The sequence below is a fragment of the Trachemys scripta genome, chromosome 9, assembly GCF_013100865.1.
Source record: "Trachemys scripta elegans isolate TJP31775 chromosome 9, CAS_Tse_1.0, whole genome shotgun sequence".
Taxonomy (NCBI): Eukaryota; Metazoa; Chordata; order Testudines; family Emydidae; genus Trachemys; species Trachemys scripta.
In genome coordinates this window covers 2832166-2976344 of record NC_048306.1, presented here as the reverse complement: position 1 = coordinate 2976344, position 144179 = coordinate 2832166, and the positions used below count along the sequence as shown (strand labels likewise).

Sequence of the window (144179 nt, the reverse complement as noted above, 5' to 3'; positions counted from 1 at the left end):
TGAATGACCAGACAGGTTAAAGTGTTCTCCCACTGGTTTTTGAGTATTTTGATTCCTGATGTCAGATTTGTGTCCATTAATTCTTTTGCGTAGAGACTGTCCGGTTTTCAACTATTTTCAACTATTTTCAACTAGCAATAAACTTTACTCCAGACTCATCGGAATGTTTTGTGTAACGTTCACTGTGAATGAAATATTGATCCATCAGCCCATCCTACAGGAACGTATCCCATTGAGGTTCAAGGCAGTGTCTCTTAAGCCAGACATAGAGGGTCAGGCCCACGAGAAGAACTGTTACAAAGAATGAGAGGTGAAGCATTCACAGGCTTATATGTTGCATGTGACCATCAAAATTCCAGCAGCTGCCCTGTGAAAAAGCCTCACGGATAACAGCTTCTGCTTCAGAGACAAATGGCCTCAGTACGAGCGGTTTCTAGCACCGACAACTTCCCATTTTGCTTTCGAACACAGACTGTGGGTGCTGAGCACCACACCGCACCGGATCAGACCCAAATGCATTTCTGAACTGCCGTGCAGAACACACTGAGAATGCTACGCAAATTGCAGGACTGACAACCCCAAATGTTAAACAAGACAGGCCCTAAAACATCATGAGACTGGCTTCAATATTGAGAGTTTTTTTTTTAAAAAAATCATAAATAATAAGTTCTTTTTCTTGGCCTTCTGGTTTCCAAGTCTTTAGAGTGTGCTGGGGTCATATTTTCAAGCTTTCCTCTACAACCATACAGAGACTGACCTTTTTTTTTTTTAAATGAAGACTGAGAGTCTCACATAATCACAGGACTCCAGCAGCTGGGCCTTTAAGGAAAGCACCATTGATAGTGAAAGTTGGCAACACTGTGTTGACATTTGGCAATCAGCCAGAGGCCCCAGGACTGTCTGGCTGGCTACAAACTACCTCGAAGCGTCTTTCTGGAAACACTACTTTTGAGAAACAGGAACACCAGCCATATCAGATGGACTGTCCCAGATCAGATCCTTGGCAGCCGTCAATGAGCACTTGATGGGACTCCGAATGGCAGTGGGGTGCAAAGTCGGCTTTAAATGAACCTTGTGCTCACACGATCCTGGGACCATTCTGTGCCGCATGAGCTAGAACAGCCTGAAGGATGGGAACTTTAATTCTCTCCTCGCCCCCATTTGGGCCTGATCCCGGGAGACCCTGAGCACCTCCTGACATTTGCTGCACTCCCTCAGGAGCTGCACCCCTGCCAGAGGCCACTCAGCCCTTGGGAGGATGGAGACCTCAACAAGGCCAGGCACGTCACCCCCCAAACACTCGCACTTCACCTGCGGTTTGACTCTCCCGAATTCACACACGCTGTGGCAGGAGGACATGGATAGGCTCCTGGTAGAAACAGCTGGACCTTTACTTGTGCTTCCGAGCGCAGCCTTTCCCGCTTGCGCAGGGTTTGGCATTCTCCAAATTCTTACGGAGAATTCATCTGCAGAAATTCAAGGATTTGCTTGTAAATTCAAACCCTGCATTGCTCTAGGTACAAAGTCATAACAAGCAATTGCCACGACACAGTCACGTTACGTATTATGTAATCACTGTACACCATGCATTTGAAGAAGTGAGGTTCTTACCCACGGAAAGCTTATGCTCCCAGTACTTCTGTTAGTCTTAAAGGTGCCACAGGACCCTCTGTTGCTTTTCACAGATCCAGACTAACACGGCTACCCCTCTGATACTGTAAACCATGGTAACCTGATTCCATTTGGCAGACAGAGCTAATGAAATGTAATAGTGGGTTAACGTCATTGTTACATGCCATTATTTAGTCTTTAAACTAAACATGCTCCTATTAAGATTTGGGGCTGGGGATGTTAAAAAGACAAGTGATGCCACGACACAGGAAGATACACAACTGAAGCAAACATCCAACACTCTAAGGAGACTGCACTGAAGTATCCAATAGCGTTATACCTGAGGGAGTGATCAGGCCAAACACTGCCCAGGGTTTTGTTCCCATGTCCATAAGGCAGTAGCCACATTAGTAACAAAAGGCCAACTTCCACCATCTTTACTCAAGCAAAACTCCTACTGAGGTCAAGGGGAATTTAGTCCGATTAAGGATTGATGAATTTGGGCCAGAATTCCCTCCTCCTCTCCTGACCGGCTCAAATAGTTGTTTCTGGCCTCCCTCTACGGGGGAAAGAGAGGCTGCCTATCTGGGTGTCTCTTTTGGTTCTCATACTGCACCCATCTCCATGGTTTCTGAGATCCCATTTTCATTTGGCCTGCGACACCGGAGTATTTTCTTCTCCGGCATCTCATGGAGTTGCACCGGCTGACACTATGAAGGAATTTGGCTTTACGCCTTAGAGTAGAGTTCTGTTTCAGTATATACATCTGATCTGCTAGCAAGCAAAGGATACTTCCCAAAAACTGCAACCAAAGAGGCAGAAATGCCATTTTGTGTAAGAAGAGTGCTGCAACCCTGCTGCTTAAACACAAAAAAGGAAGTGGTGTCATATGATTAAAACTGAAATAAATACACGCGATACAATTTGCATGTGCTCCAATGATGCAATGTGTTGTGGAAAACTATTTTGCCAGCCATGGCACTAGAAAATTAGTACACCATTCCCTTCAGAAAAAGAGAACTATTAGAAACTTATTTTCTCTAACATTTCTCTATGCGCTCACAAATTAAATCCCTCTGATTATGCTATTTTAAGGATAAAATTGCTATTATTTATGTTTTCTGTTTAGTCATTTTTAACTAACTTCTATCAATATCAATAACATCTCATCAGCTTGACTATAAGGAGATATTATTTCCTTTTAACACCTGCAAATAACTCCAATTCACATTACTGGAAGGTCCATGTGGCCAGTAAGATTAAAACGGATCCTTCAATTTGTTCTTTTAGGATTGCGGTCAAAAGGAATACTCAATACATTCAGTTGCCTAGGGCAGTAGTACCAATTTATCTCAAGTGGCACTAACTTTTAAGATACGTTTTACACTGTAAAATCTTGCTTTATTATGTATATAAAACAAGTTTATAAAATACTGGTTTATATTGCTTTTTTCCCTTTTCAGTTCATGAATGGGCTGCTGTTAACTTATATCATGTGTTGTAAATAAAAATGAGTTGACCTATTCCTAACAAGTCTGATTATTAAAATGAAAGAATTTTAAATATCCAATGTGAATCTCACCATTTATTGCTCCTTATTTACTTTTTTGCAGTTTTCCCCACTGTGGGTAACTGAAATCAGTTAAGTGCTTTTCACACTGGTTTAAAGTCAGTTTCATTTTCAAGGGCTGCCGTATCCCCGGGAGGTTTTCCATTTGATTAAACACAACTGTTGCCACTCACTTTTAAAAACAAAACTAAATCCCTCTCCGATCGGCTTTCACAAATTGGACGTGTGGGGCCAAGTTGATTGTAAGGCTGTGGGAGGATGAACAGCGCCCATTGTATAGGCTGCCCCAAGGTCTGGGGAAGGCTCAATCAGGAAGTCATTTGGGGTTAATTTCTAATGTGATAAGTAACAAGCAATGAGATCTTAACAGTTTCCCACAGCACTTTAAAAATATCCACCTTTCACTGTAAGTTTCCTCGAACTGGCATGTGCACCAGCAGAAAAACACCCCTCGGTCAGCCTCGGGACCCGGTTCTGCAACCTACTGAGCCAGGCTTCCCAGCCCCATCCCTGCAGGAGGCTAGCACAGGGCCGACGTGCTGGTTAAGGCCTAGTTTCCTGCCTTAAGAGGTGCCTGGCCTCACGTGGCTGGTCAGCGAGCAGGGAATTCCATGCCGTGTGAATAGTGCACACAGGTTTTTACGTACATGCTTTGGGTTGGCAAAGGAGAGACCTTGTAAAAAGTCTAATTGTCCCACCTGATTTTCCATTCCGAGTTCTTTTCATGCAGCGCAGTGCAGTAATGCCGCTGTGGATTAGCTCAAACAGCTGAAACGGTGCCATCAAAATCGCTCTCTGGAAATGTGTGTGTCACCCCCCCACACAACCCTCAACGAATTCCACCAAGCTCCGGCGGTGTGCGGATGCCAGCAAAACCCTTTAGACGTAGACATGATGAGCCCACCAGACAAACTAGCAACTTGGAAAAACCAGAGGTGTTTGCCAGAGAGCCTCTGCACTCTCACAAGTGGGTAGCGTCTGAGAAGTAACACAGGACGTGTTATACTGCATGAATCACAACCACATGGAAGACCTAATTCTGGAGACTTCCCAGGACGAGGCCCCGTCAGTGGGACTGGTGCAGGTCTGGTGAACCACCACAGGACAAGGAGCTCCAGTGCAGACGCTCAACAGCTTCTGTGGACTGTAGCAGGGGTTTCTGTGCAGTTTCCCCTAACTAGGCAGGGATCTGAGAAGCTACAGTGGCCGGTCAAAGTGCTGCCAACACCTCTGATTTTAGAACATAAGCACGGCCATACTGGGTCAGACCAAAGGGCCATCTAGCCCCGTATCCTGTCTGCCAACAGTGGCCAATGCCAGGTGCCCCAAAGGGAATGAACAGAACAGGGAATCATCAAGTGATCTATCCCCTGTGGCCCATTCCTAGCTTGACAAACAGAGGCTAGGGACACCATCCCTGAACATCCCGGTTAATAGCCATTGATGGACCAACCCTCCACGAACTTATCTAGTTCTTTTTTTGAACCCTGTAATAGTCTCGGTTTTCACAACATCCTCTGGTAAAGACTTCCACATGCTGACTGTGCGTTGTATGAAGAAATTCTTCTTTTTCTTTGTTTTAAACGTGTTGCCTATTAATTTCATTTGATGGCCCCTACTTCTTGTATTATGTTCTTGTGTTTATTTTATTACCAGTCTTGTGATAGTTTTTCATAAAATCCTTGCTCCTGGAGTCATGTGATTATGTGAGAATCTCAATTAACACTGTTTTTTTTAACAAAAGAAAGTTACTAGCTTTCACAATTGCAGAGAAGAGATTGAAAACGGGACCCCCAAAAGTTCAAAAACAAGAAAGCAAATAAAAAGAACCTGATATTAATTGATGTTAATGTCTCACCGTTTCAAGCCAACCTCGTGATTTCTGAATGCTTGGATTTGGCAATGCTGATACCACAGCAACACTGAGGGGATGAAAGCCAAAACCACCTCCTACCCCTTCATTCTCCCCCCCCCCCACACACACACACACGGTGTCAGTGGTCCCATGCTCTCATGGCCTTCCACACTCACAGCAGTGTGATGACAGTGAGCAGATGGGAGCTGAATTTGACTTCATGTACTTATGGCTAGAGCCCGCAGCCTCTACTCAGACGTCACTGCCCGAGTTGGGACTGAGCGTTGGTGGCAGGAAGTGGCCCTGAATGAAGTTGCTGGTTAGCGTCCCCGGACAGCTCTCTGATTTCAGTCTAACAGAATGCTCTGTGACAACGTGCCAAAGACTTGCTAGTGACGGGCAGAACATCCTAAAAGTCACTTTCCTGGCTTGCAGCTTTATATCCTGCATGCACAAAAATAGAGTCTGACTTTCTCTGAGCCAAGCTGCTTCCTAAACAAACCAGCCCTTAACACGTTGCTCTGAACATGCAACAACATTTGCTGCAGTGCCAATTAAGGTAAATCAGTAAATCTGATGGTAAACTGAAGTCTTGAGCCTGCATTCTCCTTCACACGGAGACCCCTTTCTCCAGCTCTGGCGGTGGGGATGACTGTCATTCGTGCCACCATAAGAGTCTTTTATCCTGCAGAAGCAGTGCAGGGATTCACTTTGAGTCAAAAGGGAAAAAATCCTGGAAATAAGCCTGGATTCCAAAACTATTTCAATCCCCCCCCCCCCCCCCCCCCCCCTTTGACAAGAGCCAAATTCTTCTCTCCTTGTTAGGTGGCTGACGACCAGTGAGCAACGAGAGATTCTAGAGCACATCCCAGCATGGGCGTCTTTAAAAGAATTGGTGTCAATTGAATTATAAAGACTTCAAGGTCTAAACATGAACCACAAACCCTTCTTATGAGAGGCTTTTATTCCTGAACAGCACTAGCAATTGGTGTTATTGAGCTACCTAAAAACAACCCAGCATTTCTTCATCTCTCCTGCTCTAAGGGGCCTCTTCTGATTTTAATGACATTCGACAAAGCGCCTGACGTAACACCCCTCCCTCTTATTTATAGCACCTGGATGGCAGGGTTCCCCCCGAAGGCTCGGGCCTGCAAGGAGGGCTCAGGGAGAGCTGAGGAAACCCGGCATCTTTCAAGAACAGACCTTCAGCTGTATGCGGGGAAACTTCACACACCTACAGATCTGAGCTCTTAGCCATCTAGTCCAGCCACCGGCACGAGTGCAAAATACTCACAAGGGTTTGCAAGGCCTGGCCTTTCGGCACCAAGAGCCAAGGGTGTTTACATTACCTGTTTTCAAAGATGTGAGAAGTGCGATTCCTTAACCATTCCATTCTCTGCAATGCCCAGCCGGGCCGGGAGGTCGGAGAGGGGGTTAGGGCTCTCTAGTTTGCTCTCAAGCATCTCTAAACAGCATCACCTAAAGCCGGAATGGAAGCTGCCCACCCACATGCATGAAAGACACAAAATCCCAGTGTTTGAGGTCAGTTTACATGTTTTCAGTGAAGGACAGAAGCACACCATTTTCAAGGGCATCCAATCACCCTCCATCCAGGCCTCCCTGTATCAGCCGCAGCCCACATGGGCCGAGGAACCCATATTGCTGACTAACTCCACTGGGTTAATGGCAGAGTCACATCACATTCGTTTTACTTATCACCAAAACACAACCCAACTGGCTGCCACAAGCCATAAGATGATTTAGAGCAACACCTTCGAATGGAAACCGAAAGGTGCAGGTCAAGTCTTTGTAAACAAACTCGACTGTTAGCCCACAGCACAGCTATGAGCCAGGAGAACCTGAATTCCTCAGTTACAGTTGTCACCCAGTTAGAGAGAAGTATTTTTATGTGCCTGATGCAAATTATAACTGCAAACTGGTAGGATGGCAAGACAGGCATCAAAACTATACCTTTGCTCTCCGGCACGTAGCAAAGGGTGCAGATCTAACAGGGCTGCAGATGAAGCTTTTTAAGCCCTGAAAGAAGATTTCAAAAGTCTTTGTTTTTTTTTGCTGAGTTCTGTTAAACTGCAAACCACAGACACCTCCTGGTGTAAATGCTTCAGCCTCTTGCTATTACATCAGCAGATGGCTCCACGCGAATTGTGACAGTGGAGGAGAAGCAATTGCACGAAAGCAATTATACAACTAGAAGCCAACTCCCCAGAGTCAGCTGACATTGTAGTTGGCTACCTCAGCAACAAAATCACTATCTCCTTCTCGGGAGAATCAAGACCGGCCCACGGAAAGAGAGCGGTGGTGGGTCACAGTCAGAGACATGGCAGGTGCGGACACTGGGCTGCATTAAACTGACAAACTTACACACATTGCTCCATGGAGGAACGTTTCCCAACCGGTTACAACACTCATTCTGTACAGCTCGTGAGGGGCTGGTCCCACCCCACAGCCTCAGCCAGGCACAGCAAAGCAAACCATAAAGCTCAGCAATTTTCTACATCAGTGACCCCGTTGGTGGCAAAGAACCACCTGTGCTGATCTCTCTCTGCCATGTGAGGAATCAGGGCTGCCCACGGGGACAGTGCCAAGCTAGGGCAGTAGCAATCCGGAGTGTCTCTGTAGGAGAAGATGAAGCAGTCTCTGGTTACTGTCCTTTTGCACAAGGCTGAGCAAATTACTCCTGGCTAACATGCGCCGACAGAGGATATTTTTAAGCTCAGCTGAAAAATACAAGGGCCTGTGTCCCCTTACTCAGCAGGGTTGATAGGGCTGCTTTGGGTTCCCACGTCTCTCCTCACCGTCACCTGGAGCTCGCGAGGGGAAGGTCAGCTCAGAGGCATGGAGTAGTACCTCCCAGGGTAGCTTGTTTGGCCAGCTAGAGGGAGTGTGAGCATCATGCTTACAGACACGGGGCGAGAGGTACCACGTGGGGGGCAGCAGGGAGATGGTCTCAAGGGATGTGTCTGGACAGACAGAGGGTGTGTTTCTGAGGCTAGGTCTACACGACCCGCCTGAATCGGCGGGTAGAAATCGATCTCTCGGGGATCGAATTATCGCGTCTCGTCGGGACGCGACAATCGATCCCCGAATCGACGCTCTTACTCCACCAGCGGAGGTGGGAGTAAGCGCCGTCGGCGAGGAGCCGTGGAGGTCGATTTTGCCGCCGTCCTCACAGCAGGGTAAGTCAGCTCCCATAGGTCGAATTCAGCTACGCTATTCGCGTAGCTGAATTTGCGTATCTTAAATCGACCCCCCCCGTAGTGAAGACCTGCCCTCAGTCAAGTTAGCTTAACACTCCTGAGAACCGCACTGAATCCAGGCCAGCACGTCTGAAGCCATGTGACTGTAACCCAGTGGTCTGCGTGCGTTCCAGGCCCCTCTGTGCCGAGCCAAGGAGGCCCTCGGTGTGTCGTCCAAGATGGTGGCCACCATAATATAGCCTAGGAAGCCTCCTAGGGAACAACATGGCTTCAAATATGCTAGCCTGCATCTTGACAGGGCCTTCAGCTGCATTAGTCCATTGAAACAAACTCTTTTTGCCCAGCCAGGCAGGCGCAAGGCTCTGCCATTGGTTTGGTGCAGATACAAAGAGTGAGAAAGCTCAGAAAATAACCCCAAGGCAAAGCTGCTCTGTCTCTGCGTGGAACCTGCCTTCACCCGTCCAGCTGCCCAAACCCTCTTCAGCAAGAGCCCCCTGAACGTGCAGCTTAGGGGCACCAGGGTGTGTACAGCCATGGGAAACAGTCACAGAGGACTTAAGGAATGGGTAAGCGAATGATTGATGCATCAAGGAGACAGACTGAGGGACTCCAGAGGCTGACAAGGAGTCAGACAAAGAGACCTGTCCTGTATCCATTTGCAAAATCGATGGAATTCTTTACATTTCGTTTCAGAACGAGGTCTTTGGCACACTTTTTCTAAAAAGGAAATAGTATTTTTTTTAAAATGCCACTAGCCCAACTTTCATGAGCCGCCCTATAATGACAATTGGGGTGTTCATGGGATTGAGGACAGGAAAGGAGAGTTCCATTTCAAACTTTCCAGGCCAGAACAACAATCTCTCTCCAATGACCTCCTTTCTGCACCTGCTGAATGTCTTACAATCACATTTATTAATCAAAACATACTCCAATGGCCTCTTTCTCGGTATCCCTTTTCTTCCAAATCACCCCAGATGGTGAATAAAGGTACGCATTGTACATAATTTGCAGAAAAGAGTGTTTCACAAAGATTGGAGGGTTTTCAAAATAGTACATTAAGGGAACAAATATAACAAGTTATTTCATATCATCAGTCATGTCGGAGTGGCTCGCATTTAAAAACAAACAAACCCAGAAGAGTAATTGTCCATCACCCGCTTGCAGCAGTAGCACACAGACCAAAAAGCTGTTTTTACTTCGCCATTAATCACTTCATGCAGTCTGTTTAGACATCATGTGAAAGACTCATCAGTAACCATCAGCTCACATTTCCTGCTCCAGAACGGAAGTTGGTCATTCTTTAACCCACAGCCCGTGTAGGAACTAGACTAGATTAGACTTTCACTTCTTTATGCACAAATGCCAACCCATTAACACTGACATTATTTTTCAGTAGATGATCCTTCCCCTGCTAAAGTCAACCTTTACTGCAGCTTCTTCATTATCATTTAACCTTGCACTAAAAACCGTTTGTTTGTGGATGAGCCTGAGAACAAGAGATGTCATGTTTTCTCACTGTGACTTGATGGAGAAATATCTGAGACTCAACTAAACACATCCATTCATCGCAAAAAAGAGACAGCATCCTGAACGGAGACACCAATAATCTGAATAGTAAGAGTGACAGCTGTCAAGAGCACTGGACAAAAGAGGGGAAATAACACAGATCACATACAAATCTAAAAATATGCACAGGCTGTGCAACTGTTGCTCACAAAAAACTCGGTCAGCTTTTTACAGTATATCTACGTTCTCTATTGTAACTCCGTAATGCATTGATTTATGTATGAAATCATTTCTCGGATGCATCTCATAAAACCCAGTGCAAACTAAATTTCAAAATAGATCCCAAAGGACCAACTAGATGAAAAATATAGAAAACATGAGGCAAAAGTTCAGCTGAGGAACGGATTGAAAAAGGTGCATTTAAATATAATTAAAAATGACAACATATAATTTAACATTTTGGACAGGCTAACCGCAGTGGCCCAGTCAGTGATGCTCAAGAAAGAACAGGCGTGTGCATGTGTAACACACTCACATTGGTTTTGAAACTTACAACCTATAATTTCAGAAGGGGAACAACTTCCGAGAGAGGTAACTAACCTGGATACATAAGCATATAAAAACCACAGACATCACATCTCAGCTTTTGGTCACACAATTTGTTTATGAAAGAAAGAGTTTACATTGAATCGAGAACTGGGGAAATCCACCTTTAAACAAGTACACTATGGAAAAGTGAGGAATTTTTACCAGTAAATAACCATAGCAGAAGAAAAGTATCTCCAGCACCAAACACTTAGAAATCATGACTCAGGCTCCCCAAACTTCATGGGATTGGATTAAAAATCGTGAAGTTGTTTTTTTGTTTTGTTTTACAAAACTACTAAGTTTTGGGCTCTTTTTATTTGCCTTCTGCTCCCTGAGCCATCTTTGGGTCACTCTAGTCACATTTTCAAACTTTTCACTGCAGCCATTAGAGCTAAAACTTCCATTACCAAAAAACCAAACCCACCACCACCAAATTGAGATTCTTACATCATTCCTGACTCCAGGAACTGGGGCTTAAAGAAAAACATCAACCCTCATGCAAGTTGGCAACACCCATTCACCTCTGCAATGCATGGAGTACAGTGCCATTCTTCCTACCAAGGGATTATACGTTCTAGAAGAGGAAACTGGGACTCAGAAGTAGGGATCCACTTGAAACAGACATAACCCCATCCTTTATATGCTCCAGGTGTTTTAATGCACTCCCTGAAGCACAGGAAAATGATAAACACTGTCACCTGTGGGTGCACACTTTTCACAAAGTGATCACTCTATAGCTGACCTCTCAGTCCTCATCCCCAAAGGAAACCCCCAAAATGCACAACACTTTCAAAAGACAAGCCTGGGAGCTTAAATTGGTTACTCTGCTAGACACAAAAATCTCAAACGGAACAGAGGTGCTGCATTTATGGCTTATTACAACAATCTGTAACCCACAAATCCCCTCTTTTTGTCCGCTGACTGCAGAGGTGTTAACGGGCCACTCTACCTTGAATGGTCCCTTACAATATGTGCCAACTGCTTATGCTAAACGCTCTGTTCCACCTGGCACTTTGCTGTGACCTGGGAGTTCCTTTCCTAGACCTGAAGAGGAGCTCTGTGCGGCTCAAAAGCTTGTCTCCCTCACCAGCAAACATTGGTCCAATAACAGATATTCCCTCCCTCACCTTGTCCCACTGTCATTTAACAACACTTATTGGCACCAAAGGATCCTAAGGACATGAAACAAGCATCCAGACGGCTGTACAGAGCAGGGCCTCAGAAGCAATGACCATTGTGGCCAGCTATAAAATGTGGGCGCACCCTGTTTTTCGCTCCTGTCCCATCTCCCCCCAAAGCTGCAGAGAGGCCAGAGCACGGGCTCCCCCAAATCGGGACAAAGTGGAGCAGAGCTGGGGCCCGTCTTTATACACAGACTCCCAGGACCCTGCCCAGGGTCCTTACAGAGATGACGTGTCCTGGGCAGAGTGGTCTACAGGGGGCGGGGAAGGGGTGTGCAAGGGACTGCAGACTGCTTGGAATTCAGGCACGTGTTAATTTTGCTTTCACAGCAGCCACCTGTGATCCCTCTGGCAACCCGTCCACATGGCAGCAAAACTCGGCTCCGGGGACCGGACTTTCTGCTGCCTAAAGTGTGGGAGAGCGTCTCTCTCCTCTGTCACCGGGGGGGGGGCGGGGGAGCTCTCCCTACCAAGCACCATACAAATCAAGTCCTCCCTTGGGCGGGGCACAGTAACATGGCAAATATTCCCCTCGGTTCCAGACCTTACACCAAGCCCATCACTGTGGTATCCGATCTGGGCACCTCTTTGCCATCTGCAGGATTTCTCCCAAGCCTTCGAACACAAAAATTCCCCCTGGCTGGGGCCCAAACAGCAGCATCCCCCAGCCCATTTCTCCCACACCGCACTGTCACCACTCGCTGCCTTCTTCTGTTACACCCAGTGCCGGGTCCTGAGGGGCCGTACAGCCCGACCGCCTGCACATCACGCCCTGTAACCTTCGCCACGCAGCGCCTACAGGGAGCAGAGGGCTAAGCTGGGACGTTCCAGCTGCACGCAAAGCTCAAGAGCCCAGGGCCGCGGGAGACCAGCTGGCTAAGGCCGCCCCCCTCGCCCCATGCTTGCAGGCGGCTGTGCTAGTCTGCCCAGGCCTGGATTTTTAACGAGAAGCAGAGAAAACACAACAGCTTTCCTGTTCTCCTCCCGTCGGACAGCGCGAGTAGCGGCACAGCCAGCTTTGGCTGGAGCCTCCAGGAGGATGGAAAGTCCCAGCTTTGGGACGAGGGGGGCAGCTTCAGAGAATCTGCACAGTGACGACGACTCTCGGTTTCCATGTGAAAATACAGGCTTAGATTCTGGCAGCTGCAGCAGCACCCTCCCCAGCGGGGTCGTTACTGGTGCAAAAGCAGCTGTCACCGTGCACCCGCGTCCTGCCCTGCCACGACACCTGCTCAGGTGATTCCTGCCAGCGGAAGCAGCCTGTGCAGGACGTGGGGCTGAGAGCAGAGCCGGCACACGCTGACTAAAAGGAGAGGATCATGCCCTCTGCTACCAGAGTCCACCTGGAAATCCTCTCCAGGGATCCACTCCTAAAACAGCTTTTACAAGTTCCGGTTTGTGGGGAGTCGGGGCATTGTCACCCCAGCCTGAGCCATCTGGCTGCCTCTTTTCACGCATGTGCAGAGAGGCACATGCCAGCCAGGATGTGGCCCACAGCATGTGACCATACGTCGCATTCGTTTCACAAAGGAAGTTTTACACAGGGAACACCCGAGTGTACGTCCCAGGCAGGCAGAGCCGGAGCAGAGCGGTGCAGACAGAAAAGCAGCCCACAAAGTACCAGCCAGCGTAGCCCCGCTCAGAACCACACCCCGAAGGGGATTCTAGACACTGGATCTTTTCCATTTCTTTAAACACAGTGCTGACTTCTCTAATTATACAGCGAGGGCTGGCAGAGTGAGTACACGCGGAGTGGGGTTAGTGGTCGATAGGTCACTGTCTTTAGGAACCATGCAGAGACGATGATACGCCTTTACGGCGCGCACAGGAAACTGGCACCGCAGCTTCTAAGGCGTGGGGCCTTGGAGCTAAGGCCAAGCCACAGTTTTTTCTGGGAGTCATTTTTTAAAAGCCTTTCTTTACTGCAGTGAGTATGCTCAGAGTGTCAGAGATTCCTGCTGCAGCTAGCACGACTCGGGGTCACCTCCATTGTAGGCCTGAGGATCTCCCCCGACTCCAACAGCTTTGCATTGCTCGAGTGATACAGATACAGGGACAGTTTGCTGGGCATTCGCCTTGCTCCAGGGGTGTCTGTGGATGGCAGAGCCCCCCAGGTTTAAGAGCCACAGTATGTCCCCTTGAACCACCCACTGCTTGTGACCACAGGCTTCCTGTACATACTCTGGCTTGCAACAGAATCCCCGGGCCACTGCACATGGGGAAGTGATTTTTCCTGGCTTGTCAATTTGGGTTGAGCCACATTTTAGATCCAACTTTTGCCCCACAAGAATGGCCATACTGAGTCCATCCAGCCCCGTATCCTGTCTTCTGACAGTGGCCAATGCCAGGTGCCCCAGAGGGAATGAACAGAGCAGGGAATCCATCCCCTGTCGCCCATTCCCAGCTTCTGGCAAACAGAGACTAGGGACACCATCCCTGCCCATCCTGGCTAATAGCCATTAATGGACCTAACCTCCATGAACTTATCTAGTTCTTTTTTGAACCCTGTTATAGTCTTGGCCTTTACAATATCCTCTGGCGAGGAGTTCCACAGGTTGACTGTGTGATGTGTGACAAAATACTTCCTTTTGTTTGTTTTAAACCTGCTGCTTATTAATTTCATTTGGTGACCCCTAGTTCTTGTGTTATGAGACAGAGTAAATAGCACTTCCTTATTTATTTTCTCCACACCAGTCATGATTTTATAGACCTCTATCATATTCCCCCTTAGTCGTCTCTTTTCCAAGCTGAGACATCCCAGTTTTGGTAATCTCCCCTCATATGGATTAACTTTTAAAAACACTGCTTCCCGAGAGGGGCAGCGGGGGCCAGTCACTAGCTGAGATCAATCCCAAGCAGCCACGTGAAATCAGTTTGGGGAGGATCAGAGCCATAGTTTGAGCCCAAGACTTGTGCACAGAAAGTTATAATAACTTTTAAATGTTGAAGCCGCGTGATTTTTGAGGAGGGCTGTATGTCAGGAATCACTCGCTTGAATGACCTCAACTTTGATCACTAACACTGTTCTGGATCCCCATGAGCCAGAGCAATGTTCAAGAAAATCTGTTGAAACATGTGGATATTGGAGCACTTAGAAAAATCAATTAAACTGTAAGCTAGTCTCAACGGTAATGAAAGTGGCACCACTGCCACCCCCCTAGAATGTGGGGATCTCGGCTTTCAGTTTAAAAAGTAAGTGTTTAGCCCTCACGTTTGCAGACGATGTGACCAGAGTGTTACCTAAAGACTCAAGAACCAAATAAGAACCACCCAAATGGAGAATTTAAAAAACAAACAAACCCATGCATGTTTTGGGGGCCTGACATGATTGCTGCGTGTTCGGGGTTGGTAATACTGACTCTACAATACAGGAGCTAACTCTTGCTCTCCTTGGGGCCATCTCAGACCAGCCATTCGCAATATTTCTTTTCAGGGGCATCTTCTAAAGACCTAAAAACATTCCCCACCCCCTCTTCTGTCTGCACAGACGCTGCTGGGAGCATCACACTCCAAGGGTGGTGGGAAAGGGTCTAGCTGCAGTGTAAACACACCCTAAGACACCCGCAGCTGGCCTGGGCCAGCTCACTCGGGCTAGGGGGCTGTTTAATAGCAGTGCAGATGTTTGGGCCCGGGCTAGGGGAGGTGCTTAGCCGGAGCCGTGCGAGCCCGAGTCAGCTGGCACAGGCCAGATGTGGGTTTTTAACCGTAGTGTAGACAGACCCTGAGAGGCTGATCCAGTCCCCTGTATGCTGCCCTCATGGCAGCAAAGGGCCGTCAGAGAGTCACTGTCTCCTTCCCAGGGCACAGGAGCAGCACAGAGCGGACACAGACAGCCCTGGAGCAAGCAGAAGCCGTGGTCATTCACCAACAAACCACTCTCTCTTGTTAATTTCAGAAACAGCTCCCTACACAGAAGCAGCCAATCCATCAGTACGGCAAGGGGGGGTGGCACTAAAGGCCTAGGACTCTCCTCAAGACTCGCTTCTGCCAGGATGCCTTAAAAAGAAAACCAACCAGCCAATGGGGGTGAGGCTGAGGAGCAGATCCGATTCAGTCAGGCCTTGTCTACACTGGGGATCCGTTCTGGTTACAGACACTGATGGCAGCCGCTCTGTAACTGCCCAGCGCCGCCTGGAGCGTAATCAGTGTGTTTACTCTAGTGCCAAGCAGGGCTAAGCGCCTCCCCTGCAAATAACCTCTTTGCCCGTCTACACTAGGAGCCAGACTCTCCGTTGCCTTGCACCTTGTGTGGCTGTTTACACAAGTGGGGCTAATCCTAGGAATTCAAAAAATCACAACATCCTGAGACTGGCTTAAAGTCATGAGATTTAAAATAACAAGTGTGGGGTTCTTTTCATTTTCCTTCTGGTTTGGGGGCTCTCTTCCACAACCAGGAAGGCTGGAACCTCACTTTTTTTCCGAATGAATGCAGAGATTCTCACCCAATCACTTGACTCCAGGAGCTGGGGCTTTAAGAAAAAAAAACAACAAATAACGAGAGACTCAAGATAAAACGGTGAGAACTGGCAACGCTGCGAGCAAGGCAAAGTGAGTTAAAACGCCACCGGGCTCAACACCGACTTTGCACCAGTGACAATGACTGCACAAGAGGAATGGAGAACCAGGCCGAGGTTAAACTCGAATCAGCATCACTAAGCTGGTGGCTGGAATCGTAGAAAATCCCTGGCATGGACAAGGTCTCGGTTTTAAATGTGTAGCCGAGAGGATATGGTACCTCTAGCTGTCCAACAGCTCGGCAACGTAACCACAGGATCTTACTCCTGTTACCCTCACCCTCTTCTTTATCGCACCCACTTGTTCTCCCACGCCTACCTAGTGTATGTGCTGCACCCAGCACAATGCAGGTCCCAAGCAGGGTCACCGGACGCTGCTGCATCACACATAATAACGACCATTAGGCACCAATCGCTATGGCTTCTGCTCTGGGACACAGTGTCTGGCTCCCACGGGAGTCAATAGTGCACATCCCAGGGTAGAATCTGGCCCTGGGCTAAACCAAATGTGGCTTTCCTGCTTGAATACGTCAAAGACAGAGAGGCAGTTCCTGAGGTGGTGAAGATCAGTGCATCTCCACTGACTTGAATGGAGTCACAGCTATTTCCAGTGAGGAGGAATGTAAACAAAACACTGTTTTGATTTTCTCCTCTGGAAATAGTGGGGCCGGGATTAGAAATTGACAAATGACTTTGTGTTTCCACTGGATACATGGATCTCTGTCAGGGCTGATGTTTCAGTCTATTTTTGTACACAGCAGCATGTGTATCAGGGAAATCATCCTCTACAGCACTACTACTTTGCACTTAGGAAAGCTCCTTCCATCTCAGGATCCCAAAGAGCTTTACAGACATTGCTGATGCCTCATCATGTGGTGATGTGGTTTGGAATTTACATTTAGCATTCAGCTCCTAAGCACCTGGGCTCCAGACATCATAAAACGATCAATAACACATCGACCCTCTGCTTGCTAACAGAAAAAAACCCATTTCTCCATCAAGGAGCTGTTCAGAAGCTTGGCCAGAAGAAAGGGCCCGGAAGCTCTCCGAACTAGCTGAACGCCCCTGGGAGGTAGGTGAAATGATAGAGATCTACCTGGCAGCTGTGCAAACTGAAGCATCGCATGGTTAAGTGACTTCCCAAGGTTATACACAAGACTGTGGCAGAAGCCAGGAAACACACACACATGGGTTGCCTTAACAACATGCTTAACATCCATGAAACTGCAGCACAAAAGTAAGATTTGACAGAAGTGAAGATTTCACAGGAAGCTGCTCATGCCAGCTGCACCTTGGCCTGCCCAGCCAGGTCTGCGGGCTAAATTAATTCAGGTGCAGACTGAATACTAGTTGCAACAATGTTCCTTTCTTTTCTGTTCCTACTGCAGGCACGTGTGAACAACCCTTCAGGGACTCGATTGCGAAAAGCATTCACGAAGTTCCAGTCCAAACAAAAGACACCAAAAACATTCAAGCTGCCAAATGAAGCACTCAGTCAGAAAACGACCGAGTGTAGGGTGTCCGTTTACCCTTCAAGCAAATGCATTGCAATGCAGGCGGAGGTGCACAGCGTGGGCAGTAAACGAGGCAGAATTGTGTAGGGAACTGGTCTGGAGACGAGTACCCAGGCCTCCATTACCCACTATTGTTGTTAATAGGAGCTGGGTTGGGCCTGGTGGAGTTAAAGTGGCTCAGAAAGGGTCATGAACCTTATTGACCGCACATGCGGCAGAGTCAGGCCTGACCAATAAGCACTAACTGAAGATGAAGCCTGGCTGGGCAGGAGCAGGTGGACATGTATAAAGCCTGGAAGTTGAGGGCAGAAAGGGGCTGCAGGGAGTGAGCCTGCTTTCACCTCTGGGCGCAAATATGTGAGTAGGAGGAAGCCCAAGGAAAGAGAAGTGAGTGTTGATGGCTGCTGACAGGGTCCCGGGGCTGGAACCCAGAGCAGAGGGTAGGCCTGGGCTCCCCTACCAGCCACTGTGAAAGTAGCACAGAGCGGGAATTCCTGAAGACTACCTGAGACAGCACACAGGTAGATTGCCGGTGGGACTTGGCTCCCCCAGAAGGGGAAATCTACAGTGACATGCCCACTGAGTCCCCAGCGGCCTTGCCACTGAAGTGGTTTGCTAGCCTTCCTCATGCGTCATTTCTCTTTACAGGCCACGTTTAAAGCACACCTAGAATTAGGAGCCCATCACTGCAGAGCAAACTCTGGCAGTGGCAAGGAAAGAGACTGGCTACGCTAGATGGTCTTTGACACCCCCGTGCGTCTCCAACATGCCATTCTCTTCACACACCCCAGGAAGGTCCATTTGGCACCCAGATGCTGCTAGCAACATGTGGCAGCTGCGTTTCTTCTGTGACGACTGGAAGTGCACATTTTCATTAAAAACAAATCGCAAAGCTCACCAGAAGTAAAAAATCCAAACAAAACAGCAGCCCAGAATTGGAGTGTGAATGGCAAATATCCCCAATACCGCGAGGAAACGGTTAACCGCCCCGCTGTGTATTGTCAGCAATGCGGATCTGACCAGGCATGTGTTCCCATCCAGTTTCAATGCCCTCCTCATGGTGGGGATGAAGAAAAGGTTTTGGAAGCAGGATGACAGGGCTTGCTGCTTGTGTTACGGTAAGTGCCAGTGGTGATGCTCCTGCTGCCGGCTTATTCCAGGTCCAGACAATTCCCCAGTTTACAAAATCTCTGCTTATCAGGAATGCGCAATGGCCACGTTCTGCCCAGTGGAATCACAGCTGGACCCAGCAGCAAATTACGGCTCCGTAGAGCCAATTATGATGCACGGACCAAAGCATAGGGGGGCAGAGCCAAGATCCCACTCATTCCCTCCCCCTCCCTGCTGCACCTGCCTCCCCCTGCACACCCAGCCCCTGGGTCCGGGGACCTGCCCTGTGCCCTAGGGTGGAGAGAGAGTTCTCATGTAGACGTACAGCCAGTCACAATCTAGCCCTGAACCAGTCTGGGTCAAACCCTCTCTGATCCCTACGAATCACGCACAACCGGCACCAGTCAGCTGCAACTTCAGCTTTTCTGCTCGACTCCGCTTGCTCTGCGATTATCTCGTCCTCCCAAGGCCTCTCCCCGCGTTAGTCTGTCTGTGAGCTCTGGGCACTGACCGCCCTCTGCACTGTCTGGACAGCACTTAGCTCCGAGGGGCCATGATCTTTGATTGGGGGCCTAGGCATGACCGTCTTGCTCTCCAGAGCAGCTCCCCGGAGACAATATAAGAGATGGGCAAACAGGATTTGACCTTTTGTCTCTGTTTCTTCAGCTCTAAAGAGGAGATGATAATACTTCCCTCCTCCATCTGGGTGCTATGAGGCCTATGCTTGTGCGGTACAGCGAAAAAGGAAAGTCCTGTTACAATATAGGGGAGTTTACACTGTTTTATTCTGTATTTGCTTCTGGTAATGCCTAACCCAGGGCGGGGCCCTCTCCAATTCCCAGGAAAGCCAATGGGAGCCTTTGCCCCCCGTCACTACATTTTACCTGCTATTTTTAAACGCAGATCATCATTTTTAAAATCTAGGTTCTCATTAACTTCCATGGACAGCTCTCCCAGATATCTTAGTCATGTCTGTCCAGCAGAGCCAGCTCACCTCCGTGTGCAGCAACGAAGACCTTTTCCCAATTGCTTGTGATTTCTCATTTTCCCAATTACTTCGGGCCCAGTCTGGCTGCCACTGATTTTAACCGAGTTTCTCATTCACTTCAGTGGCAAAAAATCAGGTGCTTAAATCTCCAATGGAATTTGTTTTAATGGGCTGGAAAATCATTAGCTACTTTGGTTCCTGAAGACATATGATTCAATGTTACTATTAGATCAAGCCGTGCTTTGTCAGGAGCCCAGGAGGCGTGGGGCCAGCTGGGTCTGAACCCCTTTTGCAATCCCCTGACAAAGTGACAGAGCTCAGGCCAAAAGGAGAGAGCCTTTTTGGAAACTAACAGACGGCCGTGAGCTGTTCCGGCTGATCTAAGAAAACCCTGTCTGCAGCTGGAGAGCAAATGGCCTTACCCTGGGCTGGTTTTGCTGCTATTTAATCTCCATCTCTGTCCCAAGCGACACGAGTAGGTGTGCAGTGCTTGTCGCAGCATTTCCTGACGGTGAACAGAGAGCCAGATTCTCCTGACCGGCCCTGGGGGCAGGCAAAGGGAGCAGTAAATTGTTCTGACGTAGCAGCAGCTTGTACTCGCTTTGCCTGGGGTCAATGATTACTGAGATAGCAGGGAGTGGAGAATTGGACCCGAACCGGTCACTAGAAGGTCACTTCCATTTTAAACCATCCCTCCCCAGACATCTCATTGTTCACAACCTTCTCCAAGACATTCAGCCCCTCTGAATAAAGCAGCTGACCCTAACCCAGGGTGGGGCCCTCTCCAATTCCCAGGAAAGCCAATGGGAGCCTTTGCCCCCCGCCCCCAAGTGCTCAAGCCACTGGGCTCAGAGGACTGAGCCCTGAAAATCGCATGGGGGCCCGGCGGCTGTTGGCTCTGCCCGAGGGTCTGGCCACAGCATGTCAAGGATTTACTCTCACTTGGGCTTTGCTTTTGTTTCCTTTGTTCGGGAGCAGAGCCCCACGGTTTATGGGCAGGCCTGCGCCGCCTGGGTTGCATGGAGGTGGAGGGAGAGGTGCCTGGAGCTCTGGTATGTTGGGAGCAGAACAGGAGAGAAGAAGAGAGCTGGGGCACTAAGCTCTGTGCAACAGCTGCCCTGGAAGAGAGAATATTTTCCCCTCTGCAGATGCTCCCCCGAGAAGCCCCCAGAGCTCGGATATTGAATCATCGCTAGATCAGCAAGAAATTAATAGGCCCAGACACAAAGCTATTTCACATGGCATCAGGAGAGGAGTCAATGAGGGTGAGAAAGGGGCAGGCAAGGACAGACTAGACGTTATTAGAGAACAAGCAGGAACCAGGGGAGTGCTGTGTGTGGTAAGTAAAGGCCCTAATAAAGGCCCAGTATGAGGCCTGAGGCCTAAACCAAACTAAAGTAATGGTCAAGACTTGGCTAACATAAAGCAAAGCTAAGCTGCGAGCCAGAGGCAGACCCGGCTCAAAGAAGCTGGCAAGGAAAGGGCTGATGTTGCATAAATATATATTCACCTAGCAAAGTTAAGGTATAAACATGGTACCAAAACATACCATACGGGAACATTCCACAGATAACATGGAACAGGCCGACCCATCCCAATGACAGGGCAAAAGGGTAAAATGATGGATAGAGTTGTTTTGATCGAACCAACATGTACAAGGTGAGAGGCGGCACCTTACTACGTAGAGGGGTTGTACCTTGCTACGTAGAGGAGTTGCACCTCAATACGTCAGGAGTGATGTGTAACTCGTTTGTACCTGTGTATAAAAATGCATCCCTAAGGGAATGTCTTTGTCCGGCCGAGGGGGCAGTGGAAAGTCCCGCCACTGACTGAGCTGAGTCCATTGCCGAGCGGCACTTTCTCGTAGTATGCCCCGTAAACTAAGTAATCTGCGGAGAACTGCAATTGCGTCAGGGTCGCAATAAACCTGGCCAAGGTGCCTTCGTACCTTACTAGACTCTGTGGTTATTGGGGGGGTCTCTTCGGGTCTGCGGGGTCAGCTATCTGCAGAGCTGGGGCAGCACACAGAGGGAACACACGCACACAGCCAAGTAATATCAACAAAGGAGAAAGCAAAGCACCACACCGGTAGCATCTGACAACACTGTGAAGACCAGACTGAGCTGTGAGCAAGGACCCTGGAACCAGGAAGGGAGAGCACTGACTGATATTTTTAAGATAATGAGAGAACGAAGCCAGACCGGACATAGAGGGAGGCTACTGCAGGGAAACAGAGATTTCCCTGCAGTTGCCAGCATTTCTGAAAAGGCAGCAGGACACAGGAAGGGGTGTGAGTTTGCTCCTGTGCTCTGGAGAGAATGGGAGCAAGGAGACGGAGAGGGTTAGCAGATGTCCCAATTTTATAGGGACAGTCCCGATTTTTGGGTCTTTTTCTTATATGGGCTCCTATTATCCCCCACCCCCTGTTCTGATTTTTCACATTTGCTCTCTGGTCACCCTAGAGACGGATTAACCCAGGGATCTGAAAACACTTGCACCTGAAAGCTGGTCGCTGTCCAAATGATTTATCGGAGTGGGATTGCACTTCCCAACCACGGAGATTTTAAAAGATTTTCACCATTTTGCCAAGATATTTGCCAATAATAATAATAAGGATGAGATCATTTTACAACCCTGTTAGAGATCATAAAGCAGCCTGTTAGGCTTTAAAGGAAACACTGAGAAAGCCACCGTGACTTACGTTAGAACTGAGTGTGTGGGGTCTGAACACTCTCAATCTTTGGGGGGATTCTACCAATGGCCCCACTTTCTACAACGGGCTGGACCAACACCCCAGATCCAAATGCCTCCCTGGCTATTGGTGCTTCCAATCCAGAATGGACTTTCTCATCAGTGGCCGGTACAGTCACCAGCGTTAGCCAGAACGAAGGAGAAGAGTCAGCCCTTTACCCTCTTCCTTTTACTAACAGTAACAGTCTGCTCAGACCCCGTCCGTAGCAATTCCCCGGTGGGCACCCCATGCCTGGATCGGCGTTCTAGAGCCTCCCGTCGTTCAAAACACGGGCCGCAGCAACGCTGAGATCTCATCCCGGGTGGCAAAACATGATGGGCCATGTACGTGCATGGGTGGGAAGGGCCCATGCCCTCCTCCCTCCTGTCCCTAGGTGCACGAGAACCGCAGCCGATCAGAATCCCTCTCTCTAAGAAGCTGCGGTGAGACGCTCAGGTCAGGCTCAGTGCACTGCTCGTTCACGTGAACGCAGGCAGAGCTAAGCCGCCTAACACTCCTGCCTAGTACATAGGCGATGGTGGGTGCTTTTAGGTGTCTCTGTGGCACAATCGGTCCGCACGCTCCGCTATTAACTGAAAGGCCGGTGGTTCAAGCCCCCCTGGGGACGTTACTCAGGCTGTACACCTCGAGCACGTCTCTTCTCTGTAGCACGTTCAGCTGGTAACCAAAAGGCAGCAGTGGGCACTGCCTAGGTTCTCTGCTTGGTGTCCCCTTCCGGATCCCTGATTTTGAACCTGCACCCCTCATTCCTGACCCTGTTTTCTCATTAGTTGTCCCCCGTAGTTGCTTGAGCCTCAGGTTTGGTAGCTCTTCCCCCTAGGCTGGGGGAGGGGCCTTCAGAGGTGGGCAGGCTTGTGCCCTCCCGAACCTCAGCAGGTGAATGCAACCAGCAGAGAGAAGGAAGGCCCACGTACACCCCTGTCACATCCGGCTTGCTGGGGTGGGGGGATCTCTTCTCAGCCGGGCTAGTCCGGTTCTCAGCTCCCGGGCTGAGAGGTTTCCTGTCCCGGGGCAGGTTGAAAAGTGTGATAGTGAGGGATAAGATTTAGCGCCTTTGGAGAACCGGCCCCAGCTTCCAAAACCACCCCCCAGGGGCCGTTCACCGGGTCTTGCACCGCCACGGCCACCTGCCCGCCTCGGCGGCCTGGGGGTGGAACCTCTTGCGGTAGCAGAGAGGGGTCTCGATCCCACACACAGGGCAGAGGTGTGAGGGGGCAGCCGGGAAAGGTGGCGGCGGCGGCAGCCAGGGGTGTCGCCAATTGGCGGATTTCGGAGGTGGGCAGGGGGTGTTTTGCGGTTTCTAGGTGGGCCCCAAGCTGAACAGCACTAGGGGGATGTGATGGTAGCAGCACTCGCTCGTACCTCTGCAGTCTCCTACAGCCCGTCTGCCCCACGCTGCTCAGCTGGGACGGGGCGGCCAAAGCAAAACTGCCCCTCTGGGTTGTGTGAATCGCCTCATGGCACATAACGGCATGTGACTAACGTTGAGCCGTTCTCCGATACCCTAACTCACCGCGGCCCTGAGCCAGGAAAGCATGTGATTAACTTTCAGCGTGGGCTTCCGTGCTTTCCTGAATCCGGGTCTCTGAGCGGCCTCACCCTGCCAGTCACCCCATGGACGTCAGTGGGACCACCCCGGGAACAAGGGGTTACTCACAGTGAGTAAAGGCGGAAAAATCTGGCCCTCGTTATTTTGATGTGTAGGGGGTGGATGAAATCTGGGCCCCGCTGACGTGGCTGATTTCACCCTTTGTAATGCACCTGTTTGCAGTCACTATTATACCTTGTAGTGACTGCTCAGACAGTAAATCCTTCAGGGCAGGCTCCACGTTCGCTCGCCTGTCTGCACCAGCCTAGCACACAGCCAGCACTGTCGCAGTTCACAGTGGGGTTAGGTTATTACAACAAGGGTTTATGCAGTTGGAAGGTTGTTTTCTTTGCAGAGAGGCTCTCCCGTGTACTGTATAACGAGTGTAAATCCTGCAGCCAATCATACAGATTAAACTGAAAGACGCACAAAGAAAAAATAAAATGTTTTTTGCCTCTAGTCAAAGCCTCTCTAACACCATCATTATGGGCTGTCTGTCTCCTACTTTGTTTCTGTTGGAAACCGAGCCACATGTACAAACCGAGCCACATGTACAAACCGAGTCCAGACTGGATCAAATGAAAACGACTTTCCTTTGGTTTTCTGCCAGTTCTCTACTAGCTAGGTGTCAGGAAGCACATCTCAGGCATCTGCATAACACCTGAGAGAGCAGATGTATGATTTAATATGGCAAAAACCCAAGCAGCCCTCTGCCAACAGAGATTTTCACAACCCTGTGTGCGTGCAGACACGCGTGTGCATGACCACCCAGGCGTGCTCAGGTAATGCACTGCACCATAGACCGAAGATGAGGCTGGCTGATGGTTCTGAATGTGTTGGTGCAGTTGCTGGTTTTCAGCTAAGATGCTGTATTACACCCATGACTTATTTATTTTATAAATCCTTAAAGTAACATACTGACTGTATCTTCAATTCGTTCTGTGATAGAACAATGTAAAGAAAAGTAGGAATAACACAGTCAGAGTTAACTATCAGAGGGGTAGCCGTGTTAGTCTGGATCTGTAAAAAGCAACAGAGGGTCCTGTGGCACCTTTAAGACTAACAGATGTATTGGAACATAAGCTTTCGTGGGTGAAGTGGGCATTCACCCACGAAAGCTTATGCTCCAATACATCTGTTAGTCTTAAAGGTGCCACAGGACTCTCTGTTGCTTTTTACTGTCAGAGTTAAAATTGCCATCAGATGACTATTTTTGGCAACACTGTCAGGGAAACAGTTTGTCTATATTTGCCCAAATTCCTGCTTTCCTGATCTAAACACTTCCATATATTTTACTTCTCCCCCGCCACACGGGACAGCACCTTTGGAAGACATTAAATCTCCCCCATCCCTGCAGTGACATAACGGCAGAGGCCCTGCTCCTTTAGAATACATTTGCGTTCACAAGGGGAACGAGATGCATGAACTTTGTGGTATGGTGCTGAAATCACAGTGGTCTCACTTTCACAAAGAGAAATCCATTACCTGGGGGTAGCTGATTTGCTTTCCTAAGACGGAGCTCTGTAACTTTGCTGCCTATGCCACCAGGTACAGCATTTTGGATCCTATTCCGATTGGGGACTTTTACATTATTAAACTAAGTGGGAGGCTCTTTGCAATGGCCAGCAATATTCCCGTGGTGAAGCCAAGACTCATGTGATCCAAAGAGGGGCGGAGATGCACATAGAGGCCACTGCCACGGTCAGCAAGAACCTGTTTGCAGACCATGCCTGGCAAGCCTGATCCACGCCTCCCTATGCCGCGCCATAACTCCTACAGCAGAAGTACCCAAATTCTACCCATGCTCTCACGGCTGTCTGCAGGTTTTCGTGTGTGCTCTTCTTCACAGCACCGAGCAGGGCTGGGCCATAAGGGTCTCTCCTTCCCTGTTGGCTGGGGGACTCGCCCATTAATGGTAAGTTACATCCTGAGCACCGAGGGGAAGAGAGATTCTAGATACTATGATACTAGCACTTACGATTTGTGGGACAGATAAGCTCAGCCAAAACAATCCTTGCCCGCATGAGACCAAGGCTTTCCCTTTTCCCGCAATGCCTCACCGCACGGTGCGCTCGCTTTACATCCTGGGCGTGACGCTGCAGCCCAGATGGCAACATGTTACTTTCTGGGGCCCCAAGATTTATTTCGCGACCCAACATTTGGTTAAGAGGGGTTTGAACTACTGAGCACTTAGCTCTAGCCCCGCTGTTCCCTAAGCAGCACGGTCTGCCATTGCATGCCATTTATACCACAGCCTGACCACTAACTAAACACAGCAAGAGCATGAAAAGAGTGACACTGTTTAGAAGTTATCCAGCCATTCATTTACAGCCAGGCAAACCCAGGGAACGTTAAAGGCTGTAACTGATTCAATCTCACCCTACAGCGGTGTGAAAAACCTCAAGCCTGCAGAAAGAACCAGGGTTCCCCTATGTCTTCATTGCCCAGAGCAGTCAGGGCTCTTTGGGTTTTGTTCTTAAGGATTCCTGCTTGCCTGGGAGGGGTGGGGGGTCCTCCAGACTCTTTTTCTCACCCCTCCCTGATGGCTGCTTTCCTCTGCTGTATGGTGTGAGAGTCACAGAGAAGCCAGAGTTATGGCTAAGGGTTAGAGGAGGTGAAATGATGTGGACTGAGAGTTCTGTTCCATCCTATCCTAGCCACCAAGATTACGACTGTCCCAGGCTGTGTTGCGCGCAGCCCTTTCACCTCTAGAGACGGGGATTACAACCCAGTTCACAGCACAAGTAGAAATAACTTTGGTGGCTTTATCCTAGTGCCTAGTCAAAAGGGCAACCCCCCCTTCCCCCCCGCCTCGCCCAATGCAGAACTGCTACCACATTGCGCTGGGGAGAGCCCAGGTCTGGAGGAGCAGGAGCCTGGTGAAATCCCAACCCCACGAAGGCAATGACACAACGCCCACTAACTTCCCTAAGGCAGGATTTCACCCTGCTTCACACACAAAACAACACTCCTTCGAACTCTCCCCCTGCTAGCTAGGCTTCACTGGACGTGAAAAAGGAAACAATACTGCCTTAAAATCCACCAATGCAAGAAGGCTACGGGTGCTGTTTAACCAACACACTACACAACATGAGACACACACACAGATTAGCCTACACAGGGGTATATTTCTCAGCAGTCCCTGTCAAGTTGGAGTTATGTCGTCTTTTGAGCAGTGTTATTCCGCAATAAAACCAGACCGTTTTCCTGCTGCTAAAAGCTCTGTACATAAGAACGGCCACACTGGGCCGTTACTGGGCCAGACCAATGATCCATTTAGCCCAGTATCCTGTCTTCCCAAAGCGGCCAATGCCAGGCGCTCTGTCACCCTCAGTAAGATGTTTGCCTTTAAACCTATTTGCAGAAGCTATGCGACAGAGAAACATTCCCCACGTGCTGAAGGTGAATCAGGCTCGCCCTGGTGTACCCACGCAGTCAGCTCCTCCAGGAGGATAAATTTAACTCTAAGGCACAGTGTATTTTCTATTCTGGGGCCTGATCAATGCTCACCGGAAAGACTCCCGTCAGCTTCAGTGGACAATGGGCCAAGTCTCTATGTATGACTGTCCTATACGGTGGTTACACGCTAAGACTGATCTGAAGATGGACACAGCTGCTTAGATCAGCGAGGGAGGGCAGTGATTCAGAGACTGGATTACTCAAGGGCTCGTGAACAGAAATTCTCCAAGGATGCATCTCCCAGCAGCCGGTGGAAGAGGCATCCCTTCAGCTGTTCTGTGCTGTGTGGGAGCAGTGAACTCAGCGGAGAGCTCTGACTGGCTAAACCTCACTTCCTGCATTAGAACTGCCCGGCACTGGATGGTCGATGGCGTGGGTAACAAGACGTCGACCTTTACACTCCGCGGTCACTAGTCTGAATCTGGCCTGGTTCAGAGCATCCAAAAAGGTTCCTGTCACAGTGAGTTCTCAGGCCAGTTCCTATGGGCAAGTGTCAATGTCACAAGCTTCCCCACCTCCCTGGCTGACGGCCTTAGACAGGCCTAGGATTATACAGCCATCGAGGGGCCCGATCAGCCCCGGGTTTGGAGGGCTGCATGGGGAAGCAGGCACTGCCCCGGCCCATGCTGTACCTACTCTGTGCTCCAAGATTGCAGCTCTCAGTACTGGCACCTTTCACAGGCCCTGCGAGCTGTCCTAGTCCCTCAGGCGCGCTGTGAGTCTCTTGTTAAAATGAACCCTTGCTGGTGCCAGAGCCCAAAATGCAGATCCCGCCACTCTGAGCCCGTGATGACAATCTCCTCGGAAAGTTGTTCACACGGTTAGTGCTGGAGGAGGCCAGGTAAGTGCGTTCACACCATTCCCAACGGGCACAGCGTGGGCCAAGCTTTGCTTTTACACGAGGCCGTGTCATCAGCACACACGGGAGATGTTATGGCTCCCGCCCGTGAGATGATTCCCCTGCCCTCTCAGCACCTCCTCACCCCACGGCCCTTCAGGCTTTCCCCTCACCATTCCTCCCGGCCAGTTTCTGCTACCTGCCTCTCTTCCTCCTCCTGATCACTATGGGCAGCGTGGGCGATATCCCCGCCCAAGCTAGGTGAGATCTGGAGGCCAGCGGAATAGTCTCTTCCCTCGCGTCACCGAGTGCCTTGCTCCCAGTCAGAACCGAGTGCCAAGTCCCAGGGCGAAGGTGGTTTCAGCTTATGGGACTGTCCCACGTTCACCCTGGGACTCGGGTTCTGACAGCTGATCTAGTGTTAGAGCAACATGCCCCCCTACGGGAGACCCAACTTCCAGCCTTGGCTTTGTGTATCCCTGGCTGTTCAGCTGTCAGGAGCTGGGCTCTCTGCAGAATCGAAATGCCTGCGCCCCCCGCACTTGGCTGTGAACACTCAAACCAATTCCGAAGATGCACTAATGGGCTCTGGGGCACGCGTGTGTGAAAGGCAGAGAGAGAGGTGAGCCCGGGGAGAGCGTGTATGTGAGGGCGAGCCAAGGGGGGCGTGGGCAAACAAAGAACATGCCAGATGGGTGCTGAACATCATTACTGGCTCAGTGACTTGGGTTTTTTCTCATCCATTGTCTGTTTTGCTGATAAGTCCCCGAGTGCAGGGACTGTGTCCTTACTGGGCTGTCGGGTACCTAGCAGACTATCCATAGAGATAATCACAATTTTAATGAGAAAAATTTCATCGGCTTTAAGAAAGCATTCGTATATCTGAATTGTTTCTGAAAAACAGTGAGCAAAACGAACGGGAGCCTGCTGAGAAACCCAGATTAAACATGATGCTGGAATCGCTGGGTGAAATTCTCTGGCCCGCGTTCGGCTAGGTTAGATTATTATAATGCTTCCTTCTGGCCTTAAAATCGCTGAGTCTGTGACGATATTGTTAAATGAAGAGATCTGAATCTTGGCCGCTTTGTTTTTAAAAGATTTGTCTAAAATTCTTCATTTGTTCCATAGATGTTGTCGGTCAGGTTAGGATTCGTAGAAATAATCTGCACTGAGACGTGCCTGCACAAACTGTACTTGTATTGTTGTACGTAGGATCGACTAACATTCTGTCAAGTTCAAGGTCACACCTAATTGTCTCCTAATGTAATTCAAAGAGGAATAGGGCAGCAAATCAAATTACAGCCCAGAGAAGCTTTGATCTGACCCTAATGTCAAATGCTGGATCACCCACAGCCCTGCTGTTAATGTTCAGTCCATAGCCTACCCACTCAGTAGGGTTCAGAGCTCACGACATGCTCCCTCTCAGTAGCCGGCCCGGGGCCGGGGAAGCTAACGATCCACCCCGCGGGATCGAATTAGGTGATGAATCCTGGTGACGTGCCACCTGAGACACATTGCGCGCACACTACAACAGAGATAGCCAGAGTACGGGGCTGGCAGGGACATCCTCCTCCCCAGGTCTGGAGTACAGGCTGTCTGAGATGAACACAATATTCTTCTGATTATTTTCTAAAACTTTAAAGGGGCAAGCGATGCCTCTGGACACTTGATCTTCTATGACTACAGAGACCTCTGGGACTCCCTGCTCATACCAGGGCATCTTTCTCTGCTGCTAGTCCTCTCCCTTTCTCTGTACCACTGCTGCGTGCTGGCGATCCTAGGCGGTGAGCTGTCTGGGGCAGGGACCGCCTCTGTGTAATGTTTGCTAAGTGCCCAGGACAAGGAGGCCCTGCTCCCTTTTGGGGACCGCTTAGAGCTCCCACAATAGAAATAACAATCCGTAACCGTGAGGAGAAGAGGTCACAACGGTGCCAGTTCCTGTGCCCCTCACACAGACTAACAGGCCATTGGGCGTTAGCGAGGGCTGCTCCACAGAGGCCAGCAGAGTGGGGGGGCTGAAAACCAGGACTGAGAGGGAGCTTGAGGATGCAAGTCAATCTCTGACTATTAGGGCTCCTGGAGAGGACGGGGTGTAGTGGGTTACAGCAGGGGGAGCAGGGGGTTGGGAGTCAGGACGCCTGGGTTCTATCCCAGTTCTGGGAGGGGCGTGGGGTGTAGTGGTTTAGAGTGGGCGGAGTCAGGACTCCCAGGGTCTGTCCCCAGCTTGGGGAAGGGAGTGGGTGTAACGGGTTAGAGCTGGGGTGGGAGGCTAGAAGCCAGAACTCCTGGGTTCTATCCCCAGCTCAAGGAGGGGAGTGGGTATAATGGGTTAGAGCTGGAGGAAGCGTTGGGAGCCGGGATTCCTGGGTTCTACCTGTGGCTCTGGAAGTACAAACACACACAATCCATTGGAAACAATGGACAACAGCCCTAACCAGCTCCCTCACAGCAGCCTCCATCCCAAGGGAGAAACAACCTCAACTCACCCCTGGCCCTACAACAGCCGCCCAGGAGTCACCATGGATAGCAGGACACAAACAGCCCTGCGCCGAGCAGGCAGGCTCTCTGACCCCCCCGACAGACCCAGCACCATGGGCAATGAGTGCCCGGCGGGGCAGGAGGAGGTGGCCCCTCGTTGATGTCTGGGTGTACTGAGACAGTGTCCAGGGCCCCCATTGGGAAGTGGGGCCCCACTGCACAAGGCTCTGCCTCACAGAGCTCCCAGTCGGAGCGTGGCCGACGCCATGGGGGACAGGGAGGGGAACCGCAGTGAGACAGAGGTGCAGCAATGGGTGGGTGGATGGTGGGGAGGGGGAGAGGGGTGTGAGTGCATGGTGGGTGGATAGATGGGTGGATGGATAGACGCCGGCTGTTTTTCTAAAAGCTCTGCTCTAGATCAGATAGGAATGATTTCAGGGCACTCCTCTGGCCAAATTATGCAAGAGGCCAGACTAGAGGATCACAGCCGTCCCTTCTGGCCTTAGAAGCTACAACTCTAATGTGGGGGCAGATTATCCCACCGCTGCCTAACGAGAGGCTCCGCTAAAGCGTCTGGCCATTATCAGAGATGAGATACTTGGGCTCGATGGCCCGGACCACTGGTCTGATCCAGCCTGGCGGCTCCTTCACGAGAGGTGGGGATCAGGGCGGGAAGAGACGGGACACTGCAGTAAGGACTGAGGGTCCTCAGCTGAGCTGAACTAGGCCCCCCGCCGGTCCTTGCAGAGTTATTGGCCCATATGCCACACAAACCTCTAGAAAACCTCTCCAGCCCGGGGCTGGCAGCGAAGAAACACTGGTCATTCCGCACCCACGCCCGGCTCGAACCCCAGGCTCTCTGGGGAGAGTCACCCTGCAGGACCCCATCCCCACAGCACGTCACCCAGCTCTGCCCGGCTCCAGAGACTGACTCCCACTGCAGCCCCATTGCCCCGCTCTGCTGCCAGGAACCTGCCCCATGGTCTGGCAGGGTGGTTCCTTCCCCGCAGGGCACTGGGCACAGCGCTGAGGGCACTGGCTGGGGGCACAGCAAACCAGGAACCCACCCCTCACCCCACCGTCTGGCAGGGTGGTTCCTTCCCCCCAGGGCACTGGGCACAGCGCCGAGGGCACCGGCTGGGGGCACAGCAAACCAGGAACCCGCCCCTCGCCCCACCGTCTGGCAGGGTGGTTCCTTCCCCCCAGGGCACTGGGCGCAGCGCCGAGGGCACCGGCTGGGGGCACAGCGAACCAGGAACCTGCTCGTGTCCGCGGGCAGACCGGGGCTCTGGCTGGCCCAGGGCTAACTTCTGCGGTGCGAGCCCCAGGGCACGCCCGGGTACCGGGGCCAAGGGCAACCCAGGCAGCCCCGCCCGGCCCGGGGCTCGCTTAGCGGATCGGGGCGGGAAAGCGCCCGCAGCAGGAAGCGCCCGGGGCCGAGCGGGGCGCGGCCCTTCCCCTCCCATCACAGCCGCGGGGAGCCGCCCAGGGTGCCGGGAGGGCTCCCCCCACGGCCCCCGCTGCAGGGCTCCCGGGGAGGGGCGGGGGCAGTGCCCGGGCAGCAGGGCCAGGCGCCCCCGGCCCGCCAGGGCGCCCCTTTGCCCCGCTCGGCCATGCAGGGCGGCCCCTGCCCGTGCGCCCTGGGCGCGCCCTGCCCGTGCGCCCCGCCCGTGCGCCCCGCGCTCACCAGCAGCACCGAGCCGCGCACCGCCTCCGAGACGCTCTGCCGGAGCTCGGCCGCCGTGCCCGGTTTGCTGAGCCGCTTGGTGAATTTCCTCACTTCGGCCATGGTGCCCGGCTCGGCGGCCGCTCGCAGGGGCCCGCCCCGGCACGGCACGGCCCTCCCCTCCCCGGCACGGGCGGGGGCGGGGTCACGAGGGAGGCTGGTGCCGGGGGGGGCGCACCGCGGCCGGGCAGGAGCCGCCCCCTTCCCCCGGCGGGCTGGGCAGGGGCTGGCGGAGGGGCGGGGGCCGCTGTCCCTGCCCCAGGGTTCCCACGCCCCGCACAGGGGCTCCTCGTCCGTCCGCAGCTCGCTCCGTCCGCCCCTGCAGCGGCGAGTCCTTTGTCCCCGGCTCGGAGCGGGTCCATGTCCGCGGCGGGGGCTGCGCTGTGGAGAAGGGGGCCCGGGGGAAGGTGGCTGCTGGCTCCGCAGGGGGCCCCGGCTGCCCTCGGTCAGAGCGAGCCGGGACCGGCCCCCAACAGCGCCTCGACCCCCCGAGGGGAAGCTGGGAGGGGCAAATGCGGCACCGCGCAGTGGGTTGTGTGAGCCCGGTGGGTCCCCCCCTGCCCGGGGATCGGCACCGAGCCGCTCCCCGCTCTCCTCCTGCATCCCCGACCGGCTCCAGTGCACGGGCAGGGAGCTGCCGCCCGGTCCTCCCGGGGTATTCGAGAGACAAGGCGGGTCAGAAGAGCTCGTGGGGCTCGAAAGCGTCTCTGTCCCGCCCCCAGAAACTGGTCCCAGAACCGATATCCCCTCCCGCCCCTGGGAGCTCTCCGGGGTTCACTCCGGCCGGGGGCACTTTAGAGGGCTGCTGGTGCATGCGGCCAGGGTGATGGAGTAGTGCCTTCTGGTGACAGAGATGCTAATGCACACACTGCCCTGGCAAACCCGTGCTGTGATCATAGGGGCTGGCGGCCAGTTTGCTTGGTAGGCCACAAAAAAGAAAAAAGTAGGTGAAAGAAAGGCTATGCATCCGAAGAAGTGGGCTGTAGCCCACAAAAGCTTATGCTCTAATAAATTTGTTAGTCTCTAAGGTGCCACAAGTACTCCTGTTCTTCTTTTTCCTCACTCCAACAATGTATTTCTAACCATTGATCCATGGTTGTATATTGTGTGAGGGGTGGAATTGTAAAGGTGGAATAGATCCTGGGAGAAGGGTTGAGCCTGTGTTTTCATGTGGTGTGTCTTAAAAATTTGTTTTTATTTTTTTAATTAATTAATGGAGATATCCTATCTCCTAGAACTGGAAGGGACCTTGAAAGGTCATCGAGTCCAGCCCCCTGCATTCACTAGCAGGACCAAGTATTGATTTTGCCCCAGATGCCTAAGTGGCCCCCTCAAGGATTGAACTGACAACCCTGGGTTTAGCAGGCCAATGCTCAAACCACTGAGCTGTCCCTCCCCCCAAGCTGTGTTGATTTTAACATTTATATTTATGTTGTATTTAGTTTCTTGTGCTCTGTGTCTAGGGCTAAGACATATAATTAATATACAGTTAAGTATATGAGAAGTATCAAAACTGAATGGGATACTTTTGCTCTAATTGCACTCAAAGGGCGCTCACATGCTTTCTGCAATATTGTCACTTAAGCATAATTGAAGAGGATGTTCGCTGTGACTGTATTCATATTACCAACCATTCAAGGTACAAAGGAATTATTCAGATTATCTGTAGGGTTCAAAAGTGCAGCTATCATAGTTGAAATAATTTTAAACATTATTAGTAACTTTTAAAGCATGTCCTCAATTGCTATTTGGCTTTGCAGCAGTTTGTTAAATGGGCAGGAAGTCCCATTTCATAAGAGACTTTGCTTTTCTGTGCTTGAAGCCTCTGGAAGGAAAAATGAGTGAAGAAACACAAGCCTATTTGCTGATTCTCAAATATGTTGTCCATGAGGGTTAGACAAAGTGGGAGGTTATTAGATGGACTTTCAGCATTTTCAGAAGAGAAGGTTACTCCCCTTGTGCAGTAACTGTGATCGGTGCCGATTGTTTATGTGGTGCCCTGGTCGATACCGGTGGTGCAGATGTGGATCTTTCCATCATTTCTGATGCTGTTGGAGGCACTGCTGGTGGGGGCATCGGCATAGGAGACGGCTGTGGTGCTGTCCTCTTCACCAGCATTGTCCAAACCATAAAGGAGGAGTTTGGCCTGTGTTTGCCTCTCGACTCCCTAACTTTCCCGGCAGAGGCCCCGGTGTGGGCGGTGCCGGAGGTTCCTGGTGCATCAAAGGTATTCACTCTTGGCATGGTCAGCACGGGGGATAGCGACCTTGCAGGAGACCGTTTTATTTTCAACAGTTCTCTCTGCTGGCACGATGTGTCTCTTCTCATTTTCTTGGAGGAGTGGGTACTTGTTTCCAAAGACGATGTGCCCGGAGTCTCCCTGGTTGAGGGGGTCTGCTGTCGGAAGTTGACTGAAGGGATTTATCCATGAGAATACGTTTCAGGCAGAGATCTCTATCCCTTCTGGCTTTACCTTTGAGGTTGCTGCAGGGAGTGCACTTTTGTGGTATGTGCGACTCACCTAAGCAATGGACGCAGACTGAGTGGCCACCAGAAATCAGCATAGTGTCCTTGCACAAGGAACAGCTTTTGAAACCTGGTGAACCAGGCATGTTTTTAATGCCTCTCGCTGAGGTCATTTTTAAAACGGAATAAACGAAAGGTTGATTTTTTTTTAGAGGAGAACAAAAAGATGTGACATATCTAAACTAGTAACCTACAAAAACCCAACTATCACAAAGGAATTCTGACTCTCTCTAAGTACTTTCCCTAGGTTGTCTTTCCACACAGCTACAGAGCTCTGGCTCAGGCAAGGATGGTTGAGAAGGAACTGAGGGGGTCGAGTCGTGCGCACGCTGGTCAAGGCACCAACAGCACCGTGAGACAACTACTGTGCACACGTGGCCTCGACGGACACTGCTACTGAAAATCTCTGATCGACAGTGCCGGGATGCACCCACCCCTGAAGTCTCAAAGAAGAAACGGCCTTTTCTTTTTAACATCCTCAAACGTACAAATTATTGAGGCAAAATGGTGAACTTATGACAGACAAATATTTAGCATTTAAAATTTTTCCAGTAGCATAGGCGCTGACTCCCTGGGTGCTCCAGCCTTGGAGGTGCTTGGCACCCACCAGCAGCCAACTTTCCCCTCCCCCCAGCGCCTCCTGCCTACTGCAATCAGCTGTTCCGCGGCATGCAGGAGGCTCGGGGTGGGGGGCGGAGGAGCGGACACGGGGCACTCTGGGGAGGGGGCGGAACTGGGCAGGAAGAGTGAGTCACTGCCTTGAAGGAATCAGCCCTACTGCATGGAAGTTTCCTGAAGGAACAATCTTTGTGTGACCCTGGTGTTAAATCTTTGTCACCGTGCACTGCATCCTGGGTTTGGGTCTTTGCTAGCTGAAAGCTACGGCCCCCCCCAAGGTCTTTGCTTGTGTTTAAAGCTTGCCCTGGTCCGTGTGATGCTAGGGTGCAGGAAAGCAGCCACTGGAATTAAAACTTCTTCATAGCTGATAAGTCGTCACCATCCGACAGCTGCTCAGGGACCATCAGAAATGGGCACAGTGATCCTAGTCCAATTCTGTGTGGTATCCGCCTCTCAGAAACCACCATCTCGGTTGGCTCCTTTGCTGGTGACCTCGGCCCAGAAGCCAAGGGCTGAACGGGTCCTGGAGACCAATTGATTGAGGCCTGTTCCCATCCCCAGAGATGGTCCCCGCAGGTTGAGGCCCAGTGACCATACGGTGTGAGGAGCCTTGCCCTGCTGCCACGTGGGCTGTCTCTCCCCCGTGGACATCGTGGGTTGTCCTTGAGGCACCTTTCATGAGCACCAACAAAAAATTAGCCCCACAAGGGCTTTACATCATGTACAAGACAGGTGCAAGTCCTGCTGGATTTCTGCTAGGGTGCAGGGGTCGCACTAACAGCAGCGGTTGGGCTCTGTTTCCTAAAGACTGTTTAATAAGGAATCCCCCCTACTCTTGTTGCCAGTTCCTGAGGAGGGGGCAAATAGCAGGTGAGCATTGAAGGAGACAGACAGAAACCTCCACTTTCACCTCACCTGTCTGCTGAAAACGTAGCGTTCACTGCATTACTTAGAACTAGGAGAGGGAAAAACTCAGGCATTGCCCGGAGGCTTTGACGCCACATGCTCCCTCCCCAGACAGGACACCCTGTCCTTTGCTGCAGGGGCTCTCTGATACATTAAAGTGGAGACCTTGATACCAAGATCTGTAACCTCCTTCAACCCGTGATTAACATACAGAATAACCCAGCACTGAAACTCTCATAGACATTTACAATCCCCCACCAGAGGCCTCCCAGGCCCTCACAGCTGGGAAACAAACAGGCCCTGCATCCTATCCGCCTCTTAATAGGGTGACCAGATAGCAACTTTGAAAAAACAGGACAGGGGGTGGGTAATAGGCACCTATATAAGAAAAAGTCCCCCAAAACAGGGCTGTCCCTTTAAAAACAAGACATCTGGTCACCCTACCCGCCCCTTAGTGCTCCTGCTTAACAAATCCCAGAAGGAATAGATGTATGGCCCCAGCACAGAGCTGGGCTCCAGGACTTCTGAGTCTGTACCTGGCCTGGCCACACACTTCCTGGAGGACTTCACCTCTCCGTGCATTAGTTAGTACTTCTTTCCCTCACAGGGGTGTTGTGGGTAATTCATTCCTTGGGGCAGGGACCGACTCTTTGTTCTGTGTTCGTAGTGCCTAGCCCGTGGGGGTCCTGATCTGGGGCTGGGCTCTACTGCCATGAAAATAATAAATACAAGGGATAATTAATGGCTCTAAAGCACGTGTGGTCCATACATGGGAAGGGATAAAGGAGTGTAAAGTATTTAGGCAGAGGGCCTCTTACTCACTTTGCTTCTCTAAGAGCATATATCTAGATTTCAAACAGGTTTCTTGTTAGAGGGCTTATTTCTTTACCCTCTTACTTCCCTGGTCCTTCTCGCATGAACAGAGAGCAACAATACCCGAAGTCCGAAGGTGCAAACAATTTGATGTTTATTGGGGTGAACTTTTAGCAAGCATGATTCCAGTTTCCTTCCTCAGTCTTCTCCTTCCCACCTCTGACACCACAGAGCCTTGTCTATGTCCCTGTTCCCATTCCCCCCCTTAGCAAAACATGATTCCAATTTCCCCCCCTTACGTCCTGATTGACTGCAGACAATATAGTAAAACTTGAGTTCTGCTTAGCTATACCTTAACCAATCATTTTACTGAAATTTAACTAACCAATCCTAACATATTGTAACATGATTATTTAACCAATTATATCCCACCACCTTAATTGGTTTACACCCAACAAAATTAATTATACAGCAGACAGAAACCATTACAGAACCAGATAAAGTCATGCAAATAAAGTGGGGGCCATAAAGATAAAACATACAGAAATGAGAGTTTCACAACCACAACTATTGAGAAGTGAGTTCTTGCCACACAGGATGCTATCAAACTAAGTTTCCTTTTACATCTTCTAGGCTCTTCTCTTTCTCTGGAGGTGATAGGAATATCAGTACAGGATTGTATTCCTAACAGCCCAATAGCACCTTATTTCAATGTGACTAGTTTGAAATGTGAGGATGTGACCATCAGGAGCACCGCCAGCTTTTCTGCTGCCCTAGGTGGCAGAAGGTCCTGCCCCGAAATGCCGCCCCCCACAGAGGCGGCGGAAGATCCCGCCACCGAAATACCCCCGCAGTCGCCGCCCCCCAAATTGTAGCGCCCTAGGCGACCGCCTAGGTCCCCTAATGGGTTGCGCCGGCTCTGGTGACCGTACACTTCCCACCTTATGGTGCCCCTGCTGCTTAGCCGAAGGCCTTAGGCTAAGAACAGGGCCCCAGACTGTCACAGTGAGGTCTCTTTTATACCTCTATAACTAGCTAAATGATAAACATATACTTAAAGTATAGGCCTTCACAGGCAGGCCTGCATATCAATAGCTTAACACTCCACCCCTTAGAGCAGTGGTTCCCAAACGGGGGTTCGTATGTTACAGGGGGTTCTCAGGAAAAAATTTCCTAATGGCAGACAGAGCTGTCCCTGGGACCCCAGGCAGCCTGGAGCCTCTATCACACTTCAAGACTCCTTATGAGAAATGGAAAGGGAGGTGGATATTTTTTGCTGTTTTTAAAATTAAATGGCAGCTAGTATTGTTTTTAAAATGATTATGAAGAACAAGTTTAAGCTTTATTGTAAGGTGCGTTGTTTGCCTGGACTGCTCAAGACCTGAATGCTTATGTAGGAGGAACTCTTTGAGTTGGCTTCTTAAATCCCTTCCTGCTGTTTCACATCTGATACTCGTTGATGAAACATAGGAGCTTTGTCTTATAACAGGCTTAATCAAAGTGACACAAGCTAGGAACGTGAGATCTTGGAAGTGTTGCCGTTTTCATAATGTAATAAAAATACTGTCATGATAAATAGTGTGTAATAAGCATGTCAAAAACAAATTTTATATTTCCAAGATTACCTGAGTATAAATTATAAAAGCAGTGAAGGAGAAAATCCCTGGAAATATTCGTTTTTAGAGGGGGTTCGTGAGACTTGACATTTTAGTGAAAGGGGTTCACAGGTTGTTAAAGTTTGGGAACCACTGCCTTAGAGGGTTTAAACCTGGCTAAGAACTATGGGGAATCAGTGGAAAGTTAAACTCAACTCACTGCTAAAATTTATCCCTGAAAATCACTGAAACTACCAAATCAACAAACCAGCACCTATTGATTTGTATGGCAACTGTCTGGAGATCATGAATACCTCATCAGTACGATCATATTCGCATCACAGATCCTAGCACAAATCAAGGGGAAAGTACTTTTCAGTGACGTACGGTATGGCCAGCATCTGTCAATAGGAGCAGAGATGCAAGTCAAGACCATTCAGAAGCCCCAAGTTGTATATTTATAACAAATATAAAGCTCTTTGTTCCTTCTCTCCCTAGCAAACAACCTAATCATTGCCTGTGCCCTCAATGTGAGGAATGGTTGGCATCTTTAGTATAGATTTTAAGCTCATAGTGCCATCTATTGGAAACAAGCTTTGTTTCTCCAGTAATTGTCATGCACAGACCCTGCTGCTGGTTACCATCTGTATAAAATCTACCGATTATCTAGTCACACCAGCTCTTGAAGTATTCTTTTTATGTGTTTGTATAAACCTAATCAGGGCATAATTTATTGCAAAAACTTCATGAAACTTGCCAAATTTAAATATTATTCAACCATCAGCAGTAATGCTAGATGGTCAAATATTATTCAAATTTGCCAAGTTTCACAGTTTCTGTACTAAATTATGCACTGATCCCCCCCCCCACACCTTGTAGAGCTAATCAATATTCATAAAAGTATACACATTTCAAACAAAAGTTGAGTAGAATATTCACTAATAACTTATGTCTGGCTCTGAACCTCACCTATGCATATCATTTAAATAGGTGCCCTAGAAACATACAGCCAGTCTACTTTCCTCCTCCCGCAAGACACAATAAATCAAAAGATACATATACAGGTCTATGGTGCCGCTTGTCATTGTATCTGATTTAATGTTTCTCCTTGTATTTTTTAATACATTGCTGCTTAGATTGTAATCAGGAACTTAGTTGTCATATGCGTAGGGACAGCACTTAGTGATTGTGAATATTACTGGGCTGCAAATAATAAATCATGGCAATGTGTGAAGTCCCATGGCTGTCAACAACAGACAGCGCAGGCTTGCAGACAACATACCTGTGATCCCGGCGAAGGGCATGGTGTTCAGCCATAAGGGGCTGTAGCTTTCTTGGATTGTATTCAGTGCAGGGACACAGCCAGGGATGATATTGTAAGCTGTCTTGTTAACACACCAAACTGATTGTGCTAGCCTTTAAACTGATAGGGAAAGGTCAGAGTCCGGGCACGTGAGGCAAAGACACATTTGCGTGGAGCTTAAGAGATCAGACTGGGCTTGCGCTTTAAAGACCTGGCATCGTGGAAGGAGAAATCCTATTATTTGTCACTCAGACAGCAATCCACACTGGGGCACTATCCTACATCTGATCAGGAGAAGGGCAGTGACTGGACAAACTAGACTCACCTGAAACACTCCAAGTTGTGCAAGTGTGCCACGATGGATGGAGTTTAGTTTCTCAGCTACTTACAGAGTTTAGGACACGTTTTTGTCTACATTGATTTAGTTATTTTCTTCTGTATACGTGTTTCTTTGGGTAAAGAACTTCCTGGTTACATTGTCTCATTGTTTCCTTGTGCTCCCCAGCTGTTGTCACCGGTCTTAGATTGTAAAGTCTTTGGGGGCAGGGACTGTCTTTATTCTGTGGTTGTACAGGTCCTGGGGCTAATGTAACAAGTAATATTGTGTAAATAGCATTCCTTTGCGTTACCATCCACCCTGTGAGTGTAAACTCTTCATTTAAAAGGAAAGAATAAACAGCCTAATATTCATCCACACCCTTGAAATCTCTCTGATTAAAGCACAAGAGCAGCAGGTTCCCATGCAGCTGTGACTATCTGGGAAGTGAGTGGATGGTGGCAGCAGTTTCCTCTCCAGGAATTGCCTGGATACAGGTACCTGCTGCTGTCGAAGAGACAGCCATGGCCACTGAATGTTCAATAGTAGAACATGCTTTCTTTACTAGAATAGGCAGGTCCTAAATTAGCCATAGCAAAATGCAAGTTCAGAGGTTGTGAAAACCCAAATCCTTCTCCAGACTACCCTTCTATCATTGCTCAAACAACGTACATTCTTTTCTCGGACTCTACGCTGGTTGGGAGTGATGGTGGAAGCGGAAAGACCATAGAAGTGCCAAAGAAACATGCGCCTTTGCTACAGACTCTAGTTGCTGCGTAAAGCCTGCCCCCTCGCTGGGAGGCAGTAGTCAGAAGTCCTGGTCTAAAGGTAGGAGCTGGTTGCAGCGGAGATGGAGAGGGGATTTATTGTTACAGAATCTGATCAAGCTGGCTTGTTCTACTGATTCTTGGGAGGGGAGAGCTCGTTTTTTCTTGGCAGGGATTTCCTCCGAGTAGGAATTCTTCCCCACAAGGATGATTCCCCTCCTCCTCCATCCATTTCTTGTGGTTTGTTTGGCTTGGCAGGGAGGGGCTGAGTTGCCATTTTTCAGGTGGGATTTTGCCTGCACAACTGATCCCACTGCTGATGAAAGGAAGTGAGTTAGTCCGTTGGAAGAGATGTATGTCATGGGAGGAAGACTTCAGGAATGACAGGAAGTGCCTCCTTGTAAGCTTCTCGGATGCCTCAGATACCTCCGGCAGAAGGTATCTGACCTCCCTCAGCTGCGTGAGGGTGGTCAGATAGATACCTTCTGCCGGAGGTGCCAGTGGATCATGCCTGACCTAACGCAGCTGGTACACACCACAGAGCTGTGGTGCTGAAGCAAAAAGCAGAGGCCTGAATGGACAAAACAGTAGGTTGTTTTTCTGTTGTACGTTGTAGCCAAGTACTCAGCGATCCACCAATGTCGGGCAGTGTGAAGATGAGTCGCTCTGATGTTTATTACGTCTGATAGTAGCACCTACACGCAGGATTGGGGCACCACTGTGCCAAGCACTGTACAAACAGGAGGACAGGACAGGCCCTGTTTAAGATCCAGCAACGGGTATGGATGTAGGAAGGAGCAGGGGCAAGAGCACCAGGGAAAAAAAACAAAGGCACCAGCCACACACAGACTGGCTGTGGGCACAGCTTGATGGTAACAAGGGGTGTGTGGTTTTTTTTTCCTTTTAAATTGATGTACCTAAACTATTCAAAGAATCTCAACATAGTTCAGAAACCATGAGAGCTGAAAGTTATAATCTCACTTACGGTAGATATATAGCAATGAAAGCAAAACAAATGTGTTTCGTGTATGAGATTGTCTCAATCAGAAATAGTCTCTTTGAGAGAGCATTTCACTTACTGCCAGATACTGTAAAAGGAGCTGGATAATTAAAGATAGCTGGAATCAGTGATTTTTATGAAGGGGTATTGAATACTTTAGAGAGTCATGGAGCACATTGAACTTAAGTAATGGGGTCTTCAGCAGCTAAGGAGAAAAACAAATGTTTGATTCATCAAATTCCAAAGTGGATGGTATGTTTTAACTACAACCCAATAACGTTAAAATCCCTTAACATTAGAAGAAGGTTTGAGGTGGTTTGTGTAGATCAGCTTTGGTCCTCAGGCATTAGAAGTAGTAACTTAAAAAGAATCAGTTCCTCACTCCTTGCTAGATATCTTTCAGTGGGATTGCATGTACAAAGGTCAGTGATTATCTAATACGTATTTGCAAGGAGAAGCCAAGATGCGGAGGTACTATTCACCTCCAGTTGCTGGATGATGGGAGACTGAAAAAAAAAATCAACTATTTCCTTTAAGTTTGCAGCATGTGATATTTACAAATGATAGCAAATGCAGTTGTAAGTAGATGTTGAAAATAAAGTTAGCAACAGTGTTTCAGTTATGTGCTGTTCAACAGAGCTGGTCGGGAATTTTCTGATGAAATGCTTTTTTGTCAAGAAAAGTGGATTAGTCAAAACTGAAACTGGCAGTGGGAAAAGGTCAGTTTCAACAAATCTCCCAATTAAAACATTTCAAAATTTTTAAATTGTAGAAATGGAATGTTTAGACTTTTTTAAAAACATTTTTTGATTTGATGAGATTGTGTTTTGAAATTTTAATTAACATATACTAAGTTACATTTTAAAAAAGGTCAAAATTGAAACAAGGTATTTCATTTGACCCAAGCTGAACTGTTTTGGATTATCAGCTTGTGAAAGTTTTCAGAATATTGATTTTTCCCCTCTGATTCAGGACAGGACAATTTTCAAAATGTCAAAAACTTGTGCAGGACAAGAATCTGTTCCCTGCTCGTGTCTATTCTTTGAGCAATACTGAAACATAGGGACTAAAGGAGCACCTTTATCCTCCCGTTTTACTTACCTGTAATGACCAAGATCAGCCTTTAACTAGATGGCTTTTGCTTGCACCACAGCTGAAGATGAATGAACGAGCTCCCTCCACATGGACCACTCTTCCCTGGTCATCCAGCAAAGTTGCTTGAATTAAAGGGCTGTAGCAAATTAGCAAGGACAGGGTCTCCTCCTTTAGAGAGCCTATCAGTGGTGCATTCCTATTCCTACGGTGATCACATCTAGGTAACATGCTTGATGGCATATAGCACTATAGCTAGAGACGTGAGCAAGTGGACTTTTGGTATTCATGTACTTCCAAAACATACAAGCTATGAAAACAATCTAATGAAATCGAAGATGTCACAGACTAAGTCCAGTATCTAGCTACAGGAAGCAACACTGTCTAGTAGAACATAGTGTGTATTCACCCTCTTCATTACAGTGGCACCTCATTTCATTTTAGGAATCACAAGCTGTGCCCTTCATGTTCTTCAGGTTTCTCCTCAAATTACTAAGACACGGTAGTGGAAAAGAACAGAACAAACAGTACCCACTAAGAACATCCCAACTTAAGATGGCTTTCAGCTGGTCTACATTACCCAAGTACTTATTACTCTGAAAATAAGTCATGCTTATCCCAAGCGACAGCATCTTGAAGGCAAACCGGATTTTCGACAGCATGTCTCCCATATTAGCATCTACTAAGCAGTGATTTCTTTACTATAGTCCTTTTCAACTATCAGCTTTCTGGCTTAAGATACTGCCTCCAATATTAACTTCACTCAAACTGTGATCATACTCATCACAGCAGCAGTAGTGGCAAAGTAGAAATAAGAAATCAGAGCAAATCAAGTATGCCGTTTCCTTTTCTTTATGGGTTTCCCATTTCTTTCCCCATGCTACTACAAATGTCAAGACTTCATGAATTTCTCAGAAGGGAAGTGTGTGTATAGGATCATGCAATAACTCTTAACATAGTTTCCACCTAATACCCATTTCCAGTCCCCTACTGCTTCTTTCAAGAAGAAAATTGAAATTACCATTTAAAATCAGAGGAGGGGAAAAAAAAAAAAATCAGGGAGAGTGGAGTGGACAAGTGAACAACTGTATGCAAAAGATTTTGATCTGAGAAAAAAAACAGGTGGAAACTGTATTAAGGCAAAGAGGCAAACATACAAAATATCTGAAAAGGAATGATATTTTCCAAGTATTTGTGACCAATTTTAATGATACATCTTTGTTCTCTGAAACAGTTTTAACCATCAATAACATTTCATGGTTATGTTGCCCAGAATGTTATTTCATTGGTACATTATATGAATATTTACAAAGATTTTCAAATTCAGTAGCTCTAAACGAACAAAAAGACAACCTAAAACTTTTTTCAACTACAATGCTTAAAAAAAATATGTAAACAGTTTATTTTACATTGTTGTAAAATATAAGAATTGTTTCTAATGCAGCTTAATTTTTTTAGGTGAGCATAGCATGGTGCTCGTGAACAAGGAATGATAGAATTCTTTACATAGAAATATTGTGCTCCAGTGTGCAAAATATATATATATACACATATATAAAGGAATCTAAATCCACAATTAAAAGACAACAAAAATTTTCACATGTCCTGAAAGTTGACAAATTTATAAAAACATTTAACACATGGTTGTTGACCCATCAGAAACTTGCATAACTTAGATATTCTGAACCATAACGACCACAAATTCAAAACAGATCACCTTTCTTAGAAATGGGACTTTGTGCAAAGAGATCGCATTTTCTTTTCAAGCTAGACCATTTAGCATTTTTTAAATTTTATTTTCCCCTCCCCCACCACTAAATAAATTAACTCTTGATATATGTTCAATTTAGTGCATGTAACCAAAAAGGCACACACATGTGTGAATATATTAACATATTTTCATGCAGAAATCTGTGCATGTTCACAATTATGTAGCAAAACAATGCTATTTAGAAAACGTAGAGCCTATTTATTTAATTTTTAATTTAAGTTTGGCAAGGTTATTATTACACATTCCTTTCTATTCTACAAGCCCAGGTGTTAATAGGTGGAGACTGCTTCCCAACAGGTCTGATAACTGAGTAGCTTTAAAATAAGGATTTAAAACTAAATCAGCCCACGATGCTATTACATTAGGTACTTGCTTCCGTCCATGTCATCTGTGGAATTTTACTTCCAGGTACCACATTTTAATGCTAACAGCGACAAATAATTAAGATACATTTTTCTTTTTGTTAATGAAGACTTTGATAGCTCCAGTAAAGTCAGCCGATAAAAGCACTTCTGTGTGATCTGTCTTCAAAGCACCTTAACGGAAAAGAAAGTATTTAGTTGATTTTAAAAGAGACCTGCTTATTAAAACAAAGCTACCATTTGCAATGAAAGATGTAGTTTTCAGTTGAAGACCAGGTACCACATACTTGTCCTCTCCATATTCCCCATTTGTTATAGTCAGTAGCTGCCTCTTGTTATTTGCCAAAATCATAAGCTATCTTTGGGTGAGGGACAGTCTTTTTATTATGGGTTTGTACAGCCACCTACCACAATGGGGCCCCATTGTCCTCAGTCTGAATGGAAAAACAACGCATCTTCCTAATGGGGACTGGATGTCAGTGATATGTTCCATGTTCCATTTGCACATTTCTAAACAATTTCTACAGAGTAATAGTTGGGTATTTTTATATCTATTAAAGCAGCTCATTAAAAAAATGCCCATACCAACAGATGAACTACCATTTTCCTCAAGAACATTCTGAGAAGTCATTTATACACTATGGATCAAATCTTGCCTCTGATCTTTTCGGCTGGTACCAAATACAGGTGGACATCAGCAACCTACCAGAAGGTATAGTGTCGGATGCTTCAGGATCATCTCCCTTGTTTTCAGCTTCTTGTTTTTCAGAGGTTTCCAATGATACCATCAAACTGGGGTTTGGGGCAAAAATTGCTGATGTGACAACGGCATTGTGTGCTAAAGAAAAAGGGGAAAATGTATTTTAAGATAAATTGTTTCTTGAAATGAATTTTCTAAAATACAGCATGTGTAAATACAGTAAAAAACACCAAGAATTTCAGAGTCCCAAAGTAGCTTAATGTAAGCTGAACCAAGTCATCACTTGCATTCTCCGGGAATTCTGCGGCTAGGCAGGGAGTACTGTTGCCATCTTTAAAAAACTGAGGAAATAAAATGTCTCTGTAGGCACCCATCCCATCAAGATACACAATATGAATGATTGCCGAGACAGAATAAAATATATTCAAGAAACTCCTCTTACTTTAACTCCCCTCCCAACCTAGGTGTCGGGGTGGGGGTGGGGAGGAGAATGGGTGTTTTGCTGCTCTTACTTTCTTTAGATTGATGCCATGTTTTCTTATTTTAAGGAGTAGCAAGTTACAAAGCTTAGAGTTTAAGCAATTCATTTTGTTTTCAGAGTCAACTTGCTATTTCCATACAATAGAAACCCCTAGGATTTTAAATTAACTAGACACCAAGCAACACATTCTTCAATGTTGATGTCCCTACAGTTCTACAACTGAGCGAATAGCTCTGCTGACCTGTATAAATTATTATAGTGCATCTAGAAACCCAAGTCCAGACCTGACTGAAGTTGGATTGACACTTAGGGATTATTTGAAAATTTTAAATCCATCTCTTATTCAGTTGTACTTAGTCAAATATTTTGAAGGATCTCTTCAGCTCTGCAAGTGAAAAGTTTCATTATGAGCAAAGCTAAAACGTTATGTATTTCACCTTGCTTCTATAAACTTAATGCTTGTTATATTAGGTTAATGAATCTGTGTGACTTTCCTTACAATTTTTAATTGTTGCTGGCAAAAGTAAAAGCCAAAAGACATTAAAGAGATTCAATCCCTAAAACTGTACAAGCTTAGATAAAACAAAATATATAAAAGATCAAGTAACTTACCTTTAATGCCTTCCCAGAAGTCATTACGATCTCTCCTTACTGAAGTAAACTTGCTTAAGTCATGGTAGGTGCTCCAGATATAAACGTATTTATCTTCTGAGCCACTTACAATGTAAGTAAAATCATGGCTGAGAATACAAAAGAGAGAGACTTATTACCTTCATCTCTGACTCTTCCACTCAGCACACTGCATTGCTTTCCTTAAAAGGACATGAAATCGCAGAAAAGCATACACCTGCTGTTTAAAACTTAAAGAACAGAAATCAGAAATTATTCCATTACCATATATAAAGCTAGTTACCAGTCAAATCATAAGAAATACATCATAGCAGCAGCTGGATTGTAACAAGTGATTCGATTTGGACACTAGAACAGTACAGAACTAATGTAAGGAACTGTCGAAAAACAAGTTACAGTCAAAGTAGCTCCTTTGCTTTAGTGGCAGCACCACAGCCACTTAAAACAAGAAACCCAGAGTCTAAGGCCAGGTCTACCCTACAAACTTAAATTGATAGAACCACATCGCTTAGGAGTGTGAAAAATCCACCCCCTGAGCAACATGGTTATACCCACCTAACCCTGGTGTAGACAGTGCTATGTTGTGATGGGAGAGCTTCTCCTCTTGATGTAACTACTGCCCCTCGGGGAGGTGGATTAAGTAAGCCAACGGGAGAAGCTCTCCCAATGGCATAGTAGTGGCTTCACTGCAGCTGTGCCACTGTAGCTTTTTAAGTGTAGACCTGCCCTGAAATCAGCAGTCCACTCACCTTAGAGGCACGGTGACAGATATCTAGCCACCCTCCCGTGCGCAAAACGCTCCCCAACAGCTGACAATGGCAGCTGCAAAGAAATTACTCTTCTGCTGCTACTGCACCTGGAGGGGATTACACTATCCTAGTTTAGCGCATTCAGTGGGAGGAAAAATCACTCATACAAAAGCACAGTCCTGTTTTTCTTCTGCTTCTGGCTGCAACCTGAAATAAGCCCCTTGCAAGATACACAGTGACAGTGCAGCCTATCATACAATATAGATATTCATGGTCTGTCTAACAGACCAGTACCTAAAAGCACAATTTTTTGTGTATGAAAGTTTGCAAAAATTACAGACATTTGAGAAATAGTATGTGATCATATGATGACAGACTGTCATAACACAGTCTTTTTTTAAGGCTCAGCTTGACAGAGCCCTGGCTGGGATGATTTAGTTGGGGATGGGTCCTGCTTTGAGCAGGGGGGTGGACTAGATGACCTCCTGAGGTCTCTTCCAACCCTGATATTCTAGGATATACAAAAAAGGCTCAAAGTAATACATGCAATTCATAGATTCATAGATTCTAGGACTGGAAGGGACCTCGAGAGGTCATCGAGTCCAGTCCCCTGCCTGCATGGCAGAGCCAAATACTGTCTAGACCATCCCTGATAGACCTTTATCTAACCTACTCTTAAATATCTCCAGAGATGGAGATTCCACAACCTCCCTAGGCAATTTATTCCAGTTTTAACCACTATGACAGTTAGGAACTTTTTCCTAATGTCCAACCTAGACCTTCCTTGCTGCAGTTTAAGCCCATTGCTTCTTGTTCTATCCTTAGAGGCTAAGGTGAACAAGTTTTCTCCCTCTTCCTTATGACACCCTTTTAGATACCTGAAGACTACTATCATGTCCCCTCTCAGTCTTCTCTTTTCCAAACTAAACAAACCCAATTCTTTCAGCCTTCCTTCACAGGTCATGTTCTCAAGACCTTTAATCATTCTTGTTGCTCTTCTCTGGACCCTTTCCAATTTCTCCACATCTTTCTTGAAATGCGGTGCCCAGAACTGGACAATACTCCACCTGAGGCCTAACCAGAGCAGAGTAGAGCGGAAGAATGACTTCTCGTGTCTTGCTCACAACACACCTGTTAATTCCTAACCTGAGTACTTAACTGTGCTACTCCTCTGTTCTTGTTGCAGTTTTGATTTTTAAATGTAAGCGTATTTAAACGTCACACAATGTAGGGGCTTGTTAGCATAAACATCTCAGCTTTGGGAACTTCATTCATCTCCCTGCTGCCACCACCACAAGAGGATACCTATTATTTTTGTACACATGTGCACCTTTGACATAAGAAAAGAATCCCAGCGCAGATTTTGGGTTAAGCAGCTATTCAAGCCTACCCCCCTTCTCAGGGATAAGAACATAAGAACGGCCAGACTAGGTCAGACCAATGGTGTATCTAGCCCAGTATCCTGTCTTCCAACAGTGGCTGGTGCCAGATGCTTTAAGGGGAATGAACAGAACAGATCACCCATCAAGTGATCCATCCCTTGTCGTCTAGTCCCTGCATCTGGCAGTCAGAGGCTTGGGCTGGGATGGGCTCTGCAACTTGCCTGGCCTGACTACCCTGTATGGTACATGTAAAGAAGGCCCCCTTTCTTCTTCCTTCGAGCTCCCCAGTTTTTTTAGCAGGAAACTGACACCTGCGTGCCTGAGCCGAGTCAGAAGCTCAAAGGAGCTTAATCAGGGAGAGTATATTATGCTTATTGGGCCCAATACTCCTCCCCTCACCAATGCAATAGGAGGTGGGGGGACGAAAAGGAGAATTTCCCCCACCTGAGAAATGCAAGCAACTTGCTGACGGGGGCACCAAAGGAGCTGATCAAGAGCCTTTTGCTTCCCTACAACAGATGGGGAAGGAAGAACCACGACATCGACAGCCACCAAGAGATTTTCTTCATTAAAGGAAGAACACCTCAGAGAGCCTCTCTTTCTCCTCACCACTGCAATGAACTATAGTACTTTTTCCAGCCCTAGAGTTTTCCTGGCTTCTGTGTGAGGCTTCTGGAGCCTGTGACGTGCCAGCTGTGGAAGCTATTATGGGACATGACTCTAGAATTGGGAGTAATGGTGCAGATAAGGAAGGAGATTAGCTTATTTACATGAGCTCTCTATCCCTAAGCACCTCTGCCACTCCTGCCTGCAGAGTGGGTTTGGGTTCTCCCCTCCCCTACAACTCACTTGGGATTTCTAGCAAACCGGCATTCAAGCTGCTGCGTTTCATATTCGGTTACATACAGATATCCTCCAACAAGACGATTTTGTATATTACCCTTAACAGGTTTCTAGGAGACTCACAAAATGTATTGCTACAACACATTCTACATATTTCCACTTCTTACCTGAAGCTGGCTTTAATTTGGCTGCTGCTGTTGACATAACCTTTGTATTTCATGGACAAGGACAAATCTCTTAGGTCATACAGTCTGATTCTGGAGTCATTGGATGTCACTAATATCTAGAAGTGAAATAAAAATGTTGCAAAGATTCAGAAACCGCTTTCCAATTTAAAATTAACAGAAAGGTAAATTATAAGAAGCACAAACCTTTAATACAAACAATACAGCATACACAAAAGATCATCAGCTGATTCAAACCACAGCAGCAGAATTTCCAGGTACTTAAACAGATTGACACTTACTTTCCTTCTGGTCACCCACATTCATCCCAGAAGAACTGGTACAATGACATTTCCATATTTTTGGTCTTGTGTCAAACGGCACATCCCCACCCATGTTGGTTATGGACTGAGCCAAATACATTATTGTTATTACTAGATCACCGAGGAGTTCCAGTCATGGACCCCACTGTGCTAGGTGATGTACAAACACAGAACAGAAAGACAATCCCTGTGTCAAGGAGCTGACAATTGCAGTATAAAGCAAGAGAACAGATGAACAGAGACCGAGCTGGGAATACAAGGAAACAGTGAGACACTATTGGTCAGCATGATAGGCAGCAGTCTCAGCATACCAGGGGCATAATTATTGTCAAGTTTTTTGTTGGATCACGTCAAAGGAGAGTTTTAAGGAGGGATTTGTAGGAGGTTAATGAGGTAGCTTGGGTGACGTTTACAGGAATAAGAGGAATATTTACAGGAATGGCTCTTCCCAAAGTGTGACTGCCAACATGGGAGAAAGCACAAAGGTGCCTGATTGAAAATTTGAACAAGTGGGAGATGGAGGCTGCCATCCTGGGCTGATTGGAGGTGGGAGTCAACAGCTCCATAGTGAATGAGAGAGAGAAGTAGGGTGAGGACTGACCATGAAGAGCCTTGAAAGTGAAGACAAGTAACTTGTGTTTCATCAGCGAGGGAAAGGGGAGCCAGGGAAGCTGTTTAAAGATAGGAGTGATATGGTCAAAGCAACGGGCTAGGAAGACTGTCTTTAAACGGCATTCTGAATGGATACGAACAGGGCAAGACTGCATGTGTCAAGGCCAGAGAGAAGGATGTTGCGGTTATTGAGATGAGAGGCTGAGCAAGTGCTTTGGCTCCGCAGAGGGACAGGAAAGGCTGTATCTTAGAGATGTTATGCAGGAATATCGGCAAGATCTAGACAGCCTTGATGTGAGGACCCAGGGAGAACTGGGTCCAAGATGGCAGCTGGGTTATGGGTCTGAGAGACAGGCAGAATGGTGCCACTGTCCATAGTGATTGAGAAAGGAGACAGTGGGAGAGCCTGTGGGGAGGCAATTCAGCGCTCTGCATTAACCACTGCATTAGCCACTGAGCAGGAGCACCTGCCCTGAGTTTCCTCTCACCATGCCACATGGCAGTTAGAAAGAAGTCCTTGAATGACATGAGCTCTCACAACAAGCCACGTGTACTTCAGGTGGGGACTGGTTGCTCATCTAGTCCCTGTCTCTCAAGCTTATAAAGCATCCAAGTAATATGCCCAGATCTGGGAGCCTTCAGGACATAGCGCAAGATGTATCTGTTTAATCTGGTTTCTTGCGAACTGGCATCAATAGGTAACTCAGTAGAATATTCTATTGCCTACCCCTTTGATATCTGTGAGGTATGCTGTTCACTCAAGTCACATGGTACTGTTTCTGCTACCTGATTGGAAAACCCAACTTCTATCAACAAGAGTTCTTGAACAAATCATTCAGGCTTTGACTGTCTCAAGAAAATGTGGGAGAGAATGACACCAAATTATTTATAAATAGGCCTAGAGAATTTAAGGAATTAAAAAAAAAATTTTCCTTTATTATTTTGCATAAGAGCAGTATATTGAGCTATTTGCATTGACTCCTGATTTCAGAAAGTCAGGCTCCCACCTTACTGAAGGAGAGATTTATTGGCTGTTTAATAGTATTCATATTTATTTTTTCTCGTCCCTTTTATGCGAAGTACAGACAAACTCCAATTAACTGAACCCTGGTTTTTAAATTCAGTTATGTTCTTCACATCAAATCTTAATGTAGAAACACTTTTTTTTAATATTCAGATTATTCAAAGGTTAATTCTGGGATATTTGAATAACTGGGACTAACCTGTAAATAAATGAATGTGCATGTAGATATGCTCTCATTATTTTACAGGACATTAAAGCTGGCAAGTACACCTGCACACAGATTTAATATGTACTGAGGCTCAAAGGACATTGCATCACTTGGTAAGGGAGATTTTGGAAATTTGTCAGCTATTCTACAATAAGGACAAAGGGAGAGCTGTTCAGTAATCACGGTCTCGCAGAAGAGCACAGGTATATCATTCATGCCACACAGCTGGAAGAACAGCAGTAACCCCAAATAAGACTGGCCCATTATTGACAAAATAAGTAATTTAATGTTTTGGTTTTTTTGCACCTCCATTGTCACACTTCTTAAGATCTCTCTGCTGTGATTGTGGTACCATATTATTAACTGAACTACATCTTAGCAAATGTTTATATCGCAGCAGTGCCCAGAAACTATTATTCAGAAGTCAGTGGGGGCAGTGTGTGTCCAGGACCTCTTAAATAGGCCCTGGGAAGAATACTGAGTATCTGAGACTAACACCTTGCTGAACGTGCATGTGAAAGATTGCTTGGACTATATTACAGTACCTTATTTTCTCCAGGCAAAGGCTCAATGCCAGTAATTTTTCTTCCAACTCTGTTCCGTCCTCGGGTAGAACGCACATGTATCTGTGTGTGGTACTTCAAGTGCTAGAGAGAAATTACACGGATTCTTAATTATTGGCAAGTATTTGATAAAACTGCAGGCAGCATAAGTAAGTCTGCTAGAACTTGAAAAATAGTAACTGTTTGGAAGGCTTATATTTCTGTAAATGAATAGTAAAAAAGGTTTTAAACTAAGTTATTTACCTAATATAATGTAAGTTAGAAGTGAAACTGTCCTATCAATAAATGGAAGCCATGGCTGTAATTAACAACTCAGTATACAAAATTTTTACCTCTGTATCATAGAAGATACATCTGCCATCATATGTGCCAATCACTGCATATTTGCCATTCTGACAGAAGTTTGCTGCTGTGATCAATTTTGTCTGCCCATCCACTTCATTCCATAATGCCACTTTTTTGTCAGGAATGTTCCAAAGTCGGAGTTTCCCATCCAGTGAGCCACTTAAAAAGTACCTGTCATCCTAAAAGGGCAGATACCATAAGCTGTGGAGTAAAAGGATGTGTATGCACTGAAATACATACTGGAAACCCCATCCCCGGCCCCACCATTCGTCCCAAACAGGAATTCACTGATAAATCAATTAGTAGAATTAAGACCCAGACACTATTTAAAATATCATTTAATGCACACCTCTACGTTTTTTTTTTTTTATTTAGCAACATTAAAAATGTCTTCTATCCAAAGATGGTCTAACTGTTCAAGAGTCCCTCTGAGAGGCACAATGTGCTTAGAGTTCTTTACTCTCTGATATACCCTGCTAAGGACGGATGTTTTTCTGGCTGGTTGGACACAGCTCCTTCCGGAGTCCATGATGAAGCTCATAAGTGGCTGGGATGGATTTTCAGAGAGTGCTGCACTGTGTTCCCACTCCGTTGTCAACATTAGGAAATTTTATCATTTTGAAACATGATTTATTTTACAATCAAGTTAGTGAATGCAATATTAGCCATATATTAGCGGTCAGTGCAGACAAGAACAATTCATGTTCTATGTCGTGTCAGCCAGTCAACTGGGAATAGGGTTTAGCAATAACTAATGTTCAGGACAGAATTTTAAGGACACTGGGAATATTTTCAAGAGGCACAAAGAGCACTCATGTGCCCAACTTTTACAGAGACTCAATTTTTAAGTTTGACAGTTAATGGGAGGTGCCTAAATCCCCTTTCAAAAATAGTCTCCTCTATTCATATGAAAGAGTATACAGCTACTTACTCTTGGATGGAAAGCTATTGCAGTGACAAAGTCTATATGCTGGAAACAGCAGAGACACTCTCTTCTGGATATGTGCCATAATCTGACTGTTTTATCCATTGAAGAAGAAAGCAAGAAGTAGTTCTGTGGAAGAAATTGCATGAAATAATTCAAAGGTTTATCAAATATACTGGTACACAGCACAAATGCAGTTTGGTATAGAATATTTCCTGCTCAGATTATAACATGGATTTCCAGGTAACAGCACTCCAGTAGGGAACTCAGTATTAATGAAAAGCTTACCCGCCCCCCGCCCCAAAATGCTAATGCTCAAACACTTATTTTAATACACCAACTTTTGGGGAGGGGAGAGGGGGGGCTGGAAAGACAATAGTTGTAGCAACTAGCTTACTAAATGGGGTAATTAGCAGAGGCACCTACCAACTACAATTATTTTCTTAAGTATCCTACAACATTTCTTGAAGAATTCTGAAAACCACTTAAAAACCATTTCTATATCATACTCTGTTTCCCTACCCCTTTATTACTAGAAAAATCTGGATGAAAATTTTAGAGTTCATCTATTCCTGATTATTCCCCACCTTAAAGTCAAGAACCATTCCCATCATGACATCAAAATAACCTCCACAGAAACTAACTGTTAAGTTGCTGTTGCGGAAGAGAATAATCAACAAGAGCAAATTAACTCTTCAGGAATAAACTTTTCCTTTTCACGGAAATGGAAGAAAAATAATATCTCTCTTTATAATATTTTCAATTCTTAAAACAGAAATATTTTCACAGCATTTGAAAGGTGCAGCCTGTAGGTTTTTAAGATTTTTTTAACAAAACAAGATTACTGAGAGCATGCATATAAGGTAAAAAGAAGAACAGGAGTACTTGTGGCACCTTAGAGACTAACAAATTTATTAGAGCATAAGCTTTCGTGGACTACAGCCCACTTCTTCGGATGCATATAGAATGGAACATATAATGAGGAGATATATATACACACATACAGAGAGCATAAATAGGTGGGAGTTGTCTTACCAACTCTGAGAGGCCAATTAATTAAGAGAAAAAAAACTTTTGAAGTGATAATCAAGCTAGCCGAGTACAGACAGTGTGATAAGAAGTGTGAGAGTACTTACAAGGGGAGATAGAGTCAACGTTTGTAATGGCTCAGCCATTCCCAGTCCTTATTCAAACCGGAGTTGATTGTGTCTAGTTTGCATATCAATTCTAGCTCTGCAGTCTCTCTGGAGTCTGTTTTTGAAGTTTTTCTGTTGTAATATAGCCACCCGCAGGTCTGTCACTGAATGACCAGACAGGTTAAAGTGTTCTCCCACTGGTTTTTGAGTATTTTGATTCCTGATGTCAGATTTGTGTCCAGGAACCTATCCTTGTAACAAACCCCGATGCCAACTCTGTCCACATATCTATTCAAGTGACATCATCATAGGACCTAATCACATCAGCCATACCATCAGGGGCTCGTTCACCTGCACATCTACCAATGTGATATATGCCATCATGTGCCAGCAATGCCCCTCTGCCATGTACATTGGCCAAACCGGACAGTCTCTACGCAAAAGAATTAATGGACACAAATCTGACATCAGGAATCAAAATACTCAAAAACCAGTGGGAGAACACTTTAACCTGTCTGGTCATTCAGTGACAGACCTGCGGGTGGCTATATTACAACAGAAAAACTTCAAAAACAGACTCCAAAGAGAGACTGCAGAGCTAGAATTGATATGCAAACTAGACACAATCAACTCCGGTTTGAATAAGGACTGGGAATGGCTGAGCCATTACAAACGTTGACTCTATCTCCCCTTGTAAGTACTCTCACACTTCTTATCACACTGTCTGTACTCGGCTAGCTTGATTATCACTTCAAAAGTTTTTTTTCTCTTAATTAATTGGCCTCTCAGAGTTGGTAAGACAACTCCCACCTGTTTATGCTCTCTGTATGTGTGTATATATATCTCCTCATTATATGTTCCATTCTATATGCATCCGAAGAAGTGGGCTGTAGTCCACGAAAGCTTATGCTCTAATAAATTTGTTAGTCTCTAAGGTGCCACAAGTACTCCTGTTCTTCTTTTTGCGGATACAGACTAACACGGCTGTTACTCTGAAACTTGCATATAAGGTTTCATCCTTTGTAAATTTCACACTTCAAGACTAGAATGATACCAAGTGAAGTTGTTTACCAACTCCCACAGACCACTTGATCAAATGTTAAGTATGATAGGAGGAAATTATTTTTTCATAAAAATGTCATTTTCACCCAAAATACTTATTGATTGTGCACTGATTTAGGTAGAATTTTTTTTTAAGATAGGAAAAAATATCAATGAAAGTGGCAATGAAATGGTTATAACAATTATAAAAAAAAGTATTTAAAAAACAAACAAACAAAAAAAGCATGGGTAGAAGAAACTCCAGGGTGAGGGCAGAGAGGCTACTGCCTGGTCTCCTTTGGCCAGATGTCTGCATTCCGAAGAGGTTGCTCTGTTATTTATTTCAGTATAGAGAACTCAAGATCTTAAAATGTGATACGAAACTGAAGGTGGGGTGATTTTCTCATTCTAACTGCAGTGGCTTCAAGGACTAACAATTTGCACGAGAACAGTGGAATGTACTGATGACAAAAATAGCAATGCAGGAACTAGAAACCACAGAATATATCAGTGGAAATTCCCCTTCCCTCTCCTCTCAAATTCAGAGCTTTTCAGAGTTATTTCAGTACTGAATACAGATCACTTAGTTCTATTTAGGGCCTTTTTTCAAGCTGAAAATTCTGTTTAATCTTTTAGTTCTTACTTGTGCATTCTGAGAAGGACAAAGACAGTAAAGAAGTATTTTTTCATTGGACCAACTTCTGTTGGTGGGAAACAAGCTTTCGAGCTTACAGAGTTCTTCTAGTATGGGAAATGTACAAGGTGGAACAGATGGTTTAGCATAAGTAGTTAACACATATTTCAATGGACCATTCAAGGCCAAGTGGCTAGTTAACACCACCTCTCCATCCATAAGGGGGAAAAGGAAAAAAAGCTGGGGGGTAGGTTGTCAAGTAGGATACAGATTGTTGTAATAAGCCATAAATCCAGTGTGTCTATTCAGTCCATGATTTTTAGTATCTACCAAAGTTATGAATTGAAGCTCCAAGTGTCATCTTTAGGTGTTGAGCAAGTTACCTTTGAGGATGAGGATGGAGAAGTCAGATACAGAATGATTACTTTATGAAGAGTTCACCCACAGATATGGTGTTTGTCTTATTTTTCATTGTCAGCTCATTCGAGAGTGTAGCCATTTCACCAACACAGGAGTTATTGGGGCATTTAGTGCACTGGATGAAGTATATCACATATTGTGATAAGCATGTGTAGGATCCATGGATCTCGAAAGGTTTGCTGTGAGGGGTGTCGATCATCAGAGCAGTGGAGATAGGTCTACAGGTTTTACATCGGTTGTTGTGGCAGGGTCTGGTGCCTCTGAGTTGGTATGTCCTGCTCTGTGGGGAGCCTGCTTGTAATTATGAGCTTGGAGAGGCTGGAGGGTTGTTTAAAGGCCAGAAGAGGGGATTCAGAAAAGATTTCTTTCCGGATGGGGTACCAATCAAGTGGAGGGTGTCAGTGTTTGATACCCCCTGTATGGGTTCCAGCATGGGGTGGTGGGGACAATTAGGGGTGTGTGGTTGGAGCGGTGTTTATTTCTGTATGGAAGTAGGTTCTCTTGGGGCATTTGGGTGGCCTGTTCCACGATGATCTACGCTTCTCTGGTAGAGTGTCCTTGTATGGTGAAGGCAGTTTTAAATGTGTTAAGGTGTACATTTCAGACTTTCTCCTGGAAGACTATTCTGTGGTATCTGAGTCCCTGGCAGTCCCTTAGTTTGTTTGAAGTGGTTACTGGATCTGTGAAGGTAGGTGTGGTAATCCATGGGTTCCCTGTATATGGTTGTCTGTAGGATTCCACTGTTAAAGTGGATTGTGGCATCCAGGAAGTTGATGCTAGTGTGGGTGTGTTCTAGAAAGTTTAATGGATGGCTAGTGGTGGCTGAAGTTGCGCTGGAAATTTATGAGGGAGCTCAAGTCGTCTGTCCAGAGGATGAAAATGTCTGATGTATCTCAGGTATATTACTGGTTTCATGGTGCATTTGTTTAGAAGGTGGGCCATGAAGAGGTTGATATCCTGGGAAGTCATCCTAGTAACCATGACTCTTCCCATGGTTTGAGTGAAGCGTTTGTTGTTGAAGATGAAATGGATGAATCTGGCAATGTGTTTTGGGTGGATATCTGAGGGTTGTCCATTATTTTGGTAAATATATTCTGAGGGAGATTGTTAATTTGCAGAGTTTTTGGAAGAAGTCAAGTTCTGTCCTGGAGGAAGCTGGCCCTTTGGGTGGTGAGTGGTTTGAGGATAGTTTCTATGAGTCCTGATATTCCTTCAGTAAGAGTGCTGTGGCCAGATATGATGGGTCTGCCTGGGTTCTCTTGTTTGCGTATCTTGGGAAGATACCTGAGGTGTGTTCTGTATCAGGTACTGAATGTATACTACTTTGATTTTAATATAGACCCTTAATTGAGTAAGAAATGTAATGGCCTCCAGAAATTAAGGTGTTTGATTTGATAATGGTAAATTTAAAATCTTGATTTCTGAATCTTTATAATTTAAGTTGCTTCCAGACAATCCAATAAAAAGTTTTCCCGGTTTCCATATTTATGAACAACTGCATTGAAACACCTTTATTTATGCTGATGAGCCCTTACACAAACGAGTAGCCCCCGGGTGAGTAAGATCTCATCAACACAAGTCAGTGGGGTTGCACAATTAGCTGCAAGAATTTAAAACTTTTTTTTATTAGCTGTTTATTCAACCACACTCACTCAACCAGTGCCAGTCAACCTCTAAAACAAAGTAACAATCATTCCTGCCTCCTCTCTGTGTAGCTCAAGTTCTTCAGTGAATGGTCAAAAAGGTGTGAAATAACCAGTTTTCTTCTTCTTTTAAAAAATAGGGGAGACGGAAGAAGAGCAACGTTTTCAGATAATCAAACTGCAGCCAGTAGTGGCAGGACATTGCGTAATCACATGAAAGATGGAAAGCCACAAATGGACTCCGCTTCCTGCCAACACAGACGGAGCCATAATAGAATAGTTAAAAGGGTGCAATAAAAAGCTCTTCACAGAGCAGCAGCCAAGCTCACATTTTAGATACAACACAGACAGCACAGCTCGAACTCACAGAGATGGCTAATCTGAAGGTATTGAATATTCTGCGATCAGATCCTCATCTAGAGTAAACCAGCACAGCTTCACTGAATCCAATGACACTATGCCATTGACACCAGCTCAGAATCTGGCCCCCTAAAAACTGCAGCGGCGCTAGAATGAGAGATAATGTTCTTATGCTGGATACTCTACGAGAGACAAGAGGAAACCAGCTACGAAGTGTTTTAGATATTTATCAGCCAATTCACGGATGGGCTGTGCCTATATCCATAGACTAATAATCAGTCATTTCACTGGTTAGATATAAAGTGCCAAGAAAAGGAACACAGCAAAACATGGGGGGGAAGTGGGAAAGTTCTGCATAGTCTGCACAAAAGCTGTCTTACTTTAGACCATGAGAGATCAAGGAGATCTGCTGTATGACCTTTGTATTTGCAAAATGGCCGCTGCCGAAATGGTGCATTTTTATCATCAGGGTCTTCATCAGCTCCACTGCAAACCTATCAAATATCAATATCTCAAAATCAATCAATGCAACAGAAAAAAAACACGGTAACAGAACACATTGTTACTGCTTTCTGATATGCAGATGTGCCACAGATATCTGAGCACAGATATAAAACCTAAGTACCAAGTATTAGAGAAATAAGTGATTCATGTCAGTTATTTGAACATTCAAAATAAATTACATGGTGCTGTAAGCAGTGTACTGAGTTTACAACTACATTGTTCTAAAAGCACTAAGTTCTGCCATACATCTCGAATTTTTAATGCTTATTGTACTTAACTGATTTGAATAGATTAAAACAATATTGTCTAAATACATACTGCATATTTAAGACAGGTCAATTCTCTGATTTATTGGCTAAGCAGTATTCAGTTTATGTAATGTATAAATAAATGAAACAGAATATGTATGCACACATCTATTATAAACATACACCATTCTTAAAACTTCTCTTGTGTTTTTTGTTCCTCTCTCTCTCATACACACACACACACAAAAATACCCCCCAAACCTCCACACCAATCTGTGAGAATGAAGGGTGCAAGTTAGTCACGGATTCCGTGACTTTCTGGTACCTCCGTGAATTCTGCAGCGGATGGTGCAGCTGACCCCAGGGCTACCCAGGGAGCTGGGGCGGCCCCCGAAGCCAGCCGCACTGGAGTGGCCCCAGGGCCAGCTGCTCTGCCCGTCCACCCACAGAGCAACGGCTGGGCCCTGGGATCCTCCCCAAAGCACCTAAGATTTAGTCATGGGTATTTATAGTACAAATCATGGACAGGTCACGGGCCATGAGTTTTTGTTTATTGCCTATGACCTGTCCATAACTATTACTAAAAATGCCCATGACTAAATCTTAGCCTTAGTGAGAATAAAGGATACAGTGTCAGACTCATTTTTAAATAAAGTTGTGAAAGGAATTGCCAGGTGAGGAAATTCAAAGTTATCTGTATTTAATTACTTCCAGCATTCAGCTCAAAGACCCACTGAGGGATTAGCTTTAATTAATAACATATTAAAATGAAGATGTGCAGACTGTAACAAGTTATCTAGTTTTGCTCTATTTTATTATTTGCCCATATCACACGCACACATTGACTAAACATGTCCAATCAGATCTTCGTTTTTGACTGAGTGAATAAATGTTTGAGTCATATCACACAAGAGCCAAGCCTGCATTTATTGAGGGGAAACTCCCTCAGAAGAGGATGTAGAATTAGATTGAAGAATTGAGACTTCAGAGTTTGAACTCCTCTAGAGCTGGGGCATACTTTTTGGATTAAAGCAGTGCAAATCTATAGCATTACAGAAACAGGGAATACATTGCTTAAAGGACTCATACGCTATCTGGTACACATACCCCTGCCTCAGTATCAGACTTGGAAGAACTCAGGCTCTCTTGAGAAGGGGAAGGAGACACACGACCTAGAACAAAGATTAAAACCCAGAAAGTTAGAAACTATTTAAGTAGAACTTTTTTTTAAAAAATACAAGAAAAACTCTAGACAGTTCTAGAATTTCTAATGCCCTTAAAATACCAGTGAGATATGGAGCGGTACCTTCTGTATTGTATTTCAGTCGCATGTTATTGAAATAGTCAAAAGCATTCTTTAAAACCCATATTCTCACTACATTGTCCTGTCCAGCTGATGCAAGTAATCGTCCACAGTGAGAAAATTTCATTGTCCAAACAGCACCCTGTCAAAATAAGAGTTCACAATAAACAAAGTAAGTACCTTCTTCCATTCCAGAACCATTAACTAGCATATTAATTGGCATATACACACACCACCATGTTAAAGGAACATTTTATTAAGATTGTGAAGTTAAGCACCAAAAAGTTAGGAAATGCCAGAATTAAGGTTGCCTGTGCAATCTGAATTGGTTTCCCCCGAGCACATATATTATGATATCATCATCACATACTACTTTTTACAAAGGACCCCTGCTTCATTCAGTGCACAGGCTAGACAGCGTTCACTTGAAGGGCAGCTATTCAATATGTGGCCCCATGCCTTATTTACTGCACACTAGTCAAACCCTGCGAGGACGACTGAATTAACAACTTCTCATCAGCTTGTCTATGGCACTCACCACTCTATCAGAGTGCTTCACAAACACTAGTGAATTATGTTCTACCCTTGTGAGATGAGTGTTATTATAATACACATTTCGCAGAGGCACAGAGATTAAGGTCAAAAGTATCCACTGATTCTGGGTGCCCAATCTGAGATAACTACCACTTGATTTTTCAGAATATTTAGTGTTATACAGCACTTGATCTGTTCAAAGCACAGCTCCTACTAACTTCAGTGGCAGCTGAGTGGTCAGCACTTCTGCGAATCAGACCCCTAGGCCTCCAGTCAGGCACCCAGAAAATGCAGATTACACAGTTAGCGACCCTCTGTGAAAAGTCTAGTTTAAGTGACTTGACTTGCACCACACAGGAACTCTGTGACAGAGGCAGGGATAGAATCCAATTCTCCAGCCACCATTCAACTGCCTTATGAGACCTTCCTTTTGCTTTCTGCAGTCCCCTGCCATGTGCACTACACCTCTGTAACAAATGAAGCAAAGATCTTGGAGACAACAACCCCCTTCACTACACAACCCTGATTCATCTCCAGAGCAGTTCCATCCTGTGCACTACATGAGCCAGGGGTCCTGCAGAGAAAAAAAAAATAGTATGTGGTCACATAATTCGTGACTGTATCATAATGCACGCGCACAAGGGGGCTCAATTAAGGTTGGGAAGGCAACCTTAATTCTGACATTTTATAACTTTTGAGGCTTGACTTTGCAATTTTAATATTCTTATTACATAGTTTGCATGTACTTTCCCTAGGTTTTTAAAAAAGTAAACTGAGAAAACAATTCCATCATGTGGCACCTTATTGACATCCACATGGCTCATCAGCAGGTCTGGAACCTTTAGATCCACTGCACAGACTTCTGCCACTTGAGCTAATGGAGTAACTGAGAACAAAGTAGGTTCTCATCCTTTGGGTGAATGAGCGCTGCAGGGGACTCAGACACACACTTTGTCAGTGGGTTTCACAGACATTTGCTGACAGCAGAGGCCTGGTGAGACTTGGGAATTGTGGGTTCCATGTCAAACTCCGTAGAGGGGGCTATTGTAGTGGGCAGATTCTTCTTCTGCCCATTCCACACCCAAGATCAATCTCCTCTGTACAACCTCCTCCCCACCCCAGGCTCCTCATCACAATCCCATTGTCCTCATCTAACAAGTCCCAGCCTCCACTCCTGAGCCTTCTTGTCCCAGTCCCAAACTCCTTACCCAATAAATCCAACTTTCACCCCTCCAGACTCCCTGTTCCCCATCTCAGCCATACCCAGTTCTGCCTACATTCCCCCAGCGCCTTCTCTCCAGTCTCTACACAGCCAGTTACAGGCTCCCCTCATCCCCCTGCTGCCAGTCCCAGTCTCCTTGCTCTGCCAGACCCCAGTCTCCCTCACCTTCCTGCCAGCTTCCAGTCTCAGGTTCAGTCTTTAAGGCCTCCTGCTCATCACAGGCCACAGGACCTCACCTATCTACTCCCATAACCTCTGGCTCAGTTACTGAAGTCCTCAGATCTTGATTTAAATACTTCAAGTTAGAGAATCCACCATTTACTCTAGTTCAAACCAGCAAGTGACCCGTGCCCCATGCTTCAGAGGAAGGCGAAAAATGCCCAAGGTCTCTGCCAATCTGATCTAAGGGAAAATTTCTTCCCGACCCCAAATATGGTGATCAGTTTGATGCTGAGCATGTGGGTGAGACACCTGGAAAAGAATTCTCTATAGTAAATCAGAGCCCTCCCCATCTAGTGCTCCATTTCCAGCTGTTGGAGATATGTGCTAATAGCAGTCATGGATGGGCCATATGACACTGTAGGCAACCTCATCATACCATCCCCTCCACAAAATTATCAAGCTCAGTCTTAAAACAAGTTAGGTTATTTGTCCCCACTACTCCTCTTGGAAGGCTGTTCCAGAACTTCATTCCTCTGATGGATAGAAAGGTTTGAAATTAAACGTAAACTTTTTGATGGCCAGTTTATAACCATTTGTCCTTGTGCCAACACTGGCCCATAATTTAAATAACTCCTGTTCCTGCCTGGTGTTTATCCCTCTGATGTATTTATAGAAAGCAATCCTATCTCCCCTCAGTCTTCATTTTGTTAGACTAAACAAACCAAGCTCCTCTAGTCTCCTCTCATAAGGTAGGTTCTCCATTCCTCAGATCATCCTACTAGCCCTTCTCTGCACCTGTTCCCAATCTATTCTTCCCTGCCAGAGTCAAGATTTTCTCTTCTCTGCATTTGAATCAGGCAGCTTCCTCCTCCACGCTGCCTGGATCTCTGTCTACAGTGAGAGGTCACTGAAAGCACAGCCAGACAAGTTCCCTGCTTGGTTCTAGTGCCCAGGTCCAACCTTGGTCTGCAACAATCCAGAGCTACAATTATAAGGAAATTTCTGCTCAACCTTTGGCTGGAGCATGCCAAGTGCGGAGGACATCTTTGGGGAACTTAGCTGAGAAGCGCTGGCAAATCTCTACTCAACATGTGAAAATTGCAAGTTTTCAAAAGCTTGTAACTTGGCCAAATTTGGGTGGATTTTCACAGGGATAGCAAAAGGCACATCCCCATCCCGGCTGAATTTAAAGTCCCGGCTCCAAAACATAGGGTGCCAGAGCTTCTCAAAATTAAAAAAGGTCAACATTTTAACATGGATAAAACATATTTCCCTAGTAGCTTTCTCGGAAACTGCCCAACCATTTTGCCTGAAATTTTCTAAAGAAAAAGTCAGCCTGATAGAGACACCCAGCATAGAAAATTTCAGCCCAAACAGTTAAAGTTTGGCAGAGTTATAAGCTACTGAAAAAAAGATCTTTAAAAGGGAAGAGTTGGGCAATCATTATGCTGTAATACGCACACGTGAAGAACCAGGCCAATACCAGTGCATTGCAATGCCAGGTTGAAGACTTAATTCAGTGGCACTCAAACAGAACATTGACCTTAGGCATGAAGGCTCTCCAGGGAGGCTGGAAAGGGAAGGAGGGAGATTCTTGCCTTCCAGTTCCCACAAGAACACTCAAATCAAGAATATGAGAAAGCAGCATAATACTCTAACTGGAGGAATGGCACTGCATTAGCTGCTACATATACACCGTTACATCCTGCAAAAAAGCTCCTTGGGGGGAATGAGTCCAGACAAATTTATTTGCAGAATCTCACCCACAGATAAGACAGAAGGAATGAGTCTTAATGGCTGTGTCTCCCTACTCTGTTTCATAATCTGAAGATACACTTGGATTTCACACTGACCACACTCAGCAAGCAGAAGTATTCTCTTCATTTACATCAAAGTGGAATTTGACATAAAAAATAAACTTACCATGTGTTCACCACTGAGATCCTGAACTACTTTTATTTGTTCAAAGTCATAAGGTCCCTTGAAGCCATGTGCTGCTTTGAATTTAACTGGCCTTGTATATGGCATTCCTTCATCATCACTTGAAGAGGGATCATCCTGGTCAGTATGGAACACTAAGCAGAACACAACACAACTGTGTACATTAGATAGCATTGATCCCGACAATGTGCATTTCTCAATCATTTCTTGGAACAGAGGATTATTTTGGTTTTGAATTAATTGTGATTCTTTTAGTACTGAGTTCTGATGATCTTACAAACTGGACGAGGTTGTTACTGCATTAGCGTGTCTAAATCTAATCTGAAAGGAAGAGCACTAATCTGCTTACACTGCTGAAGACCCCCTTGATCAGAGTACAGTAACTCCCCGCTTAACACTGTAGTTATGTTCCTGAAAAACGCTATTTTAAGTGAACCCATGTTAGGCGAATCCAATTTCCCATAAGAATTAATGTAAAGAGTAGGGGGTTAGGTTCCAGGGAAATTTTTTTCACTAGACAAAAGACTATTTTATTTATATACATACACACACTATCTATATCTATATATATATATAAAAATATAAATAAATAAAAAACACCCCCCCCACACACACACCCCCACAGAGTATAAGTTTTAAACAAAATTTAATTATGTACACAGCAATGATTGTAAAGCTTGGTTGAGGTGGTGGAGTCAGGGTGGAAGAGGGAGGGATATTTCCCAGGGAATGTCTTACTGCTAAATGATGAACTAGCACTCGGCTGAGCCCTCAAGGTTAACACGTTGTTGTTAATGTAGCCTCACACCCTACAAGGCAGCACGAATGGAGGGAGGAGACAGCATGGCAGTGGCAGGAAACATTCCCTGCAGAAACTGAACGTGATGCTGAACCCATGCTATCCCACTGGAGCGCACCACTCCCTCTACTTTCCAAAGTGGGGTGGGTGTGGGTGTGTGTGAGAGAGAGAGACACACAGACAGACACGTATTGCTCCTTTAAGCACGCTGACCCCACTAAGTACAGTGCCTTTGTATCTAGATGAACAAGTTGAGACAGCAGCTGCTGCCCGCAAGCTCCCTCCATCCTGAGCCCTGTCGTGTGTCCCCCCCGCTCTGTGGAGATGGGGTACAGGAGCAGGGGACACCCTGACATTAGCACCCCTCTTCCCCTGCCCTCTGCACAGCAAGCAGGAGGCTCCCGGGAGAAGCTCCAAGGCAGGGGTCAGGAGCAGCACATGGCAGTGGGTGGAGGGACAGCTGAACTGCCGCCAATTGATAGCTTCCTGGGCAGCTGCCACACAGGGAACTTGGGGGAGCTGATAGGGGGGCTGCCAGCCCACCCTGGTTCCAAGCCCCCACCAGCTAGCTGCAACGGGCTGCTCATTCTGCAAGCAGTGAGCATACCAGGCGGCTGCCAAACAAGTTATAAGGGAGCATTACGCAACTTTAAACAAGCATGTTCCTTAATTGATCAGCAACGTAACAACGTTAACTAGGACAACGTTCAGTGAGGAGTTACTGCAAGCTCATTAATTAGTTCATTGCATCGAAGGAAATGATCATGCCAGTCTCTGTTAACCTGAGTAGAGATTTCCCCCAGACACTTCAGTCAAAACACAGGCTTAGATTAAAATATTAAAACAAGTTTATTAACTAGAGAATGCTGTATTTTAAGTGATAATGGCATAAAAGTCAGAACTGGTTACAAAAGTAAATAAAATGATAAAATCGCAATCTAATTCCTAAACTTTACCCAGGCTACCATAAGCTGCAATACATTTCACAGGCTGGGACCACTCCTCCCACACTTCAATGCTTCTCTATCTTCCGAATGATCTTGCTTCCATGAGTCTGAAGTGGGGGAGGAGAGGTAAAATAAGAGATAATAGCTTCCCCATTTAACACCCTCCTCCTCTCTAAGGCACACACCCCCTCCACCCAGCCTGCTGAGGTGCAGACAATCACTCTGGTGTATGTGAGATTCGAGTAATCTTTCAGGTGAAGTGTCACTTTCTTGCTCACACCTTCTGTGTACTTGACTTTTGACAGGCATATTCAGAGACAACATGCAAGGCCTTTGTTTACAGTCCTTTTGTTATCTTTAAGGACCTAGTCTGTGGGTGTTCCCCAGACTCATGTTTCAGTACACTATAGCAAAATCTCATAACTGCATATATGATACACATTAATAGGATAACGATGCTCAGTAGCTCATGAGTTTTCAAATGATACCTCATAAGGCATGCTTTGTACAAAATAGATCAACCATATAAAGTGGTGAGCATGGGCTACAGGGTATCACACTAGGCACCACCACAGAGAGGACTTTCGTGAAGACCCTAGGTGCTGTTGCCAGCCCAAATGGGAGTACTCTCAACTGGTAATGCTCTTGACTTATCATGAATCTGTGAAACCTTCTGTGGGACTGGTGAATACCCACATGAAAGCATGCATCTTTTATATCGAGGCCAGGAACCATGTGTTCTCCCAGGAAGAAATTATTTCTGCCAGTATTACCATGAGAAATTTTGATTTGTGAATAGGATATTTAGTTGATGTAGATCGAGAATTGGTCTTCATCTTTTATTTTCCTTGGGAACTATGAAATATAAAGAGTAGAACCCTTTCCCTTGATGTTATGGTGGCACTTGTTCTATGGTCCCTTGCTGAAGGTTCACCTCCTGACGAAGGATCTCCTCATGAGAGTGATCCCTGAAAAGATGGGGTGTGTGTAAGTAAAATAAACTTGATTGTGTTGCTGGAGTGGATGACATCTAGTACCCACTTGTCTGTTGCTACTGCCCTCCAGTTGTGAGCAAAGTGGGTAAAACAGCCACCAAAAGATGGGGGGCAGTATGTCATGGCAGCAAATATTGTTACGCAGTGCTTGAGCGATCCATCAAAAGAAATCCTTATATGGTAGGTGGGCATGGACAGTGATCACAGAAGTGGAGGAAGCCATGTACCTGGGTCCCTGAACCCTGTCGCTTGAGTGGTAGTTCATAAGGGCGCTGGTGATAAATGCTTGGTGGGAAGGAGGTCATGGCCTGTAGGTTTGCTTGAGGTGTTTCCTCTTTGGGACCAGGGTCTAGGAAAACCCTCCGCTCCCTGGTTATTTAGAGTTCTTAAGAGATTATTGTAGAGATTAGACTCAAAGGGCAAGTCCTTGAGGGTCTTCAGGACCAATATGGGGAATCCTGCCAAGCGAAGCCACGATTCATGCCTCATGACTAGGCTGTGGAGATGGCTCTAGACACGGTATCAGCTGCATTCACAGCTGCTTGGAGTGATGTTTTAGCCAACAACCTGCCTTCATCAGTGAGGGCCTGGAGCGGAGCTCGGTCTTCCTGAGGATGTTTCTCTCTGAATTCCAGAAATTCAGAATAATTTAGGAAACTATACTTTGCTAACAGTGCTTGACAGTTGTGTGATCGAGTGTGTTCATCTGGAGCTTCGGATCCATCTGTTGAAAAGGTAGGCTCCTGTTCTACCAACTGTGCCAATGGGAGAATACTGTGACTTGTGGATGCAGCAGGGGAGGATCTTCTCCTGGAGATGGTTTCTTCTGGTGTTGAAAAGTCTCTAAGGAGAACCAGGCCCGACAGAAGAAGAGATTGTGGATAGGGTAGAGGGAAAAGATCTTCGGGCAAGGTAAAGGTTTCAGTCCTATCTGGAGTTCCTGAGGTGGGAACTGACAGATCCAGAGCCTCTAATGACCTGGTAGTCTGAGGATCCCACTTGGAGTGTGCAAGAACTGTTGAATGGGATCCAGCGTGAAGCTCCTGGACAGGAGCAGTGAGTGCTGAGCTTTTGGCTTGTGGGCCAGAGCCGGTATTGTCAGATCCTTCTTCAGTAGCACCTTTCCTTCTTGGGTAGGTTTAGGAGGACCTAAATTCCTTATGATCTGCACACAAAGACTCACCCAAACTTGGGCTGGGATGGGGAGGGATGCTTTCTCTTCGAGGCAGATGTGGATGGGGATCTGTTCTTACGCCTGTGATCATATTCCTTACTCTTGTGAGAGGGTTTCTTAGGCTTAACTGATTTGGCCTCTACACCGGGTTGATGTTGCTCACAGTTCGAGGCCACTTATAGATACTGAAAGTAGAGGAAGATCATAGCGGATACAGAACTCTGACTCAGGCCATGCAGTGGTAAGAAGGAACTGGAGTGGCATCGGTCTACGCCGCCCTTTATGCCCACAGTTTGGAGCATGCGGAAACAAACTGTGCATGTGCAGATCAAAGAGCACTCCCTGCTACAAATTTCTAGTCTCGGTCACATGCACACCCAGATGTGGAATACACATGGGGACCAGGACTAAATTATTTATGTTTTTATTAAGTATATACATCGATTAAATGTCTTACAATCCCCTATATTTCCTGTACATCTAGAGATTAGATTTTATGCTATCCTTAAAATGGTTATTCAGCTCCCACCACCCTCCCCACAGCTTTTCCTGCTGTTTGTACTGTGTAAGAAACAACCACAAGGGAAGCAAACAAAACCATCCCTGAAGTATTCATCTGTCACGTATACAGAGAACTGCAGGACAGACCTCAGTCTCGAGAACCCGCATTCTGTCGAAGCTATTTGGTGGGAGCATAATTCATTTTTAATTTTCCCCTCAAAGGAAGATCTCAAATTCCCTTATACAGCTGGCTTTTGTCCCAAGGGATACACAACAAGATTCGGCTCCATTAGATAATGATTCTATTTCACTGACCTTCATCTCGAACACTTTTAACTTTATTTACAGCACGTTCACCATATTCTTCAGCAAGATGCTTTGCCCTCTTTACTGATTTGCCCAAGAACTTTTTCAGCTGAGTCCTTAAAAAGCAAGAATATTTTTTCACCACCCACGTCACGCAAAGAAAACCAATCACATAGTATTTGCCATCTGTGACCCAAAACCACTTTGGGTTTGAAATAAAGTGTTATTTCTTTCCATTTGTATTTTTACATCTTAATATAAGAACAGCCATCCTAGGTCAGACCAATGGCCCATCTAGCCCAGCATCTTGTCTTCCAACAGTGGCTGGTGCCCGATGCTTCAAAGGGAATGAACAGAACAGGGCAATTATCTAGTGATCCATCGTCTGTTGTCCAGTCCCAGCTTCTGGCAGTCAGAAACTTAGGGACACGCCAAGCATGGGGTTGCATCCCTGACTATCTTGGCTGACAGCCACTGATGGACCTATCCTCCATGAATTTACCTAATTATTTTTTGAAGGCAGTTATACTTTTGACCTTCACACCATCCCCTGACAATGAGTAACAGAGGTTTTCTGTGTGTTGTGTGAAGTAGTACTTCCTTCTGTTTGTTTTAAACCTGTTGGTTCAAGCTTTTTTGCTTGTAAGCATCAGTAATTTAATTAGGGTAAAATATAGCTGCCTGTTTTTAATATACAGTAGTAGGCATAACTGATTTCAGACCCTTGTTCTGAAATCATTCTTAAACATAAAGGGGAGACCATGTTGTGACCAGAGTGCAGATCGTTACATAAAAACAAAACATTTGTACTTCTAAAGATACTGGTAGTTTACATAAAACATTAAAACAAGAGTCCTAAAGTCTTACGTTTTTTGTTTTAATCTTCCTCCATCAGAATCAGTTTGCTGTGTCTGCATTTTGTCTTCATCGTCAGATTGTGCCGCATCATTGCTGTGAAATATACGTTTTATGCAAAATACCATATCAGCTCTTAACACAAATTAAAGTGTTAGCATCATTCTATTAAGCATTAAACCATATCTTCTGATTCCTACTTATATCACACATCTTGATAGCTCTTGATTTAGGAGTCTGTTAGTAAGTTCAACATCCTCCAATAACGTTCAGCATCACATTCAGCAAGCAATAGTTTTAGTCAGCAGATACAATGCATTAGGTACCTCGATTAAGGCAAACTGCATACACATCTCCCAGAGCAATCAACTCAAGCTACATGTTATCTACCAGTATCACCTTCTGTACATTCAAATATCCTGAAAGGCCACATTTTTCAAAACACAGACGAGAAAGAATGTCTGAAGCAGACTAAATACATGAATTGGCTAACAAATTATTTGCATGTTTAACAACTTGTTATTGTTTCATAACATGTTACAGATACTTCTGTTCCATTATGCTACTTCATTTCCAATTGTAAATATTAAGCAAATATGTACCTAAGGAAACCAATACTGAGGGAAGAAAATGCAAAGCAAAACTTTGCACACAGAAGTTTATTTATGTGGTTGTCTGAACATTATTTTGTCCAATGCTATACGTATTTATAAACAGTACAAATGTTCAAATTCCTCTCTGACATTTAGGCTAAGGGCTTAGAGATCTCTGCATTAAAATATGACTTACTTATCAGTATCTGCGATAGTCTACCATAAGGTCAATTGACAACAATCTCCAAACTTATTCAAGAACTCAAAAGAGAAATTATAAACCTGCTTAAATAGGATGGAGACTGTAAAATACTCAACTGTAATGGTGGCCGTAGATGTTCAAAGCATGAATTACCTCTTAATATTTATTCTCCCATAAATTTATTTTAACTATTTCTTAGGCACCCATTATTGTGATACAATAAAATGCATTCAGTTCAGGTCAGAAGCGACAACATTACGCATATTTACTGCTGTTTGGTTTGGAGTTAGGGCTGATTTTCAGAGATGCTGAACACGTGCAGATCCAGTCAGAGATTTATTGTCCAATAGTCAGTTATCCTAAAAATACAGTATTTCAATAGATACCCTGTTACCTAATTAAATAAGCTAGTGTCAGACAGAACCGGGTAACAGCATTCAAATTATACACATCACAAACAGATGGATGGGTTGAAACATACTTCCTTGCTTCCATTAAAAAAGGCTTTAAACAAAATAATGAGTACAGAAACAAAACAGAAATATTAGAGCAAGGGACTACAGCAATATATCACAAGCTATCAGAGATGAACAGCTAAAAGCCATTTTCACTCATACCTGACATATTCCTTAGTTCTCCTCATGATATGTAACGTCAGGGGGTTAATGCCTGTTGGCAATTTTTCTTCTGCCAAGCTCAATGGTATTTCTTCACCTGTATCAAGGTTCTTTATCATTACACTCGCTAGAATTTCCTGCAGTAAAGAAAATATGAAAAATCTGACATTAATGAGGCTTCCTTAAGTCCTGAGACTTAAACAATGATTTTAGAGGATTCTAAAGAAAAAAAAGGACACCTTATATACTGGAATATTTTGTATTTGTTTTTAGTGAGAAATTCTGCAGTACACTCTATGCCTTACAATACTGCATTATAGGAACCATTTTTTCATAAATTGTCTTGATTTAGACATGTAGAATGCCCATGATGCATTTTTAAAAAAGGACACAACTAACTGGATTATACAGGTAGAGTTACACATTTTAGATGTGTGAAGAGAAACATTCTCTAGGACCTCTGCAGAATACAGACCTAACTTGTCTTCTGTTTTACAACATGCAAACTCAACTATCTTCAATTTCTGAATCGATATTTGGAAACTGATACTGCCCTATTTAATAGCCAAGTGTACCACTATACAATTAGAAAACTGGATAAGGGAGCATATTGGATAAGATGCAGATTCCAAAATTCTGAAATCCTTCTCTTCAAAAACTTTACTTTAGGTTTATGTCCAAATGGAAGAGAGAGGACCATATTATCTGCCTACTGCCAACCTCTATTCACCAGGGGGCACTGTGGGCTGGAACAGTTGAGTCCTAGTCAGGGAAAGACAGACAGCTTTTGAAAGGCAGTTTAACCTACTGATGTCCTAGACCTGGTCTGCCATTCCATGATAGCAATGATTAAATCCTGGGTTGGCTTATTCATGCCACCATTCATTTTTTTAGTTTATTAATAAGCCATCTGTTTCCTAATGACACTAGGAAGATGTTCATTTGATAGGAAGAAAGGGTTTTCCTCCATCCTTTTTAGATGCATGACAAGTTAAACTTGCTGAAATTCCCACTCATGAGCTACTTAGTTGAAAATGGAGTGGGGGAAAGCAATCCAAGAAAGAATAATTTTGAAGACAGGTCCTCCACCGCTATTAGCCAGGATGGTCAGGGATCCAACCCCATGATCTGGGTATCCCTAAACCTTGACTACCAGAAGCTGGGACTGGACAACAGGATGGATCTCTCAATATAGTGCCCTATTCTATTCATTCCCTCAGAAGCATCAGACACCGGCCACTGTCAGAAGACAGGATACTGGGCTAGGTGGACCATTGATCTGACCCAATATGGACGTTCTTATGCTCTTATGAACGGAATCTAAAATTTTGCTGAAATAACTAGTACAAATGTGAGGTATGGAATGAAGCAAGAGACACAAGGGAAAAGCGTGAAGAAAACACAAAGCCAACAGTGTTATACCAACAACAAGACAGTTAGTACCTATTTATGAGGGGAGGGAATCCTATAATGTCAGAATGGACAAGAATACACACAAGAATACAAGTCATAAGTAAGGCTAAGATTGTGTCATGGTTATTTTTAAGCAAAAGTCACAGACAGGTCACAGGCAATAAACAAAAATTCACGGAAGCCGTGACCTGTCCGTGATTTTTGCTGCTGCAGCTCCATGGTTTCCCCTGCCACCATGGTGGCTGGGAACTGCAAGGTACTCTTCCCCTCCCCACCTCCACCCCAGGAAGCTGTCCCCTTGAGTTGCTGGAACCCTGAGGAGGGCCCCCGGAGGAGGTTGTCGCCCATCGCTGGAACCCTGCAGGGAGACCCTGAGGAGGCTTTTGCCTGTTGCTGGAACCCTGCTGGGGCCCCTCTGGTTGCCAGCTCCTGTCCCGCAGCCCCAGGGGCTGAAGCAGAAAATGTCACAGAGGTCTCTCGAAGTCATGGATTCCGTGACATAAACATATCCTTAGTCATAAGTATAACAGAAAATATTCCATCTTCTAATAAAATATGCAGCCAAACACTCTTGAAATTCCAGTACGCTCAGAAGCATTTAAACACGTTGTGAGCATTCACAGCCTTGATTCACTTGAAACTCCTAACTTGTGAAGAAAAATTGTGTTGCTCTTCACCATTCCCCACCGTGCCTTCCTTTTCCCCATCTCATTATATCATGGTTCAACAGTGCACGAGCAGGGGTAATGAAACAGGACTATTCTAACCCACCTCTCAAACTGCAAAGGAAAAGCATACACAAGAAAGAACTGGGTAGAAGTCTTAGTAATACCTCATCTGTGAGTTCTCTTCCAGAGTTAGATCTGGGTCTTTGTGGTCCAAGCAATTCATTTGGGATGGTTTGTCCATCAGCTGCTTTTCCATTTTCCTACAGTTGTGTATGTGCATAGAAATATATGTATTTACTTAAAACATTCTTTAAGTACATTAGTTTCACTATAATTCCAGAAGTACAAATTGGCAATTACATTACATTAGATTTCCAGAAAAATAGAGATATTAACTGTTTTCCAATTGAAAAATGTACATTTAATGTTTATAAATAAAGTATTCTGAAATTACACTCTGAATGAACAGCTATACAGATGGACTACCAAATACACAATGCTTTAAACCTCTAGGCCTGATATTTGCAAGTGCTTAGCACCTGCAGCTCCAACTGACTTCTGTTAAAGAGTTGTGAATGCTGAGCACTTGGGAAAGATTGGGTCCCAAGATCTAATAGCTTCCCTTGCCTTGATCCCAACCAAGGGCGATTGTGCTTATATTTAAGTGACTTTCCGATTATCTCATTTTCTCTTGCTATGTTCTGTGGTGAAAGTTCAGAGTCAAACAAATCCCTGGGCAACTTTACTGGCTATAATGGAGTTAACCCTAAGGTGCATTTGGCCACAATAATTTCAGCTGCAAGTTTGTCAAAATCTACTGTACAAACAAACAAAAGGTGGATTGGGAGATAGAAAAATATTATTCAGTCAAATAAACCTTCATTGGCAAGAGATGTACTAAAAATACTGACAAAGTAAATGTATTTTCTATTGTAATAGGCTCTCCCCCTGACTAGTTGGGATGCAGGTAGGTGGGGTTAGAGAGAACCTGGAGAAGGAAGGGAAAGCATCTAAGTGCGCTGCTACTTGTAGTCAGCTCTTGGAGCCAGGCACTTGTGCGAGGCTCCATCTGCATTAAAGGACTTTCAAGAATTAAAAACAACATGCTGTCACTTTATTATTTTCATTCTCCTTTTGCTGCACTGTATTTTATGCAATATTAGCTACACATACGTACATCTTTGATTTCTCCAAGTTTGTTATGATGTGAAAGTGCCTATTTAAATGAACCCATTCGGTACGATTTCTAAATACTTTATTAGGGTCGTCCAAAGATTTTACTTTATTTGTACACTCTTTGAGGCAAGGACTATCTTTTCATTTTGTCTGTGTGTTCACATATGTAGTGCCGAGCACAATGGGGCCCGGATACACGAATGTGATTCCAGATAGCCACAATGCAGAATAATATAATAGTTCACTAACCTGTGCAGTAACTATTTTATCTCCACTGGTTGCGCTTGCCAGATCCAAAGAAGGCTGAGAATCTTTGACCATGCAGTCTGTCACTGTATTCAAAGCAAAGAAAACACCAGTTGTTAAATTCTCTCTAGGAACTATAAAGCAACTGCAGGTTAGAAAAAGGTGCACCATGATATTATATGCCCTGGAATTTTTTTTATTTAATTACAATACCAAACAGATTATTTAGTCAAAGTTACATTAATAAACCACATTTTTTCAAACTGAAATAAATATCAAACACTATTAGTAATCTGTATTGCCAATTAGATTTCTTATGCACACAAATCCAACACCAGTTAAGGGGATCATTTAAGCCTGAAAATAAGTTTTGCTACTAACCTCTACTCCATTCAGCAAGTGTTTAGGTTACTGGGTTTTTCCCCCAGGGCCTGAGCAGCACTTGTTTTTTTGTTTACTTCTGTCTATTTATTAGCATGGAGATCTAGATTATACATGCTTCAGCTGCAATGTGCACAGCTCTGGGAAGCCCTGCCGTGTACACCAAGCCGCTGAATACACTATTCATTGTCCTGTTCTTTGTACAAGACTTGGTTAGGCAACTATTTCTACTGAGCAGTACAGGCAGCTCCGTCAGGCAGTGCAGATACTGTACTTTGGTGAAACAATAATATAGGAGCTTCTTTAAACATAGAATCCTAGGACTGGAAGGGACCTCGAGAGGTCATTTAATCCAGACCCTTGCACTCATGGCAGGCCTGAGTAGTATCTAGACCATGCCTGACAGGTGTTTGTCTAACCTGCTCTTAAAAATCTCCCATGACAAAATCTTCCTGGGCAATTTATTTCAGTGCTTCATCATCTTGACAGTTAAGAAATTTTTCCTCATGTCCAACCTAAACTGCCATTGCTACAATGTAAGCCTGTTGCTTCTTGTCCTATTCTCAGAGGTAAAAGAGAACAATTTTCTCTCCCTTTTCCTTGTAGCAACCTTTTATGTACTTGAAAACTTACGTTTCTCCCCCCTCCCCCCAGTCTCCAGACTAAACAAACCCAATTTTTTCAATCTTCTCTCATAGGTCATGTTTTCTAGACCTTTAATCATTTGTGTTGCTCTTCTCTGGACTTTCTCCAATTTGTCCAAATCTTTCCTGAAATGTGGCACCCAGAACTGGACACAATACACCAGTTGAGGCCTAATCAGCATAGAGCAGAGCAGAAGAATTACTTCTCGTGTCTTGCTTATAACACTCCTGTTAATACATCCCAGAATGATGTTCGCTTTTTTTGCAACAGTGTTACACTGTTGACTCATATTTAGCTTGTGGTCCACTCTGACCCCCAGATCCCTTTCCTTCCTAGGTAGTCATTTCCCATTTTGTATGTGTGCAACTGATTGTTCCTTCCCAAGTGGAGTACTCTGCATTTTTCCTTATTGAATTAATCCTATTTACTTCAGGTCATTTCTCCAGTTTGTCCAGATAACTTTGAATTTTAATCCTATCCTCCAAAGCACTTGCAACCCCTCCCAGCTTGGCATCATCCGCAAACTTCATAAGCGTACTCTCTATGCCATTATCTAAATCCCTGAAGAAGACATTAAACAGAACCAGACCCAGAACTGATACCTTATAGTAGCTCCAACTAGGTTGTATTTCCCTAGTTTCTTTATGGGAAGGTCATGCGAGACTGTATGAAACTTTACTAAAGTCAAGATATACCATATCTACTGTTTCCCAGCTATCCACCCTATCAAAGAAAGCTACCAGGTTGGTTTGACAAATCCATGCTGTTACTTATCACCTTATAATCTTCTAAGTGTTTGCAAATTGATTGCTCCATTATCTTTCTGGGTACGGAAGTTAAGCTGACTGGTCTGTAATTTCCCCTGGGTTGTCCTTATTTTCCTTTTTATAGATTGGCACTATATTTGCCCTTCTCCAGTCCTCTGGAATCTCTCCCATCTTCCATGACTTTTCAAAGATAATCACTAATGGCTCAGATATTGCCTCAGTCAGCTCCTTGAGTATACGAGGATGTATTTCATCAGGCCCTGGTGACTTGCAGACACCTAAGTAATTTTTAATTTGTTCTTTCCCTATGTTGGCCGCCGATCCCACCTCATTTTTACTGGCATTCACTAAGTTAAACATCCAATCACTAACCTTTTTGGTGAAGACAAACAAAAACACTCATCTTGCACTTCTGCAATTTCCACATTTTCTGTTGTTTTACCCCCCTCATTGAGTAATGGGCCAACCCTGTCCTGGGACTTCCTCTAGCTTCTAATGTATTTGTAGAATATTTTCTTGTTACCCTTTACGTCTCTAGTTAATTTAATCTCGTGTTATTTCCACTTTTTGCAAGAGACTTTGAGTTTCAGATCATTGAAGATCTCCTGGTTAAGCCAGGGTGATCTCTTGCCATACTTCCTATCTTTCCTACACAGTGGGATAGTTTGCTATTACTGTGACCTTAATAATGTCTCTTTGAAAAACTGCCCACTCTCTAACTGTTTTTCCCCCATAGTAATCTCTGAAACTAAATATTTATTATAGAATATTTTACAGGTCATTTATAATTTTAGAATCAGCAGGAACTGAAATAATCTGTAATGATATAAAATGATATAGTTACAATATGACACCGCTAACTCCTTCTCTTCATCATCCAGTGGTTAAAAAGCACCCAAAAATTTATCTAAGCTGACTTTTGGCATACTGAAACTACACAATTTCTCTATTTGCTGGAGCAAAGGTTATTTTTCCTCCTAGTGGAATGTTTCATCAAAGAGTTTCATTCGGGGATGTGCCCTGCTTAAAAACCAAATCCTCAGACAATACATATTGTTCAGTTGATTGCATCTCTCTAATTCAAGGATAGCTAGCCAAAAGAAAATCAAGAGGCTCAGTAATTTCTGAAAAGCAGGAAAATGGCAACTGTCTATTGATAGAAAGTTGGTACACTCATCTGGACAGAAGACCTTACAGCAAAGCATATACTTACCTTCTAAACCAGATAATTTTTGCACCTCGAATTCCAATTCACTCTTTTTCTTCCGTGGTGGTGGAGCAGGTCGTGCAGGTGGTGGTGGTCTAGGAGGAGGAACATTTGCTGGAGGTGGTGGGCGTGCCGGAAGAGATTTCTTAGTGCTAGCAACTATATCGGGTTCTACACTAAGTTGCCTTGGGGGTTTGGCTGGAGGCATTTCTTCTGTTGTAAGATCTTTGGTAGGTAAGAAATCTGAAGTTACCTGTTCTAAAATAACTGTTTGTTTCACTTCTATTTCCTCATTTTTAGGAGTTTCTTTTGGCAAGTACGTTTCTGTGATTTTAAGCTCTTCAGTTGCATTTATTATTTCTGCTAGTTTATTAGTGGTTTCACCTTCTTGATGTTCAACGGCATGGTCAGAAGGCAAAAAAACCCCTCTGGATTCCACTTCTGCCTCCTTACATGTATTCTGAGTCACAGGTTCTTGAGTATCTTCTTGTAATGCTGATTCTGTAGCTAGTAGCTCAGGAATATCACTAAGGATATCTGCTCCAGGAATCCAAGTATTTGTATCTGAAGTTTGATCAGTTAGTTCTTTTCCTTGGGAAGCCAAAGGATCATCTTCTAGCTGTTGTACCTTTTGGCTTTCTTCTAGAATACTGTCAATAATCTACAAAAACCCAAAACATAGGTTTGCCAAGACATACAAATATAGAAAGGCAGAGTTCTTAGAGCACACTTGTCAGGAAGTCCATGCCACAGCATAGGATAAGTCTCAGCTTCTAAGGAAAAGTCACCTCACTTTTATAATGAAAACTAGGACACAACCAGTAAATATTACCCTCCAGCATGTTTTAAACAAAATTATGGGGGCTAGAAGCGAAGTACAGAAATACACCCACTTGAATGGTTATGGGGGCAAGTGATTTCAGAAAACGTAGACTGCATTTTAGTGTAGTTTATATTTTTTAAAAGATAAGGTTGTAAACAAAACAAATCAAATCTGATTTTTTTTATATTTATTATCCCTCACTCTCCCTATTTATTATACTGTAAACTAGCCAAATGATTTAGTGGCCACAAATCCTGATTTTTTAATTTGATTTTCCCCACATTGAACAGCATTTGGGCTGTTTACAATAACTATCTCTAAAACACTTTGTATTAAGGTAATTTAAAAACTTATTGATTCCAATTTCAATAGATGGCTAGAATTAAAAATATTAAAATATTTTAATTCAGCTAAGAAAATTTTCAGTCTAAATTTAGACCTTTTTATATACTGCTAAACAGATGTTTAACCAACCTCTTTAGAGTCATCTTGTTTTACTTCCTGTATCAGGGTCTCATTTGCAACTCTGTGTATATTGCTGTCTGTTTCCTGTAAAAACAACCATTAGTAAGAAGTAAGGAAAGGAATAAGAAATTATTTGCTAAGCTAAGGTAACTAAGCAAAGATACAAATTAAGTGGCAAAGCAGCAAAATATCCCAAGGAGGCAACCATTCTGCTATCTATGAAGACTGGTTTGATTGCTGTCATATTGAGAAGCTTAAGTAGTAGTTCATAGAGCAAACTGGAAAAGATGTCACACTGGGGTAATCATAGAAATAGACAACATACACTACACTGAGAAATGAAAAAGTAACTCAATTTCAGTACTTTTCTATTCTCTTGCTATTTTAGGAGTGCTTGGTAAGGTCTCTGCCTATCACAAGATAACCTCCTTCCATCTAAATGATCCTACACAGAAATTAGAATCTTGTGCTTATGAAACCCAGTGTTTTCCCATTGAAATCTCACAAAAACCAATATTCTGACTTCATTGCTAAAATGACCAAATTGAAGGTAATGTTGAGTTATGAGAAATAAATGCAAGTATATTTTTTAATCTGCAACAAATTAGGAAAAATTAAACATTTATAAGAGAGAAGGTAGGTAAGGTAATATCTTTTACTGGACCAACTTCTGTTGGTGGAGGGTACAAGCTTTTGAACCACACACAGTTGTTCTTCAGGTCTAGGAAAAGAAATCAGAGTGGGACAGATAGTAAGCATAAGGGAGTAACATATTGCAGATCCCTTGAGATGTGTGGGCAATAAGATTGTTATGCAAAAGGGGTTTGAAGTGGACCATTAAGGGTACGTCTACACTACCCACCAGATCAGCGGATAGTGATCGATCTATTGGGGATCGATGTATCGCGTCTAGTGTAGATGCGACACATCGATCCCCGATCGCTCTGCCGTCAACTCCTGTACTCCACCGCGGCGAGAGGCGGAAGTGGAGTCGACGGGGGAGCAGCGGCAGTCAACCCCGCGCCATGAGGACGCGAGGCAAGTCATCCTTAGATACTTCAACTTCAGCTACGCTATTCTTGTAGCTGAAGTTGCGTACCTTAGGTCGATTCCCCCCCAGTGTAGACCAGGCCTAAGGGTTAGCAGGCAGGTGTGTGTTACAGATTGTTGGAATGAGCCATGAAACCAGTGTCCCAGTTAGGTCCATGGTTTTTACTGTCTAGCAGCGTTAAGAATTTAAGTTCCCAGGCTTGCTTTTAAAGGTGTTGTGCAGGTGTCAGAATGAGGAAGGAGAGGTCAGATATGAAGTGTTCGCTGATGGATGAGATGGCATTGTCTTATTTTTCTGAAAGTTCATTTAGAGTGCAGTGATGGTCTAGTTTCACCCATAGTTGTTACTGGGGCATCTGATGCACCAGATGAGGTACTCCATGTGTTGCGACAGGTCACGTATAGGATCCATAAATCTTGAAAGGTGCGTTGTGGGGGGTATTCATCATCACAGGGGTGGAGAATGTCTGTAGGTTTTGTAGCCATTGTTCTGGTAGGTTCTGGTGCCATTTTGATTTGGTGTGTCCTGGTCTGTGGGGAGCTAACTAGTGTTTGGGAGTTGTCTGAAAGCCAGAGAAAGGGGCTCAGGAAAGATTTATTTCTATAATAATAATAATAATATATGGAGATATACCTATCTCATAGAACTGGAAGGGACCCTGAAAGGCCATTGAGTCCAGCCCCCTGTCTTCACTAGCAGGACCAAGTACTGATTTTGCCCCAGATTCCTAAGTGGCCCCCTCAAGGATTGAACTCACAACCCTGGGTTTAGCAGGTCAATGCTCAAACCACTGAGCTATCCCTCCCCCCTTCAGGATATGGTCCCCATAAAACATGGATTGTAACTGTTTGATGATGATACTCCGTATGGGCTCCAGTGTGGGGTGACAGGTGACAACTAGGGGTGAGCGGTCATAGGCTTCCCCCTTCCCACACACTGAAATAGGTTCTCCCAGGGTCTTTGGGTGGCCCTTTCCATTATGCAATCTACTTCTCTGGTAGACTATCCTCGCTTGGTGAAGGCAGTTTTAAGTGTGTTTAGGTATGTGTATCCCCGACTCTCTCTCTGGCACAAATTCAGTGGTATCTGAGTGCCTGGCTGTAGATAACAGATTTTTTGGTGTGTCTGAGGTGGTTGCTGGATCTGTGAAGGTAAGTTTGGTGATACATGGGTTTCTTGTATATAATCATTTATAGAATTGGTTCAATAAGAGACACTACCTTACCTCTTTGTGTTTCTCATATCCTGGGATCAACACAGCTACATTTATAGTAGTTTACATAAAGTTTGTCTTGATTATGCAAAACCAGTTCAGTACAAGTGATCTTTAGGTACTTGCAGGATTTTCACATTTTTAAAGCCTAGTACTACCATCACCCACAATAGCAAGTCAAATGTGATTAGTAGTTGCCAGGTTAAATCAGGATAGTCACATTTGGCAATCAAAAATAAGTCTTTGAGCTCTTGACAATTCATCACCTTGTATTCTGTCCTAACTATAACTCCTTAACACCTGGCATAGTAATACTAGTTAATACAACTAAATACAAAGGTATGTTCAATCAGATGCTTTTGGAATCTAATGAATCTGCAGTACAGTATATTAAACCCATTTCATTATATGGTTTAATGAACACAAACAAGAAAATACTTAAGCAATTGTTTATCATTCCTCAGACAGACAAAACTGCTCCACCCTAAAATGAAAATCATTAAGTGTGATCCTTATGGGATATTTGCTTGTTACAAAAATAAGAAATGTTGTGGTTAGAAAATACTTTCACATACAGGGCAGTTTGCATTTTGTACCATTCATTTGAATAGTATTTCCACTGATTATATTTTAACTTTATGAACAAATCTTAAACATACAATGCAACCCTTAGAGCACTTAGGCCTTGTCTACACTACGAGAGTAGTTCGATTTTACTTAAATCGAATTTTTGGAATCGATATTGCAAAGTCGAACGTGTGTGTCCACACTAAGGACAGTAATTCGACTTTGTGAGTCCACACTAACGGGGAAAGCGTCGACATTGGAAGCGGTGCACTGAGGGCAGCTATCCCACAGTTCCCGGAGTCCCCGCCGCCCATTGGAATTCTGGGTGGAGCCGCAAATGCCTTCTGGGTAAAAAAAAAAGGGGCCAGGGTGCTTTTGGGTAACTGTCGTCATCCGTCCATCACTCCCGCCCTCCCTCCCTCCCTGAAAGCGCCGGCGGGAAATCATTTCGCGCACTTTTCCAGTCATTGACAGCGCGGACGCCACAGCACTGTGAGCATGGAGCCCGCTGCAACCATCGCTGCAGTTGTGGCCGCTCTCAACGCCTCGCAGCTTATCATACAGGTTGCCCTGAGGCAGATGCAGAAAAGTCAGGCGAGGAGGCTACGTCAACGCGGTGATGGCCTGAAGTCTGAGAGTAGCACAGACCTCTCAGAAAGCAGGGGACCCAGCGCCGAGGACATCACGGTGGCAATGGGTCATGTTGATGCTGTGAAACGGCGATTCTGGGCACGGGAAACAAGCACTGAGTGGTGGGACCGCATAGTGCTGCAGGTCTGGGATGAATCACAGTGGCTGCGAAACTTCCGCATGCGGAAGGGAACTTTCCTTGAACTTTGTGAGTTGCTGTCCCCTGCCCTGAAGCGCAATGACACCCGGATGCGAGCAGCCCTGACTGTCCAGAAGCGAGTGGCCATAGCCCTCTGGAAGCTTGCAACGCCAGACAGCTACCGGTCAGTCGCGAACCAGTTTGGGGTGGGCAAATCTACCGTGGGGGTTGTTGTGATGCAAGTAGCCAAGGCAATCGTTGATGTACTGCTGCCAAAGGTAGTGACCCTGGGAAACTTGGAGGCGATCATAGATGGCTTCGCAGCGATGGGATTCCCAAACTGCGGTGGGGCCATAGATGGAACTCACATCCCTATCCTGGCACCGGACCACCAGGCCAGCCAGTACATTAACAGAAAGGGCTACTTTTCCATGGTGCTGCAAGCACTGGTGGACCACAGGGGACGTTTTACCAACATCTACGTGGGATGGCCGGGCAAGGTTCATGACGCTCGTGTTTTCAGGAACTCTGGTCTGTTTAGACGGCTGCAGCAAGGTATTTACTTCCCGGACCACAAAATAACTGTTGGGGATGTGGAGATGCCTATAGTCATCCTCGGGGACCCAGCCTACCCGCTAATGCCCTGGCTCATGAAGCCCTATACAGGTGCCCTGGACACTGAAAAAGAACTCTTCAACTACCGGCTGAGCAGGTGCAGAATGGTGGTGGAGTGTGCTTTTGGACGTCTCAAGGGGAGATGGAGAAGCTTGCTGACTCGCTGTGATCTCAGCGAAACCAATATCCCCATTGTTATAGCAGCTTGCTGTGTGCTCCACAATCTCTGTGAGAGCAAGGGGGAGACCTTTATGGCGGGGTGGGAGGTTGAGGAAAATAGCCTGGCTGCTGATTACTCACAGCCAGACAGCCGGGCGATTAGAAGAGACCAGCGGGAAGCGCTGTGCATCCGGGAGGCTTTGAAAGCAAAGTTCCTGAGTGAGCAGGGTAACCTGTGACTTTAAAGTTTGTGTACAGAGAAGCCGAACCTGCCCCCGTTTCTTTACCCAGTTCATGTTGACTATCCTATCCAGTTACATACCCCCTTCACCCCACTTCCAACACACGTTTCAAAATAAAAATAGTTCTACTTTGTTAAAGCACACCGTTTTCTTTAATACTGTTTTCGCGGGAATTTTTTAAAACTGGGACGCAGACTGTGGTGCGGAGCGGGTGTAGTGTAGTCGCGCGAATGCAGCTTCTAAACTCAAGGACTGACAGGCTCCGCTGCGGTGGGATGGTTGTTTCAACGGAGCCTGTCACCCCTCCTGATAGGGACTGTGTGTATGGGGGGTCTATGTGACTTTGTGGCAGGGGGAGGACGGTTACAGATCCCCTGCTGTGTGGCTCTGTGATCCTGCCTAAGGACCGCCGCTTAAGATCTCTAACTGCCCTCCCCTGCCACAAAGTCACAGAGCAACCCACCCCCCACCACATAACATGAAAACAACCTCCCAGACTAACCAGGGTAAGTAGTCACTGCATCACTGCACTATGTATGTGCCCTGCTGCTGTGCCTGCCCCCGACTATGTACCCTGCCAAAGGTGACTGTCCTGTCCAATTACCAACCCCCTTTCCCCCCCTCCTCCAAAAGAACATGATGGAAACAGTAGTTAACAGAAACATATTTTTTATTATCAACTACACATGGGACTGGGAAGTGAAACTTGGACGGGGGCTTGTGTCAGGCGGGAAGGAAAGAACTTGTCAAACTTTGGGGAATGAGAGCCTTCTGCTGCTCGAGCTCTCTGCAGGGGTGGAGTGAGAGTTAGCAGGGACTCTGCCGCCTCTCCTTCTGTGCACTTTGGGTGAGGGGAGTATGGGACTTGGTGGCGGGGGAGGGCGGTTAGAGATGGACTGCAGCGGGGCTCTGTCCTCCTGCCTCCGTTCCTGCAGAACATCCACAAGGCGCCGGAGCGTGTCCGTTTGCTCCCTCAGTAGTCCAAGCAGGGTTTGAGTCGCCTGCTGGTCTTCCTGACGCCACCTCTCCTCCCGATCCATGTTGGCTTGGTGCATTCGGGTCAAGTTCTCCCGCCACTGGGTCTGCTGTGCTGCCTGGGCTCTGGAGCAGGCTATAAGCTCTGAGAACATGTCCTCCCGTGTCCTCTTCTTCTTATGCCTAATCCTCCCTAGCCTCTGGGAGTGTGATGACAGGCTAGGTTGTGAGACAGTCGCAGATGGGGCTGTGGGAATGGGAAAAAGGGAGTGAATTCCTCAGAAAGATAAATGTAGTTGTGAACAAAGAACATAGTCTTTCTCTGTGAACAGGACCATGCACAGCACCTATCACATGCGCACTCAGCACAAGGTCGAATTCTCGGCCTTCGCATTCAGTGTCTGGGGTTTTGCAGAGCACATTTGAGAACCGTCAGGACAACGGAATTGCTCTTGCACGCAGACATGGTAAGCCGTAGATTCGTGGCAGCTTAAAACTTTAATATTAGCAATGGCCTCATTTCACATTGAAATCAATGTCGGTCCCTGCTGCCAGCAATCCGGCAAGCAGGAAGTCTGCTCCTGTCCCACACCCTCGCGGCTGTCCCCGGGAACGATCCCTTTCGGCTGCCCCTCTCCCGCCTCCACCGCGTGGCTGCAAACCAGCGGTTACAGTTCTGTAAAGGAACGGTAAAGCAGTCCCAACACTAACATTCCCCTACCTCATTCAAAGCAGGTCATCATGAGCGACATCACCCTCATGAGGATCTCTGAGAGCGACAGACAGAGAATGCTCCGGGAAAGCCTCCAAAAACCAGGGCCGTATGCCGCCATGCTGTGCCAAGCAATGATTCCGGAGTACTTGCTAGTCTCGTGGCGCGGCAACGTGTCCTACTACGGAGGACCCAATAAGGCCGCTCTCCCCAAGAACCTAATGCAGCGGATTTCAAATTACCTGCAGGAGAGCTTCCTTGAGATGTCCCAGGAGGATTTCTGCTCCATCCCCGGACATATAGACCGCATCTTACTGTAGCTGCAGTAGCAGGGACTAAACAGTAGAGCGGCTTGGGCAGGACAATCATGCAAAACCGGACATTGCTAGATTTTTTTTCAATAGTTGCACTGCCCATGACTGAACCGTAAAGTTAATCAAACTAATCATGAGAAACCCATTTTTTAAATTGTTAATATTCATGTTCTGTTACAAATAAATGTTTAGATGTTTACAACACTTACTGGATGATCCTTCACCAGATTCTGTGTCCGGGGTAACGGCTGGGGAGGGTTGGTAGGGGATCTCTGTAAGGGTGATGAAGAGATCCTGGCTGTCGGGGAAATCAGCGTTGTGAGCGCTGTCGACTGCCTCGTCCTCCTCATCTCCTTCCTCATCTTCCCCGTCCGCTAACATGTCCGAGGATCCGGCCGTGGACACTATCCCATCCTCAGAGTCCACAGTCAGTGGTGGGGTAGTGGTGGCGGCCGCACCGAGGATGGAATGCAGTGCCTCGTAGAAACGGGATGTCTGGGGATGGGATCCGGAGCGTCCGTTTGCCTCTTTGGTCTTCTGGTAGCCTTGCCTCAGCTCCTTGATTTTCACGCGGCACTGCGTTACATCCCGGCTGTATCCTCTCTCTGCCATGTCTTTAGAGATCTTCTCATAGATCTTTGCATTCCGTCTTTTGGATCGCAGCTCGGAAAGCACGGACTCATCGCCCCACACAGCGATGAGATCCAAGACTTCCCGATCAGTCCATGCTGGGGCCCTCTTTCTATTCTGAGATTGCACTGCCATCAGTGCTGGAGAGCTCTGCATCGTTGCCAGTGCTGCTGAGCTCGCCACGATGTCCAGACAGGAAATGAGATTCAAACTGGCCAGACAGGAAAAGGAATTCAAATTCAAATTTTCCCGGGGCTTTTCCTGTGTGGCAGTTCAGAACATCCGAGCTCTTACTGCTGTCCAGAGCGTCAACAGAGTGGTGCACTGTGGGATAGCTCCTGGAGCTATTAGCGTCGATTTCCATCCACACCTAGCCTAATTCGACATGGCCATGTCGAATTTAGCGCTACTCCCCTCGTCGGGGAGGAGTACAGAAGTCGAATTAAAGAGACCTCTATGTCGAACTAAATACCTTCGCGGTGTGGACGGGTGCAGGGTTAATTCGATGTAACGGCGCTAACTTCGACATAAACGCCTAGTGTAGACCAGGCCAAAGTTTCACCCCCAGTCAGACTTTGCCAAGAAAGTACAATGTAGCATAAATTTAAGCAAGTTTACATAGCAGCAGCTCCAGGAAAACAGTGACACAATGAAGTTTTATATTATGTGTATTAAATACACTAAGACCTAAAGCAAATTCTAAAGCATTAGCCATTTATTTAGCTCAAGTAACTAAACTTAATTTTGAACATTTTAGAGATTGGTTAAAGACCTACAATTGCATGTTAAAAGTGTGGACTTTTCATACAATGACCCAAAAAAAAAAATGTCCAAAAGAAAAAGTATTTCTTTAATTGAAATATACTATTTGAGTTATAGTTATATCCATTACTTCTCGAACAGCATTTCTAAATAGTTACTGGCTGTACTGGTATGACATTCTGTGCAGTATTTTCAGGAGACCACCACCATTTGTTCAAGCTTAACCCAGGGAGCAAAAATGAGCATTTTCAGGAACAGAAAGAAGTTATACTAGAAAACTGATGTTACTAATCAGTGGAAGTGCTCCTTACACACCTGCTATTGCAATTTACTTATTAGGAATTCACGGTCTCCTCTTCAACACTGCTAAGGGGACAAAAAAGCGAGTTTTTATTTCAGCTGACAGAATATTGATCATAGGCTGACCCATAAGCTTTTAGACACTCTGCAGCTCACATACTATATGGCTTACAATGATGTGGAGAAAAGCGAGTGGCACTCCGAGCCCAAACTGACAGGCAAAGGGCAGTATTAGCTATTCTTACACAGAAGAGACAAATCCTGGTGCATAACTGGCTGAGAAGAGTAATCGGATAAGCCATTATTTTAACCTGTGATGAGGTAAAACCAATGCAAGAGCAATATAAAATGAACACACTTTGATTCTCTGAACTCGGATGCAGCCAACGCTATTCTACACCTCTGGTGTGATGATAGAGCAAGTCAGGAAGCAGTGATTTTCATGTGAGTTGAACAGTGCTCCCTCCAACCCCCATCCAGACCTCTTATTTCATTAAACCTTCCAACTGTTAGCAATTTTAATCTGAAATTCAAGCCAAAGTGAAAAGATTTCTGACATTAATATGTACGTGCACTTCGTATTTTATAGCACCTCAATATTTATTTTTTCTTGATAGAGGCAGAGGCCCTTTATTTTGCAGACTACTGTATTTTGATAAAGATTTTAAATGAACCATTTTAGTATAAATTTGCAAGCAGCTTTGGTCTATTTTTTCTAGATCTTTTAGTAACACACCTTTTAACTGTACTAGGTTATCCGGCACTTTACCAACTGGAAAATTCTAGAAACCGGCATTTCTGATACCTCCCAACACAAATCTTCAATCTAGTAACTAGGACCGATGCTGAAGCTAACCAGAATTGATGCCGAAGCTATTTGGGACTCGAGTATTTCCGAGAGCAGTCAGACTACGCTTGATTTAGCCAAGAGCAGCCAAAGGCTGTTCTGTTTGTATCTGCCATTGTGATTGGTCAGTTTATTATTCGGTGTATTGTCCTGTGTTTATCATAAAATATCAATGCCACACTACCATTATGGCATCCAAAATACCAGCGAAAAGCAAAGGAGAGACGTGTAAGAGACTTGTATTGATATTAAAACAGAAAATAGATATTTATACATGTCTTGTAAAGGGCGAGAATATTGTATTCTAATTCTTTGAAAATTGGTAACCCACTGGTAAGTATAACTCTTAGTTAACTGGAGTTTGACTAACCGGCAGCCCCCATTTCTCCAACATGCCGGATAACAAAGCTTTTTACTGTAATATCAAGTTTGTCAAAAAATTGTAATATCAGACCAAATTTTAACTGTTGAATGGGATCCAGTTTAGTCTACAATTAAACCCCTTAACTAATCTCAGTTAAAAACCAGAAGTCAACATGTTTATGGCCTGAGAAGGAACAGGAAGAATTGTCTATAATACACTCCAACAATTAGAATTGAAAAGTTAGAAAATAAGGGCAAGTTCTTGAAAAGTAGGAGGCTGATTTCTAGCACCCAAATCCATATTCAGGCACCTAACTCAGTAGCCTGATTTTTAACCAAGTAGAGCAGCAGTTATCAGTGACTTCAGTGGAACTCAGCTGTCTTTTGAAAGCCAAGTTTAGGCACCCTTTTTTTTTTTTTTTTTTTTTTTTTTAAAGTGATGGCCCAGAAACGTACATTAGTATATAGCAGAGAAGCACCTGCAGTTATTCTATCAGAGAACTAATTAATGAGCAAAATTACTCAACAGGAGAGTATATAGGCACTTTCCCCATAACAGAAATACTTGTATATTTTAATGTACTTTTTCTAATTACTCTTAGTGACATGACATCATATAATAAACTCCTACAACATTTGCCTTCAAAGGCATACTGCCAAGGTGACAAGAAGCAAACACACTTTGACACAAATACATCCCACTATAGTCCGTGCCTAACAAGCTTGCTATACTAATTTCCACTTTTGTTGACATTAACACAGTAGACTTTGGTCTTGTGAAAGATCCCAAACTCCTTCAGCTGTACGGTTAGTCACAAGTTTAATGAACTGATAATGGTACCAAGCGGTGAAGCTGATAGTGTGTTTTTATACAAAGCTGATTTTTGAAGGTCAAGTGATTTAGGAAGATGCTCCTTAATGAAAAATGAAAATTAGTAACATGGTGAGGACCCCATAAGCAACAAACAGTAGTGCCCAGCCACTGAATATACACCTCTACCCCGATATAACGTGACCTGATATAACACAAATTAGGCTATAATGTGGTAAAGCAGCACTCCACAGGGGTGGGGCTGCGCACTCTGGTGGATCAAAGCAAGTTCGATAGAACGCGGTTTCACCTATAACACGGTAAGATTTTTTGGCTCCCGAGAACAGCGTTATATCGGGGTAGAGGTGTACTTAAAAATGTAGATTATAGATAAATGTTCTCACTCAAAGTTTAGCCAGTGATACATGGAATCCAACTCAATCCACATACTACTATCTGTCTGAATTAAATGGAACTACATTTACTGAAAAGTTTAGACATTAATTTCAATGTCTCTTTGACAGTATGGTATTTAAAGTGGGATACCAGGTGAGACACCTATAAATGTAATGATATAATTAAGTCACTGACTTTTCTAAATCTCTCCTCCTAAATCACGTTACAGTGGAATGAATAAAGATATGCTGTTATCTGTGGGACAGTGTTGTGACTTACTTTCTACCACTGTTGATGAATCAAAATATTGCTATTTTCACTACTGATTACCCAGCACTTCTGGGACAGAAAAGGCCAATCCTGCTTTACGCCACATAAAAGATTATTGCATAGCATCACCTTTGGCCCTTCTCCCAACCCATATAATGAATTGTATCTGTACATATACCAATTCCTGACCTACTTAACAAATGCCAGAGGTTCAGCTGCACTGTCATTGTGCATAGAAGCAGCATACTAATTACCTGCGTGGGAAGTGGTGATGCTGCCTCGATAAGCTAAATTTAGAGTTTTGCTTTCATGTCACCTGAAGTGGTAGCTTTTGAAGTATAAACACTTTGCTGCCTTCTGTCACCAAAATACGAATAGAAATTTTAGTCAATGATTTGAAATAAGTCAGCATAATCAAGGTGACCAAAACTCTCCGACATACTCCTGTATCTGAATATAAAACAAAAGAGATGGGCCCAGTTCCTCTACATACTGTTTGAGGTAATTAAAAACTCTGCAAATTTAAGGATACCATTTATTAAGCTCTTTAGTCAAAGCACCCGGGCTCATTTCTCTTTTCCTTTTTTTTTTTTAAGCCAAAGGAAACAAGAAAAGTTTAACCTTAAAAAAAAAAAAAAAAAAAAAAAGCATTAAAAAACTAAAACCCACAACAAGGAAAGTCTGATTTGGGAAAAAAGTTTCATCCTTGGTTTGCCATTTTCTGCCTAAGCATGCAGCTATATAATATCATGAATCAACATTATGGACTTAAGGTCAGGCATGTTACATAAGCATTGTCAAATTACAAACATTTAAGATTATATAAAGAAAGACATACCTTTAATACATGGGACCCAACTTTTGTCGGTGACCTGATAGAAAAAAAGGAAAAAAGATTTAGATGAAAGTACGCAAAAGAATCACAAAGCTCCAAAAATGAATCCCTTTCCTTGATTTAATGGAAGTTTCACTATACAAAAAACACAAGGACAAAAGTCTTCTCTAAACTGGTGGTTTACTTTGAATTTTCAGGTTAAATAAATAAAAAAAATAAATAAAAAATAAAAATATTATGTCTGCCTCTTCTACACAGAGACAAGTGATTGTACCACAGGTTCCTCAACACTTACAGTGAAGACTTTTCAGAGAAGTTGAAGGAAGTTAAACGCTTAATTGTCACTGAAATTTGACAGGAGCTCAGAAAATAACTCCCTAAATATCCTTTGAAAACCCCAGCCAAAAGCAATTTCTAAAAACCTAATAAGATTATCCTGCCCTCCATCCCTTCTATAAAACCGATGCTATCCCATCCCTGTGGCCATTGATCATTTCTAATCAGAGGGATTTTAATAGAGTTATTGCTCATGAAAGATGCCAGAGAGGCGTCACTGAAAACTTAAGCCCTCATTGAAAGGAGCAGTGCAAACTCCAAGAGAGCTGTCAAGTGCCTCAGCCCTGAGGGCACGTCTTCACTACTCGCCAGATCGGTGGGTAGTGATCAATCTATCGAGGATCAATTTATCGTGACTAGCATAGACGCAAGAAAATGGATCCCCGATCGCTCTGCCGTTGACTCCAGAACTCCACCGCAGCGAGAGGCGGAAGCGGAGTCGACGGGGGAGCGGCAGCGGTCGACTCGCCGCCGTCCTCACAGCCAGGTAAGTCGACCTAAAATAATACCTTATCTTAGGTCGACCCTCCCCGTAGTGTAGACCTAGCCTGAGTGAGTCATCTCTGGCATGTCCATTCAATCTTCAGCCTCTCCATAAAGGCTGCAACCAAGAGTTCCAACTAGCACAGACTGTGATAAGAACACCTTCACACCAGCCACAGGAATGAGACAAGCAGCTTGGACACTTGGCCTTCAGTAATTTATATTCCAAGCCAGAGAACTACATTAGCATCCACTCTGAAGTGTAACTTCTAATAAACCTAATCAGAGAAAGGCTCTAGATGCCTCCAGGGATCAGGCACCAGGGAGCTATTCATCTTCAGGTCACTCGTTTAACGATACTTTAGGTTGACGGCTAGGGCAAGTTGACTGGTTTATTTTACTTCTGCAATGTAGCCAAATTCCTGGACCTGTTCTTGATGTTTGGTGTTCCAAAAGATACTCTTATATTGAATACTGCTGCGTCAGTTTTTTTTACTTCAGGGTTACATACACCATAACCTCTGCCTATTATGAGTTGTTTGCCCATAGTTTGCTTCCTCCAATGAGAGTATCAAAGTCTGAAGCTATGTTAAACAAACTGCTGAAGCATTTTAACTGGCTGCAGAGTTCAGTGATCACACCTTTGATAAACCACATACATAATGAAATCCTTGCTTCCTAATTGATTAGGCGTAGTCCACACTTAAAACTTTTTGCCAAAAGTTCTGTCAATTAGGAATGTGAAAAAATTATCACATCTCTAAACCAATATAGCTGTGCCAGCAAAAGCCCCATTGTAAACACAGTTATGCCTGCGAAAGAGTTATTTTGCTGGTAATAGCTTATTTAATTCAAGAAACTGGCGTAATACCTGCAAAAGAACTCTTGGCAGTAAAAGCTGCAACTCCATTAGGAGGGTTTGCTGGTACAGCCATATCAGCAAACCCTTTCTAGTATAGACAAGGCCAAGAGAATAGTTTTTTCCGGACCTTTTTCTTCATCTTTTTTCCAGAATGACAGTTTCAAGGGACAATATCAACTTGAAAAACAAGTAATTACCATCTTTTTTTGGTTTGTTCTTTTTAAAAACAACTACCATTGTTACACCAGAGACAACTAAAAAAATAAACTGAAAGGTTAGAGAAAAATATTTACTCGGTTTACTTCAGTCATCAAGTTTTTGATTTTGTTCAAGAAGGCCCTTCAAAGAATGGAGTGAGATTTCTGTGTTTTTTTGTTTTAAATAAAGTAAGGTGCAGTATCCAAAACTACTTTCAGCTCTTTTTAAAAATTGACTAGATTTCAAGTTGACAGCATCTCTTTAATAGGAAAAAACAATATGCTTTTGAAATTCATCAATGCATTGGAGAGAGATTTCCAGAGCTATACAGAATATTTGTAGTAATATAGATAGTAACTTATTTCAGTGATTATGATGTAAAATTACTAGAAGTAAATGTTGACCAAGGTGTTCAGGTCAATAAATCAATACTTAACTCAAATATCAGTACGTGCCTTTTACTGCTATTCTTAACATATTGCTTGGGAAGATGACCTACCACTCACTCACTCCCCTCTCCTCCCCCACTCCCTCTTCCCAGCAGCTATCCATAACCACGTTGTATTTCCCATTAGCAGGACTTTGTACTATAACCCCTTAATTTTAAGTTGAAAAGGAGAAAGGAGCATTGACGTACACAGTACCATGTCACTATAGCCAAGGACCAACCAAGAATGGGGGGCCACTATGCTAAACACTGTACAAATACAACAGTAGACAGTCCCTCCCCTGAAGAACTTACAATCTAAATGACCACAGTGGTCAAAGATATTTCGGACACCCTATCTGTTACGAAGTAATACTAAACAAAGTTATATACCTATGTAACTAACATTGATTATTTCTAAGCAAGGAAACACACCAGGGAAACACCCCCTCACATTCCTTCACTAGTTATATGAAGTAGTATAGTAAACCAATTTAATTCTTCTTCTTCCCGCCTTATGTGGATAGATTTTTTAGATTCCAAATAATTAATTGCAGTTTCTCAGGAAAACACACACAAGTTCCATTTAATTATTTTCCACTTCTGATGTATTACTGAAGCGTACAGAATGCCTACAAAGAGAATCCAATAAGAATGTCAAAGGTATCACAAGGTATAATACAACACAATTATTTGATAAGGCTGTTGAATAAAAGTCACATTAAAGATAAATGTTTTTTGTTGCTGTGGTATCTATTCAACATAATAAGGCCGGGGTGGCCAACCTGAGCCTGAGAAGGAGCCAGAATTTACCAATGTACATTGCCAAAGAGCCACAGTAACAGGTCAGCAGCCCCCCATCCGCTCCCCAGCCTCCACCAATCAGCACCTAGCCAGCACTCCCCCCCCCCTCACTGCAATCACCTGTTTCACGCATGCAGGAGGCTATGGGGGTGGGGGAGAGGGGAGAAGCGAGGGCATGGCAGGCTCAGGGGAAGAGGCAGGGGCCTTGGGGCAGAGCAGGCGGTTGAGCAGTGAGAACTCCCTGGCACATTGGAAAGTTGGCATCTATATCTCCAGCCCTGGAATCAGTGCCTGGGTAAGGAGCGCAGATTAACCTCTGAAGAGCCACAGGTTGGCCACCTCTGTAATAAGGCATTCAGATTGTCTGCCATAATTATTCTTGGTTGTGGCGGCATAATTCTCTGAGATCCATCTGTGGTGCACTAAGAATAAAAAAATCCCTGTTCATTAGGCGTGTGTGTACTTCATTTCAATTATTCATAAATGTCACTACTTGTCCCTCCAAAGCATGAGTGGTTCACATTTTTATGCCTTTAACTCAGCACAGCAAGTACATCACAAAAATAAAAAACAACTTGTGAGTAGGCACTTTTACCAATAAGAATTTTTGTTAATATTGTTCTGTAATGGTTTTCTTTTCTTTCCCAGCCCCTTAAAATTATCTATCAGATCTACTTCATCAGACACTGATTTTACAAATACTGTATCTGAACAGCAGCAGTTTCATAAATAAATGTACGGCAGACATGAAATTTATTTGGTACAAATATTATAGAAGTTTGAGTCTGCATGAAAAAATCAATTAGGAAGTCTCTTTATGCTATATTAACAATGAAATGTAATGTACTAAACAAAAACTTAAGATAAATGAAAATGCTAGATACTGTTATTAGTTATGAAAGTACTGTTGCATATAATCTGATATTCATCCAGGAAATTTATCAGCTCCATAATCCCATTATCTGATATTTAGCAGTTAGAGGATCATCCCTGCATAACAGATTTCATAAAAATCCTTTCCAGCAAAACTGATTTTCAGTTAAATGCAGATGAAATGTTTAGAGAGGTTATTCTATCACTGCTATCGTCACTACACCTGAACAAATGGGGTTTAATAGGCAAAGCAGGAGTCCAAGAATAGCCAGTGGGACAGCCACAAACATAACCAGCTTATTAAAATATCTAAGACTGAAAATACCAGCAGCCTCCTGAAGATCTTGCTCTTATATTCTTCCATTCAACCTCCTTATTCATCCTAAAACTGACCAGGCTATAAAAGGCCGCCTCCTCCTCCCTGTTTCCCCTTATTGGGCAGCTCCATGCTAGTAGACTGTCAAGCAAGAGTGGAGACTTCATGAAGATTGATGTCTTCATCACTGAACAGCTTCTTGCTAAATTCAGTGCAAGGGAAAACAGGAGACATTTAGGCCTGCATTGTCCATGATACATCATCTTTCAGACGATTACTGCATTTCCTTTGTCTAAGAAATCAAGTTGATCTAATCTACCTGGATTTCAGTAAGGCATTTGATACAATTCTACATGGGAAATTATTAGTTATATTGGAGAAGATGGGGACTAATGAGAATTGAAAGGTGGATAAGGCCTGGTTAAAGGGGAGGCTACAGTGGGTTATACTGAAAGGGGAACTGTCAGGCTAGAGGAAGGTTATTAGTGCAGTTCCTCAGGGATTGGTCTTGGGACCAATATTATTTGACTTTTTTTTATTGACCTTGCACAAAAAGTGGGAGTGCACTAATAAAATCTGCAAACACCACAAAGTTGGGAGGTATTGCTAATACGGAGGAGGACCGGAACATCATACAAAAAGATCTGGATGACCTTGTAAACTGGAGTAATAGAAATGGGATGACATTTAATAGTGCAAAGTCATGCATTTAGGGACTAACAAGGAGATTTTTTTCCTATTAGCTGGGAGGCATATCAGTTGGAATTGACAGGAGGAGGAGAAAGACGTGGGTGTTTTGGTTGATCACAGGATGACTATGAGCTGTAAAAAAGGCTAATACAGTTCTAGGCTGCATCAGGTGAGGTATTTTCAGCAGAGACTGGGAAGTGTTGGAACCATTATACAAGGCACTGGTGAGACCTCATCTGGAATACTGTGTTGCAGTTCTTGTCTCCCATGTTTAAGAAAGATGAAATCAAACTGGAACAGGTGCAGAGAAGGGCTACCCAGATGCTCAGAGAAATGGAAAACCTATCTTATGAGAGGAGACTCAAAGAGCTTGGTTGTTCAGCCTAACCAAAAGAAGGCTGAGGGAGAGATGATTGCTCTCTATAAATACATCAGAGGAATAAATACCAGGGAGGGAGAAAAGCTATTTTAGTAAAGTGCCAATATGGACACAATTACAAGGGATATAAACTGGCCATCAACAAGTTTAGGGTTGAAATTAGGTGATGGTTTCTAACCATCAGAGTGAAGTTCTGGAACAGCCTTCCAAGGGGAGCAGTGGGGGCAAAAAACCTAACTGGCTTCAAGACTGAGCTTGATAAGTTTATGGAGGTGATGATATGATCAGACTGCCTACAATGGCATGTAGCCGATTTGTGACGGCTAGTAGCAAATCTCTCCAATGGCTGGTGATGGGACACTAGATGGGAAAGGCTCTGGGTGTCTGGCTGGTAGGTCTTGCCCACAGGCTCAGGGTCTAACCAGTTATCATATTTGGGGTCGGGAAGGAATTTTCCCCCAGGTCAGATTGGCCTAGCACCTGGGGGGTTTTCCCCTTTCCTCTGCAGCATGGGATAGGGGTCACTTGCAGGTTTAAACTAGTGTAAATGGTGGATTCTCTGAACTTGATGTCTTTAAACCATGATTTGAGAACATCAGTACCTCAGGCAGAGGTTGGGGGTCTATTACAGGAGTGGGTGGGTGACGTTCTGTGTCTTGCAATGTGCAGGCGGTCAGACTAGATTATCATGATGGTCCCTTCTGAGCTTAAATTTTATGCGTCTATGAATGACACGGATCTTTTGTCAAATCCCTTAACTGTAATCTCTTTGCTTTCCTGGGATGAAGGAACAAGAGGGGAGCAAACTGGCTTAGGATCAGCCTAGGTAAGAGGAAGATGAGGCTGACAGGAAGAGGGAAACAGAGGACTGGACTGAAGCCACAAGACCATCTTGTACAGGAGGTATATGTTTGACCCCAGTCAGCCCAGTCCAGTCATCATATCCACTGCTGCTCTTTGATTTCCATGCGACACCAAGGACATGTAATGTTTTCCTCCTTCCTATGACCTATGGCTGGTAGAGGCTGCAATTATTCCTATCTGCAGATCTTACTGCAGTAGTCTAGACCTTTGTAATCACAAGGATACATCACTCCTATGCACTCTACTTGGGCTACCCTTGGAAAACATTTGGAAACGTCAGCTGATAGAGAACAAAGAAGCTTGTCTCAGGAGGGGCCAGCCATTACAAGGATATAATTAATGCACCATACACTGCACTGGCTACCGATTCACTCTGAGTGCAGTTTTAGATGTTGCTTAAAATAAGTATAGGAACAAAGGAATTACCATACATGTCACATCCACGTTTTACCTAGTCTCTAATAATGGCCAGTATGAGATGTTTCAAAGTTTAAAACTCCAATAATATAATAGCCTTGGGATAGTTAGATAGTAACCCCCAAAAACTAGTGGTTGGCTTACATCCTAAAAGCATGAGTGCTGAAACCCTCAAATATTTACCCTACCTAGTTAATGTAACAGAGGATATTTTATAGTCCATGGAAGTCTAATCCTTTTTTTAAATCCTACTATGCTCTGCCCCAATCTCCTGTAACAAGAAGTTCCAAGTTTCCTATGTGTAGTTCACAAGAAGTATCCCCTTATCAGTATTAAGTCTGCTACTGTTTCCATTTGGGTGACACCTTTTTCTTGTGGTATGAGATAAAGTCACTCATAGGCGTTTATTTACCCGGTCTATACAATTCATTATCTCTACCATCTCACTTGCCTCTTCTCTGAACTGAAGAGCCTGAATCACTTTCCTCTCCTGAAAATCTTCATGTCTCTATTAATCTTCGTTGCCATCCTTGGAACCCCTTCTATCACTATACCCTTTTTGAAATGGGGTGACCAAACCTAAAAACAGTAGTCCAGATAAGGACATTCCATCTGGTTATATAGGATCATTACAATATTTTCAGTTTTATTCTCTATTAATACAGCCTGTCATCTAGGATGCATTTTGACCCTAGCTGCACACTGAGCAGATGTTCTCATTGATTAGTCCATAACAATGCCCAAGTTATTTTCCTCAGTGATGTACAGGAAACTAATTAAGGCTGACATGGTCCAGGACCCAGTTATCTGAGAGACTGACTCTCTCCATATGTCCATTCATAGAAGCATAGTTACAAATAAAAGAAGATATACTTTGGCAATGAAGCATATAGGCTCAGCTAGAGGGAATGCCTTAGCTCCCTAAACATCTGGCTTAGAATATTTAATCTTACTGAAGTCCCCAATCCGGAAGGGTAAGCTCAGCCCTTAATCCTCGGGATAAATTGCATTCTATGCAGTTACTTGTATGGATTTTTATCCATATTAAATATTTACATACCACCATAGTTTTGCATGATCCTTCCCGAAGGAGTTGAGGTTGTGATTGTCAAAGGGGCCTTAGGCAGCCAACTCCTATTGACTTGCAATGGGAGCCCAAGGCTCCTTTGAAAAGTTCAGTCTTGCAATAGAAGTTTAGATCACAACAAGATGACAGACAAAGGGAGGGGCAAGGGAAAGGAGAGTCAAAGGTTAAAAGAAAAAATTTGAGTAATTATATAACCAACAAATTACAAATTCTGATTGGAATGGCATCTGCAAGCATGACATAAGGAGCAGAATGTCAAGAAGCACAAAGGTGAGAGTGGGATGAGGCGACAAAGGGAGTGACAAGGCCTGAAAAGTGAGCAAAACACAGCAGGAGAGGAGAGAGCAACTTTGGGCAGGTCACTTACTCTATGCTTCAGTCTCCTTGTCTGTAAAATGGAGATAATACATTTCACAGCAGTGTTGGGAGGCAAAACTGATGTTTGTCATAGAAGAGAATATAGAATCACAAATTATTACACTTCATATACTGACCAGACGCCTTCATCTCAATAGGTTTCTCACACAGAGAATTAGAAATGTTACATCCATTCTAACTCATTTGCCAGAGTGGTTGGGCTTCCTGAGTCTGCAGTTATCAAACCCAGTCTATCCTTACTGTTAGGTTCCTGTACTCCGCCACATAAATCACAGTGGACATTGTTTAAGATATTTACGGCTGCATGCAAAGCAAGAAATGAGGTTTGAGATAACCCCAGTTGAGTGTTAGACAACATAGTGCTTAAAACAGCAGCAGTTGCGTTCCCCAAAGCTGCTAACACCAGAAAACTGAACTATCCTCATCAGTGGTGGGAAATTTTTGAAAGATATTCCTATGCACACAGGGTCATAGTGATATTGGAGTAGACAATTCTTTAAGGGCATCGCTTAATATTTGGCTGCAATCAGGTTTTTCTTGAAGTTGTGTTAAACAGAATGACAGCTACAAGATTTTAAAGACATGAGTCACAATATTGTTTTCTGATGGACAAGTAGGGTTTTCAAGTAACATTGCCACCAGTGTATGCAGCCCATAAGTGAGATTCAACTGACTCTAAGCACAATAGTGTAGTCATACAAAATCCTCATTGCTAATTGTGATTCCTGTTAAAATCATTGATGCTGTTACTATGAATATCACTATGCAACAGATAAAAATACCAAATCAAGTCACTATTTTGAAGAATGTATAGTGTAATGATAGCCTTGTATTCTCAGACTCCTCTTGTATTTTTGCTTTCCTTGAAATGCTGGCTTTGTGCTTCAGAGCCATACATCCCAATTACTGGCTTTTGTGGCATGTTAGCTGCTCCTCCCAAATTATAAGTGAAGACATCTGCAAAAGTTGGCCTATCAATAAGAGCAGCAGCGTGGGGTGTTTAAACCCAGCCTTCCCAACAGTGCTGCTAGATGTGGAAAAACAAGTTTTCCACTCTCCGAAATACAAACTACTCTTACATAGTACTGCAGTAAGAAGCTCAACAGCTGCTTAAACAAACAGCTCTAAAATAACTAATCAGATATTTTCAACAATAAAACAGCAACTATATGCTATTCCTCAAAGCTGTTCTGTTTAGACCTTAGTCCAGACCATTTTTTAAAAAGCTACACAAGGCATTCTAGGTAATACAATAGCCCTTCCATTACACTAAGATTCAGACTGAAAAACAAAATTAACACACCAAGCAAGCTCACAAGTGAAAAATAAATAATGGAATAAAGATGAGTTCAAGCTATTAGATGTAAAGAATTCTAGCTTAGCAACACAATTTAATCACAAGTAGGACTTGGGATGTTTTTTCTCCACACCACCATCAAAACTTAAAGGGTTTTCAAACACCAGTGGTTGTCACTAGACTAAGTATCATTGGTAATGACAGAAATTAATGTCGAAGTGCAGTTCGAGTAGGGGAGCTGTGCTAAAGCCACTGCTCCCCGAGGCCTAGCAAACTGAGGGAAGAAGCTGGTTATATGAAACAATCAAACATTAAGTTTATTGATTTACACGTTTCTTCCATCAGCTCCAAGTTTTAGCTAGACACTTACACACGTGGACACCCTTAACAGTGAAAAACCTAACCTGTGGCTATTACGTCAATATGACCAAACCACACTTTTGCAGAGAGATTACACTGCAAGCCCTCAGCAACAAGAACTGTCACCAGTATAGTGGGGTGTATGGTCCACACCAGTGTCAAACTGAAAACCAATGCCCAATTTATAACACCCCATCCATAGGTAGCTTTTACCCCTCTAATTCCTTTCACTTTGAGCACTGGGGTCAAACTAAGAACAATGGTATTAATTTAAGAAAAAAAGAATGCTACTTAGGAAAACTTCTTAAGATCAGTCTCCTTAGCTATGATGGAAACCACATTGTTTGAGCCATTTCTACCGTAATTAGTCTGGAAAAAGCCCTGAGAATACACACACTGGGAAAATCTTATTCAGGACTCAGGGAAGGACGTAGGTGGCCCAATACATTTTTTCCACCTCTAAAGTCAGTCTTATTTTGCTGACATGTTCAGAAATGAAATAGTTAACCATGACATTTAAACCATCATTAAACTTCAGAGTCAATATTCAACTGATATAAGTGGTGTAGTCTACATATCTGAGCTACTGTTTGACATGTATGCTGTCTCAGCAAGACAGCATGAATCTGGTTCATTATCAGAACATATCCCTGTAACCATAAACAATTTTTTTTTAAAATAAATCCTGATTATACTGATGGATCTCCCCACAGAAGCACTGTAATACCATCCTAACTTTGAATGCACATGTATGAATGAACATGCAGTTAAATCAGACCAAGTCATGCTTCCCAAGGACAACTCCAGCCCCCTTCAAATGTATTTCCACTCTTGGCAGAAACAGAACACAAGGGAACTGCAAAAAGGTCTGTCCCAGCAATGATATGGGTGCTCATGAATATTTTGCAATGTCTAAATTGACTATTTTGGGGTGGGAGGTTAAGTCATTTTCCCCGACATGAGGATATTGCCCCTATATTCTGAATCCCACTCATATGCTATTAAAAACTAGAACATGAAAGTATACAGCCTCTCTCTCTTGCTGTATATAACATTTATGTAGGTCTGTTACACAGGTTTTTAAACAATTTTAAAATGTAAAAACCTAGTCATGTAAGCAAGATGTAAATAAAAGCATTCATAAATTGACTAAGTACATTAGGTCATATAAAGCAAGGTCAATATGTCAACTTGATATGACATGTTATTGATGACACGTGGAGTAACTATCTAATGTTCATGTGCTATTTGATAAGAAGGCTAAAAAACAAGAGATGCAGGCTACTGGAAAGGCAATAAAATCACAAAGTTCTGCACAGCTTTACAAGATGATTTAAATATAGCTGTCCCAGTGGGCAAGTCAGTGGCATTAAAACACTGCCATTTGTACAGACATAGGTGAAGTGTCTGCTTCCATTAAACTACTATTTTGTTAAGTTGTTAAATTCACGTTTTTGTTTAAGTCAGACTCAGCAGTGAGCATTTCATTTGTTGTTTACTTGTCCACTTATGTTGTTTACATCAAGCCCAACTATATGCTGTGTTTGACCTTTATAAGCACAGAAAGTTGTATTAGCAACAAAAATTTAAAAAATTCAGGTATGACGCATTAAAGCTGTTAAATACATACACACACACACACACCATGCTGAAGGATATACACATTTAGATCTGTAATGCACTGAAGAATATTTTTTGTGTAAGTGTGTTAAAGTGCTTTCCAAGGATCAAATGAACTAAGTCATGAAAAAGTTTTTAGCAAAAATTAGCAAGAAAAATAGTCTGAAATACCAGTCTTCAGAGGCTGTCCTAGGACTCGTGCTGAGCAGAGAACTCCAACAAAGCGTCAGAGGAACTACGCTTTGTGTGGTATGTTTGTACTGAGTAGCTCTGCTAATCACCTCTTCTGTGACCAAACTGCTATGATCAAGCAGAGCTAGTGTATGGATGTCCACCTGCACTGGGAACCACAACTCCCAGCTGCTGTTTAGACATACCCTGCATGGGAAGAGCCTCCAATCAGTTCTTACTCTCTCAGGGCATATTTCTTTTTGTGGGTCTCAACTCAAATACTGTTCCTCCCACATGCACAGAAACCTCCAAGAGCAACAGGGACAGCAGAACACAACCTAAAACAAAAAATGTTTATCCAACCTCAGAAGCATATGAATTGTATAGGTAGCAACAACAAAAATGCTACATGAGCCAGATGGAGTGGGTCCAATTTCAAAAGATGTTACAATTAATTCTAAATGATTTATGCCCAGAGAGAGTCAAACAATGGCAGGCATTTTGACTGCTGAATACAGTGGGACTATTTGAAAATACAGCTAGTTAAACTATACTTGGTTTTGCTAGTAATAATACTTAGCACTTTAAAGCTTAATTATTTAAAAGAGTCTTCACAATACTCCTGTGATGTGGGCAGGCAGTATAATTCCTAATTTTCAGACAGCGAAACAAAGGTCATGTGACTTGTCCAAGGCCAGCGGTTTCCATATCAGTAAGAGGATTAGAACCCAGTCCCATGTTCTATTTCTTAGGCTATGCCTCTTGTTTCCTGCTACTAAAGAAAAGCCATGTATTTGGAGTATTACACCACGTAAATTAGTTCCCGTTTTGTACTCCTGAGACCAAGTATTAATTACAAATGTTAATGACAGATCATAGAAATGGTGAGAAATCATATTTCTGCTTAATTTTACTGTTTTGCAGGCTCTATACCTAATGGCAGAGATGGAATTAGAGCTGGGTGGGAAACTGTTTTTACATCCCATGAAATTTTCCAAGAATTTATATTTCTGCACTGGGATGAACCCAAGATCTTTCAAAGTTTTTTGCAAAAAATTAGAGACAAGGACTTGAACCTGGATCTACCACACTCCATGAGAGTGCCCTAACTACCAGGCTATGGCCTATTTTGGACTATACATTGGTCAGTCTCTCTTGAATCCAATCTGGGCCAGAGAAACCTTCCCAAAACTGATAGGTTCCTGTAAAAAAAACTTTAGTTTTGACAAATCAGCATTTTCCAATGAAAACCCATTTTGTGAAAAAATTTCCAACCAGCTCTACATGGAAATCATACAGCAACTGGTTACTAAATTTAGCTGGGTCAGGTGCAAGATGGAGTAAGACCAGTAATTCTCTAGGGGCTTCCTGGAGGTGGCCACTAAATTATGCATCCAGCCTAGGCATGACCATGGTGAGTGACATTAGAAAAAAAAAAAAATCACATACCAGACCTAGTAACCCTAATATACATCTTTGTGAAACTAAGATAGCCCATGACAGAGTGCATGGTAAAAGCTGATAGTGCAGAATGCACTAGCTTTGACAAAAGTGCATGAGGGGTTCGGGGGTGCAGACAGTGTGGACTCAGTATCTATTGCTTTGCTCTGGACTCTGGCTGCTTGCTGATATAGAGATTGTTAAAACCAAAACCCTAACTCAAAGCATTAAAAATGGAATGGATCCCATATTTTACTGCTCTTTTAACAAGCTACATATGGTCTTCCACTGCAAGGTCAAAGGGTGTATGGCTTTTGGTTCAGACTATGCGCAAAACAGAATTGATCCAAATAATAACTATTTAAAATATACAGTTAAAAAGAAAGGCGTTTGTGACAGGTTATTATAATAAAAGCTTACTTATCTGCAGCAGGGGTAGTTGTGGCTTTAGCTAATCCACAATTTCCAGATGATCATTTTATGATTTTACATTGAAATAAAAACTCATTTATTTTGCCTTACTTCTATGGTTCACTGTGGTTCCTAGATTATATATAAAAGTAATGTCTACCACCACCTTCTACTGTATGTAATAAAAATATTTATGTCCTTATATAAAGGCAATGCATTACTTGGCCAGGGCACACAAACATGATTTTACAAAGACGATTCTCAATATACATGTAAAAATATGTAATGGATACTAAGAATAAGGTTAGAGTTTTTTGATTTCCCATTTGTCATCTGTGTGATATTTTTCTCCCCAACAGCAACTGTGCACTCAAGTGCAGCCAATTAAAGAGCTTTTTTATATTCAAGATAAAAATGAAAACTTTAAGCATTTTTGTTCTACCAAAACCTATAATTAGTTTTCAGTAATAGAGAATTGTTTCTGAAGCACAGCAAACATGAGACCGAAGTTTTTCAAATAGTATGCAGCTGTAGCAATTAACAAAAACCCACAATACAAACAAGCATAGGTTACAACTGTAGACAATCTGGCTTTACTAAACAGTAATGGTTTGAACTTTAACATTGATAATGGTACCCTCTCTAATTCAAGACAATAGGCATTGAACTAGCGTTAGCAAGAGTATATCCTATGAAATAAGTAACTAGATGATGTAGCACAAATATTCTAAAATGAAAGATGACATCATCTAAATTGCAGAGTCTTGTGTGGCTTGCTAGTTGTACAGGCATTCTTAAACTCCAAATTCAACATAAAAGAAAAGTAACATTAAAACATGATATTGAAGCAGGTCCACAAAACCTGTAGATTGCCTCAAGAACTCTATTTCCTAGGTATGCACTTTGTGTTTATAAACATGAAACTGTTTTCACTCTCTGCATCTCAGCTCATAAGGCCTTAAACTGAACACTATAAAGTTAAAAATTATGCATTTAAAAACTAGTACTCATATTACTAATTCTTACATGGTTATTAACACTTCCATGATCTTTATAAATATCTAATTTGCTTTTCACATACAGATTCTCTCTCAGTTTGGGCAATGAATACAAACCAATCAGTGCCATTTTCATGATCTCATGTATTGGCACCATGCTGCAAGGTCTGACTTGCAAAGACTGCAGGGATATTTTTTTTTTAAATAGCTAATTTCACCAATTTTTTTATCTTGTAGGAAGCCATTTCTATTGCATTTAAGTTTTTACTACTGCATACATGTGAATCACCAAAGCAAACATGAATAATCCTTCAAGGAGCAAAGGACCTTTTGACAGAAGAGTTTGGAAGCAGCCTCAATTAGGAAAATAAATTTTTAGAAGTTTGTAAAGTCAGATAATTCTCTAACACCCTAATGCCATCCAGCGGTAACCACCACATATTCCCCCAACCACCAGAGGAGATGTCCCACCCACTGACCAACAGGTTGAAGACGTGGGGCTGTTTCCTCCCTCACAGAAGAGGTTCCTAAAGCCGTAGGCACCTCACCCCAGTGGCTGCTGTCAGCGCAGGGTAGCTGGGGACTCCCTGCCATTAGCCATCAGAGGCCTCCTGCCCAGGGAAGGAGCCGGCCCTGCCCAGGCCGGGGCGGGCGAAGGGAAGCGCAGAGCATCTCTCCCTCCGGCGGCATGGCATGCCCGCCCCTCGGGGCGGAGGCGCGAGTTCGGGGAGCCCCAGGCGCACCCCACTTCGGAAGGGCCCAGGGGGCGGGGGGGGGGNGCCGGTATTCGCGGGGGGAGGGGCGGTACTCACGGCGCGGGGGGGTCTGGGGGCCGGTACTCGCGGGGGGAGGACACGGGGGGGCCGGTATTCGCGGGGGGAGGGGCGGTACTCACGGCGCGGGGGAGGCGCCCCCCAGGTGCACGTCCTCGGGCGCGTCGTAGAACTCCTCGGTGTCGCTGTCGGACGCCATGGGCGGGCCGCGGCCCCGGCAGGCAGCAGGCGAAGCGGCAGCGCGGGGCTGGCGGCGGCAGCGGGGGCCGCACAAGTCTCGCGAGCGGAGCGGAGCTGAGCGGCGGGGGCGGGGCCGCGGCGAGTCGGCCAATGGCGATGGGCGCCGCGACGTACCCTGCGCGGGGCGGGGCCGCTGGCGGGAGCGAGGGGCGGGGCGGGGCCGGGCTGCGCGGGGCGGGGCTCCCGGTCGGGGGCGGGGCTGCTGCTGATTGGTGTTGGCGCGGCGCCTGGAGCCCCTGCTCGGGCAGGGCTGTGCTAGGCGCTGTACAAACACACAGCAGAGAGCGGCTGCTGGGCAAGGGGCTCCAGGGCTGGTGCGTAGTTCTGTTGGGCTGGGAGGGGCAGGGCTCGGCTCTGCTGTATTGGGGGCTGTACACACACCTAGGGGGGAGAGAGGCCTGGCCCTAAAGCACCTTGCACCCTAAGGGATCGGGAATGAGAAGACTTTCAGAAGGGCAGGGGTTTCATTAACTTTGTCCCTGGGCTGACAGGGTGCGATAGATTGCCCCGTTATTATTGGCCTGTCACGCTGCTAGCGGCAGCCCTGCCTCAGCCAAATTCGCATGACTCAAGTTAAATACAAGGTCCCAAAAAAGGGAAATAAGCAGTTAAGTCAGTCAGCGCCCCACTCATCCCTTCCCCTTCTCAGCCCCCCACTGCCTCCCTTTCACCAACCACAGCCCGCACATCCCCCACCTCCATCCTGAACAAGCAGCCTGGAGCTAATGCACCAGTGCACACTGGCATGCAGATTGCAGTGATGTCATTTCTGTTTAAAAATTACTCTCAGATTGATTGTTCCCGGTGTAGATTATCCAGTCACATACAGACATCTGGCAGCTCCCACTTACAATTGGATGCTATCCCTCCCTGACTGGTGAACACCAATGCAAGAGGGTGTACAGAAATATGTGGAGGATGATGCAGGGAATCCCCACCCACCCTAAATTGATTATTAAAGCAGATGGCTCAATAACACATAAATGTGGTTGGTTGTGCAGGATGAGGGTGGGGCTAGGTGGGTGTCCCCGAGGGGTCTGTACTGGGACCAGTACAATTCAACATATTCATAAATGATCTGGAAAAAGAGGTAAACCGTGAGGTGGCAAAGTTGGCAGAAATACAAAATTACTCAAGCTTGTTAAGTCCAAAGCTGACTGCGAAGAGTTACAAAGGGATCTCACAAGGCTGGTGGCTGGGCAACAAAATGGCAGAAGAAATTCAATGTTGATAAAAAGTAATGCACATTGGAAAACATAATCCCTATACATACAAAATGATGGGGTCTAACTGAGCTGTTACCACTCTAAAAAAGAGATCTTGGAGTCACTATGGGTGGTTCTCTGAAAACATCTGCTCAATGTGCAGCAGCAATAAAAAAAAGCGAACAGAATGTTAGAAACCATTAGGAAAGGGATAGACAGAAAATATCATAATTCCACTACATCTCCACAGAAAAACCCATACCTTGAACACTGCATACAGTTCTGGTCCCCCCCCTCCCCCATTTCAAAAAAACATATAATAGAATTGGAAAAAGGGCAACACAAGCGATTAGGAATAGGAAACAGTTTCCATAAGAGGACAGATTAAAAAGGCTGGGACTGTTCAGTTTAGAAAAGAGATGACTAAGAGGGGCTACGGTAGAGGTCTAATAAAATTGTAAACAGGCAAGTGTGTTTTATCCCTTCACATAACACAAGAACCAGGGGTCATCTATTGAAATTAAAGGCAGCATGTATAAAACAAAACAAAAAAAGGGGAAGTACTTCGCACAATGCACAGTCAACCTGTGGAACTCCTTGCCAGGGGATGTTGTGAAGGACAAAAGTATAACTTGGTTCAAGAAAGAATTAGATAAATTAATGGAGGATAGGTCCATCAATGGCTATTAGCCAAGATGGTCAGGGATGCAACCCCATGCTCTGGATGTCCCTAAACCTCTGACCGCCAGATGCTGGGACTGGACGATAGATGTTGGAAGGGAGTCATAGTTGATCACAAGCTAAATATGAGTCACCACTATAACACTGTTGCAAAAAAATAAAAAAATAAACCATCATTCTGTGATGGATTAGCAGGAATGTTGTACGCAAGACACAAGAAGTAATTCTTCTGCTCTACTCTGTGCTATTAAGGCCTCAGCTGGAGTATTGTGTCCAATTCCGGGAACCACAGTTCAGGAAAGATGTGGAGAAAGTCCGGACAAGAGCAACAAAAATGATTAAAGATCTAGAAACCATGACCTATGAAGGAAGATTGAAAACACTGGGTTTGTTTAGTCTGGAGAAGAGAAGACTGAGGGGGGACATGATAACAGTTTTCAGGTACATCAAAGTTATTTCAAGGATGAGGGAGAAAAATTGTTCTCTTTAATTTCTGAGGACAGGACAAGAAGCAATGAGCTTAAATTGCAGCCAGGGTGGTTTAAGTTGGAGAGTTTTAAGAGCAGGTTAGACAAACACCTGTCAGGGATGTTCTGATAATACTTAGTCCTGCCATGAGTGCAGGGGACTGGACTAGACGACCTCTCTGGCTCCCTTCCAGTCCTAGGAGTCTATGATTCTAAAATAATGTTTTCTTTTGATTTTTGGAAATGTAAATGTTCTGGTTTAATATTTTTATTTTGGGGGATTCCCCCTTTCTCTTCCTTTTTTACTTTTTCTACTGGAAACGGGGGGAAATGGTAAGAATGTGTTGGAAAGTGGGGAAAACACTTCTATATTTTATTAGTTTTTCAAGTGTCAAAAATGGATTTCCCACATTTTCTTACTGTTTTTCCCTGGTTTCCAGTGGAAAAAGGAGGGGAGTGTAATAAAAAGAGAAGCGGGGGGGAATCCAAAAACAAACCACAGAAAACCAAAATGTTTTCGTTTCCGAAAGCCAAAAATGAAATGACACTTCAAGATGAAATAAAATGCAAAATTTCCGATAACAAAATCTGAAAATTTTCAGTTGAAAGAATTGTAAAAGGGATTTTTCCTGTTGAAAAACAATGTTTTTTTGTGACCAGCTTTAGCAATGAACATTTGAATCCAGCGAGAGACAAATTCTTTGATTCTTCATTTTATATTATACATATTTATATTCCTGCCTATGAGATTCATCTTACGTGGACATTTTCCATCCACCACCAAATAATCAATGGATAAGGCAACAATAGTTCACTGTAGGGAGCTAACTTCTTTCTGACACATTAAACATTCCTTTCATTTTGCACCTGCACAGTAATTTTGTAAGTACATGTTACTGAACCAAAGCAGAATTAATTTATCAGCACTTGCCAAGATGACATGCTGATCATAATTGTCTTGTTACCTTGTGCTTCCCCCGCAGCTATCTGTTAGGGCCACCTGTTTTCTTTTGTTGTGTTATACTTAGGTTGTAAGCTCTTTGGGCAACCTCGTTATGTGTCTGTACAGCACATAACACAATGGGGGTGGGAATCCAGGCACTACTGCAATACATTAATAATTAATTAATAATAAGGCAAATATTTCTGGCCAGGGCTGGAAGCTGAATGGTGGGTCTTTGTAACTTAGGCTAAACTTCTTAACTTTTAAATACTTGTAAGGATCCTCATTCTTGAGGAGTGGATAGTCTCCTCTACTTCAGAGTTTGCAAGTAGTGCATTTTAAGATGATGACAGTCCTTCATCTTTCCATACAGTACCTTAGCCCTCAATCCTGCAAAGACTTGTGCACATACTTAATTTGATGCACTGTGAATATTCCCATAGACTTCAGTGAGAAGTCGCCAGGGGCTTTCCCTACACAAGCGGCAGACCGGCTTTGAGAAGCACTGCTCTACATAGCATGTGGGTTTAGGCCAGTCTACACAGGAGGCTACATGGCATGCTCACAGCATACATCCAGAGGAAGGGTTGGGCCTTCAGCTCCAAAAACATACACCTCTAGCATTTGAGCCAAAAGACACACCTGCTAGGTTCCCATTCTCTCTGGACTTGCCAGTGACTACAGGGTGACATCACTCACCAAAAGGCAGTAATGGGTGAAGGGTAGAAGCCCACCAGATGACGATGGGTTGTGGGGGATGGGGGGAAGATGAGGAGGGAGGGCACCGGGCACATCCTTATGCAGTTTTTGTACTTCTTCTAATAAATAGGTAAGGTGGGACCTGGCTGGAACCCAGCACTTTTATGTAGGAAACAATAGGGCAAATATCCCATGCAGTAAATTATTGACTAATGATTCAGTGTTTAATACATAGCTCGTATTCCTATTCTGGCAGTCAGCATGACACATAGATTCCGTTAAAGACAATAGAGTGGTCTCTAAATTATTAAAGCTAATGATGTAATCTTAATTGGAAAGACAGACCTCTACAGAAGTTGAAAAAACATGAAGAGCTTCTTGAATTTAGTACTTTGCCAATAGCTGACAGAAATTGTGAAGCTGAGTATATTGTTGCCCAGAGGAAATGATATCGAAAACATTATCATCTTAAAGATCACCAAGAGCTCAAGTCTGGATTTTACTCAAGTATAACTCCATTTACTCCTGCTTTGTACAAGCTTAAGATCAGAATCAGGCCCAATTTCCTATATGTAGTGATCTTTGCCCTCACATTCTGAAAACTCTCATCCTGTGCATATCTGAGAAGATTCACAGAGTTAGACACTATAGGAGGTCAGTAGGATTATTACCACAGCACTAACAATCAGCAATCTAAATTTCCTTTATCAGTTTGGACACGTATAAGGTTGCATATTACAAAGGATTTTTTAGAGAAGTCATTAAGCATCAGCAAATCTATTTGTTGAGTGGGAGAGGCTAGAAAGGAAGGCGTGCACAAGATTTGGCAGCCACAATGCTATGTTTCTGCCAAGTTCATGGGAGCAAAACAGAAGAGTGTCTTCTATGGTTTTAATCTCACTCATATTTCTTCAGGGTGCGGTCAGGTGTTTTCAGTTTGTTTTAAAAGGTGAATATTGTTAACTTTCCTGTTCCCAGTCCACCAGAACAGCACAGTTTGGGTGTAGCAGGAAGGGCCGTCTCTAGGGCGGTGCGGGGGCCTGGGGCGGAAGTGACAAATCCATCACTTCCAGGACGGACCCATCACTTCCAGGACCAACCACGCCAGTCAATCTCACCAACCCCCCAAAGTGCAGGGCCCGGAGCATTCGCCCCGATTTACCGTACCGTAGGGATGGCTCTGGTAGCAGGAATACAGTTTACAGTTCGTGACTAGTATTACACATTATTCTGCCTTTTCCCCCCCAATCCAAGCAAATCTTTGCAGATAAAACTTCCGATTGGCATTGCACACAGCTGTGCTGAATGCTTTGGCAGCAGGTAAGGAGAATAATGATATCTGTAACTGAGAATTAGATTGTCTGGCTGAGGCTGGATTAACTACAATGCAGCCCCAATCTGGCATGAGGCTATGACCCCAGCTATACTGGTCTACCCCAGCAACCCAGGCTGCAGCAAATGGCCACATGGCCCTGCTGCGAACGGCACATTTCATATTCACTGAATATTCATAGACGGCGAGGGAGTGGCACTCACCTAAGCCAGAGGTGAATTTGGCCTGAAAGAAGCAGAACACCTGTGTGCTCAAAGCAACTGTCACTGCAGAAAAAAATGAACAGGCCAAGGTTAATAATAGGGTTAAAGTGTCCTTGGTAATGCCAGTAATCTTAAAAATGTTCCAGATCAGTCAGCTCTCCTGTGGCTGTGTGAAAGGGGAGCTGCACACCAAAGGTAGAGAAATGAGTTCCCTGTAGTAAGTGCTGAGTGCACAAGACTTGACTAAATTTACGGCCCTGGCATTCCTGTCCAGGCAGTAAGAGTTCCCCGCTGAGGTGGTTATGACATTTTGGTCTAAGGAAATCAAACAATCTGTCAATACTGCCTTTCTGTGGACGTGCCTGAAATGTATCCAAGGAATGCCCCAGGGGTACGGCTCGCCTATCTGGATGGGCTGTACACCTGCCACATGTGAGGAGAGAACTGGCAGAAGCCTTTTAATGAAACATTTATTTTTTTCTGGCTATTAAAAAAAAGTGAAACACTGGTTCTGGTTCTTCCCTACAATCTGGCTGCTTCACATCACTCCGGCTTAACAGGTTACCTGCCCGCAGTGGGACAGAAGCAGAGTAGTGGCTCTACGGCCTGCCCACTCCCGCCCAAGCTCAAGGAGTGTGGCCAGGTAAAAAGATGAATGAGTGGAGTGCTGTTGTGTTCTGGTGATCCCTGGATGTCCTGGGTGTAATCTAGAGCAGCCCTGAGGCTACTCCAAGTTGTGCAATGGGCCAAACCTGTCACTAGTCAGCCCCCGGGCCACAAAATTAATATAAAACCGCCTTTGTCCCTGGAATGAGCACAGCTCAGCGGGACACAGGAAATCTGGGCCATGGTTTCTGCACCCTCAGGACCAAATTAAGCTCAGGCATTAGCAGGTGCAATTACCATTAGCATTAATAGGTGTTGCAGCAGCTCGCCCCAGAGCTGTATTTGCCTTCCTGGTGTCACCAACCAAGAACCGCCACAATTGACAGGCAGTCACAACCAACAACAGCTCATGATTGTTGGTGTCTCCCCTTGGGTTTCCTTCCTCTCCCCCTGGTTATTGCTGTGCGGCCTCCTCTACCTCCCATAAGCCACACCCCTGTACACTGAACTTCATTCCTCACTTCATTTCTAGAATGTGCCATCTTGGTTCAGTCCATGTCGTTCCTATATGGGGTGAGGGTCAACTGCCAATGTTTGGTAAAGAAAGAGCGCCTTGGAAATGGTAACCTATAATTTCACTGGGTTTTCCATGGAAAGCGGAGTCTTTGTAGGGTCATTGATATACCGGTCTTGGAGTAGATCTCTGGCTTCCTGGTTAAATGATGATGGCCCAGAATGTGCTCGGTGCTTTACAAACGTATCAAAAATCTCTAGTCAGGTCCCTACCCAAAGAGCTTATAATGGCCAGAGACAACACGCAGACACAGGGGTGGGCAAAGGGCGGGACTTCCTTTCTTTAAATAGCCAAGAGAGGTTGCTGTCTGAAGCACTGTGAGAAGAGGACCAAAGAGAGGTGGTGCTGCCTATAGGACGAGGAGGATATTCCAGGTGTATGAGGCACCATGGAGAAAGGGACAGAGGTACCGCTGTCTGTCTAAACAGCCCCCAGCGCAGTAGCTGCTCAGCCACTCACAATCGTTAACCGATCTGCACAAACCCCTGGGAGGGAGGAAAGTGCTAATATCCTCGTGGTACCATGGGGAGCTACGGCTCAGTGTAGATTAAGCAACTTGCCCAAGGTCACAAAGGAAGTCGATGGCCAAGAATTGAATACAGGTCTCCTGAGTCCCAGTCCAGTGCTGGCTGGTGGGTTTCCTCTCTCCCCCTGCAATGGGAGCAGGGGAGGAACCCACCAAATCCTGGGAATCATGGGGACCTGCTAGACCCTGGAGTACCCTGGGCCTCTTCACTGGCTGTCAAGGCTCCTGTCCCTTATCTAGCTATTAAGGCCCTCAGGTTGTGGTTGCCACTGGAATTCTCTTTGTAGAGGTGTGTGTGTGTGTGTGTGTGTGTGTGCTCACGCACACGTGCAGAGGAGGAATTGTGTCACAGAGTGACCAGAGTTGGGGGAGGGATTCTATCCCTGTGTGTGTTGATACCTGAATGCACGTCTGCTTTACTCTGCTTTTTACTAACATGGAAAATCTGAATAGAGGAATTGATTCTAATCTTTTCCTGCATAAGTCACGGGAATTGTAGATAAACACTTTGAAGTATGAGAGCCTGGCGCAACACAGGAACGCTGCTCTCTGCCAGCTTGGGCATTACATAGGACACTGGGAAACAGAATGCCTTCTGGGGTAATGGAACAGATGCTTCAAGAACAGGAACAAATGGGCTGATCTCAGCAACGCGGTCAGTCACGGATGTCTACTGAAAGTTTTAAGGCAATAAAAAGGTTGATGTAGAAATGGGCTTTCTTGGCATGCTGAGGATTATCATAAAACACTGACATAGCCAATTAACACAGCACTTTACTGACCACCCAGCGCAGTCCAGGCCTCAGACACTTGACAATCTACATAAGACATGACCCACCAACAGAAGGTGAAACGTCAGACAGCCGTGCAGGAGAGGCCCAGGGCAAGAGAAGAAGGGAGAAAGAGTTCCTGAAAAGGTGGGTTTTAAGGAGGAATTTTTGCAGGATAAAGTGGGTGCTTTGAGGCTAAGGGGGGGACAGAATGATGGATGGCCCAGAGCTGAGAGCTGGTGAAGGGTGAAGCAAGAAGAGCCACTTGGCAAGGGTGTAGAGCATGGCAGGGGGTGTGGAGGAAACAAGAGCACAAATGTACGTGGCCCGACAGGCAAGGACAAGGAGCTGCAGTTTTCACGTGGGAAGCCAACACAGCCATTCCAGGGGACGAGGTCACATGACCGGGCACAGCCCCCGGTAAGGGGGCACAAAGGTGGCTTAGGCTGTCCCGATTCTGGGCTGCTCCAGAGCCTGGGGTGCTGGGGCTGTTCTAATGGGCAGCAGCCGTTCTCACGCTGCCTATGGGCTGCACCACAGCCTGGAGCAGCGCACATGCTCCACGGTGCTCCACACTGTGCATGCATCCCCTCCTCCCACAGGGCCAGGGCTACCGAGGGAGCCGCGTCGGGCCACTCAGTTGCCCGGCCCTACCCCTGTGCTGCGGGAATGCTCTCCCAGTTGCTTATGGCTGCTTTACTGCCCATCCTCCTCCAGGGCAGTGCACAAGGGCTGGAGCGAAGACAGGTTTCTTCGCCGTTTCAGTCACATACTGCAGTAGTAGCCTGGAGCACCTTATTCTTTAGCTGCCCGTTAAAAATGAAGATGATCTGATGGAATAGGGGTGAAGCTACACACCACTGGATGGTGTAATCCATTCACTGTCTTCTAGGAAATGTCACAGCCACCCACGAGCTCCCATCTACCCCAGCCAGTATATATATAAAAACAACCAATGAAAACCTGTAACACCAACCATCAAAACCAAAAAGCTGCAAACAACAAAAGTAGCCCAAGCAGAGTTTTTACCCCCAAAAGGGAGGGGAACCAGAGACTCCACTAAGGCCCCTGGGGACTTTGCTATGGCTACTCGTTGCACATGGAAGGCACTCAGACACTAGCGTGATGGGTGGTAGCATAAACCCTAAAATAGAGTTCTGGGGCTGGTTTTGGACCTCACGCTTAGCTGGAAAAGGTGCACGATAGGCAGCACGCCACAGCGCAGGGCATGCCCCTGTCCCTTCATGGACACCGAGTATCAAAACACTGCAAAATGCTATCCCTGCCATCTCCCGGATTAGAACCGCAGTCGAATCAGAAAGCTGTTGGGAACTCTATGCTTAATCTGTCCAGCTCTTCCAGATGGTACCAGTGTCCTCTTAAAGCCATGTTTGCTCTTTGCCCCACCAGTACCAGAGCAACCCTTAGCCTCCGCGGTACTGTGCCTGGAGGTGGGAGCTTCTGAGCAGGGCCGGCTCTAGGCACCAGCGTTCCAAGCATGTGCTTGGGGTGGCCCTTTTCAAGGGGTGGCACTCCGTTTTTTTGCTTCAGCGGTGGTGCTCCGCTTGGGGCAACAAAAATCTGGAGCCAGCCCTGCTTCTGAGGCCCTTGACCTGCTCAGAGAGCAAGGTCTTTTCAAAGTGGATGCCTAAGAGAGGGGTTAGTGTTCCTCTTCTTGGGAGCCTTTCTGGGGGAGTGCTGAGCTGAGGTTGAAGAGGCATTAGATACCCCTGAAGACTAATGTACAGGGCGGTTCTCCTCACCTGGCTCTGAAGCAGATCGAAGGGAGGGGCCCATCATTAACAATTGCAGCTTGATTTCCTGGCTCTTTCTTGTCCTGGATTTGAGGGCTAAACAGACGTTACACTTCTGTGGGACTTGTGACTTTCCTAAACAGTGAGCGCACGTAGAGTGTCCATCACTGAGCAGGACAGCCTTGCGGTACGTGAGGCAGCGTTTAAAACCCAGGGAACAGGACATGCCTCTCCCAGCGAGGAAGGGCTCTGGCGAGGGAGGAAATAAAAGTCAACCAACTAATAACATGAAGCTCAGCTAAGCTCAGCAAAAGCAAAGTAGCCAAGGCACACTCAATGCAGACAGGCTAGGCTCCATCTCAGGCCAACGCAGTTGAGAAGGAACTGGGGGCGGTTCACCTGCACAGCTCTGTATAGCCACATGCTTGAGGAAGCCCTGAACTTTGTGGCTCTGGTCCCACTAAAAGAAACAGTAGGGTCTGAAGTGGCTCAGCAGAGTCTGGGTCAAATGGCTGAGGTTTCCCTAGGCTAATTAGAATCATAGAACCCTAGAATCTCAGAGTTGGAAGGGACCTCAGGAGGTCATCTAGTCCAGCCCCCTGCTCAAAGCAGGACCAACCCCAACTAAATCATCCCAGCCAGGGCTTTGTCAAGCCTGACCTTAAAAACCTCTAAGGAAGGAGATTCCACCACCTCCCTAGGTAACCCATTCTAGTGCTTCACCACACTCCTAGTGAAAAAGTTTTTCCTAATATCCAACCTAAACCTCCCCCACTGCAACTTGAGACCATTGCTCCTTGTTCTGTCATCTGGTACCTCTGAGAACAGTCTAGATCCAGCCTCTTTGGAACCCCCTTTCAGGTAGTTGAAAGCAGCTATCAAATTCCCCCTCAATCTTTTCTTCTGCAGACTAAATAATCCCAGTTCCCTCAGCCTCTCCTCATAAGTCATGTGCTCCAGCCCCTAATCATTTTTGTTGCGCTCCGCTGGACTCTTATCAATTTTTCCACATCCTTCTTGTAGTGTGGGGCCCAAAACTGGACACAGTACTCCAGATGAGGCCTCACCAATGTCAAATAGAGGGGAATGATCACGTCCCTCCATCTGCTGGCAATGCTCCTACTTATACAGCCCAAAATGCCGTTAGCCTTCTTGGCAACAAGAGCACACTGTCGACTCATATCTAGCTTCTCGTCCACTGTAACCCCTAGGTCCTTTTCTGCAGAACTGCTGCCTAGCCATTCGGTCCCTAGTCTGTAGCAGTGCATGGGATTCTTCTGTCCTAAGTGCAGAACCAAACTCCTTTGTCGTGAGGGAAATATGTTTGTTTCTTTTGGCAAGGAACTGCACTAAGCATTCGAATAGCATCTAATGCCCATACTGATGTGAGGCTCCAAATTGCACTGCTACTCGCTTGCTGCTAGATAGAAAAACAAACAGCTGAGAGAACTCTCAGTGGAGCTACCCATCTGCCTCTTCAGCTGTCCTCCCAAAACTCAGAGTGCAGAAGTACTTATGTTTAAAGAGTTTCCCTGCTACTTTATCATCTTAGCCTTACAAATAAAAACATTTTAATTACACAGATTTGATGTAAAGACTTGTTCGTTATCCGTTATTACTGGCGTGCTGCCAACTTTTGCATGTGCAGATGAGATATATCTCAATCTTTGTGAATGCAAATATTCTGTTGTCAGAAGTGCCATTTTTTATTTTTGTCTGGAACAGTCCAGGCGTGTGTGTGTGTGTGTGTGTGTGTGACTATATAATGATTATCATTTTGTTTTCTGTGTCCTACCTCTTTAAATATCTAGGAGTCAGCTGCCATTTTATGAAGCAGAGTTGATACATCATTCTACAGCAGCACCACACAGTGTGGTCTCTCTTGGAAACTGCTTTTGTTGTTCCTTGTCTGTTTTCATGAAGCTAAAATAGAAGTTCTTCACACTAAGAAGTAAATGAGGTCACTGTTTATGCATGGAAAATTTGTGATACAGACAACTTTCTTTTAATCAGTGTTGGCAGGTTTACAAAGTTATAAAATAATCCAAAATTAAGAAATTCAAAGAAATTTTTATAAAATAAAGGAAATATTTTCTAACACATTTTTTGTAAAACAATCTCAGGCTTGAGAAAGAATATTAAAGATTAATAAAATAATTTAAGCAATTGATTTTGTCCGCATTATCCCCACTAGACCCGCACTCAAACCAAAATGGCTGTGTTCAAAAAATTCTCATGAAAGTCAATTGAACACTATGATTGACACCACAAAGTATTTTGAAATTATTGTAACTTTATATGTTATAATACTATAATGATCAGCATTAAGAAAATGTCCCAGTTCCCAATTGTCACAAAAGTGTTCAAGGACGTTGTAGATGTTTGTCTGGGAATTGCCTTCTCCAAAAGGTAGGAGGAGAAGGGGAACCAGGCTTTCTTGGGTTGGAAGTTTAGACAAAGAGCTTTCACTGAGGTTTTGTGCACCACCGATGGTCCAATATCACTTCATATTTCAGACTCCTTCTTCTTCTTCAAAACAACTGGACAGATGACTAAATCTTCTGGAGAAGATGATTTCAGTGCAGCATTTTACTTGGAGAAAAATATAGCTGTTCCTGTGATGGAGAGAGATCTGCTAGGCCAGCAAGAATGAGAGGACTTCATCACGCCACTTTGCTTCAGAGGACACAATGTTTGGGCTGTGTGCAGAGCCATTAAGAACACAAGAACGGCCATACTGGGTGAGATCAAAGGTCCATCTAGGCCAGTATCCTGTCTTCCGACAGTGGCCAATGCCAGGTGCCCCAGAGGGAATGAACAGAACAGGTAATCATCAAGTGATCCATCCCCTGTCGCCCATTCCCAGCTTCTGGCAAACAGAGATTAGGGACACCGTCCCTGCCCCTCCTGGCTAATAGCTATCGATGACCCTATCCTCCATGAACTTATCTAGTTCTATTTTGAACCCTGTTATAGTCTTGGCCTTCATAACATCCTCTGGTGAGGAGTTCCACAGGTTGACTGTGCATTGTATAAAAACATACTTCCTTTTGTTTGTTTTAAACCTGATGCCTATTAATTTCATTTGGTGGACGCTAGTTCTCGTGTTATGAGAAGGAATAAATAACACTTCCTTATTTACTTTCTCCACACCAGTCATTATTTTATAGACCTTTATCATATCTCCCCTTAGCCATCTCTTTTCCAAGCTGAAAAGTCCCAGTTTTATTAATCTCTCCTCATATAGAAGCCATTCCATACCCCTATTCATTTTTACTGCCCTTTCTGAACCTTTTCCAATTCCAATATATCTTTTTTGAGATGGGATGACCACATCTGCACGCAGTATTCAAGATGTGGGTGTACCATGGATTTATATAGAGGCAATATGATATTTTCTGTCTTATTATCTATCCCTTTCTTAATGATTCCCAACATTCTGTTCGCTATTTTGACTGCCACTGCACATTGAGCGGATGTTTTCAGAGAACTCTCCACAATGACTCCAAGATCTCTTTCTTGAGTGATAACAGCTAATTTAGACCCCATTGTCATGTGACAAGCATCCACTCTCTAGTCTTTCAACTCTTTCTTCTAAACACACCTTTCACAAAGCCTATCACTGAAACCACCACCCTAAGCAGCTCCGTTCTTCATCGGTATGACCCTCACAAGCCGCTGCACTGGTGTGTAACGAATGCACCTCCAGGTCATGCAGAGCACCATGACTCTCTGTTGTATGTTGTCTTGGACAGTAAGCTTCGTAGGAGTGTGTGTGTGAGGGAGTTCATGGCCGTCCCCCCCGTCAGTCTCAGAGGGAGACCACACCCCCTCGCTACAGTGTGGTATATGAACCTATATAGAGCAGATTAGCTTCATTTTCAAGGTGACATCAAGAGCAAAAAATAAAGTAAGTAGCTATAATTAACTACTTGTTTATACAGCTTGGTCACTGAGCTATGTGACAGTCTGATGTAGAGCTGCTGCACTCCGGATAAATAATGAAAGAGTGGCTGGAGCAGGGGGACGGGATCCAGGGTCACCCCCCTCCCAGGCGGGGGCAGCTAACCACTGGGCTACAGAGTCATTCTCTCTGGCCCAGTGACCACTCCACTGTGGGCGAATGGTTAAACAGTCAGTGAGCCGGAGAAAGAGAGTGAAGTACGCTCTGAAGAAATGTGTGGGCAGAACACTGCTCTGGATGTCACACATTCTAATGCTAAGGCACAATAGGATGGGTTAATTCTGAATGTGCAGATTTTCCTGGGTTTAAATCAGATCTTGATAGTTACTCCTATACCATGCATCCGCCTACTGGTTTAATTTTAGCCATGTACAGCTAAATGTTCACTCAATGCTGTATTATTAACTAATTTAAATGTCACAGTCCTAGATGAAGCACTCCACACTGGAATTAAATTAAGGGTTTCTGCTTTCGTCAAGGTCTAGGAAAGCACAGTTTGCATGTTCTACAGTAGCAGAAAAGCCGGAATTACAGCCTGGGTATTCCGTCTGCGTGCATGACTGACACGAGAGACAGCAACAGTCCAAACTTGTAAAGGCTGAAGCCAAGAAACAATGGAAAGGCTGTAAGTGATTTTAGACCTAGCTTTGGAGGTAAGAGAAGGAATAGTTCCCAATGTTGCGCTGGGATCTGCTAGTGTGGACTCCCGTTCCTGTGCAGAGTACCACTGGGCCTCTGCCTGGGCATAGGGGTTCATGCTAGTGTGAGGCACGTCCCTCTTGGTACGTGATGCCCAGAGGAGCTGACACTGCTACAGCTCCCAGCTGGAAGACCCCCCTGGGAGTCCTTGACAAATCTGGCCCTTGGTGTTTTAGTAGCTCACATTCTGGGTCAGGGAGCTGCCAGGTTCAGGCCCCAGGTGTGACTGAGACGATCGTCACAACTCCGGCAGATGGCACGGCAGGATCAGGGGTTCAGTAAACATTCATTTAGCACAGACGAGGGATCCAAGCCAACCCCCTGGACTGCAACGATCCGAAGTCCTTTTCACGCAGGGAGAGGAGAAGCACTACGGTGGCTGTGTGGGAGGAAAGCTAGAGCTGCGGGTAAATACACCCGTGCCCCGCAACGCTGGCGCTGCCCTGGTGGAAAAACACCAGTGGGAGAAGAGAAGGAAAAGACGAGTGTCACTAAGGTTGTGTCTGTCCTGCCACTAGAAGGAGGCCCCCTGCCGTTGCCATCAGGCTCATCTAGCCACTTGGGGGAAAGACCCTCTTAAGAGGGAATGTGTCATCCTCTGGGGATGAGCGCATGGCTGGTGTGTGCGATGGACTGCTCTCACAATAGCTATTGGGAGGCGGCATGGCCCAGGGGACAGCGCGGTATCCTGGCCACAGGAGTCTAAGTTCTCCCCTTGACTCTGCCCCTGACCTGTGTGAACTTGGACCCAGTCTGTCTTGTCTGCTTAGCCTGGGAGCTCTTCGGGGCAGAGACTGCGTTTGTCCAGGACAATGAGGCTCCACCCTTGTTTGGCATTATGCAGTAATACAAATAATAGGAAAATGGAACTGGATAGAAAATGAAGCCACTCCGCGTGCCTGACGGGAGGTGAGAAGATCCACCTGCTGTCAGAAGGGAAATGTTTAGCTGTATTACCACGAGAGGTCTGCCTAGGGACGTGGCCTGTTAACAGCTCTTTTCTACAGTTTGATACAATGTAAGAGCCAACCAGGACGTTTTCAGTTCTCAAATTGCCTTTGCTTTTTTTCTTATCCTCCTAGCCACATTCAGGACATAATGAAATTCCCCTTCCTTTCTTCAGCTAATACTTAAAAAAGACAACAAACAACACTAGGAACTTTTCCAAGTGGATATCATGTGCACGCACATACACAAGCTTGCTACAAAAATGCTTGAATAGACCTTCACTCCTGAATATCTCATTTCCCCCCCCCAAAACCCCTTTGGCAGATTCTGTAGCCCTTCACTTGTTCTGCAGATTATTCCTTTTAACTAGAGCTAGTCAGAGAAGGGTAAGTATTGGCTATGGAAAAAAATTCAAAAGAAACTCCCCCCCCCTAAAATATACATAGACATTTTCCATTTTTTCAATTAAAAATATTTTATGGATTTCAAAAAAGTTTTAGGCTTTTTCAATGAAAAACCAGAAGATTTAGAAAGTAAAAGTTTTCTGAAAAACTTTTGCTTTGAAAAAAGACCATTTCGGTTGCCAAACGTTTTTAAAAGATTTTGACCAGCTCTCCTTTAAACAGATTTTGTTTTCTCTGCACTCTTCTAGGCCAGGTCTGCCAGGAAGTTGCAATAGAGTTCCTAATAACAATTATAGGGGTCCCATCCACTTTTCACTGGGGTAGACCCCACCCCCTTCCCCCCCGAGGTCCCACCCCCTGGCCAGGGCCGCGGGGAGCTAGGGGGTAGGGACACAGGCAGGGGCCTGCTTTCGGCCCTACCCCACCCTGGGCGGGATCCCTGGCTCCGCTCTGGCTTCTGGCTTGGCTGGGTGCAGGGCCTCAGGGGGGGAGAGGCTGGGCAGGGGTGGGGCCTCAGGGGGGCCCCCGGCCCCCCCACTTTTGTGAAGGCTCCAATGCCCTTCAAGGCCTGTCTTGGGCAGCGCTGCTGTCATGCTGTGTGATCATCTAACAGCAGGTCAGGATCCAACAGCACCCCAGGCTATGACAGATGCACACCCCCTGCAAAAGGGGCAGAAAGAATTCTTGCCGGAGCCCCCAGTTGCTGCCCCAACCTGCCGCCGTAGGAGCTAGGCTGCATGGGACTGTATTTGAGTTCCCCAACTGCAGCTAGTTTGACAAGTGAAGCAGCCATAGACAAGCAGGAGTCGATTGAGTTACACCAGAATCCATGCACGGGGATTCCAGCCCGGAAAGGGTGACGTGCTCAGACCTGCGTCTCCAGTGAACCGGCTCTCCTTGTTTAGCCTCGGTCCTACCAAAACGATATGTAAACGGTGGGCCTTATCCAGCTGCAGTCACATGAACGGGGGCTGGATCAGGACCTAGAGACCAGAAAAATGCATCCTCCTCTGGGGGGAAAAGTGCCGTTTGTTTACCAGCAATCAGAAACACCAGCAGTGGAGATTGGAAATGGAGAAGACCACACCCTGCTAACATCTCCAAATGTAAATGATCAGGGCTGCAATGTGACGAGGGCCCCAGGACAAACATTCCCCACTGGTGACTAGAGACACAGAATTATTACTGGTTTCAGAGTAGCAGCCGTGTTAGTCTGTATCCGCAAAAAGAACAGGAGTCCTTGTGGCACCTTAGAGACTAACACATTTATTAGAGCAGAAGCTTTTGTGGGCTACAGCCCACTTCTTCAGATGTATATAAGTGGGCTGTAGCCCACGAAAGCTTATGCGCTAATAAATGTGTTAGTCTCTAAGGTGCCACAAGTCCTCCTGTTCTGTTTGAGAATTATTACTGACCACAGGTCGGCAGGCCCTCAGGCTTACATCTCAACTGAAAGTCCGGACAAAGGGCAGCAGAGTATCTCTGCAAGCAAGGGTCTAACCTAGCCTGCTGCCAAGGACCACAGAGCCTCTCTCCTTCCCAGGAGAGTGCCCCTCCACAACCCCACAATAACCTGCAAAGTAGCTGGTTCCCAGGTGCCACGCCGGCCTGAGGGCACTGGCTACTTTCCAAAGGGGAAGAGCTACAAACACAGCTGCAAGGAAGGAAGGGGGTCAGTTTCTGAGAGGGAAGCTGCTCCAGTTTGCATGTGGATATAAGGGATCCATGGAAAACTATTCAGAGTTTGCTTTTCAATACAGCACCAGAGGGTGGAGCTCTGGCCTCATGCTTATAATCACACACGGGTTTAAAAAAGGAAACTTAGTGACAGCAAGAAAAACTATGAAGGGTACCAGCGTTTTCTTGGGTTATGTTAGCAATGTTGGACAGAAAAGCAAACTCTAACTGTGAAGTACTGGTTTTTCCAACACCATGCAGACCTTATGATCTATAACAGTGCAAGACAGTGACCTGAAGGAGATTTCCTAGAGCAGCACTGTATTTAAAAGCCTACATTTAAACTGTGAATCCTAGGACACAAGAGAAAAATAATCTGAAAACCAAGGTTGAGTCTTAAAAAATACATCAGTCATGGAAAAAGCATAGTAGATGCCCATTAACGTGTTTTTTTTTAGAAGACATCCCTGTGAACTAAACCTAGACATGGTGGTGGTGTGATTGCTATGGAAAGTTGCTAGTGAATTTTCAGAAATAGCAATGGAATATTGTTTGCAAAGGTACGGTGTCATCTCCTGCACAAATGGCAAACTAATGACTGTGCTGTGATTGCTGCTCTTAGAGATGAGATTGGAGGAGCAGGATGACTGACAGCACATACATGCATCCCCCTTTTAAAGCATTCAGGTGCAATACTGGGTCGGCCCCTGCACTTACTCAAACAAAAGTCCCACTGAAGACCAGGCAAATCTTTTCCGAGGAAGGACAGCAGAACTGGGCCCATTGTAAATATCTCATGAAGGCTCTGGTACCTTTCAGCACAGGGATAGCCAATGACACACCTATGGCGCGTCACTTAGTGCCTGATCCTGCAGCCCTTACACGCACCAGTGATTCTATGAAGTCGATAGTGTGATTTGCCTGTGTAAGCACTACTTGTCTGAGTGAGGGATTGAAATATTGGGCCCCTGTTCTTTACCCAAAGCAGATTGGGGCAGCATTGTCACCTCATTTCAGTCAGATGTGAGGAACCATTGTGAAAGGAAAAAACAATATGTAGCTTCTTCCATGAACTGCAGACTAAGAGAAGTGATTTGAAGTCCAAGAAAGTTGTCTTGACTTTGCCTACTGACATGAGTAGAATGTGTCCTGCACTTTGTGCCTGAAGACCTGTTTGCATGTTCATCATTGCCTTGTGATATCCAACAGGAACCTTGATTGCCTCTTAATAAATGGGACCCCAGGGGAGTTTCTCCTGCTCAGTTTCTATGATTAGGCTCTTGGGACCAATTGCAATAATAGAGCTGATGGTTTAGCAATAAAATGAGCTCAGGTTTGCCCCTGACAACCTGAAGTTTTGAGTTATGGTTTATTTATTTTTTTAAATTTCAAGTTTAAAAAAACCCTCAGACCAGTTTGCACCAAAATTTCAGAAAGAGTGAAAGCTAAATTGTCCCTGTTCCCCTACAGAATCCATTTTAAACAGAGTAATTCCTAAAAGTTTAACTCTTATCCTGAATATCCTGGTGTGACGCATGGCTAGAAAGGGTTAAACATCCTGCAAAGTAAGTAACCCACAGAAGACATGTGGGGAGATAATATTTGTGTTTTTGTGTATTTACATATGTATTTGTGGGGTCCACAATGTAATCAACAGTCCCTGTCTCTGCTGTATTCTGATATCATTTACATGAATTGTAAACACGGGATATCTCATCTCTCTTTGAAATGTACTGTGAATGGTGGAGGAACAAGCAANAGCAGAGATGGTGAGCTGTGTAGTTACAAAGAGTTCCTTTAGAATTCAGTTCATAGGTCATAGTCCAATGTCCAAATCTCATATTCAGGGTGTCCCAGCATAACTGGGACCCCAGTTTTGCGACTCAAACGTCCCCTGATGAAGTCTAAGCAGATCTGAGATGACAGAATCAGGACCCAAGGATCTTTACATAATTTCATGTCCTCTTTGACAAGGATTTCCTTGGGGAGCAAAAGGGAATTAGGATGACTTTGAAGGAGGTCCATCGTGGGTACTTAGCAATACGAATTAATGTAAGGTTTCAGAGTAGCAGCCGTGTTAGTCTGTATCCGCAAAAAGAAGAACAGGAGTACTTGTGGCACCTTAGAGACTAACAAATTTATTAGAGCATAAGCTTTCGTGGACTACAGCCCACTTCTTCGGATGCAGTGGGCTGTAGTCCACGAAAGCTTATGCTCTAATAAATTTGTTAGTCTCTAAGGTGCCACAAGTACTCCTGTTCTTCTTTTTGCGGATACAGACTAACACGGCTGCTACTCTGAAACCTTACATTAATTCGTATTGCTAAGTACCCACGATGGACCTCCTTCAAAGTCATCCTAATTCCCTTTTGCTCCCCAAGGAAATCCTTGTCAAAGAGGACATGAAATTATGTAAAGATCCTTGGGTCCTGATTCTGTCATCTCAGATCTGCTTAGACTTCATCAGGGGACGTTTGAGTCGCAAAACTGGGGTCCCAGTTATGCTGGGACACCCTGAATATGAGATTTGGACATTGGACTATGACCTATGAACTGAATTCTAAAGGAACTCTTTGTAACTACACAGCTCACCATCTCTGCTGTAAATCTGCACTTCAGTGAACTGAACTCATGTCTGTATATATATCGATCTTTTAACCAGACTCTCTCTCTTTTGTTTTTTAATACATTTTAGTTTAGTTAATAAGAATTGGCTGTAGCGCGTATTTGAGTAAGATCTGAAACATTTGTTAACCTGGGAGGTGATGTATCCGATCCTTTGGGATTGGTAGAACCTTGTCTTTTATAGGATGAAATAAGATTTACAAAAATTTTCATCATATTTGATGTACCTGGATGGAGGCCTGAGGCTGGATCACTTTAAGGGAACTGTGTTGTTTGGACTTCTGAGTAACCAGTGAGGTAATAAAGAAGCTGTTTTATGCTGGCTTGGTGAATTGAAGTATTGGAATATCCACCAACTTTTTGGTGTTTGTCTGTCCCATTCTTTGAAGTTCTTTGAGTGACCACAGCTGGTCCCCACTAGGACCCCGGTCACACCTGGAGTAGAGGAAATATTGTCCATTGCAACCTCCTCAAAGGAGACAACGTATACAATGTAGGTTTCACCAGTGGGCTAAAGGATAGAGGAACACACAAGAGCAGGGAACATGCACTGCTGGCACTGGTGTGTAACTCTCCTTAGAGATTTCCCAAGGCATGGCACACATTGCATTACCCATTTCCTCAGGCAGAAGAAAAAAGGTAACTCTGCCAAGATAGAAGGGCGCAGCTTCTCCTGTAGTAACAGGCTGGCAAAGTGTATTACCGCAGGTTATAAAAGTGGTATTTACTGTAAAGAAAATAGACCGAATATGTTCCCCAGAACATGGGATAAAGCATCTCCCCAGGTAAGAGAGACCAGGCTGCGTCCTGCTGGGACTCGAGTGCCTCGGGATGGAGGCTGGGCTTTTGTCCTCACCTCCACTCCCCTCAATAACCCATGAGGAGTGTGGCTTGGCCATGGTTTTGCCAGTGTTTTTCCCAAAGGGGGTGGCAGTGCTATTGTTGGCATGGCAGGCCTCACCGCGTAGCACTGTTGCAGGTAACTGATGTATGTGTGTAAGTAAAACATTTTTATTAAAGCTAATGTTTAAAATCAAATGTACACAAGTTAAGAGAGAAGGCCCTGTACATCTGGGGTCAGGCTTGAGTTGTGAGGGATTACAAGTGCCGGTTACAAGGATCACGAGATACCTACATATCACATAACCAGCATAGGCCCAGATTGCGGAGCGGGAGTTTTTAGAGCATCAGTGGATAAGTGGGCTTGGGTACGCCACCCAAGCCATGTATTAAGTGTCCAAGTCAGTATTGGTGTAGTGAATAAGTACATGGGTGAGGTGCATCCCTTGGTTTGTCAGGGAAGGAAGTGGGTTATTTCCCTGGTCAGCGTTCTCAGTTACTCGACCTGGTACTGGCGGTGTCCCGTGATGTGTTCCATGTAGATGTCTCTGGACCACCTGATGGTGTCTGACACCATGAGCTGTCTCATGAGCCGGGCGTAGCGCCGACCAACTCTGCATGCTCTCAGCATTGGCTTGTTGTGGGGGTCCCACGCACCCAGGGCTCCCACGATTAGGGCGTGAATCTGGACCTCGTAGCCATGGGCTCTCAGGGTTTTGGGCAGCGGGGTGTATTTCAACACCTTCCGAGCTCGGAAGGTACACTTAGGGGTTGTCCAAATGGAGAAATTGATCAGCGTAGCCATAGAGGAATAATTATACAGTAGTTACGCCAGTCAATTTCCTCAAGGAGCCTCTATTCCAGAGTTTATGTGACTTCTTCTGACTCTGCATCCCTAATTTCTGTTCACCCAGGAAGCTGACCTGCAAGGCTCCAGCCATCTGCTACTGCCGGGCGAAGAGGTGGTCCTGGTGTCAGAACGAGACACTAGTCCTGGAAGAAGGGGCAACAATATAATGTGGTAAGTCTGGCGTGGCTCTCCCCGACGGCAAGGCATGGTGTCACTGGGGTTCTTTGTCAGCTAGTTGGGTCTTGGTTTACTTAGGGTGAATATTGGTGACTTTCTGTAATTAATCCTTGGAAAAATGACATGAACTCAAATAAAAACAATTATAGCAAACACGCTCTCTCACACCATCACCTCCTGTCTCCTGAATAACAGGCCATAATGTAATAGCTGTTGTATTCATGCTATCCTAGCTGGGAACTGCTGTCTGCTCTCAGCACACTGCAGCCTGCGGGGTCCTAGCATCGAAGCGCAGAACTGGGCGAGCTCTGAGTGTTTGGAAGCAGAACGAATCTGAGGCAATTCAGTCTGACAGGGTGGGGGGGGGCGCCTGTAAGCGAGAGCTAGAGGACAGGGGAGGCTGACAGGGCTGGCTATTTAGCTTACATCACGCTACAAATCATACCCGGCGTGCTCTTTAGTGGCCACTGTCCATTGGCAGTCAGAACCCCGTTAGGCATTTGTTTTGACTACTGACTTCCAGAGCGTACCAGCCGCCCCCCTGAACCTCAGGCCGCAGGGCAACACTGCAAATCTAAGCCACGGCCTGCATCAGAGAGGGGTGGAGACAGCACTAGGCTATGAGGGGCCGGGTGTGGGCAGGGCCTCCGGCAATACAAGGCCTCGAGCTGGGATGAGGGAACACACAGGAGCAGGAAGGGGGAGGTGCCAGCTCACATGGGCAGAGCTGATTGCTCACAATAGCAGTGTAGCTGCATCTGCCCAGAGAGGGAGGGGCTGGCTGCCCTGCGTCCAATCCCGTCTGAAACCCTAGGTACTTCCGCATGGCAGCTAGCCCATCCCTCAGCTAGCTACAGCCCAGCTCCAGGGTAGACTTACCCATCGGGAAGGGCCCTGCTACCCCCTTCCACAGGAGGAGATATGTACTCCTCCCGGCATGGGCTAGCCCAGCTCCGAAGCTGATGCAGAGAGAGAGGTTACTGTTGTCTCTGTGGGGAGTCCAGGGTCATTGTTTGCAGCAGACTGTGCCAGTCCTCATGCTCTAGAACAGGGGTAGGCAACCTGTGGCACGCATGCCGAAGGCGGCACGCGAGCTGATTTTCAGGTGCACTCACACTGCCCGGCTCCTGGCCACCGGTCCGGGGGGCTCTGCATTTTAATTTAATTTTAAATGAAGCTTCTTAAACATTTTAAAAACCTTATTTACTTTACATACAACAATAGGTTAGTTATATATTATGGACTTCTAGAAAGAGACCTTCTAAAAAACGTTAAAATGTATGACTGGCACGCGAAACCTTAAATTAGAGTGAATAAATGAAGACTCGGCACCCCACTGCTGAAAGGTTGCCGATCCCTGCTCTAGAAGCCTGTAGTTGTGTGTGGACCCTGCACAGGGGCATAAGCTAAAGGGAATGTGCACATCCTCCTAAGCCCTAATTTGTTTTTACAATAAGAGAACGAAGGTCTAATTCTACCAAGCCCACAAATACGGCCTTGCATATTTCTGAGGCCAGTGCCGGAATACCAGCTCTCTAGGCCAGTGATACTCAGACGGAGGCTCGCAAGCGGCTCTTTAATGCGTCTCCTGCAGCTCTTTGCAGCACATGCTATTAAAACACTGTGTGATTTCATTCTTAACCCATCGACGTTATTAACCAATCTGGAGGCGTTTACTATATTGTCGTTGATAAAATAATAATACTCGGTCAGTCACTTTGCTGTGAGACTAATATATATGTATATAGACTAAATATTTCCCCATCATGCTGTTTCAATCTGACTATATCCAATGAAACAATGAATTCACACTGCTGAGGCTCTTTTGGGTAATGCCGATTGCTAATTTGGCTCCTGAGCCACTGAGAGTCTGAGTAACGCTGCTCGTCGGGCTTACATCTCAAAGCAATAGGTCCAAGGAGAGAAGAAAACACATTCATTCCCTGATAGCACATTGCATTCAAAAAGCCCAGTGCGTGGCTGCTAGTATGAACTTACATCTTGGAGCAATGATGTCAGTCTCTTCAAACAGAGAAGTTCAGTAGCTTCACAGAAGTCAGCACTGCCCCCTCGCTGGTGCATCTGGTTTATGAGGGCTCAGGCGTAAGGCCAAGTACCTGCTATTTTCAGCACTGTTCAGAAACAAACGTGAGTTCCCCGAAGCAGTTCAGAGTAAAGGCAAACAGTGACATTCTGGGGAGGGGAGCATAAAGTCGCAAACAACACCTCCGATGAAACTTTATTTAACCAGACAGAACCTTTACGCTTAGACGCAACTGCTAAATCCACCAAAGACCAAATGTCAGCCATTGCCCTTTAAAGCACAAGACAAATGACCACACTAAAGGACACATTACAATAAGTAAAGCTGAAATTGTCATGAGTGCTCAGAGTAATTGGAGGAGATGAATGCTGGTTAGCCCCAGCTTTGGGCTGATCACCGTGCTGTTGTGAGGTCCAAATGTTTGGAGTCAAAATTAAATACCTAGCACAAGACACTGTGACCAGTTTCCTAACAGAGCCCAAAGAGACAATTTCCTTTTCTTCTCTAGGGCATCATGACATCAACGATTCAGCTGCTTCTAGTCATAAACAAGCTGCACTAATTAATTTTCATAAATAGCTTTCTCAAAGGAAGAGTGCAGGGTATACCTTGGTGCAGTTATGTTGGGCCAGCCAGCCATGACTAAACACTTAAGATGTGAGCACCCACTGTTCAAAAAACCCAGAAGAAGCAGCGTGAGCTCCCACATACTTAATGTGCGAATTCTGGTTTGAAATTAGACAGCTATGAATGAGCTCCTTCATATACAAGATATGCCAAGAGACTGGTCCAAATCTCCCACCTGTTTGCCTTGTGAAAGCATATGAATGGCTTGGCCGACCTGTCCAATCTTACCGCTACCTGGTGCATTTCTATGGATGACGGGGGTTATTATTAATAGGATTGCACTGCCATACGCACTGCTGATCTGACAGGACCACCATTGCAATGGGAATGGTACAGTATTGCTTATATGCTTAGCAGTCCAAAAGGCCAGCTAGTTAAAATGTCTGGAAGGAGGTTAGCCAATGGAGCAGGAACACTGGGAGAAAGGCCATCACTACAGACACAGAACTAATGCATACAAAAGTCACCACAACTGACAGTCACCACCATAGAGATGTAGGAACTGGCCTGTGGACAGGTCTAAGGGTTAGAGTCAGGGGCATGGAATGAGAGCTGGGGTCAGAGCCCGGTGCCACGCCGGGGCTAAAGCTGGAATCAGCATCACAGGTAGGGTGTAGGAGCAGGGCTCTGGAGCAAGGCAGGGCCTGGGAACAGACAGGGCCTGGGATGAGGAGGGCAGGCAGGACAGCAGGGCTCAAGAGTCAGGCAAATAAGCTTCATCTGCCACTGCCAGGGATTCGCTTCGTTGCTCAGACAACTTCCCGTCCCTCTCTCTGGTTTAAGTAGTGCATCCCAGCCAATCGGTGGGGCTGGACGTCTCCCCAATCCGGAGCTTCATGGACGGGCCCTTTGTGAGCTAGAGTTTGGCTAGTCCCATTCTCCGGTGGTTTGGATGAGAGCCCCGGTCTGAGCGATAGCGGAGGATCCACCGGCCTGGGGTTGAAACTCACAATCCCTCCCCAGGAAGGCATATGAGTTCTAGATAATCAGGAGTCCCTCATGGTTAGCAACAGGACAGGAGGGTAGTTTGAGCCAAACAGCCTTCCAGTATTTGTCTACACTAGTCAGGGATAACTGGGTGGACACTCTTCTTCTGGAAAAACAGGGGCCTTTTTCCAATTTAGCTTAATCCGTTTTGGATTAAGCTAAATCCAATTAAGCTAAATAAGTATCCACATAGAGAGCTATTCCGCAATAGTTATTCCAGTCAGTGTCCCTGTGGAGATAAGTCCTAAGTCCCCAAGTACTCTAATCCAAGTGCTTCGTAGAGCCATTGCATCCAATGGGCTTCTGAAATCAGGGCAGAATTTGGTCCTATATATTCGTATAGTAGGGATACATTCGGTACGTACAAGGAATATACTTGGTTCTATGCACTGGCAACGCAGAGTAGATCAGCTGAGGTGGCTGGTTACAAGCTTTTGAAATACTTAGCATGAACATCCCCACTGCCTTTGTTACTCTCAGCCTGTTCTCCTGGCCAAGCACAGGACATGTTGCGCAGTCTGGCATGCAGTAACGCAGCTGTTCTCAAACTGTGGGTCGGGACCCCAAAGTGGGTCGCGACCGCCAGGGCTGGTGTTAGACTTGCGAGGGGCCAGGGCCAAAGCCTGAGCCCTGCTCACAATGCACTCCCTGCCCCAGGAGCAGTGTGTAGCACCTCACAGGGGGCACTGCCTGGCCCCTTTTAGCTGGATTGGCAAATCTCCCAAAGGGCAGGTCTTTGACAGAGGGTGGGAAACTGTGTGAGAGAGAGAGATCCTGGGGCAGAGATTTGAACGCAGGTATCTCCCACTCTCCGGCAAGTGCCCTAACCACTAGGCTACCGGGCAGTCTGAGGTGGGGACTCCCCAGTCTCTCTTGTTGATACTATTCTACTTTATGTGACATACTTAATAGTCCATGGGCCAGGGAAAGCGTGAGAATGACTCTTCAGCCAATGGACAGGGGACTGTAGCTGGGCCATGGGTGTGTATCCCTGCTTCCCATCAGGCAGAGGGGGAATTTGAACCCAGATCTCACCCGCCAGCCTGGCGGAGTGCTTGAACCTCTTGGCTCTGGGTTGTAAGGGGGCGGGGGTTGCATTCAGGTTGTGTGCAGGAAACGCCTAGCTCCAGAAGAGGATTCGTGGCTGTGCCGCCTGAGCAGAGGGAGGTGCGGAAGTGCCCTTGAGGGGTGGAGTTAGGCCCTTCTTCTCTCCAGGGCCTTTCCGTGCTGGTTTTGGTGAATCCCATTCTGCGGTGCCTTCCTCTCCCTAGGCATGGTGTAAGGAGCCGGAGCGCCTCGCATGAGGCTGGGGATTCCACTAGGGAGCAGCGTGCCGAACCATTAGGCCTTGTGATGCTCAGTCCGTCCCCACTGCGGATCTAGCCCCAAATCTGCAGCAGCCGAGAGGCAGTGTCTCCCTGGCATGCTGCTCCTACCGCCCAGCCCTGCTGTGAGAGAGCCCCAAACCTGGGGCCGGGGTAGGCCAGAGGACGCGTTCTGAGGGTGGGGCAGGAATAACCACTGGACTGGGCATGAGTTTCCCACCTGCACCACCAATGGCGCACGTGAACTGGGAGGGGACAGGAGCAAGCACTGTAGCCAGAGAGAGCCGTGCCGCCAAGGGAGATGGAGCGCCGCGTCCAGGACTCCAGATAGACGGGACCCAGAGGCAGGGTTCTGCACAGACTTCTCCACGGGTCCCTTCATCCTTTGCACTGGCCCAGCCTCCTTCCCCCTCAGGCAGGCCAGCTGTGCCCTTGATCCACAGCATTCGGGGTACATATTTTTAGGGGGACCAGATGTCCTGATTTTATAGGGACAGTCCCGATTTTTGGGTCTTTTTCTTATATAGGTTCCTATTACCCCCCATAGAATCATAGAATCATAGAATATCAGAGTTGGAAGGGACCTCAAGAGGTCATCTAGTCCAACCCCCTGCTCAAAGCAGGACCAATTCCCAGCTAAATCATCCCAGCCAGGGCTTTGTCAAGCCGGGCCTTAAAAACCTCCAAGGAAGGAGACTCCACCACCTCCCTAGGTAACGCATTCCAGTGTTTCACCACCCTCCTAGTGAAATAGTTTTTCCTGATATCCAACCTGGACCTCCCCCACTGCAACTTGAGACCATTGCTCCTTGTTCTGTCGTCTGCCACCACTGAGAACAGCCGAGCTCCATCCTCTTTGGAACCCCCCTTCAGGTAGTTGAAGGCTGCTATCAAATCCCCCCTCATTCTTCTCTTCTGGAGACTAAACAATCCCAGTTCTCTCAGCCTCTCCTCATAAGTCATGTGCTCCAGACCCCTAATCATTTTTGTTGCCCTCCGCTGGACTCTTTCCAATTTTTCCACATCCTTCTTGTAGTGTGGGGCCCAAAACTGGACACAGTATTCCAGATGAGGCCTCACCAATGTCGAATAAAGGGGAAAGATCACGTCCCTCGATCTGCTGGCAATGCCCCTACTTATACAGCCCAAAATGCCGTTAGCCTTCTTGGCAACAAGAGCACACTGTTGACTCATATCCAGCTTCTCGTCCACTGTGACCCCTAGGTCCTTTTCTGCAGAACTGCTACCTAGCCATTCGGTCCCTAGTCTGTAGCAGTGCATGGGATTCTTCCGTCCTAAGTGCAGGACTCTGCACTTGTCCTTGTTGAACCTCATCAGGTTTTTTTCGGCCCAATCTTCTAATTTGTCTAGGTCCCTCTGTATCCGATCCCTACCCTCTAGTGTATCTACCACGCCTCCTAGTTTAGTGTCATCTGCAAACTTGCTGAGAGTGCAGTCCACACCATCCTCCAGATCATTAATAAAGATATTAAACAAAACCGGCCCCAGGACCGACCCTTGGGGCACTCCGCTTGAAACCGGCTGCCAACTAGACACGGAGCCATTGATCACTACCCGTTGAGCCCGACGATCTAGCCAGCTTTCTATCCACCTTACAGTCCATTCATCCAGCCCATACTTCTTTAACTTGGCGGCAAGAATACGGTGGGAGACCGTATCAAAAGCTTTGCTAAAGTCAAGGAATAACACATCCACTGCTTTTCCCTCATCCACAGATCCAGTTATCTCATCATAGAAGGCAATTAGGTTAGTCAGACACGACTTCCCCTTCGTGAATCCATGCTGACTGTTCCTGATCACTTTCCTCTCCTCTAAATGTTTCATAATTGATTCCTTGAGGACCTGCTCCATGATTTTTCCAGGGACTGAGGTGAGGCTGACTGGCCTGTAGTTCCCCGGATCCTCCTTCTTCCCTTTTTTAAAGATGGGCACTACATTAGCCTTTTTCCAGTCATCTGGGACCTCCCCCGATCGCCATGAGTTTTCAAAAATAATGGCTAATGGCTCTGCAATCTCACCCGCCAACTCCTTTAGCACCCTCGGATGCAGCGCATCCGGCCCCATGGACTTGTGCACGTCCAGTTTTTCTAAATAGTCCCGAACCACTTCTTTCTCCACAGAGGGTTGGTCACCTTCTCCCCATGCTGTACTGCCCAGTGCAGCAGTCTGGGAGCTGACCTTGTTCGTGAAGACAGAGGCAAAAAAATCATTGAGTACATTAGCTTTTTCCACATCCTCGGTCACTAGGTTGCCTCCCTCATTCAGTAAGGGGCCCACACTTTCCTTGATTTTCTTCTTGTTGCTAACATACCTGAAGAAACCCTTCTTGTTACTCTTAACATCTCTTGCTAACTGCAACTCCAAGTGTGATTTGGCCTTCCTGATTTCACTCCTGCACGCCTGAGCAATATTTTTATACTCCTCCCTGGTCATTTGTCCAATCTTCCACTTCTTGTAAGCTTCTTTTTTGCGTTTAAGATCAGCAAGGATTTCGCTGTTTAGCCAAGCTGGTCGCCTGCCATATTTACTATTCTTTCTACACATCGGGATGGTTTGTTCCTGCAACCTCAATAAGGATTCTTTAAAATACAGCCAGATCTCCTGGACCCCTTTGCCCTTCATGTTATTCTCCCAGGGGATCCTGCCCATCTGTTCCCTGAGGGAGTCAAAGTCTGCTTTTCTGAAGTCCAGGGTCCGTATTCTGCTGCTCTCCTTTCTTCCTTGTGTCAGGATCCTGAACTCGACCATCTCATGGTCACTGCCTCCCAGATTCCCATCCACTTTTGCTTCCCCTACTAGTTCTTCTCTGTTTGTGAGTAGCAGGTCAAGAAAAGCTTTGCCCCTAGTTGGTTCCTCCAGCACTTGCACCAGGAAATTGTCCCTTACACTATCCAAAAATTTCCTGGATTGCCTGTGCACCGCTGTATTGCTCTCCCAGCAGATATCAGGGTGATTAAAGTCTCCCATGAGAACCAGGGCCTGCGATCTAGCAACTTCTGCTAGTTGCCAGAAGAAAGCCTCGTCCACCTCATCCCCCTGGTCTGGTGGTCTATAGCAGACTCCAACCACGACATCACCCTTGTTGCTCACACTTCTCAACTTTATCCAGAGACTCTCAGGTTTTTCTGCAGTTTCATACCGGAGCTCTGAGCAGTCATACTCCTCTCTTACATACAACGCAACTCCCCCACCTTTTCTGCCCTGCCTGTCCTTCCTGAACAGTTTATATCCATCCATGACAGTACTCCAGTCATGTGAGTTATCCCACCAAGTCTCTGTTATTCCAATCACATCATAGTTCCCTGACTGTGCCAGGACTTCCAGTTCTCCCTGCTTGTTTCCCAGGCTTCTTGCATTTGTGTATAGGCACTTAAGATAACTCATCGATCGTCCCTCTTTCTCAGCATGAGACAGGAGTCCTCCCCTCTTGCGCTCTCCTGCTTGTGCTTCCTCCCAGGATCCCATTTCCCCACTTACCTCAGGGCTTTGGTCTCCTTCCCCCGGTGAACCTAGTTTAAAGCCCTCCTCACTAGGTTAGCCAGCCTGCTGGCGAAGATGCTCTTCCCTCTCTTCGTTAGGTGGAGCCCGTCTCTGCCTAGCACTCCTTCTTCTTGGAACACCATCCCATGGTCGAAGAATCCAAAGCCTTCTCTCCGACACCACCTGCGTAGCCATTCGTTGACTTCCACGATTCAACGGTCTCTACCCCGGCCTTTTCCTTGCACAGGGAGGATGGACGAGAACACCACTTGCGCCTCAAACTCCTTTATCCTTCTTCCCAGAGCCACGTAGTCTGCAGTGATCCGCTCAAGGTCATTCTTGGCAGTATCATTGGTGCCCACGTGGAGAAGCAGGAAGGGGTAGCGATCCGAGGGCTTGATGAGTCTCGGCAGTCTCTCAGTCACATCGTGTATCCTAGCTCCTGGCAAGCAGCAGACCTCTCGGTTTTCCCGGTCGGGGCGGCAGATAGATAACTCAGTCCCCCTGAGGAGGGAGTCCCCGACCACCACCACCCTCCTCCTCCTCTTGGGAGTGGTGGTCATGGAACCCCCATCCTTAGGACAGTGCATCTTTTGCCTTCCAATCGGTGGAGTCTCCTTCTGCTCCCTTCCCTCAGATGGGTCATCTAGTCCATTCTCCGCATTAGTACCTGTAGAGAGAACATGGAAACGATTGCTCACCTGTATTTCCATTGCTGGTACATGGACGCTCCTCTTTCTCCTTCTGGAGGTCACATGCTGCCAAACCTCCTCACAATCCTTCTGTCCCTGCTGCGCCTGCTCTGAATCTTCAGAACATTGCGGCCGTAGAAGCATCTCCTGACGTCTGTCCAGGAAATCTTCATTTCAAATCTTCACTTCAAATCAAACTCCATCCCCGTCCCGATTTTTCACATTTGCTGTCTGGTCACCCTACATGTTTTAGCGCCTCATGCAGGAATGTAAAACAAGCACCGTGGTTTTTTCACTCATGCTTGGCGCATGGGGAATCCCATAAGCAATGCACGCCCTGGCTCCCCTGTATCGGAGACCCGATCCGACTCTGCTCAGCGACAGGTACTAGCCGTAGTTCCAGCCCTTGTGGCACTTTTGACCTTGGTAATGAGCCATGAGACACACAAGAAGCCTAGTTTTCAAAAGGGAGATGCTGAATCCTGCTGCCTCAGCCACGCCAAGCTCCCGCAGCTGGATGCTCACCCGGCTGCGGGTTTGGGTTCACGTGCCGGACCCACATACCCTTAAGCATCCCTTGCTCCCAGCAGTCTCTTCCCTTGGCCTCTCTGGCACACATGCTGATCCCTTCCCCAAAGTGGAAGCTCACAGTCCGGACAGTCCAGCTGCCCGAGGCCCCCAAGGCTGACCCCTCACATCCCCAGTTGTTGAAGCACACCCTTTTCCAGAGCTCCAGCCTTGGCGATGCACCTCTTCGGGGACAAAGGAAGCAGCTAGCATACAGGCTTTGGAAGGGTTCCCAAAACCCAACCACTCTCCCCTCTAGATAGCACAGGGGTGACACAGATCTAAACAACACAGCAAAAACCCCTGGATGCCACTCCCTGCCTCATTTCCCTCACCACTCTGGAGCATGCCTTGGGTCAGAGCCATTTGAGGAGTCCAGAGCCCACCCCCCAGCCTAGGCCTTCTCCTCTGCAGCCAGTTTTCTTCTTCCTCAGCTGGTCCCACCCTTAGAGGTCCCCTATGCAATGGAAGCACACCCTGCTGTTCCAAGCTTCCTTCATCTCTCTGAGGTTCCCCTGAGTTCTCCTTTTTTCATGCCTTCAGTCCCACCCCGAGCCATTGCGTCTCCCAGAGTTCAGGCCTGGAAGAATGAGTTTGTCCGAGCAGCAGCCCACTCTTTGTCCCAGCGGGCTTCCATGTGACTAGGGGACCATCAAGGTTTAACAACCCCCCTTGTTCGCCCTGTCCAGGTGCCAGTGTGGGCTGGTGAGGTAAACTCAGCCTCATGCCCAGAGCTTTCAGGCTCTTCCCTCAGGACACAGTTTATGAATTCAACTAAAACCCCCGCAAAGAAACCCAAACCAAAGCCATTCCCCTACCCAGCACCGCCTGCAGGGGCCTTTCACTCTATGCCTCCTCATCTGCTCCAGGGCCATCACAGTGGCCAACCTTCCTCCAGCTGAGCTCTCCCAGCCCTTTATCGGGATTGCTTGCCCGCTGCCCAGCTGCCGCTAATAACTGAGTGGGGCTGGCTGGTCCCAGATACCTGGCCCTTAAAGGGGTATGCCACAAGCAAGAATTTCTCTAATTCTTTCCCGTGAGTTTTACCTCACCAGAGACGCAGACACAGCAGCCAAGCCCCACACCCGTACTGGAGTTTGCAGTTGGCACCAGATACACAGCCCCCAGCCTCACGCAGAATTCATAAAGTGCATGGCCAGATTCCCGCTACTCCTGCTAAGTACCCTCATGCCTGACCTGCCGGAGAGCAGCAGGGACTAGCGATCACAGAATCATAGCGCCAAAGGGTTAGAAGGGACCGCCAAGGCCAGCTAGGCAATCCCCTGCTGAGAGGCAGGATTTGTTGTGTCTAAACCATCCAAGGCAGGTGGCTCTGTCCAGCCTCCTTTTGAAAACCTCCAGTGAAGGAGCCTCCACAATCCCCCTAGGCAGCCCGTTCCATTGCCGGGTTTTTCCTGAGATGAAGCAAATACAAAGCTGTGGGGAGAAGGTGGCAGCTGAGCGCCCAGTTCCCCCCTGCCACTCACACAGTCATTGGCACTTGTGCAGAGTGGGTGCCCAGTGCCCTGAGTAAGTGGTGAGTTCTGACTGCCTGGCCCAGGCGTGAATGGCTGCATAAGGTACAGGGCCGGGGAGAGTCAGGCGCCAGAACACCCAGCCTGTGTAGATAACACGAGAAAATGAATTTGCTGCTGACGTCGTCCTACTTCCCTTAGGACACCAGGTCACTTGTTGCCCAGATGTAAATGGGCTCAAATCAGTGGAGCTCCACAAGGGCCAGGCATGGGCCATTCCATCTGCATTCCCAAAAAACGGCAAAACAAGCCCTCGGAAGCAGCAGTCCTGCCTCCCAAGAGGTCCCTGCAGAACTGGAAGAGAGGAGGTGTTGGAGATCTTGACTGGCTGCATTGACAGCACAGTGTACAGCAGTCACACTTCGCCAGCCTGTGCTCTGTCTGCCTCCAGCTAGCACTATAAATAGCTCAGGTTCATGAGTGCTGAGTTCATCACCGAAAAAGAGCAAACAGATGTATTTAATTCACACCAAGCCTTGCCTAGTCTGAGCCCAGAATTTAGCCAGGACTTATTATCACAGGTATTATTTATATAGCACACAAGTGTGCTGGACAATCGAGTGCAATGGAACCACACAGGATGTCAGAGGGGCAGGGACTGTGCCAGGGGGCGACTTGGACAGCCGTGCCTAGCTACTTGTAATGACGTTCAGGGACAAAGTCAGCCCTGCTGTAAATGGCCGCATTTCTGCTGGAATCGGAGCTGACATTCTTTTCGATTCATAAAACGTCATCAGCCAACCGCTGAGGACATCTGCAGCCAACCGCAACCCACTGGGCGTCAGGATAGACCAGCGCAAACACACAGAGAAATGACCTCTCCCCAATGCAACCCCCGAGAAAACCCTGGCTAAACAAAGAAGCCTTCAGAACGCCCCAAAGGGCAACATACTCTGGCTCTCTCAGCCCAGGGCGAGAGAGTGCCACCGGTGAGGGGGCCCCACCCAGAACACCCTGATCCCAGTCTCAGACGTGCCAATCTAGGCACTCTCAGGTATGCGTCTCAGCTGAACTCAGAAGCTGGGATGGAAAACGTGGAGAGAGGCAGGTCTGAGATACACTGGACCCAAACCATTAAAGGCTGTCAGCGTCAACAGTGACGAATTGGAGCATAGGTGAAACATGTGCAGGGTGAGAAGCCCGGTTAGCAGACTTTTGCATTCTGCACCAACTGGATTTCTGGAGTAGCCCCATCCAGAAACCATTGCAGTGACTCAGTCCAGACATGACAAAGGGAAGGACAGCTGTTATGAGGAGCACCAGTAAAGTCACACACTCTTCTTGCCAAGCACATTTGCAATCTAGTTCAACTCTGATTTGAATCAAACCTCTCTCTATTGATACCTGTTCAACGAACAGTTCCACAGGCCAGAATACAGGTAAGAATAATAAATAATCCCTAGCTTGTTTCATCAAAGCACTTTACAAAGGAGATCAGGATTTTACGGAGAGGGAAATGTGACTTGCCTAAGGACAAGTGGTAGGCCAGTGGCAGAGCCAGGAAAAGAATGCAGGTCTCCGGAGCCCCACTTCAGTGCACTATCCATTACATCATATTGTCTCCCCACTACTGGTGGCACTGAAGTCTAGTTCTGTATTGGGACCGAAATTAGCATTGAATAAAATTCTAGATGAGCCGTGGATCAGGAATAAACCAGAACACGGATAGGAGCCAGGCTGGATTTCTCTGGGTTGTTTAATTTAGACAGGTGCCAGGAAGAGAGGTGCTTTAGGAAATACTATGTGTACAATTCTGAAGGATGCATCTGGCCCTCGGCCTATTGAAATTTTAAACCCACTGTAATCTAAACCACTTACCTCTGATTTCCTATTCAGCCAATAGTGATTGTTTTATTTCCCCCTATTGTAATTTATTAGCTCTAAAGAGCAACTATACTGGCTCACCCTAGGATTCCTCCCATATTTTACACTGATTTATACCGACAGAAACCTAGTCACGAATGTGAAATGGGGAAATCTGCTTTGAGTCCTTATAATCCGAACTACTCTGAGGCCGAAAAGTGCCTGGATTTACATCCCACCAGACATTTAGCTAAAGCAAATATCACATACTATTGAGCTGAGTGCAGGCAGCCCAATTACTATGCAATGTTTATAATCAAAGGGCATTACAAATCTGATTCAAGTGCTTGCTGCTGCACATATACCGATAACACAAAAATTCCTGGTTTGCAAAAGGAACATGATGGGGAAAATGCTAATGTGGCTTTGTTGGCCTATTTCCACTGGTAAACCAAAGCCCCAAGAAACAGAAAATTGTATCGAAATAAAGAAAAGACAGGTTGGTTCTACAGAATGGCTTTACTGCCTTGTTTGAAATAATTGCAAAGTGATAGAAAGGAATCAGAAGTGGGGAGGAACAGTACACAACACATGGTACTCTGGGGGGATTGTTTCTAGTTTGGTAACTTGCAGCCCACAAAGAAAAGAGAGATCCTATGCACCTGGATCATAACTAAGTCTAAATAAGCCATATAAATGCAGGAAGAGAGGGGCTCACTTCTCAACACCCTACACTCACAGGTTCGCTCATTCGGTTGTACCATTCCAGGAGGCTCAGTTAGTCTGCATAGCTCCTTATAACAGCCAACACTGTGAGGATCAGCGCCTTTATCGCTGTTCACTCTCAGGTTTCAGAGTGGCAGCCGTGTTAGTCTGTATCAGTAAAAAGAATGAGGAGAACTTGTGGCACCTTAGAGACTAACAAATTTATTTGGGCATAAGCTTTCGTGGGCTAAAACCCAATTCATGCGCAAATAAATTTGTTAGTCTCTAAGGTGCCGCAAGTTCTCCTCGTTCTTTTTGTTCACTCTCAGTTACTCGAAAGCTCAGGACCACATCGCAGTCTTCTCACCAGAATTACAGACAGTAAATGACGATTTACTCAAAGATTTGGGGGCTATTTTGCTCGCTCTTGCATTGTACCTTTCACGATACAACATCAAACAAAGAGCAACTGTATTTTGAAAAAACAGTCTGCTTGGTAAGTTGACAACTGTTGTTCTGAAGGTGGAGGATTCATCTTTATCTTGAAGGCTGCATTGTTTCTCCCCGGCGAGCAGCTCTTCCTTTAAACTTATCTTCTCTCCACAGGCTGGTACACTGGATGTCTAGCCAAAAATTCTGAATGCTAAAATACAACAGCTTCCTCTGTGAATCCCATTCAGGATTGAAAATGTTGTCAGATTAGGTTAAAAAAGGGGTCAGATTTTTTATTTACATTGTTATTTGCACTCCC

General features: G+C 45.5%; 2 protein-coding genes across 5 annotated transcripts in view; both read right to left on the bottom strand.

The window, feature by feature from the left end:
* The window catches only part of DOCK11 (dedicator of cytokinesis 11), a 122023-nt gene extending 89422 nt beyond the window's left edge, over nt 1-32601 (bottom strand). For all 4 annotated transcript variants that reach the window (XM_034782729.1, XM_034782730.1, XM_034782731.1 and 1 more), the window contains exon 1: nt 32458-32601. In XM_034782729.1, the coding sequence (XP_034638620.1) occupies nt 32458-32559 (102 nt within the window). In that variant the 5' untranslated portion in view covers nt 32560-32601. The remainder of the gene's footprint in view (nt 1-32457) is intronic.
* Nucleotides 32602-44610: 12009 nt separating this feature from the next.
* Nucleotides 44611-107731, bottom strand: WDR44 (WD repeat domain 44). Its single transcript, XM_034780756.1, has 20 exons — nt 107580-107731; nt 92277-92310; nt 80452-80526; nt 79161-79815; nt 76158-76240; nt 74897-74992; nt 72652-72788; nt 71252-71335; nt 70394-70500; nt 65645-65796; nt 61807-61945; nt 61608-61672; nt 60129-60242; nt 54521-54643; nt 53577-53768; nt 53227-53328; nt 50518-50633; nt 47359-47486; nt 46272-46403; nt 44611-45739 (listed from the first exon to the last, which is right to left on the bottom strand). Exons 1-20 carry the CDS (start codon nt 107654-107656, stop codon nt 45645-45647), a joined length of 2706 nt encoding a protein of 901 aa, XP_034636647.1. The 5' UTR covers nt 107657-107731; the 3' UTR covers nt 44611-45644.
* Between the last annotated feature and the right edge of the window lie 36448 nt (nt 107732-144179).

Coding starts and splice junctions, on each gene's coding strand:
- WDR44 (XM_034780756.1), bottom strand. CDS start 107,656: ATGGCGTCCGACAGCGACACCGAGGAGTTCTACGACGCGCCCGAGGAC. Junction 76,241..79,160: donor AAAATTATCTGGTTTAGAAG/GTAAGTATATGC, acceptor CTTTGAATACAG/TGACAGACTGCATGGTCAAA. Junction 71,336..72,651: donor AGAACTAAGGAATATGTCAG/GTATGAGTGAAA, acceptor TATATTTCACAG/CAATGATGCGGCACAATCTG.